The sequence below is a fragment of the Eubalaena glacialis genome, chromosome 2 (assembly GCF_028564815.1).
Source record: "Eubalaena glacialis isolate mEubGla1 chromosome 2, mEubGla1.1.hap2.+ XY, whole genome shotgun sequence".
Classification (NCBI taxonomy): Eukaryota; Metazoa; Chordata; class Mammalia; order Artiodactyla; family Balaenidae; genus Eubalaena; species Eubalaena glacialis.
In genome coordinates, this window is record NC_083717.1 from 33,759,311 (window position 1) to 33,901,411 (window position 142,101).

Here is a 142,101-nt window from a genome sequence, read left to right on the forward strand (position 1 = left end):
GTAGGTGAGATATAGAACCACAGGGATAGTGCAGTGACCTGCCTCAGGTAGCAGTGGAGATCTTACTCCGTAGGCCTGCAGGACTAAAGGAGGAACCCTGGGCAGATAGAGTCCAGTACAAGAGGCTGTCTACCAGGACTACCTGGGGCTTTCCAAATACACTCTCCACCCCAGACTCCCAATGCTTGGGTGGGACCCAGGGACCAGGGGCCCAGGGGCCCAGGGGCAGGAGTGGGGTCTTCAAGTTTCTTGGAGCAACTACCAGTGAGTGCAAGCTGGATTACCAGGACGTGCAGAGCAGAGAATCTGGATTTTATCATCGAATATGCCAGCTGAGTCTGGGGCTGAGAAAGAGCAAAGTTTGAGGGCTCAGGATTTAGGCAGCTGCTGGCCTGAGCAGGAAACATGGGCAAAGTGCACAGAGAGCCAGTGAGAGGCCCCGCAAATGGGATGAGTGCGTAGGGTCTATTGTTTTTGTTTGTTTTGACTGTGCTGTGCAGCATGCGGGCTCTTAGTTCCCCGACCAGGGATCAAACCCGTGGCCCCTGTATTGGGAGCGAGGAGTCAACCACTGACCACCAGGGAAGTCCCCATGGGCTCTACTGTAATTGGCCTCTGGCCGTGCTCCAGCCTGTATTGCTCCCCGAGATTTCTTTGCTGCTTCAGACCCAGGATCCATTTCCTTGAGTAACAGATCACTCCTTCCTCTCCCCACCAGGGAGCTCCTTGTCAATCCCTGTCAATTCAGATGGGTGACCCTGTCCTGTCCTGTTGGCTGGTCCAGCTCAGCTATGGTCTCTCCTTTGGGCCTGGAGCCTTGTTCTGGGGGCCCATGTACTGCCCAGTCAGTCTATGATCCAAACCAATGCCTCTCACAGTGTAAGATGCGTAAAAATCCTCTGGAGATCTTATTAAAATGGCAATACCGATCTCCACTAGGTCCCGGAGGACTCAGAGGTGATGCATTTCCGACAGGCTCTCAGATGATGTTGATGCTGCCTGCCCACAGACCACACTTGACTAGCAAGGCATTAACCCAGTGGTTTTCAAACTTTGGATCAGAACCACCTAGAGAACGTGATAAAAACACAAAGGCCCAGGGCCTTTTCTCCTTCCAGGAGCCTGGGTCTCAGTGGGCTGTGTTAGCTCTCCAGGGGATTCTGACACACACTAGAGTTTGAGAACCACTGCTCTAATCCACCACTGAGCCTGCATGTGGCAGCTGGCCGGCCTGATTGCGTGGCACTGGTTACCACCTACATTTGAGACCCTTGCACGACCCCCTGGCAAGGGCTCCTGTAAGACTCGGTTTCATAAGGATGGCCTTAGGTTGTAAATCCTACAGGGAGGGTCTGCGACCCCTCCCTTTAACCCACAGCATGACCAGGAAAATCATCTCTGTCAGGATATAAATTACCACGGAGCTCCTAGTAACTGGAGCTTTGAGGGAGTAAAACGTGCCCAGTGTGGGAGGCCTGCGGCCAAGCCACAGCTAATGGACACTTCCACGGCAGCCTCTGTGTTTACTTTCATCAACCAGTTATCATACTGTATAGTTTTATTAGGTTTTTCTTTTTTTTAACCTTTTGGTTTTTTAAAAAATTATTTTCAGATTATAAAATACAAGGTCATTGGTGAAAATATGAAATATACACGAAAAAAGAAAAGTCAATAGGAGGACTTCCCTAGTGGCGCAGTAGTTAAGAATCCACCTGCCAGTGCAGGGGACAAGGGTTCGAGCCCTGGTCCAGGAAGATCCCACATGCCGCGGAGCAACTCAGCCCGTGTGCCACAACTACTGAGTCTGTGCTCTAGAGCTCATGTGCCACAACTACTGAGCCCGTGTGCCACAACTACTGAAGCCCACGCGCCTAGAGCCTGTGCTCTGCAACAAGAGAAGCCACTGCAATGAGAAGCCCACGCACCGCAACGAAGAGTAGCCCCTGCTCGCCGCAACCAGAGAAAGCCCGCGCACAGCAATGAAGACCCAACGCAGCCTAAATAAATAAATAAATAAATTTATAGATATAAAAAAAGATCCCGCACGTGGCAACTAAGAGCCAGTGGAGCCAAATAAATAAATAAATATTTAAGGGGGGAAAAAAAAGCCAAAAGTAAAAGTCATTCACAATCCCATTACTCATTACTCAGAGAAAACTATTAACATTTCCCATCTATCTTCCTAGGCATGCATATGTGTATGTATATATAGATAGATACGTACATATATAAATTACACATTGTTTTAGTTTTTAATATAAAATATATATTCATTATAAGAAATTTAAATACTTCAGAAGTAAGTGTCCTCTTACCACTCAAATCCATCCCTCAGAAATAATAGACACTATTTTCAATTTGATATCTATCTTTTCAGGTACTTATTTTATTTGTATGTATACATGTGTCTATATTTTAACATAAATATGACCTTAACATAGTACTGCTCTGTGACTTGCCTTTTTCAATTATTATTGAAATATTTTCATACTCAACTTTCTCTCTTGCTTTATTCACTTAACTTTCACAGGTAGTTTACGGACTCTCTGTAAACTGAAATATTCAACTGAATAGATATAGTTATTGAAACTCACTTAGCATTTCTTTGTTGTTGTTGTTATTCTTTCTTTTTAATTAATTAATTTATTTATTTTTGGCTGCGTTGGGTCTTCATTGCTGCGTGGGCTTTCTCTAGTTGTGGCGAGCGGGGGCTACTCTTCGTTGCGGTGCGCGGGCTTCTTATTGCGGTGGCTTCTCTTGTTGTGGAGCATGGGCTCTAGGCGCATGGGCTTCAGTAGTTGTGGCATGCGGGCTCAGCAGTTGTAGCTCGCAGGCTCAGTAGTTGTGGCTCGCAGGCTCTAGGGCGCAGGTTCAGTAATTGCGGCACATGGGCTTAGTTGCTCCACGGCATGTGGGATCTTCCCGGACCAGGGCTTGAACCCGTGTCCCCTGCATTGGCAGGCGGATTCTTAACCACTGCTCCACCAGGGAAGTCCCGTTGTTGTTATTCTTGATTTTAACTTAGTTTTTAAATTACACAAGCAATATGTGAGTATATTCAAACTATAAAAAATTCAAAGTACAAAGAAGAAAAAAGAGCGAAATCTCAGTCTTCTTCCTTCCTTCCCCACCCATATTTCTGTCCAGCAGTAGCCCCTAGTGACAGTCTTTTCTGTGCACTGACATATATGTACATATTTACTTAATTGGAATCACACTGTACCTATTGCTCTGCAACTTGTTTTTGCCATACACCACAGAAGTCAACAGGGCCTTCACTAGCTTTGAACTGCCTTTACCCTTTACCAGATTTAGAAAAAGCACTCTTTCCTCAAATAAAATATTGTTGTTAGGGTATTACTGCACAATCTGCTCCACTCTGCCCAGGGTGCACAGCAGCCTGGCTGTGTACCCACAGCACTCACACTGTCACCCACATATACCCTGAGCTCCCTGGACACCAGGGTCCTTGGGCCTCCAAAGGGTGCACACTCCACCTCCAGATGAGGAATGTGTGTGAATCTCTAGATTCAGAGTTGGGAAGGAGGCAGGAATTGGTGTAGTAAGTGAACAAGAGACTTCAGTGGGCTCTCTCGTGCAGTGGATAACCTGGAGATGAACTTGACTGTATTCAACAGCTACATAGCCATCCATAGGACGGCTGTACAAAATTTAGTCAGATGTTCCCTTATGGATGGATATTTAGGTGGTTTTATATCTACCTACCTACCTACCTACCTACCTACCTATCTACCTACCTGCCTACCTACCTACCTATCTGCCTAACAGCTGTCTCTGTTGTTATTATCAGTACAAACAATGGTGTTAGAAACTTCTTTATTCACACTTTTTTGTGTGAGTTTCTGTGGTCTAGACTACAGAAAGTACAATTACTGGGACAGAGACAGGTGCATTTTAAATTTTGAAAACTATTGTGTCTGGTATTTCGGAGCCCCAAACTGCATGATTGAGAGTCCTTGTTTCATTGTGTCCTTTTCAGCTTTACATATTATTAAAGCAATTCCCTAATTCTGGAGGCAAGACATGGTCTCTTACTATTGTTTTACTTTGCATTTCTTTGCTTCCTAAGTTAGGTTGAACATGTTTACAACTTTGCTGGGCAATTCCTTTTAGTTGTTTGCTAACTGTCTGTGTGCGTCCTTACTCATTTATCTATTCCAAGAGGCCATCTAATTTTAGCCACGGCTGTGTTAGATAACTAATTAGATAACATTTATAACTACTGTTTACTGAGTATTTTTGTGCCAGACACTGTGCTAAGCCCTTTGCATAAAATGTTTTTCATTTAATCAACCTAATGAAGAAAATATAATTAACTCCACTTTAAAGATAAGGAATTGAAGCTCACGGAACTTAAACAACTTGCTCCACATCACTGACCTGGTAAGTGAAGGAGCCACAATTTGAGCCCACCACTGTGTGCCCAGCGTTCTAACCACTGAGCTGTTTTGTCGCCAGGGTCTCTTGCAACTTTAATATTTTGTGATTCATTAACCGACTCATTCATTTGACAGACAGACAAGGGGACAAACACACATCTACCTGGTATCCAGGCACCGGTGAGGTTGCCAGGTGCTACCTCTAAGGGCAACACCCGTAGTGCTGAGTGAAGGCTGTGCTGTAGGCTGATAAGAGACACGGGAAAGGGCTGTTATGGGAACCTGGATGAGTAGCTGAATGGAACAGGCCACATGACAGGAGCTATGGCCTTTGGTAGAAGAATATCATTAACCTTCTGTGACCCAGCAGGAGTAGAACCAAGAATCAATAACCCGACCTCACGATCCTTCCTCCCTCCCATCTCCTGCCAGTGTTTCCAGCTGGAAGCCAAAGGAAAAGGATGCTCTCTGAGGCAGTCTATGTGGGTCAGCCTCTCAGGGCACAAAGTTGGGGGGAAATATGAAAAAAGTGTATCCAAAGAGGCAAACAGAAAATATAAAAAAAAAAAAAAAAAAAAGGAAAATATCCAGCATCCTGTCTTCTGCATATCAGTGGTGGGTTCCCAGCAATGGCTGGGCATCCGTTTGTCTTGCTCACTGAATAGGATACACCTTAGAAGTGGCCAGGAGTGGGGTCTGTTGGCCCAGGGCCCAGCCAAGGCAGGTCACTGATGCATGAGAGGAAACAGGTCCTGATGAGTGTCTGAGGGGTTACTGAGAGTTGTTGGGTTGTTTATTTTTTAAATTATTTTAGAATAGTTTTTAGATTTACAGAAAAGTTATGAAGTTAGTACAGAGCACCCAGTTTCCCCTACTATCAACTATTACTTATGGTACATTTGTCACAATTAATGAACCAATACTGATACATTATTATTAACTGAAGTCATACTTTATTGAGATTTCCTTAGTTTTCACTTAATGTCCTTTATTTGTTCCAAGATCCCACCCAGGATAGCACATTGCATTTAGTTGTCATGTGTCCTCCTGCTCTTCTAGACAGTTACGCAGACTAAGATAGGCTAAGAGAAGTAAAATTCTGAAAATACAAATGAGAGGAGCCTAGTGTAGAAGAAACAAAGCCAACATGGAAATCAAACAGTGTGGGACCTCCATACGGAAGAGACACAGCTCAGAGGTAAATTCACCATCATAAAGGCTTCTGTACAAGACAGATAATAAGAAAACACACACTTTATGATTTTAGGGGAAGGGGAAGTGTCCTATAAAACTATTAGGAAGAAAGTAATTAAGTATTTAAATTAATTAGAAGCTATAAAAAAGAGAATTGATAAATATAAGATGGTACATTTTTAAAGTGATGATGAAAAAAAGATAATCCTCTGAAGTTTAGTCAAGAAGTGGGAGTCATTACAATTAGAGTGAAGAAAAGGGATATACAGATAGGTTAAAGAGAGTTCTATGTCTAGAGAATGAATGCCTAGCTTGGCCATCCTAATGTTGTTAGGATGCCCTGCCTGGGTGAGGCCTGTAGCAGATCCCCTGAGAGGCTTCAAGGGGTGGCATTCCCTACCCTTGTGTGGTTACCTCAGGCCCTCAGTCTTGCATCTCAGAACACTGATTTTCTCATCAGATTCATTTCTCATAGAGGGACTCGCATTAGCCAAGTTCATGAGACTGACACATAAATCCAAGCAACAATTCGCAAATTGAAAAATGAGAAATATAACTGAGGCTAGAAAACAGCCCAATCATATTAACTCCTAACAAAGGAAGTCAGAAATGGAGCTATTAATAATCAAAACAGCCTTGTAGAGAATGGAAACTGGATAAACACATCACCTTACAAGGATGGTCTTGCCAGCTAGACCAGCATATATGAAATCCAGCCGCTGAAACTATGCCCTGGACAGTGCTGAGATGGGCACTGCCAACGATTGCATCTCTGCCTCTCCTCTGTCTCTGCTTCTATGGTGACCGACTCTCCCCCACTTATAATTGACACATTCTTGTTTCAGATAGGTTAGTGCACTGGAAAAGGCTACATTAACAATGGAAGGCCTGGGGCCACTCTCCCCTTAGCTATGAAGTCCATGGACATAGGTCCATGGTCCACAGATAGGTATAGGAACTCCTTAAAATAATTTTCCTTATACCTAGTTTGCACAGTTTTCTAAGGAGAGAATCCATAGCCTTTATCAGACCCTCAAAGAGGTCCACAAACTAAAAACAATGACTACAACCTTTTAACATTTCTACTATAGTCCTAATGAGTTGGGTTTGCAGTTCAACTCTCAGCACACAATTTTACATCCTAGTGCTTGGAGGCAACCCACATGAGCCCTGGAGTACTCACAGTATAAGCATACACTGGCAAACTTGAAAATCTCAATGAAATAGACCGTTTCCTATAAAAACATGTATTGTCAAAATTGATAAAACATGGAGTGAAAAACCTGACTCCATCAGTAAGTCAAGCAGAGACTGAGAAGGTTATCAAGAATAATATTGGAGGCTTCCCTGGCGGCACAGTGGTTGGGAGTCTGCCTGCCAGTGCAGGGGACACGGGTTCGAGCACTGCTCCGAGAAGATCCCACATGCCGCAGAGCACCTAGGCCCATGCGCCACAACTACTGAGCCTGTGCTCTAGAGCCCACGAGCCACAACTACTGAGCCTGCATGCCACAACTACTGAAGCCCACGCACCTAGAGCCCATGCTCCGCAACAAGAGAAGCCACCACAATGAGAAGCCCGCGCACCACAACGAAGAGTAGCCCCTGCTCGCTGCAACTAGAGAAAGCCCGCACGCGGCAACGAAGACCCAATGCAGCCAATAAATAAATAAATAAATTTATATATTAAAAAAAAACTAACTTTTGGAATTGTCTCTGGGCCCATGGGGCAAGGCTATGGGTATTCCTGCATCTGATTATCTTCACGCAGGTAGAACTTGGGACCTGGAGAGGAGAGGGGAAGGATTCGGTTCAGGGGTAGACTTTAGTCCTCCCAGCTTCCTTGCTGCTGGTAGTAGGGGAGTGTCTGAATACCAGCCCCACCACTGGGCAGAGGAACTACTGCTGGAGAAGAAAGCAAACATGGATAGGACTGCCAAGACGCTGACAGCTGGAGTAACGCAACCAACAGCAAAATGAATAGCAAAGACTCTTCTGCCGATTTGGCTGATGTTCTGGTTTTCTCTCTTTGAGGGTAAGTATCCTTTGGCCTGAGTAAGTCCCCCGGAATTATCATGGAAGGGAGGGTAAGGGAGAAGAACCTTTGCCATAGGTAAATTGGGAGTTTAGAATCATTTAATGTAAGCTCATTTGATATTACTGATGAATTGGGCTATTATCAAGTAGATATAGATAAAGAAACCTAAAATAGAATAGTAGCAGATGTAATTAAACCACATAATGAAATAAAAACTCACCATAGCTACATGAAGTAATGCAAGAAAAATCCAATATAAGTAAATCTACTAATATACTACTTTACAACTGTGGATCAAATCTGAAAATGATCTCAGAAATGATCTTCAAAGATGGGGAAAAGTCAGTCATACAACTCATAGCCATTTCTAATAAAAACTAAATATAAAAATAGAAGTTACTTCCTTAACATCATTTTTTAAAAGGTGTTTATTCCAAATAAATCAGCATTTGTCAGAAACTAGCCCAGAGTGTCATATATTGTCAATATTATTTAATTTCTTTGGAAAATTCTGGCTACAGCAATAAGACATGGAATGTAATAAGCATAAAAACTGGAAAAAAGAGAGAGAAAATACTATTTCATTAATGACAAAAACAACGAAAAAATTAAAAACTATTTTAAAAGATCAATTAAATGGTCAGGTATAAAAGAAATATACAGAATTAAATAGCATTATAATATTATCAATGACCAGTTTGAAAATATAAAAAAAAAATAAAATTTCATCCACAGTATCGACAAAGCATAATACAAGTGAGTTATTAATGACAAATACTATGATCATGTGCATTTCTCCAGACAATGCCAAATGTCCCCCGGGGGACAAAATCATCCCTAGTTTAGAACCATTGTTCTAGATCAAACTATTCTGAGAATAAGAATCACCTGGAGGCTTACTAAAAATACACTCCCAGGCTCCTTCCCTAGAGATTGATTTATTGTGCCCAGATTATGGACTTGCAATCTGAATTTTTTAAATGTTCCAGGATGTGTTATTGGAGGATTTTGAGAACTGCTCCATTAGGAATGTTGGCCCAACAGAGGTTTCGTTAAGGGAAAAACTGACTGAAACCGCCCACCCTGGCCAGGCACCACAGCAACCATTTGCATGAGTTCTCTTAAACAGAAGCTCCTGGTAAGCAACACGGAACTAGCAAGCCACCACCAACTGGAAGAATTCAGGAAAGGTCAAAAGGAGACACCAGTCTGTATGTCCTCCCAACCTCAGAGAAGCTTCCTCGCTGGAATCCATCTTGGCTGAGCAATGCGGGCACCACCAGGAAGGACCCTGAGTCAGAATGATTGGCCAGAGACGACCCGGAAACTAACCCCATCACCATAAAACCGAAGACTGCGAGCCACGTGGCAGAGCAGTACTCCTGGGCTCCCTTACCCCACGGCTTTCCGCCCGGGCGCCCCTTCCCCATAAAGTCTCCTACTTTGTCAGCACGTGTGTCTCCTTGGACGATTCATTTCCGAGTGTTCGACAAGAGCCCGCTCTCGGGCCCTGAAAGGGGTCCCCCTTCCCGCAACAGGTTGACCTGCTCACATTGTGCTTCAGGAAGATCCTTCTGGAGGCAGCTGGAGGATCCACTGGGTGGGCTGTGGAGGATGTAGAGAAGAGAATAGGAGTTGGAGGCTATTGCTTCCATTCAGCTGAGAAATAATACGGGGGGTGTATGCGGCAGTGGGGGTGGGGTACATTTCAGAGATATCTCTAAGGCAGAATCAGTGAAATTTGTGACTAATTAGATGTTGGGGAGGGGAGGACTTAAGAAAAGGGTGAGTCAACATTTAAAACTTTTAAATTTTGATACCGTTAAGCAAGCGAAAGGACAACCCACAAACGGGAGACTATATTTCCAAATTATGTATCTGATAAGGGGCTTGTATTCAGAATATGTAAAGAACACTTACAACCAACATGGGCAAAGGATCTGAGTAGACATTTTTTCAAAGACAATATACAAATGGCCAGCAAGCACATAAAAAGATGCTCAACATCATTAGCCACTAAGAAATGCAAACCAAAACCACAAGATACCACTTCATACTCATAGGGTGGTTATACTCAAGAAGACAGATCAATAATGTGTTGTCAAGGATGTGGAGAAAATGAAACTCACTCATTGCTGATGGGAGTGTACAACGGTATAGCCCCTCTGAAAAGCAGTCTAGTACTTCTTCAAATGGTTAAACATAGAGTTACCATAATTCCACTCTTAGGTATATACTCAAGAGAAATGAAAACATATATCTCCACAAAAACTTGTATACAAACGCTCAGAGTAGCACTATTCATAGGAGGCAAAAAATGGAAACAACTCAAATATCCATGAAGTGATGGATAAATAAATGTGGTATATCCATGTAATGAAATATTACTCAGCAACAAAAAGAAAGTATTGCTACAACATGGATGAACCACGAAAACCTTATGCTAAGTGAAACATGCCAGTCACAAAAGACCATGTATTGTATAACTCCGTATTTATGAAGTGTCTAAAACAGGCAAATCTATAGAGACACAAAATAAGATTAGTGGTTGCCTAGGGTTGGGTGGGGGGTTTGGGGGAAAAAGGGAGTGACTACTAATGGGTAGAGGGTTTCTTTTGGGGTAATAAAATGTTCTAAAAGTGATTATGGGGATATTGGCACAATTCTGTGAATATGATAAAAACTACTGAATTGTACCCTTTTTAAAAATTGAACTATAGTTGTTTACAATATTGTGTTAGGTTCAGGTGTACAGCAAAGTGATTCAGTTATATATATATTTAAAACTTTTCCATTATAGGTTATTACGAGATATTGAATAAAGTTCCCTGTGCTATACAGTAAATCTTTGTTGTTCATCTATTTTATATATAGTCATGTTATCTGTTGATCCCATACTCCTAATTTATCCCTCCCGCTGCTTCCCCTTTGGTAACCATAAATTTGTTTTCTATATCTGAGAGTCTGTTTCTGTTTTGTAAATAAGTTCATTTATATTATTTTTTAGATTCCGCATATAAGTGGTATCATGTAATATTTGTCTTTCTCTGAACTGTATCCTTTGAATGAGTGAACTCTATGGTATATGTATCAAATCTCAACAAAGTAGTTTTAAAAAAATTTTTTTAAAGAAAGGAAAAGGATGAGGTTCTAGCTCTAATAACTGGAAATGAGGTGTCACCATTGGCCAAAATTGGGACCACAGGAGGCAAGAATGTGTTTGGGGGAAGAAAATGAACCTTGGATATATTGAATGCCTCTGAGAACAGACACTGGATACCGTGGTCTGGAGCACAGAAAAGAGGAAGGACTGGAGATAATGATGCAAATTATCGTTTATTGAGCATCTACTAGGTAGGTACCTGTGCTGTAAATGTATTGTTTATGTATACACTGCCAATGAGAAGTGTTATATTAATATAGACACGTCAATGAGAGGGGGCCCTTTAGCTCTCTTACTTCCTGCTGTATCCTGGTAGTTACCAACACAGGCTGGCAGAAAGTCAGCATGCAATGTTCGCTGGATGAGTACAAATGTAGTATCTTTTAACCCACATAACAACCGTTTGAGGTAGGTTTTTGTCCCATTTTACATGATTTGCTTAAGACCACAAAGATAATTAGTGGCAGCGGTCTGTCTGAATTACAAATCACTATGCAATGCTGTCATCTCTCAGTACAGACTTGGAACTAAAGGGAGCAAAAGAGGCCATGTAAACCTAGTTTCTGCAAATTCATACCAAATATACGTGAATACCCAACTGTGTTAGGTGCCAAGGTTAATACAATGATAAACTGGGCAAGAATCTGAATGAAAAGAAATTTAGGATAAAATCCCTAGGAACTTGCTCATATCCTTGCCAGTTCACAAAGCTCTTTCACACATATTATTGCATTAACCACCCCCCACCAAATCCCTAATAAGTAAAATACTATTGCCACTCCCATCAGGCTTTTACCCGCCACCTAAACTATATTCTCCAAGGTGATTTCCATGTTGCTAAATGCAACAGTCAATTCTCAGTCCTCTTCACACTTGAACTATCAGCAGCTTTTGATACTTCCTCCTTAACCCACCTTTTCACTTGGCTTCTAGGACACCAAACTCTTTCTGTTTTCCTCCAACCTCCATGTCCTCCTTCTTGGTCTCCCCTGTGAACTCTCAATGTCAGAACCCCCAGGGCTCAGTCCTTGGTCTTCTTTGTACTCACTTCTTGCTCAGTCTCAAGGCTTTAAGTACCATTTATATGATGATGACTCCCAAACCAATATCTTCCCCTCACCTGAGCCCCAGCTCCAGCGATATACATCCAACTGCCCACCTGACATCTCCGTATAAACATAATCTCGAATGCAACGTGTGCCAAAAGAATCTCCTGATCTCCATCCTGCTCCCTCTTTCAGTTGCACAAGCCAAAAACCTGGATGTTGCCTTTGACTCTTCACTGTCCCCCGCTACGTCCCATCTATCAAGAAATTCTGTTGGCTCTACTGGTCCAAGTCACCGCTCTCTCTCACGTGGATGCAGACAGTATCCTCCTAAAAGTTCCTGCTTCTACCCTGTTTGCCCTGTTAGTCCACTTTCAACATGACAGGAAGAATGGTCCTTTAAAATCTAAGTCAGATCATGTTACTTTTCTGCTCAAAACCATGCACTGGCTCTACAGTAAAAGCCAATGGCCCCCCCAGGCCCTACGTGAGCAGGTCCTCCCTACCTCCCTAACTTCCTCTCCTATTCTCCCCAGCTCACCTGGCTTTAGGAACACCAATTTCCTGGCCGTTCCTGCCTTGGGGCCCATGTTCTAACAGTTCTCTCAGTCTGGAACGCTCTTCTCCCAGGTATTCAGGACTACACCCTCATCTCTTACAATTCTATTCAAACCTCACTTTCTCAATGAAGCCTACCTTGACTGCTCTGTTTAACACTGCAACCCACCCTCCCACATCCTCTACCCTGCTCTACTTTTTCTTCAGTCTATATACCACTTGCCATCTTCTAACTCACAACATAAATACTTATTATGTTTTTTGTGTCTCCCCCATTAGAATGAAAAAATCTATAAAGGTAGTGATCTTTGTTTTGTTTGCTGATGTTTCCCAGACTCATAAAAAATTGAGACCCAGAGAGGTTGAGTATTGCTCAATGTCTCTGAGTAACACGTTTGATTAGGGATCTGAACCCTGGCCAAAATCCTTTTGGCCAAAGTTCTTTTCATATAGTTCTTCTACCCAGTGACAAGAGGGCAGTGAACAGCTGAAAGCACCCCAGGTGGCCCAGGCTGCAAAATTATTCCTAGTACCAGAAGAATCCACCAAACTGTTATAATTCACCATTTCCTCTCCTTATAGTTCTTGTTCTATAATGGCTTCCCATTTCCCACTAAGTAAAGTCAACTACTCAATTTGACTTCGAAGATCTGTAAAATAATTGACCCTAACACTATCTCTAGTCTCCATTATAACCTGATCTCCAGTCCCCATTATCACGGATGATGTCCTTGGGCAAAATCCTCTTTTGTTGCATTAGTCCATTGTTTGTATGTATGTTTTTAAAATTAAATTTGAATGCATTTTAAAACCACATTTTGAATACCTTTAGGCCCTGGGCAAGACCCTCCAGTTTACTACTGTCTCCCTTCTTTGGCTTACACTAGGTGTAACTTCATAGGACACTCCTTACCTTGCTTCTGAAGCATCTGTTTAACACCGCATAACATTTGACATTCTGTTCTTCAAACCCCGCACTGCATCTTCCAGCCTCTTTAGGAGAGCAGGAAAATGCTTCTTTTGGTTCCCAGCAGGCTGGGCCGTATGCACTCTTCAGTGCCAAAAACCAATGCCACCTTCTCCTTGAAAACTTCTTTCTGGCCCCTATCTCTCCTCTATAATTAACTGCTTCTTATCCCAAAGCCCTATTTCAAAACACCTTACCTTTACAGTCAGTCACCTCAAAATCTCTCTCCCCCCAGCGCCACCCGGCTAGGGTGAGAATAGTGAGATACTTAAGCCTAAAATTTAAAGGGGCACCAAAAATCTCAGTAATCAAGATAAATAATATTTTAATTACTATATATTTTTAAAATTAAATTAAATTCATTCACTTTTTTTGGCGGGGCATGTGGGATCTTAGTTCCCCAACCAGGGATCGAACCCTCGCCCCCTGCATTGGAAGAGTGGAATCTTCACCACTGGACCGCCAGGGAAGTCGCTAATACTATATTTTTTAAACATCAAAATTAGGTCCAAAAAAAAGATTCATGAACAAAACATCAAATATAAAATTAAAGAGGATCCTCAGGACTCGGTCCGCCTCCTACCTGCCGGCCCCATCCGAACCCCTCTTTCACGGTAGGACTGAATATCCTCGAACTCCGATCTTGTACTTCTTGAACTGCATGTGAGCCCGAAGGCCGAAAAACTGCGGGGGAGCCATTCTCACCACCCCACGCCCCAGCGCAGTAGCGCGGCCTGCTCCACTCAGCCGGGAAGCGGACACGCTCTTCTGGAAACTCTGGGAGCCGGGTACCTGTGGGGGCGTGTGTGTCGGTGCATATATATGTGTGTGTGTGGCACACGTGTGCACGCGCGCTTCTCTTCTTCCTTCTCTTTCCAAGCCACGGCTCAGGGCGGGGCAGAGTACTGCCTTCGAGTACGCCCCCAGACCCTGGACTTTGCGCTTGCAAAGATGGAGTGGGGGCACGAGGTTGCACGTGGGGAGAGCTCGTAATTCCTCTTGCACAACTGGCAGGTGGAGCGCAACTCTTTCTGGCGCCTCAGTCCGGGACAGGAACATGGGACTCCCTTCGAGGTAGCAGAGGGACCTGAACCTATCTGCCCCCGACCCATCACATCCCCTCGAAACCCCTCGAAACGTCCTCCCGCCGCCGGGAAAAGGCCCCCAGGGAGAACGGAGGAAGGAACAGTGGAGGCGGAGAGGGCGGAGGAGCGTCTCCCCTCGCTCCGCCCCGCCTCTTCTCTGGGCCGTAGCCAATCGCTGCGCGCTCCGAGCCCTGGCCCCGCCCCTCACCACCAGCTCCCGCCTGCGGCTCCGCCCCGGCCGGTGATAATTAGGCTGCGGGCGGGGGGTGCCGCGTCAGCGGTAGGAGTCGGCCAATCCTGGAGCTCTCCCCCGCGGCCGCGTCACAGGCCGAACAACCAAACAGAAAAGTTTAATAAACAGCAGGCGGAGGGGCTGGTGGCGGCGGCCGGGCCGGGGCGAGCAGCGGTTCGGTGGCCTCACCTGTCCCCACTCACCGGCGGCGACCGGCGGCGGCGGGCAGCGCGTCAGGCGGAGAGAGCCGCCGCCAGGTGAGGACCGCGGCCCACAGGGCCCTGGCGGCCCGGCGCCACCCCTCCCTCTCTCACTCCCTTCCCCCACTCGGCTGAGGCTGAGGCGAGGCCCGCCCCCGGCTCTTCCCGGCCCGGGGGAGCCGGAAGCGGAGGGCGGCCGGCGGGCGCAGCAGGTGGTGGGCCGGCCGCTCGCTCGCGGGCCCGGGCCGGGCGTTTGCTGAGGGGCGAGGGGATTCCCGGCCCCGGGGGCAGGGGCCGGGGCGCAGCGGGCCCCCTCGGGCGCGCGCCCGGCGCTCGCGGTCCGGGGCTTCCCGCCGGGGACGGGGGCTGGCGCGCAGAGGTCGAATTCCCACTCCCTGCGGGCCTCGGGGGCCGCTGCGCTCGCCGCTCGCACCCGGTGCCAAGCAGTTGGTGGGTGAGGGGTCGGAGGGACCCCGGGCACCCTCGGGCGCGTCCCTGTCACCAGCCCTGGTCAAGTTCCCCGCCCCGCGGCTCCGAGCCTGAGTCCTTTTTGGAATGTTTTCCACCTGCGGTGTTTTCAGAAGCCGGCGAGGGGGAAAGTCTAGCAAGTCGGACTAGAAAAGGGGATTGGGGTCGGTTTCTTTTTCCTCTGCTGCTGTTTGGTGGACTCAGGATTTCTGAGTTTTCCTCTCAAATAGTATTTTCAAGTTGCCGTCTAGCTACGTAAACAAGTACAGCAGAATATTGTGTTTGAAATAATTTTAACTTTACGTTGAAAGCTTGTGCTAAACCACACGATTAAGGTGCTCTGATGATTTATCTTCACAGCTAGAAGGTCGTTCAACATTGTGAAGAAGTTAAGGGGGGTTACACACAGACCATTTATGTTTAAAGTTGTTTGGCGGTAAAAACTGGTTAGTTTTTAATGGTTTAATGCTCCGATAAAGAGATTTAAAGTCCTCTTGCAGATTAAATTCGGAATGTGACTTTTTAATGTAAAATCCCATACACTTTTAAGGTTAGTTATGTAATATTTATATTGCCAATTTTAGGACACTTGCCAAGTTTCCCATAGTCTAGGGCTTCAAGGGAAAATGTTCTCTTTCTGCAAAATTCCCAAACAGGTTGTCTTTTAACTTTTTTTCTTTAACGTTTTAAAACACATTTAATGAGACAGGGATCGCAAAGGTGTACATGAGGAGTATTTAGGGGTTGTTGGATTATTATCTTGATTGTAGTGATAATTTCCTGTGCCACAACAGATCACATTTTACACTTTAAAGTATGTGCAGTTTACTGTATGTCACTTATACCTCCATAAAGCGCTTTTTTAAAAAGCCAAGTATTCAAAGTATAATTGATACCACAAAAGTATGAATACACACAATACGGTATAAAGAGATAAAATATAATAAAAATCCACGATTTGCACCCGCAAACCAATAACTGGAACATTACCAAAACTTGCATATGTTTATGAGTTTCTTACCTGTCTTGTACCTCTGCCTCTCCTTACTGAGGTAATCATTTCAGTTTAGTGGATTTTGTTTACCATTCTGTTTCGTTTTTTAGAAAGTTTCATCACATAACGTTTGTGTGCTCAGTGTGTTTAGTTTGCTTTTCTTTTGAGCTTTATAAAAGTAGTATGCGACTGTAGTTCAGTTCTTTCATTGCTGTACAATATTGTGTTAATCTTCCGTAACTAATGGGCCTTCAGATTATGTTTTTGATTTTGCTTTGCTGTCAACAGCTGTGGTTTATGAACATTTCTTGTTTCCTGGCTCCTGGTGCACAAGTGTGAGTTTCTTTAGAGTAAATGTAGATTTCATTGGGAAGTTTTAGGTAGTCAGGAGTAAAATAGATTGAAATACTAGAAATAAAATAAATGAAAAACTTTAGGATTCTCTTTTATGCTTTAATGGAAGATTCATATCCGTAGTGGTTGGTTCACAGTTTTTGAACATTTGCATGAGAAACCAGGATTCCTGTTAATCTGTATACAATGAATCTTTTCCTTGGAAATCCTGTGGTAAGAAGTCTGGCACTATTTGATACCTCCATTTTCAGTGCAAAATGTAAACATAGTAGAAAAAACACTTGATTGGGTATAAAATAAATCACTCTGTGTTCCTCCTTCCCCCTTTGTAGTCTCTGGCAAGTTACTTAAAACTTCTCTTGTGCCTTAGTATACTCATGTAAAAGAAACCTGTCCTAAGTTTATCCTTTCAGTTATGCAGACTTTAGTTAAGGGAAGCACATATCAAATGGCAGAGCCTTTAAGGAAAAGGATTAGGGCCAAAGTGTTATTCTCTGGAATTACATTGAGTGTGTCCTTGGGAACATTTTTGGAGAAAGCTGTGTGGTGAGTATTTACCAGGATATGTTAACCACACATTTAAGTACTTTTTATTTCCTTTGCCTCAGATTTGGGAGTGCTTTTATTTATCATGCAAACAGCAATGCAAAGACAAATTAGGGAGCAGGATTAACTTCCTGAAAACGGTGTGTGTGTAAGTAATATAAGGTTATGTATATCTTTGAATAAGCTGTTTTTTATTTAAAGGCATGAGAGATGGGGGGGGGTGTGTGTGTTTTAAACAGTGTATGCAGCCTGCAGACAAATGTCAGGATGCTTTGTTTTGATAGGGCTATTTTATCGTGTTAAAAAAAAAAAAACTCACTTTTGTATTTGATTATAAGGGCATTTTTTTTTCAAACTTTCAGAAAAGTTACAAAGAATAAATAATCATTAACATTTTGGCAGGTATACCCCCAGTCTTTCTGTTTTTGTGTATTCTTCATATCCTAAACAACTAAATGTTGAATTGTAAACAGTACTAGACTGCTTCTATCTTCAAAACTTATGCCAAATATGATCCATCTCAACATCTTTGTTGTACAAAAGATGGTGGTAGTAGTCACCTAACTGGTATCTTTGCTTCAACATTCTCTCCCCTACCGTCTACTTGCTTTTCCTGTGCAGAACAATCATTTAAATGTATAAATTAGATTATGTTATTCCCAGACTCAAAACCCTCCACAACTTTTCAGTACAAAATAAATTCAAACTTTTTTATACCCTAGACCAGCAATGTCCAATGGAAATATAATAGGAGTTACAAATGCGAGCCACATAAGAAATTTAAAATTTTCTGAGAGCCACATTTACAAAAAAAAGGGAGAGAAACAGGTGAAATATTTTTTAACCCAAAAATATTATGATTCAACAGGTAATCAGTATAAGAAATTATTAATGGGGTATTTTACTTATCTTTTTTCAGACTGTCTTCGCAATTCGTTGTGTATTTTCCACTTCAGGTACTTTTTAGGCTGGCCTTGGTTGTGGCTACAGATTGGACGGTGCTGCTCGAGACTGTCAGGCCTGCCAGCTTCATACACTTATCTCCTGCCACTCTCCCCTGACTCATGTACCCCCAGTAATACTGGTCTTTTTGGGGGTTCATGAGCATGCCAAGCTTAGTTCTCTTAAAATTGTTGTTCCTTCTGCCTGGAACACTCAATCGTGTTTTGCTCAAAAGTCACTCCTTTTGAGATGCCTTCTCAGACCACTTTCCCTGACGACTCTGTTACCCTTCTTCGTTTCCTTTTAGAACCTAACATCTGAAATGATTTATTTGGTTATTGTCTGTATCCCCTGCTTGAATGTAAACTGCTGGGGGGCACAGGATTTCTTCATGTTTATCATTAGGTCCCCATATATTAAAAATATAATTTTTAAAAGGTGCATACCATTTCATCTTATGAAAGTACTGTAATTTAACTAGGCACCTGTTGTGTATAACCTGTTACTTTATCCCATTTTCACTGTTATAATGTGGTGAAGAACATCTTAAGAGCTAAATCTTGCTATGTATTTCGCATTCCTTTAGGATTCAGCCTGTCTTAAAATTGCTGAAAGGATATGAACATTTTTTGTCTTTTCATAAATACTGACAAATCTTGTCTTAAAAGGTTGACTAACATTATAGTATAAAGTTGACCAAACCTGTGTAAAGTTTGACTGAAAATATGAGAGAATACACATTTCCTCCATATCTTTACCAAGAAATAGTATTTTCTTTCCTTCTTTCCCTTTCCATAAGATTTATTATTTATTTCTTAGATTAATTAATTATGATAATGAGTAGAGATATAGGTGTTGGACATCTAGTTTGTCTTTGGCTCATTTGGGGTGGTGTTTTATATTTGCGATACCCTTTTTAGCCTTTTATATATTTAGGATAGCCACCCTTTGACACATACTACAAACATTTTCCCTGGCTCTTCATTAGCCTTCCATTTGTTTACGATATTTTTTTTTTAATAATGTAGAAGAGTTTTTACCTTTTAAGAAGTTTAGGTTAATACTTTCTTTTTATATTTAGCTTCTACTTTCATATTTAATGGATTCTCCTACCCAGATAACTGTTTTCTTCTAGTTTTTTTGTGGTTTCATTTTTCACATCTATCTCTTTTCTGTTCATCCAGGATTTATTTTGACATAACATGTGAAGTGAAATAATTGTCCTTATTTTTTGCTAGTTGGACATTGTGCTAAGTGCTGAGGATACAATGATGAAAATGATACAGGATCTTTGCTCTCATGGAGTTTACAGTCTGTTGGAAAAGCTAGGCTATTAACAAACCAATGAGTAAACAGTTTTCAGATTTTGACAAGTGCTGGGAAGGAAAGAAATAGGGTGTGTTGATAGAGATTAGAAGGTGCTAGTTGGATGTCCTGAGAATATAATGTTTAAAGTTAGTGGTGATACTAAAGTGTGTTTGGGGAGTTTTCTTAGCTTCCCCAGTCTGTCAGAACATTAAAAAAATAATGACACACTGAACTTTTTCTGTAAAATTTTTTTGTAAAAATTGCCTTGCAGACAGCTTCAAACCCCACCCTACCCCCTCCACCCCATATCTTCCAATTGGATTACTGCCTTAACGCTTGTCCTGTATAGAAAATTTGGAACTGTGATTCTGAGTTCTAAGATCAGGAAAGTGCTGGGGGAAGTTTCCCAAGTAAAGGGAACTGCTAGCACAAAGGGGACGAAAAGTACCTGGCTTGATGTAGGATTTGACCGAGATTGGAATGACTGGAGTTTACTGAGTGAAGAGAGTGGGACAGACTTTATTGCAAGACTTATTATTTCCAAGTGGTAAGGCTGCTTCCACTTCGCTGCCACCTTCCTCTCCTATTTATATTCCATGATCCAAATCAGTCGCCTGCAAATAACTTTGTTTTGCTCCTTGATACTTTCCTTCATTATTTCTACTGTATTTTCACTTTTTTCCCATTCAGGATCTTTGCATATGCTGTCCCCATTTGCTTGATTGTGATTTCCTTGATGAATTAATCCTTAATGCTGGCAAAAGAGGTTAAGTTCTTCTGTTGGCTGTATTTACTCTTTTCACATTGGACACATGTGCTTTGTTTTAGCATCTTTTTCTTCTAAAGCTGTGCTTTCCAATCTGGTAGTTACTAGCCATTTGTGGCTATTTATTATTAACTAAAATTAAATAATATAAAAAAATTCATATCCTCAGGCTTACTAGTCACATTTCAGGTGCTCGGTAACCACATGTGACTAGTGGCTATTATAATGGACAGCAGAGATAAAGAGTCTTTTACAACAATGAAAATTTATCTTAATTTATAAGTAATCATGTGGCTAATAGCTACGGTATTTTATTTAAGTAGCCACATCTGGCTATTGAAATATGGCAAGTCTGAATTGAGATGTGCTGTAAGTATGAAATAAGAACTTGATTTCTAGCACATAAAAGGGAAAAGAGCTCAATTTTTAAAATATTGATTACATATTGAAGTAATGCTTCATTACTTTAAAAATGCTTTTACATGTTTTGTGTTAAATAAAATATTACATTTAATTTAACTTTATTGAAATGTTTTAGCGTGGCCACTAGAAAATGGAAAATAGTATGTGGCTCGCATTGTTTTTTTGCTGGACAGCACTGGTCTAACTCTAGACTGTAAGTTTCTACAATGGAGAGACAGTTCACCATGGCATCCACAGCAGCTAGTGGTGCCCAGCATATAGTAGGTGTTCAAAAAGTTTGATGAATGAATAAACTTTTAAATAGATAGAGAATGCTCCCTATTCAACTTGTGCTTTTTAAAATTGTTGGTTTTCTTCATGACTAAAATTAAAAGTGTTTTCCTGTGACTTGAGAAAAGAAGCTTTTCTTTTGATAGCTATATAAAAATTATCCTTATGAAGTAATTGCTATGCATCATTCGTCTTTTGGGTTTTTTGGGTTTTTCTGTTTTTTTTTTTCCTGGCTTAGGCTGCTAAAGAAAGGGGAATTTAAAGTCTGCCAATCTGTTTTCTTTCATTTTTCTATATCTAGCAGTTTACTTAGATGATCTATTGCGTGTTATTTGGCACATGAAAATTTATGACTATTAAATCTAAATAATTGAGGGTTATGAATGCTTTTTCCTTTACTTATACTTCGGTCTCAATATTATGATCTCTGTTCCTTTTTAATTTACATTTATTGGTGACCTTGTTTATTCCTTTAGACTTAAAGCAATGTACTGTCTTATAGAAAGACATCTTTTCTATCAGCTTGGTTTATGCTTTCTTATCTGTTTATTTTCTTAATGTTTCCTTTGTGTTTAGTATTTTGCTGAATGGGCCATCACCACCCTCCTTCTCTCCCCGATTCTCACCTTGTATTTTTTTCCCTTAATGAGTTAGAAGATAGTCATCAGGAGTTGCAAACTCAAATACATACCTCACTTTTGTAGACACCATGTATTTGTCAGGGAAATATTTAATTTTTTTTTCCTCCGTTAGTTGGTGTTTTTCAGACTTTATCCTTAGTGACCCTAGTCATGTTTTTGCTGTCAGGGCGGTCCTTTCACCTACTACTGCCTTAACTACCTGTATTTATATTTTATATTTTATATTATATATAAAATATATTTTATATTATACCTGTAATTATATTCATATAGCACCCAGGGATACTACTGCCAAGGATTAATTTCTGTTGTAGGAAGAATAGTTTGAGCTATTCTCAGTGCTTAAAAATTCTATGGAAGTTTTCACCCTGCTCTGTATGTACCAAAAGTTGTTCCTAATAGTCTAGGTATTGATTCTTTATGTAGCGTCTTTTTAATCAAAAGTGAAATGAGACCAAGTTGTTCAGTGGCTTGTGCTCTTCTAAATTGTTTTCAGTTGATAGGCTTGGGAAAACCTCTGAACTCCCACAAAGAATATACAATACGTCCTTTGAATACTTGATGTTCAAAAAGTGGTATTGTCACATACAATCTGGGAGCCTTGAAGCTTTTGCAGCCTCCCTGTTCCTATGAAGCAATATTGTTTTCAAATAATCTCAGTTGTGGTAATGCTTTTTTTTTGGTAATGCTTTCTTTTCATTTATTTTTGCTGTTGTTTTCTTCTACTATGGATTTATAAGAGGAATAAAATACCCTTAATTTTAACCTGTAAGCCACCTAAAATGATTCAACTTGAAGTTCTTTCAAGTAGATCCTGGAGATCTTTGAACAATCTGGAATAGCTAAGTCTATATTTCTCTTTTCTGTTGGTTATAGATTGAGAGTGGTTTTAAATTAGTATGTTCTATGCGTTTGTTTTACACAGATAATTAACTTCGATGTGAAAAATTAGTGTTAGAACAAAGGTTCATTTGGTTCCCATAACTGTCTACTAATTTTATGCTTGGCAAATTTTAAGATTAAAATGTTTGCCATCATTTTTCTATAACCCTGTAAAATTTTGGCCATCTAAAACTTGTTTTATGATTAACTCAAGTTCTATGCGGTAACTCAAATTATGTATTTTTTCTGTTGTTTGTTCCTGTACCTCTTCGGCTTCCAGTGTCCTTTTGCAAGTGTTCACACAGTGGGAAGAAAACCTGAACTTGACTCGTGAAGTACTGGGCATTCACAGCCATGAATCCTTGCAAAGGATTTTGGGACTAGACCTCTGTGAATTGGTTCTTTCAATTTGTCCACTTAAAAGGCATAATAGATTATGCAGCTGTTTGGGCTTCTGCAGGGTATTACTCCATATTCATGTCTAGTTGCAATTATGTGAATTTTCAGTTTCTTACAAAGACTTCTCTTTGTATTCAAAACAAGTTTGTTGGCTTTATGTTGTTCTAATATATGAATTTTCTTTGAGGAAAAATGCTTGAAAGGTTTTTAACTTAGAAAACTAAATTCAAATTAAAAATTATATAAACTTACTGAATATATTTTAAGAAGGAGCTACGCTAATTTGCTTTAATTTTGAATCTGTTTTTATAAATCAGTCAATTTTTGGTAGAGGTGAATATTATTTAAATGTCATTCAATCAGATAATGATTAATGTCAGAGTAATAGTTAATGGGTCAAGCTCCTAAAAACATACACAGTTTTAATTAAAATAAACATAATAAAATACAGCAAATTTAGTAATGTACAAAGTGACTGTAGGTCTTTTTTGTTGAAAAATCAGAATCTCTGTAGTAAAAATAACATTTAACGTAACTTACTATTTTAAGAGGCGTATGTATACCCTTCAGCTGTACCTTAGGATTTCCATGCCACGTTAAAGTAATACTTAAGTAGGGTGCAAAGTAGTGTCCACCCATCTCTTAAAAAAATAATAATAATTTTTTAAAAAAACAACTTAAACCATCCCAAACTTTATACCTGAACATGTTCATTAGAACAAGTTGCCTTCTCCTTTTATAGATATCCGTTTGCAGTGGATAAGCATTATCCTTGCAAAAACTCGCAACGTCAGACCTGTAAATGTGGTAATATAGAAATAATGTTTCTGCCTCATTTTTCTTCAGTTGCAAGTAGAATTATCAGTCTGATGTCACTGAAAATTTCACTCTATTCTTGTGATACTGAGAACGTAAGTATCAGTGAATTTGATAGCTTAGAAATGAAATTTTTGCGTTCAGTGTTTTAATGCTATGTATTTTCACTCAAGATGTGGTTTTATGTTTTAGTCTTAGAGAAAAGACTGTTTTGTTCTTATTAGCAAAATTTTGCAATGGATTTTCTGTTGCCGTTTTAAAATTTTCATACAAAATGTGAACTGTATTGAGAAAGGAGTCTTGTCTTTATAAAGCATAACTTCATCTTCAGGCTCTGTAAAAAATATCAAATGATGTAGCTTAAAAGCATTGTATTTTAAACAGTTGGTCGCTGAACTGCAAATTAATGCTGCTTCTGTGAGATTTTCATTTCTGTTACTTGGTTTATTTATTTTTTACCTAGACAAAAGAGTAAGCAAATAGTATGTGATGGGAAAACTGAAACATTACCTACTGTTCCTTTAAGAAACCAGCTTATCCAGGGGGTTTTAGAGTGTTTACCTAACCTGCTAGCAAGGAAAAGTTCTTTAAAATAATGGATATTAGCCGTATCCAATCACAATTATCAGTTTCACTAACAGGGAGGAGATTTTACTCTTCAGCCACTAAAATTGGAGAAGGTGGAGCTTGGTATTCAGGTTTGGTTGCTTTGGAGTACAGCTTCAAGTGAAGTTAATCTGAGGTGAAGCAAACAGAAAATTGTGGAGGTTTTGTTGGTAGGATTTTTGTTCTAATCTTTTAATGATCCTTTATTTTACACTTTTGCTCCTTTATGCCTCTGTGTATGTCAGGTTTTGTCATTGTTGCTATTTTCTGATGCAAACTGAACATTAAAATTAAGCAGGGAAGCAGAACAAAAGGGCTGTATGGACAGGAAATAGGTGTTCAGAGAAGCAAACTTGACTTTCTTTATCATTACTTTTAGTTCAGAATTTAAGTGTCATTAAAAAATACTTGAATAAAAATCATCTCCAGTAACAGGCTTTTCTCTTGGATTGGGTGTTTGAGGAGTCATTTGTCAGTTTTTGTAAATGACATCTTGAGGAGGTCTATTTGATATGTCATTTTCCTTAAACTTAAGATGTTATTAAGTTGCTAAAAGACAGATATATGTGGTACGGTTAAGTTGGTCCTTTTTAAAGAATTGAAATGCCAGCTGTTTAATTTTTTTTTTAATCCCCCAGTATACCTCCCCTTTTTTAAAACTTCAGTATACTTTAAATCTAGCAATATTGTTGGCATTTTTAATATGCTTATAATTTTAGTTTTGTTTTTTAAAAGATCATGGATTCATTTTATATAGAACAAGGTAAAACTTTCTCCTTCGTTCAAACTTCATTTCTTTCAAAGGTGGACGTAAAGTAATTGACACCCTTTTGAAACAGGAAATGGATGGATTTCTATTTTTCAGAGGTATAGGTAGACTACCAAAACTTAAAAAAAAGTATTTATGAATCTATTGACATTTCTTAACTTATGAAATAATTGTAGTATGTTTCAGTACCAGAAGTTTCCTTTAGAGGCTCTTGTCTTTATATTGTTGCTCTTTGATCGCATAGAAATTAAGGTATAGAATAATTTGAATAATCAGTATACATGTATTTGCTATGCTGCTTCTTCCAGATCATGCAAAAGTTTTTAAATTAATGCTTTTCTGCTCTATCTATTGCATAAGCAATACTATAGTAATAATAAAATCAAGAAAAGTCACCCAGATATCCACAAGAAGATCATTGTGAGGTGGTCTTATTTTTTTCCCCCTCTTCTATTCGGCACCTTACCATATTATATTTTCCCCCTCATTGTAAATAAAGGCAGTTTTATGTTTTTTTCATTAAATTATATCATCTATTATTAAAATTGTTTTCATTTCATTTGCTATATAATTCTCTTAGGTTAATGGGACCTTAATTTACCTAGTCTTTTACCTGTTTTACGTTTAGATTGTTCCTAATTTTTCACCATTTTAAACGGTATTGCGTTGAACAAACCTCTTTGTGTAAATTTTAGAATACTTTTCTCTTTATTTCTTTTGGAAAAATCCCCTGGAGTGGGCTTACCTAGATCAAAGGATATAAACACTTCAGTAGCCAAATTGCCTTTTGAAAAGGTTATTCCAATTTATATTGCCACCGGAAGAATGTGCTTCAAAATTTCTCTAATGGGTAGCCCCTTAAGTGTTCTCATTAAAGTGTGCCTCTGAAGCTCTCTGACTTGTTGATTAGCTTTTGCCTAAACTAATAGCCTATTTTAAATTCCATTTTCTAAGATGTAGATGGATCTAATTCCATTTTCTAAGATGTAGATGGATCTAAATCCATTCAGCTGAAGGAAATTGGGAGAATTTTTACCAACTTAAGTGAGCAATTATATTTTTGTTGGTTATATTGTATGTATTGCTTCATTTAAGTAGAGGGCTTAATGTTTTACATTGGCATTGTTGTTCACGCCAGCTTTCCTCAGTACATGTTTCTTTGGTAAGCACATACCAGAAGAAGTATTTTCTTTTAAGAAAGTACATCAGAAACATTTTTTGAGAGGGGGCGGTAGTATTTGACTTAACTCTGAACAGGTATGAATAGCACATTTCTGATTTTTAAGTATAATATAGAAACAATTAGTATGTATAGATCTAGGTTTTAAAATGATATATTACACCTTTCCAGTATTTCACAGGCTTTCAATTGAAGGCAAGATGACTACACACACGTAGTGTGTTACTTGTCCTATGTTGTTTCCGTTTGTCTTTAAGAGCATTCTCCGTTTGGCAATAACTTCTGCATTATGTATATACTCTTGCCAGCTAGTCTGTTAAATAGAATAGGCTATAACTGTTCAGGATAGGAACTTGTTAACTAATGCACCAGAATAAACTTAAAAAGTTGTTTTAAAGCAAAATTCTGTAAGACGTTTAAAAATTCTAATTTTAATTTATAAATGGGAGCTAGTGTTAAGTCATGGGTTAAGCTCTAACTCACTGATGGAACCAGTAGTTGAGCATGTATGTATAATCTTGAATTAAATAGTCTAGCTCATTTTGAAGTTTAAGTAATTTATTTTCTGTAAATTTTTGCTGATAAATTTAGTATCTCTAACTTTCAGAGCTAACGTTGGTATGTTGGTCACTGTGTTTGTTTCAGGGGGAAGTTTTTTTTTTTTTTTTTTTTTTCTTTTAATGCTTGTTTTGTTTTTCATGACTTTTCGTAACATTTGGAATGGAAGAGAAAAAACTTACAACTAATCACTTTTAATTAATGAAATAATTGTTGCAGAATACATTTTCTCTGCATTTAAATTTGCTAGATGTGTCAGAATTTTATACAGATAATCTAAATACTTTATTCATGAGTAGAACAATTGTTTGAGTTTCACCTGAATATTTAAAATTTATGTTGGTGCTTAAATATTTATATCATATTTCCTTTGTTCTGAATTTGAGAAGATGTATTTAATTTTCTTCTTAACAGATTCATCTTATTGCTGCCAGATAGAGATGAAGGTACTTGTAAATATAACAATTTTAGTGAAAGTCATTCAAATTTGACTGTAGATTACATTTTGATGGGTACCCAACATAAAGGTTTACCTACTCCTCTAGTACTCTGGTAACATTAGAACCTTGAGAACAGATAATCTTTAATTGTTTCTCTACTGTACTGGTCTCTGGTTGCAGAACTAGGGAGTATCCTTTTTAGTACACTGGTTTCATTCGTAGTGTAGAAGCCAGTTTTCTAGAGGGAGAAGAATCTCTAAATGACCTAATATTGAGGCAAGATAACAATGGTGATAGCTCTATTTTATTCTTTCAGAATGGAGAAAAAAGGTGATCTAGAGGGGGGATATTAAATGCATTCAAAGTCTCTATTGTTCGTCTCCATTCAAGGGGAATACAGTGATTTTTCATTTTCTTAATGACATAAGGAAAAAGGTTAAGGGGCAGCAAGTTGGTAAAACTTGAAAGAGCCTAGAAACCGTGGCTTAGTAATTACAAGGTCTCTTTGTTCTGTGTAATAGGGGGACTTTACAGTTCTGCAGTGTTTTTCCTGTATGGCTTCTTTATAAAAGTAGGTAAATGTTTTAGGAGGGTTTTTTGTTTTTGTTTTTAAATAACTTAGGAATGCTTATTTATTAACTGATGTGTATATTAACCTGTTTGGCTGAATCTGATTTTCTGCATTTGTATGTCATTAGGAAAAAAAAAGAACTCAAAACATTATTGTGGCTAGTAATGTTATGGTAGAAGGGAACAGATCCATCTATCTCTCTATACCTTTTTTTTCCCTCCCCAAATAAGCATCTTGGGTACTTCCCCTACTCCCATGTTTTTTGTTTGTTTGTTTTGTTTTTTGGTCAGTACTTGATTTCTTAGCAAAATTTAGCATTACTGACTACTCTTTACTTCTTGAAACTCCTGCCATAAGTTTAATGATATGCCTGGGCTTCCTTCTGTTTGGATCTCTGTCCTTGCAAATGTTTCCTCTTTACAACCATTAAGTATTGGAATTTTGTAGGATTCTGACCTTAACACTCTTCTCTCTGTATACTTTTTGGGTAATCTCCAGTCCCATATCTTCAGTTAATATCCTGTATATATTAACAATTCTGAGATTGGTATCATAAATATTTTTTTGTTTGCACTTGAGACCCCTGTTCACCCAGCTCATGAATGTTTCTTCCATACCTGTGTTAAACTCAACAGAGCTAAACTTATCTGCTTATTTTGTCCTCCCCAGCAGTGTCCCTGAAGCCCTTTTTTCCCTCCTCTCACAATAGGTGGGTATTACTATCCATGCCAGAACCCAGGTGTCATTCGGATTCTTCCTTTTCTTCATCCCCAGTTAGCCACAACTTCCTATTGATTTTAAACCCATAGTAACTTTAGGATCCATCCTTCTTTTTCTTCACCATCTTAGCAAACATCATGCTATGGTTTCTCAGATTACTAAAACAGCATCCTGACTGATCTTCACTTCCAGTTTTGGCTCTCTATAATACTTTCTTCACTATGCATTCACATTTGTCTATCTGCTTAAAATTCTTTAGTGATTTCTTATTGCCCTTTGAACTTTCTTAACTACCAGCTAATTCTGTGCTAAGCATTCTCTCAGGTAGTCACCAAACAATCTTAAGAGGGGAAGTATTGTTACCTTCATTTAACAAGTGAGATGATTTAATGAGAACCTACTGTATAGCACAGGAAACTCTACTCAGTGCTCTGTGGTGACCTAAACGTGAAGGAAATCCAAAAAAGAGGGGGTATATGTATACGTATAGTTGATTCACTCTGCTGTTATATAGAAACTAACACAACATTGTAAAGCAACTATACTCCAAAAAAAATTAATTAAAAACACAAGTGAGATGATTTAGAAATGCTTGCTGATTTGTCCAGGGTTGCGTTAGCTGGTGAGTGGTTAGCATACTTTGAAATGAAGTTTGCCACATGAAAGTCCTTCCTCTTAACCACCCAGCCATGTGCCTTACTAAGCTAACCCCTACTTACTTCTCCATCTTCTTTTTTCCCCACACCATTCCGAGCTATTTGCAGTCCCTCCTTCTAAGACATACTCAAAACTTGTTGCCTGAAGGACTTCCCTGGCCATCCAGTGGTTAGGGCTCTGCGCTTCCACTGCAGGGGACACAGGTTCGATCCCTGATCGAGGAACTAAGATCCCGCACGCTGCTCGGTGCGACCTAAAAAACAACAACTTGTTGCCTGAGCCTAAAGGTGCTTTAAGGAAAACAAACATTTTCAAAGAAGAATTTCTGACAATTTTTTGGAACAGTCCAAAAAGATACGACATTTTAGCATCCCTGGAATGTAAGAAGATAAAATAATGAGACATAGGAAAAATAAAAGTAGTTTTCCATATGGGGTTAGTTTTGCCTTTCAAAGCTGTTGAATTCCTCACATTTAATAAAAGCTTGAGACCTAGTTGTGCAAGAGGAAGATTAGGGAAAGTGTGAAAGCACTTTATCTGAGCTATTTGAAATGCTAATGACCTCCTTAAGTAGCTGTTAGCCAGGACGTTGTGTTCATTTTTTCATCCAGGTGTATAAAGAATCTATCTGTGAACACAAATCATGAGGTACTGAGTAACTTATAGGTAGGGAAATAGTCTCCATATATTTGTTTATATATCAAGTATATCATCAAAAAAGTTAAATACTGCAGCTGATCTTGGCTAGAAAGAAAATTGAGATAAACTGAGAAATAGTTGACTTGGAATCATTTTCATTTCAAGTATTTTCTTTCTTTCCTCTCTCTCTCTCCACCATCTCCCTCCAACATATTTTAAGGCAAAAGGACCTCCCCTGGACCAAAAAACCCCAAGAACCTTTTAAATCTATAGCTTTTAAAGAAACTTGGTGTTAAAAGAAAAAGAGCAAGTAGATAGAGCTTTTGTAAATATAGGTAAATATTAGTCTCTTTGAAGGGTTTGATTTCTTAACTATAGTTGGGAATTAATGTAATTATAAATTTTTAATAAAAATCCATGGTTGCCCATTATAAAAGCAGAAGTTTTTGTTTTTACCATTAAAGTATTTTAGAAGTGGAAAATGCCATACTACTCTCAAGTTTTAATTTGGTATATTTTACTATCCGGAGTAATCTTTTACTTTTTTTTAAATAATAAAATTGTCAACTAACAGCTCATTTAATAGATGTTAAATGTTCTAATACAGTCATATAATAATAATAAAAAAACAGAAGAAATTTGAAAATAATATGTTACTTAGCTTTGATAAATAAGAATACACAGTCATTTCTCTTAAATGTTTAGATAATTACTTAAAATATATAATGTACCCCTTCTGAATGAGAACCAAATCTTGATAGCTATAGAACTTATAAAATACATCCACTTTTTGTAGGAAAAATAAGTCTTGGCAGATTAAAGTGGAAACCTACACTGAAAAGGTCTCGTTAATTGCCTAAAATAATTGTTTCAGTAAGCCAGTTCTTAGTGAGCTGTATGCATAGAGGCTAGTCAGGTTGTCAAACCCAGTTGACTAGTCAGGTGAGTTTACAAAGTGGTAAAAGACTGGTTCTTTTCTGAAGGATTCCTATCTTATGTCAGTATTGTATATTACTGAGTGCCAAATTGTGGTTTGTTAAAAATGATTGCTGTAGGAGACAGAGTCAAGGTGGCATACTAGGAGGACGCAGAATTTGTGTCTCCTCACAACTAGGGCACCTACCAGGCACCGGTGGGGGACCATGGGCACCTAAGGGGACGGGAGGAACCCCCAGTGACCGGCTTGCGGGATCTTGGTTCCCAGGCTGGAGGTTGGGCCCGAGCTCCAAGTCCAAACGGCTGTACTAACAGAGAACCTCAGACCCCAGGGAATATCAGTCGGAGTGAGGCCTCCCAGAGGTCCTCATCTCAGCACCAAGACCCAGCTCTATCCAACTGTCTGCAAACTCCAGTGCTGGACATCTCAGGCCAAACAACGAGTGAGACAGGAATACAGCACTACCCATTTAAAAAAAAAAACAAAAGAAATGACAAAAAAAATTGTTACATACAATGGAACAAGGTAAAAACCTACAAGACCAAATAAATGAATAAATAGGCAACCTACCTGAAAAAGAATTCAGAGTAATGATAGTAAAGATGATCCAAAATCTCAGAAACAGAATGGAGAAAATACAAGAAACATTTAACAAGGATCTAGGAGAACTAAAGAGCAAACAGTGATGAACAACACAATTACTGAAATTAAAAATACTGTAGAAGGAATCAATAACAGAATAACTGAGGCAAAAGACCAGATAAGTGAGCTGGAAGATAAAATGGTGGAAATAACTGCCAGGGAGCAGAATAAAGAAAAATGAATGAAAAGAATTGAGGGCAGTCTCAGAGACCCCTGGGAATACATTAAATGCACCAACATTCAAATAGGGGTCCTAGAAGAAGAAGGTAAAAAGAGAGGGTCTGAGAAAATATTTGAAGAGATTATAGTCGAAAACTTCCCTAATACAGGAAAGGAAATAGTCAAGTCCAGGAAGCACAGAGAGTACCATACAGGATAAACCCAAAGAGAAACACGCCGAGACACATATTAAAGTATCAAAAATTAAATACAAAGAAAAAATACTGACAGCAGCAAGGGAAAAAGAACAAATAACATATAAGGGAATCACCATAAGGTTAACAGCTGATTTTTCAGCAGAAACTCTGCAAGCTAGAAGGGAATGGCAGGACATATTTAAAGTGATGAAAGGGGAAAACCTACAACCAAGATTACTCTACCCAGCAAGGATCTCATTCCGATTCGACGGAGAAATCAAAAGCTTTACAGACAAGCAAAAGCTAAGAGAATTCAGCACCACCAAACCAGCTTTACAACAAATCTTAAAGGAACTTCTCTAAGCGGGAAACACAAGAGAAGAAAAAGACCAACAAAAACAAACCCAAATCAGTTAAGAAAATGGTAATAGGAGCGTACATATCGATAATCACCTTGAATGTAAATGTAAATGTATTAAATGCTCCAACCAAAAGACACAGACTGGCTGAATGGATACAAAAACAAGACCCTTATATATACTGTCTACAAGAAACCCACTTCAGACCTAGGGACACATACAGGCTGAAAGTGAGGGGATAGAAAAAGATATTCCATGCAAATGGAAATCACAAGAAAGCTGAAGTAGCAATACTCATATCAGATAAAATAGACTGTAAAATAAAGACTATTACAACATATACGGTAGGACAATACATAATGATTAATGGATCAATCCAAGAAGAAAACATAACAATTATAAATATTTATGCACCCAACACAGGAGCACCTCGATACATAAGGCAAATGCTAACAGCCATAAAAGGAGAAATTGACAGTAACACAATAATAGTAGGGAACTTTAACACCCCACTTAACACCAATAAACAGATCATCCAGACAGAATATAAATAAGGAAACAAGCTTTAAATGACACAATAGACCAGATATAGACTAAATTGATGTTTGTAGGACATTCCACCCGAAAGCAGAAGAATACACTTTCTTCTCAAGTGTTCATGGAACATTCTCCAGGACAGAGACCCATATCTTGGGTCACAAATCAAGCCTTGGTAAATTTAAGAAAACTGAAATTGTATCAAGTATCTTTTCCGACCACAGTGCTAGAGACTAGATAATCAGTTACAAGAAAAAAACTATAAAAAATACAAACACATGGAGGTTAAACAATATGCTACTAAATAACCAAGAGCTCACTGAAGGAATCAAAGAGGAAATCAAAAAATACCTAGAAACAAATACAATGAAAACACGACAACCCAAAACCTATGGGATGCAGCAAAAGCAGTTCTAAGAGGGAAGTTCATAGCAATACAATCCTACCTCAAGAAACAAGAAACATCTGAAACAACCTAACCTTACACCTAAAGCAATTAGAGAAAGAAGAACAAAAAAAAACCCCGAACTTAGCAGAAGGAAAGAAATGATAAAGAGCAGATCAGAAATAAATGAAAAAGAAATGACTGAAACAGTAGCAAAGAACGATAAAACTAAAAGCTGATTCTTTGAGAAGATAAACAAAATTGGTAAATCATTAGCCAGACTCATCAAGAAAAAAAGACTCAAATCAACAGAATTAGAAATGAAAAAGAAGTAACAACTGACACTGCAGAAATACAAAGGATCATGAGAGATTACTATCAGCAACTCTATGCCAATAAAATGGACAACCCGGAAGAAATGGACAAATTCTTAGAAAAGCACAACCTTCTGAGACGGAACCAGGAAGAAATAGAAACTATAAACAAACCAATCACAAGCACTGAAATTGAAACTGTGATTAAAAATCTTCCAACAAACAAAAGCCCAGGACCAGACGGCTTCACAGGCGAATTCTGTCAAACATTTAGAGAAGAGCTAGCACCTATCCTTCTCAAACTCTTCCAAAATATAGCAAAGGGAGGAACACTCCCAAACTCATTCTACGAGGCCACCATCACCCTGATACCAAAACCAGACAAAGATGTCACAAAGAAAGAAAACTACAGGCCAATATCACTGATGAACATAGATGCAAAATTCCTCAACAAAATACTAGCAAACAGAATCCAAGAGCACATTAAAAGGATCGTACACTATGATCAAGTGGGGTTTATTCCAGGAATGCAAGGATTCTTCAATATATGCAAATCAATCAACATGATACACCATATTAATTAATTGAAGGAGAAAAACCATATGATCATCTCAATAGATGCAGAGAAAGCTTTCGACAAAATTCAACACCCATTTATGATAAAAACCCGCTAGAAAGTAGGCATAGAGGGAACTTTCCTCAACATATTAAAGGCCATATAGGACAAACCCACAGCCAACATTGTTCTCAATGGTGAACAACTGACTAAGATCAGGAACAAGACAAGGTTGTCCACTCTCACCACTATTATTCAAAATAGTTTTGGAAGTTTTAGCCACAGCAATCAGAGAAGAAAAAGAAATAAAAGGAATCCAAATCGGAAAAGAAGAAGTAAAACTGTCACTGTTTGCAGATGACATGATACTATATATAGAGAATCCTAAAGATGCTACCAGAAAACTACTAGAGCTAATCAATGAATTTGGTAGAGTAGCAGGATACAAAATTAATGCACAGAAATCTCTTGCATTCCTATACACTAATGATCAAAAATCTGAAAGAGAAATTAAGGAAACACTCCCATTTACCATTGCAACAAAAAGAATAAAATATCTAGGAATAAACCTACCTAAGGAGAAAAAAGACCTGTATGCAGAAAACTGTAAGACGCTGATGAAAAAAATTAAAGATGATACAAACAGATGGAGAGGTATACTATGTTCTTGGATTGGAAGAATCAACATTGTGAAGATGACTATACTACCCAGATTCAGTGCAATCCCTATCAAGCTACCAATGGCATTTTTCACAGAACTAGAACAAAAAATTGCACAACTTGTATGGAAACACAAAAGACCCTGAATAGCTGACACAATCTTGAGAAAGAAAAACGGAGATGGAGGAATCAGGCTCCCTGACTTCAGACTATACTACAAAGCTACAGTAATCAAGACAGTATGGTACTGGCACAAAAACAGAAATATAGATCAATGGAACAGGATAGAAAGCCCAGAGATAAACCTACGCACATAGGGTCACCTTATCTTTGATAAAGGAGGCAAGAGTATACAATGGAGAAAAGATAGCCTCTTCAATAAGTGGTGCTGGGAAAATTGGACAGCTACATGTAGAAGAATGAAGTTAGAACACTTCCTAACACCATACATAAAAATAAACTCAAAATGGATTAAAGACCTAAATGTAAGGCCAGGCACTATAAAACTCTTAGAGGAAAACATAGGCAGAGCACGCTGACATAAATCACAGCAAGATCCGTTTTGACCCACCTCCTAGAGAAAGGGAAATGAAAACAAAAATAAGCAAATGGGACCTAATGAAACTTAAAAGGTTTTGCACAGTCAAGGAAACCATAAACAAGACGAAAAGACAACCCTCAGAATGGGAGAAAATATTTGCATACGAAGCAACTGACAAAAGATTGTCTCCAAAATATACAAGCAGCTCATGCAGCTCAATATCAAAAAGACAAACAACTCAATCCAAAAATGGGCAGAAGACCTAAACAGACATTTCTCCAAAGAAGATACACAGATTGCCAACAAACACATGAAAGGATACTCAACATCACTAATCATTAGAGAAATGCAAATTAAAACTGCAATGAGGTATCACCTCACACCAGTCAGAATGCCCATCATCAAAAACTCTACAAACAATAAATGCTGGAGAGGGTGTGGAGAAAAGGGAACCCTCTTGCACTGTTGTAAAGTGGTACAGCGACTATGGAGAACAGTGTGGAGGTTCCTTAGAAAACTAAAAATAGAACTACCATATGACCCAGCAATTCCGCTACTGGACATATACCCTGAGAAAACCATAATTCAAAAGGAGTCATGTACCACAATGTTCACTGCAACACTATTTACAATAGCCAGGACGAGGAAGCAACCTAAGTGTTCATCGACAAATGAATGGATAAAGAAGATGTGGCACATATATACAATGGAATATTACTCAGCCATAAAAAGAAACGAAATTGAGTTATTTGTAGTGAGGTGGATGGACCTAGAGTCTGTCATACAGAGTGAAGTAAGTCAGAAAGAGAAAAACGAATACCATATGCGAACACAAATATATGGAATCTAAAAAAAGAAAAATGACTCTGATGAACCTATGGGCAGGACAGAAATAAAGACACACGTAGAGAATGGACTTGAGGACACGGGGAGTGGGAAGGGTAAGCTGGGACGAAGTGAGAGAGTAGCACTGACCTATATACACTACCAAACGTAAAATAGATAGCTAGTGGGAAGCAGCTGCGTGGCACAGCAAGATCAGCTCGGTGCTTTGCGACCACCTAGAGGGGTGGGATAGGGAGGGTGGGAGGGAGACGCAAGAGGGAGGGATATGGAGATATACATATGCATACAGCTGATTTACTTTGTTATACAGCAGAAACTAACACAACACCATAAAGCAATTATACTCCAATAACTATGTTTAAGAAAATAACGTTGAAGGTTATATATGTTTGAGTCTGCCCAGGTGATGCAGTGCTGCTACCAACTTTTTAAAAATTTTATTTAATTTTTTTTTGGATATAGAGCAAAAGCTTTAATTCTGTTCACCTGAAAAGGGACAACCCCAAAATGGTAAAGCAGAAAGAGTAATAGAGGGACATGCTCCCATCCACATTTTCCTGGTTCAGTAGGTTCTATGTAATTTTCCAGTTGCCCAGGAAGCTCCAACTTCATGGGATTCTTCAGGTGATGAAGAGGCATGGAAAATACACTCTGGATGTGAGAATGATGCGACTGTGAGCAGTGGTGAACTATTGAAAGCTTCTATGCAGAGAAGTGGTGACAACAATGTTAAAGAGGATTAATTTAATAATTACAACACATAAACTGAACACTGTATCAGAGAGTTTAACTTTTTTTTTTAATATTAAGAGCAGTTTTAGGGTCACAGCAAAATTAAGAGGAAGGTACAGAGATTTCCTGTGTATCACCTGTGTCCCCACACATGCATAGCCTACCCCATTATCATCATTCCTCACTGGAATGGTACATTTGTTAAAATTGATGAACCTGCATTGACACATCATTATCACCCAAAGCCCATAGTTTACTTCAGAGTTCACTCGTGGTGTTATATATTCTGTAGATTTGGGCAAACATACAAGGTGATGTATGCATCATTATAGTATCATAAGAGTATTTTCGCTGCCCTAAAAATCCTTTATATTCCTCTTGTTTAACCCTTCCCTCTCCTCTGCCCCTGACAACACTGGACTTTTTACTGTCTTCAAAGTTTTACCTTTTTTAGGATGTCATATAGTTAGAAGCACACCATATGTAGCATTTTCATTTTGGCTTTTTCTCTTAGTAATACGCATTTAAGCTTCTTTCATGTCTTTTCATGGCTTTCTATCTTATTTCTTTTGGGGACTGAATAATATTCCATTGTGTGGTTGTACCACAGTGTATTAATCCATTTCCCTACTGAAAGACATCTCAGTTGCTTCAGATACTTAACTCTTCACAGAATATTCCTTCGTCACCTGCCCTAACTGAAGCTTTCCCAAAGACCGCCACTTTCCTTTGGTCTTCTCAAGCAGTGGCTGTTGATTCTTGTTAAAAGGGGAGTGAGGTCTGTGTTTTCTAACTCCCTTTGTCAAACCATTGCTCTTCCAAGCAGAAATCCTGTGATCCTTCTAATATGACTGCTTCTCCTGTCCATTATCTTATCTATATCATCTTCATGTTTATTGAGGATTTTGGCACCTGGTTGAAGTTCCTTTTTCTCCTGTTTAGCCATCCAAGTGACTTTCCACTTCTATGAATTCAGGGATTTTGGTTTTTTTAATGTATTCTTTTATCCTCAGTGCCTAGAACAGTGGGTGGCGCATAAATGTGCTCACTTAATATTTATTGAATAAATAAACTTTTAATAAATAAATTTTTAAAAACTTCCTGACTTCTGTCTCCACAGAGCTTTAGCAATCTATTCCAAAGACCAAGCCTGAGACCTTATCGCTGCTTGAAACAATTCCACCCCAGAAATTTTTTTCTGAGTATAGAAGTATAATACATGATAATTACTAAAAATTTAGTAAATAAATAGACAAAAAAATAATCACTCATAATCTAGCTGTCTAGAGATGAAAATGGATATTTTGCCTATATCTTTCTAGCCTTTTTTCCCTCTACACATATGTTTTAAATTTTTTGAAATGAGGAGTCATAACGCAAATACTGTTTAAAAAACCCAGATGTTTTATGTGTGTGTAATTTTAGGGTTTATTGTGAAATCTTTCCATGTAATTATTCTTTATTCACTCAAAGCATATTAATGCCTGCTCTGTGCTAGGCAGTGTGCCAGTTGCTAAAGATACAACATTAAAGGAAACAGCCCCTGCACTAAAGATGCTTACATAAATCTCCTAAGTGATGACATCATTGTCAATGGCTCCATAGTGTTCTGCTGTATGAAGTACCATAGTTTGTTTAACCAAGCCTCTATCCTTTTTGCTTAGGGGGTAATTTTTTTTTTATTCTGAGAAACAGTGCTGCCATGAGTATGTCCTTAGGATAAATTCATAGAAGTGGAATCTTGGGTCAAAGTGTACATGCATTTTTAAGTTGTTCTGGGGAAAAGTTGTACTACTTTATATTCTCACCAAGAAAATATGTATTGGGTTGGCCAAAGAGTGCTTTCGGTTTTTAAGTAAAAATAAAAGACACATTTTTCATTTTCACCAAGAGCCTCATTGAACAACATATTCACCCTTTTGTTCCACTGCCTTCTGCCATTTTTCAGGCAACTTCATAATTCCATCTTCCCAAAACTTTTTATCTTTTTGAGCAAACAACTGTTCCAGGTGCCCTTTACAGTCTTCCAGGAAATTGAAAATTTTCCATTAAGAGAATTTTGTAAAGACCTAAATAAATGGAAATCTGAAGGTGTAATGTCTGGTGAATGTGGCAGATGAATCAGAACTTACCAGCCAAGCTGTAACAGTTTTTGCCTGGTCATCAAAGAAACGTGCAATCTTGGGTTATCTTGATGGAAGATTATGCGTTTTTTGTTGACTAATTCTGGTCACTTTTCGTCGAGTGCCGCTTTCAGTTGGTCTAATTGGGAGCAGTACTTGTTGGAATTAATCGTTTGGTTTTCCAGAAGGAGCTCATAATAGAGGACTCCTTTCCAATCCCACCATATACACAACATCACCTTCTTCGGATGAAGACCGGCCTTTGGTGTGGTTGGTGGTGGTTCATTTCACTTGTCCCACGATCTCTTCCGTTCCACATTATTGTACAGTATCCACTTTTCTTCGCCCGTCACAATTTAAAAACAGATCGTTTTCATTACATTTAAGTAGAGAATTGCATGCAGAAGTATGGTCAAGAAGGTTTTTTTTGCTTAACTTATGTGGAACTCAAACATCAAAGCAATCAACATAACCAAGCTGGTGCAAATGATTTTCAACGCTTGATTTGGATATTTTGAGTATGTTGGCTATGGTCCTGCGTGGTATAACGTTGATTGTCCTGAATTAATGTCTCGATTTAATCGCTATCAACTTCAACTGGTCTACCCAACCGTGGAGCATTGTCCAGTGAGAAATCTCCAGCACAAAACTTCACAAACCACTTTTGACACATGAGATCAGTTAAAGCACCTTCTCCATACACTGCACAAATCTATTTTTGCAACTCAGTTGCGTTTTTACCTTTCTTGAAATAATAAAGCATATGCTGAAAATGTTGCTTTTTTTCTTCCATCTTTAATGTTAAAATGGCTACACAAAAATTCACCAATTTTGGTAAGTTTTTTTAATGCATGCTGATATGACAGCTGTCACATGCAATCTAACAAAATTGTTTCGAATGAAGTTAAAGACAACTAAGTGCTACTAGAGCCATCTTACAGAAAAAACCAAATGAACATTTTGACCAACCCAGTAAAAGCTAGTTTAACTGCGTAATAAACCAGTAGGTATGTTCATTTTTGAGTGATTGCCAATTTGGTGAGTAAAATTTTTTTCTTTATTGAGGTGTAATTTCCATACCATAAAATTCACCCATTTAATGTGTTCAGTAATTTTTAATAAATTTACAGAGTTGTGTAATTACTACCACACTGCAGTTTTAGAACATTTCCATCACTCCAAAAAGATCCCTTGAGTCTGTTTTTAAACAGGACTCATTTCCATCGCCAGTCCTGGGTATCCAGCCAATAGTCTGCTTCTCTATCTCTGTAGATTTGCTCTTTCTCAGCATTTCATATAAATGGGAATCATAAAATACATGGTCTTTTGAGTTTGGCTTCTTTAACCTAGGATGTTTTTGAGGTATATCCATCTATCATTAGCTTTGTCCTTTTCTTTTTTTTTTCCTTCCATATTTATAATTAGCTTGGTCCTTTTTTTTCTTTTCTTTTTTCTTTTTTTCCCCCTTTTCTTTCTTTTTTTCTTTAAGTGGAATTAAACAGCGTTTATCCTTTTGTGTCTGGCTCATTTCGCTTAGCATGTCTTCAGGGTTCATTTTGTAGCATATATGAGAATTTCACTCCTTTTCAAGGCTAAATAATATTCCATTGTATGTATATATGTCACATTTTGTTTATCCATTCATCCATCCGTGGACATGGTGTTGTTTCTACCTTTTGGCTATTGTGAGTAATGGTGGTATAAACATTAGTATATAAATATCTGTTCTAGTTCTTGCTTTCAAATCTTTTGGGTATATGCCCAGAAGTGGAATTGCTGGATCATAGCAGTTCTATATTTAGCTTTTTGAGGAACTGCCAAGCTGTTTTCCATAGAAGCTGCACCATTTTACATTCCCACCACCAACGCACGAAGGTTCCAATTACTTCACATCCTTGCCAAAACGTACTGACTTTTTGAGAATAGCCATCTTAATGATATGAAGTGGTATCTCATTCTGGTTTTGATTTGCATTTCTTAATGATTAGTGATATTGAGCCACTTTTCATGTGCTTATGGGCCATGCTTGGGTGTACCTTCTTTGAGGATATGTCTATTCAAGTCCTTTGCCCATTTTTGGATTAGGTTGTTTGGATTAGGTTGTTCGTTGAGTTGTAGGAGTTCTTTATATATTCTAGATATTAATTGCCTATCAGATAAATCATTTGCAAATATTTTCTCCCATTCTGTGGGTTGTCTTTTTACTCTGTTGATAGTGCCCTTTGATGGACAAAATTTTACAGTTTTGATAATGTCCAAATTATGTTTTTCCTTTTTTTGCTTGTGCTTTAGGTATCATATCCAGGAAATCATTGCCAAATTCAGTGTTTATATCTTTTGCCATATGTTTTCTCCTAGGAGTTTTGTAGTTTTAGCTCTTATGTTTAGGTCTTTGATCCATTTTCAGTTAATTTTTGCATGTGGTATAAGGTAAAGGGTTCAGCTTCATTCTTTTGCGTGGATATCCTATTTTCCTGGCACTGTTTGTTGAAAAGACTGTCCTTTCTCCATTGAATTGTCTTGGCTTAATCACTTTTTATTGCCAGATAGTATTCATTGTGTAGATATATACCATATTGTATTTATCCATTTACCAGTTGATGGACATTTGGATTGTTTCCAGTTTTTGGCTAGTCTGAATAATGCTGCTATGAACATTTACATATAAGTTTTTGTGTGGCATACATTTTTGTTTCTCTTAGGTAAAAACCTAAAACTGGAAATATTGGGTCATGTGATAACTGCATGTTTATAGGAAATGTCTAAACTGTTTTCCTAAGTTTCTGTGTCTTTCACATTCCTACCAGTAATGCATGAGTTTTTCACTTTACCCTCACCAACACTTAGTATATATAGTCAGTCTTTTTAAATTTAACCATTCTAGTAGATGTGGAGTGGCATCTCATTGTGGGGTTAATTTGCATTTCTTAAGTGACTAATAACTAATGTTGAATGCTAATCTATTTTTCTGGCTGTAGCCTCCTGTCATTCCAATTTTCGCTCTCTTTTTCCCACCACACTTAGTCTTAAGCTTGATTAAGACCTCCACTTTCAACACCTGTTGTTTCTTCTTTTCCTTAGTTTCAGTTCCCTCTTCAATCACTCTTCTTCCCAGTATTCTTAGCTTCTAGTCTTGGAGCAGTTCTACCGTTTATATACTCTGCTTTTAAAACTAAGCTGCTGAATGCTACCAGAGAAAGTCACAGAATTTTATGTTTTGATACCACTGTGAATTTTTCTGTAACTTTTTAAAATTTTTTATTTATTTATTTTATTTATTTTATTTTTGGCTGCGTTGGGTCTTCGTTGCTGCGCGCAGGCTTTTCTCCACTTGCGGCGAGCGGGGGCTACCCCTCGCTGCAGTTTGCGGGCTTCTCGTGGTGGCCTCTCGTTGCGGAGCACGGGCTCTAGGCGCGCAGGCCTCAGCAGCCGCAGCACATGGGTTCAGTTGTGGCACGCGGGCTCCAGAGTGCAGGCTCAGTAGTTGTGGCACACAGGCCCAGTTGCTCCATGGCATGTGGGATCCTCCCAGAGGAGGGCTCGAACCCGTGTCGCCTGCATTGGCAGGCGGATTCCTAACCACTGCGCCACCAGGGAAGCCCTTTCTATAACTTTTTATTTTGATTTAGTTTCATATAGAAGTTGCAGAAACATTACAAAGAGCTCCCATTCCCTTTTCCTAGGTTATCAATTGTTACGCTTTGTCCCATCTGCTTTATCATATTCTCTCTGTTTTGTGTGTGTGTGTGTGTGTGTGTGTGTGTGTGTGTACAAATATAGGCATATTATTTTTTTCTGAATCATTTGAGAGTTAAGCTGGAGACTCAGGTTATATAGCTACTAAGTGGTAAAGCAGGGATTTAAATTCAGATCTTTTTTTGGTCTCCCTTGTATCTGGCACATACTTGGTGCTCTGGGAATGCTTCTTGAATTGACCAGTGACTACAGCTCACCTGTTAGAATCTATATCGTGTCTCTTCTTGGGGTTTTAGCATGTATAGGTGCGTGGGCTTTGAAGTCAGACTCGCTGGATTCAAATCCTTGCTTTACCACTTACTAGCTGTTTGACCTGAGCAAGTTCCATAATCTCACTAAGCCTCAGTTCCCTCATTTCTAAAATGGAGGTGATAATAGTCCTACTATTATTGTGAATATTAGAGGAGACAATGCAGGTAAAGAATTTATCATGGACCCTCTCATTTCTATTCTTATCTTGTCCTACTACTCTGATTTAGCTACTAGCTTCTCTTAGTTTGTCCTGCCCCATGATTTTTTAACTAACAGAGTTGATGAGACATGTAAGTGAATTTCTAGGCAGTTAGCAAAAAGAGAACTCTGGAGAAAGTTCTAGGCTAGAGTCATACTTGGAAGACATTTACTCAGACCTGCTAGTTAGAGCTTTGAAACTTGAACTTTGTAGATAAAAAGACAAATAGCAGGTGATGAGATATTGAGATATAGGTCCAGGAGCCATACATCTTTGGACATTCCAGTTTTTAAGTATTTTTTTATTGGCTTCTAAACTTCTGAAATATTTCAGAAATACCAACTTTTTGGCATCCATAAAATACAGTCACATACTTGGAAGCAGTACAGAAATTTGAGGTACCGTGATGTTTCTGCCCCTTTTCTACACGCTCTCCAAAGGTACATGTTTTTTTCAATAAAATGTTCTATCTTGTTAGATCACATGTCCTAGGTTTTGATTCAGAAGATAATGGTCATCATAGGTCATCATAGGTGTGACCCCATTGGACAAGTAGGAGGAAGAGAAATCATCAAAGGAATTAATTCCAAAGTAAGATTTCATTAATGTTATATTGTTTTTTTGTTTTTGTTTTTTTTTACTGCGCAGTCATCCTTTATTTTTTTTTAACATCTTTATTGGAGTATAATTGCTTTACAATGTTGTGTTAGTTTCTGCTGTTAACAAAGTGAATCAGCTATACGTATACATATATCCCCATATCCCCTCCCTCTTGGGTCTCCCTCCCATCCTCCCAATCCCACCCCTCTAGGTGGTCACAGAGTACCAAGCTGATCTCCCTGTGCTATGCAGCTGCTTCCCACTAGCTGTTTCACATTTGGTAGTGTGTATATGTCCGTGTCACTCTGACTTCGTCCCAGCTTACCCTTCCCTGCCCCATGACCTTAAGTCCATTTTCTACATCTGCGTCTTTATTCCTGTCCTGTGCCTAGGTTCTTCAGAACCTTTTGTGTGTGTTTTTTTAGATTCCATATATATGTGTTAGCATACGGTGTTTGTTTTTCTTTTTCTGACTTACTTCACTCTGTATGACAGACTGTAGGTCCATCTACTTCACTACAAATAGCTCAGTTTCGTTTCTTTTTATGGCTGAGTAATATTCCATTGTATATATGTGCCACATCTTCTTTATCCATTCATCTGTCGATGGACACTTAAGTTGCTTCCATGTCCTGGCTATTGTAAACAGCTGCAATGAACATTGTGGTACATGACTCTTTTTTTTTTTTTAAAGTGAGGTGGAATAGCTGCTTTTTTTTTAAAGTATTTGTTAATTTATTTATTTATGGCTGTTTGGGTCTTCGTTTCTGTGCGAGGGCTTTCTCTAGTTGCAGCAAGCGGAGGCCACTCTTCATCTCAGTGCGCGGGCCTCTCACTATCGTGGCCTCTCTTGTTGCGGAGCACAGGCTCCAGACACGCAGGCTCAGTAATTGTGGCTCACGGGCTTAGTTGCTCCGCGGCGTGTGGGATCTTCCCAGACCAGGGCTCGAACCCGTGTCCCCTGCATTGGCAGGCAGATTCTCAACCACTGCGCCACCAGGGAAGCCCTACATGACTCTTTTTGAATTTGTATTGTTTTTTTAGTCAGTAAAATGTCAGTAACTATTCGTTAGTTGCTTTATTTATCAGAGGAAATGGGGCAAGGGGGACATGCACATGAAATCAGAGAAAGTGTAAATGATAATCAGAGAAAATGTAAATGATCACAAGAATCCCTGATGAATTTAGATGTTTAATTGCTGGCTTGTATATGATTAAACTCCAAACCATATTTTATTCTTCTAATAATTTTGATAGTTTTCTCAGAATTATTATCCCTTTGAAGGAAATGGGTTACCAGGACCTCTTCTCCGATTCCTTTTACAGAATGAGTTCCATGTAGATAAAATTTTTATAGTTATTTTTTATAGTGCTGTCTTCCCATGAAAATCAGGAGTAAAATATTTTAGAAAAATTGCACAGAGCCTTGCCAATTTGTCATCAATATCCTTGGTTTGGTTGTCTCTAATAAACAGATTCCAGACATCCTTGGCGGTCTAGTGGTTAAGACACTGCGCTTCCACTGCAGGGGGCCTGGGTGTGATCCCTGGTCGGGGAGCTAAGATCCCGCGTGCCGCACATCGTAGCCAAAAAAATAGAAGAAGAAAAAAAAAACAGATCCCAATTTTCAATACATACATATCTTTAATACCTCACTCTGACCGTGAGTGTTAACAGGTGATAAAATTCTAGAATTTAAAATTTTACTGTCTGATAATGAGAAAGCTTATTTCTCAAGTTAAGACCAAATCAGTTGCAGTGATTATTCATTTGACATTTTGGGGTAGAAACTGTTTTATATTTTCAGTACCTTAACTCTTAAAATGAGAATGCTACATAAATTGAGGATGTTTATTAGCAAAGAGAGAACAATATCCTGGTTTGCTGGTTGTGGCCACTTGATTTCACATTTATGGTATATCTTAAGACAAAACAAAAATATGTATGAATAACTTATAGAAACACAAATATATTTCATACTAACTAGAAATCTTGCGTGTCAAATGAGTCTAAGTGACTGTCAGTTTTTTTAGCGGAGGAAAATGAAACTGAGTGTTTATTAATAGGAAAAGGTAGAATTATTTTCTACTGCAGGTGAAATATTTTTTTTTTACCTGTCATTTGTTAGACCTAGCTTCTTAAATAGTTAGAAGAGATAAAAAGGTATTAAGTAATGCTCAAAGTACATAGGTAGCAAGACAATTATACCCCAGAGTGTCTATAAGGTGTTAGCCACAGCTGAGCATTTTTAAATGATCATAATCCCAGGAGGTCTAATTATTTCATAATTTACATTTGCTTAATCAGAATGTATATTGAATGGGCACTCTGTCTTTTTGATGGAAACTTTTATTGCATAGTTGGTTTTAGAAGTTTAGAAAAAGCAAGAAAAGAAACCACATTAACCACAGAAGTTATTCTCTGCAAAATTCAACTTGGAATAATACAGGCATAATGGATATATTGTAACTTTGTTCTATGAAATCAAACTTTTGTGTACCTGTCTCATATGTTACCTTTTTTATTTAAAAAAAAAAACAGGGAAAAGCTCATAAAATTCTCAGTTCTTTATGAGAAATAGCCATCTTGGTGAAGAAGGGCTTGTTTTGTCTTTTCTGTTAGTATAGGAGGGTATCACTGACAGTGTTCCCATGTGGTTAGGTCCTCACCCTCTGGAAATGATTGAGGCAGAGAGCGTGATGCCAGGTTTTTTTTCCTATTAAATACTTATTCATTTTCTCATTGGGGTGCGTGTATCTTTTTGAATTAGTGTTTTGGGATGTTTTACATATATATCTATATATATACACACACACCCAGGAGTGGAATTGCTGGGTCATATGTTAGTTCTGTTTTTAGTTTTTGGAGAAACCGCATGTTTTCCACAATGGCTGCACCAGTTTACACCCCCACCAACAGTGTACAAGGGTTCACGTTTCTCCACATCCTCGCCAACATTTGTTATTTGTGTCCTTTTTGAAGATAGCCATTCTGACAGGTGTAAGGTGATATCTCATTGTGGTTTTGATTTGCGTTTCCCTGGTGATTAGCGATGTTGAGCATCTTCCATGTGCCTGTTGGCCGTCTGCACTTCCTCTTTGGCAAAATGTCTATTCAGTTCTTCTGCCCATTTTTTAATCAGGTTGTTTGTTTTTTTGATGTTGAGTTGTATGAGCTGTTTATATCATTTACAAATATTTTCTCCCATTCAGTAGGTTGTCTTTTCATTTTGTCGTTAGTTTCCTTTGCTGTGCAAAAGCTTTTAAGTTTAATTAGGTCCCATTTGTATATTTTTGCTTTTATTTCCTTTGTTATAGGAGATGCTTCCAAAAAAATATTGCTCAGATTTATGTCAGAATGTTCTGCCTTTGAGGAAAACTCAGACTTCTTAAACTTGCTTATCTCTTGAAATTTTGAATCATTCTCTCCTTGGTCTTTGGTTCTGTATGACTTAAAGTCAGGTCCTTGGGACTTTAACTTCCTGGCAGTATATTTGAGGCTAATGTTGGAGCTAGTTGGACTTCATCCAGCAGATTTAAGACAAATAAATAAGGAGCTATTATAGGGCCCATTGCTGATGAAGTAGAAACAATTTTCAGCTGAATGCTAAATGGCTTCAAAGAGTATGGTGCCTAGCAATTTATTTTGTGTTTTTTAACTACACATAGAAACAGAAGAGAAAAGCCTGATCTTGGAATGACTGATTTAGGCCTGCCAAACAATTACAGGTATCACGAACATAGGAACTTAAAATTATCGAGGTGATCTCTATGTAACATTGAAACAAGATCAGTGGAGATTCACGCGTTGACTTCTAAGTAGTTTTAAAGCTAATATGCTGCTTTTTTTCTTAATTAAGGGAGACTTGAAAATTACTCAAATTACTGGTGATTTTTTCAGCATTAGAAGTAGTGAAAATATACAGATAGGATTTTTTTTTTTTTTTTGGCTGCATTGGGTCTTCGTGGCTGCGTGCGGGCTTTCTCTAGTTGCGGCAAGTGGGCTTCTCACTGCGGTGACTTCTCTTGTTGCGGAGCACGGGCTCCAGGCTCACGGGCTCAGTAGTTGTGGCACACAGGCTTAGTTGCTCTGTGGCATGTGGGATCTTCCCGGACCAGGGCTCGAACCCATGTCCCCTGCATTGGCAGGCAGATTCTTAACCACTGCACCATCAGGGAAGCCCACACATAGGATGTTGTAATGCTGTGAAAAAGAGACTACTTTGATTGTACTTGTATATAGTTTTTGTGTCTAAAATGACCTATGGGTTACATTAAATTCCTGAAGAGAATATAGTACAAATTAGAAAGTTTTAAACACAGACTTGTCATCTGGCACACTAATTTTAGATTGTCATAGATTAATCCGCTTCACTATTTAATGGCCTGAAGGAGGAAAGGAGCTAATTTAAACTGGATTAGTGTGTTCTACACTGTTAAAGCATTCCCAGATTGATCCTAAAAATTAAAGATGGAAAAGACTGGTAATTTGATTTTTACACAGGTGATCGGATTTCCTATAATTGATATATAGGGGTTCAGGGTTTGTTTTTGTGATGTGGGTAAATGCAAGTCAAGTGTTAATCCATTATATAAACATTTGAGTGCCTAGAACACCTGTTCTATGCAGGTGTGCCAGATACTAGAAATACAGTGGTGAGCAAGACAGATGGCTCCTAAAATTTCATGTTATTAAAATGTAGTGGGCTGAATTACATGGTCTAAATTTCACCAGGAAAGTGGCTTGTGTATTAACATGTACTTTGTTTCTAAGTAGTGGTGTTTTTATATTTAGTTTTCTCCATATATACATATCTCACTTGCAACAGATAATATTTATCTACAAGATAATTATTAACTGGGAAAAATGCAACAGGATTTATAGACAAAATGGTTTGATGTTTATTGGAAACTTTTTTAAAAATCAACTATATATTCTCAGTGAACAGAACATGGTATTTAAAACATCAGTTGTTCAAATTAACATTTTTATTAGATGGGTAGTAACAGTTTAATTTATTCAGACTTCTAAATGGTAAGAGTTATGAGACAAAGGACCACACCTAACTCATTGAGGCTGGATTTGTGTCTTATATTTTTTATATCCCTCACAACTCTGCATATAGTCAGTGATGAGTGAATGGGTTCATTGAAGGTGTTTACCCGGGAGTGTTTTATCTTGGCAATTTTGATATAACCATTATACTAATAGAATTGAGAAAAATTGTTTAAATAAAAGGCTTCTCTTTTTTTAAAAAAATAGCTGTTGTTTTGAACATTTCAACTTTGTAGTAAATGAGTAAAAATGTTTCAAATAAATTACGGGGTTTTTTTTTTTTAATACTTTAAGATTCTTTTAAGTTCTCTGAAGAAATCTCTTGGCCTCAAATTACCCAGCTTATTATAAGGTAATCTTTAGGTTTTATATTTGATCACTGGTTACTAAACTTTTCAGGAGAAGGATTTTTGTTTTTAATGAAAGTTCTTATCTGATAAACTCTTCAGGAACACGAATTAGTTTGTAGCATAACTAGTAATTGGACAAAGAAGTGAGGGGAAACTGCTTTTCTGTATTTTATGAAGAATTAGGAAACATTCAGAAGTGATTCTTGATGAAAGGAATAAGCTATGCTGCCTTTTATTTTTTTAAATAAATTTATTTATTTGTTTATTTATTTTTGGCTGCATTGGATCTTTGTTGCCGCGTGCAGGGTTTCTCTAGTTGCGGCGAGCGGGGGCTACTCTTCGTTGCGGTGTGCAGGCTTCTCATTGCGGTGGCTTCTCTTGTTGCGGAGCACGGGCTCTAGGCGCGCGGGCTTCAGTAGTTGTGGCTCGCAGGGTCTAGAGCGCAGGCTCAGTAGTTGTGGCGCACGGGCTTGGTTGCTCTGCGGCATGTGGGATCTTCCCGGACCAGGGCTCGAACCTGTGTCCTCTGCACTGGCAGGCGGATTCTTAACCACTGCGCCACCAGGGAAGCCCCAGTAGCGTGTTATTTTAAAAAGCAGTCCGAGTTGATCTTGTTTAAGGTACCAAATCATTTCCAGGTTTTTGAAATGATATGAGAAGTTGATATGGAGAGAAGGTAAGAAAGGGAAAAGTTTGTTTTTCTGCTTATATCTAAATGAGGATAATTTTTTAGAAAATTATTTTAAAATGTAAAAAATAAAATAATTACTTAGTGGAAAACTGATACTTGCAGAAACTTGAACTCATTAGTTATGTGGCTCATCTTGGTGTAACTCATACTTGTAATATTTATCCTTTACCTAGCATAGGTATAAATCTGAGTAATATTTTGAACCAAAATGGCTTTCTCTACTCCATTGTCCTTTTTAATTATTTTTAAAAAGTAGTTTTATTGAGATAAATCTGCATACAATAAAATTTACGCATTTAAAATGTGCAGTTTTAGTATGACAGTTGAAAATAGTTGTATAACCATCACTTTGATTGTGATGTGGAGCATTTCTGTCACACTTTGGAGTTAATCTTGTCTCCTTCCCCTGGTCCCTGGATCTACTTTCTGTCATAGTTGCTTTTTGTAGCAATTCATATAAATTGAGTCATACGTTATATAGTCGTATTTGTCTTTTTTCACTTAGTGTAATAATTTGGAGATTCACTCATGTTGTTATGTTCATAAGTAGTTCATTTCTTTTTATTACTGAATAGTATTCCATTTTGTGGATATACTGCAATTTGTTTATCCATTCACATTTGATGGATATTTGGATTGTTTCCAGTTCTTGGCTACTATAAATAAGGCCACTATGAACAATTGAGTGCAAGTCTTTTCAGGGACATGTGTGTAAATACCTGTAAACGGTAGCTTTGCTGTAGTTTAAATGTAAGGCCTTGTTTCTTAGTTTTGATGGGGGAGATAGAAAAATTTATATTAAACCAGAAGGTCAAAATTTATCTCAGGGAAAGAGTTGAATTGCCAGCTGTTACTCCTTTTCTTATACTTTTGTTTTATTCTTTATCTGCTTCCCCCCCAAAAAAGGCTATTACCTTTTCCCTTAACTAAAACGTCTTATAAAATGGCATTCCTTATTTAAAACTCAAATTTATAAGAATGTGCTAATTCCTTTTCAGCTCAGTTGTTCTCAAAGAGCCTTTTTTTTTTTTTTTAAGTATAGTTGATTTACAATGTTGTGTTAAGAATATGCTAAATTTTGAATGGGCTAGTTGAACCATGGCTATTTTATACACTTCCTGTCCCCTACCCCCTAGTATTTCCACCTCATACTAAACTTTATTGTTTTGGAGTCTTTTTTCATTTCTTTCTATAGCACCCCCTTTCTCTTCAGAATAGGGACCTGTATAGTACAGATGGGTTAAGGGAAATACAGAAGAAGCTACAGATAAAGAAAGGTTCATAATTTGTCATGTCATATATTAGGGGTTTGCTGGAAATTCAGATGCAGACCATGTTGATCTGACTTAATGAAACCTGTGAAGTAAGCTGTATTTGCTGACTCATGTATATATGTTATAATCTTTTCGGCAGTGTAGTTAAGAATTGATTTAGAAGCAGGTGATACCTGAAAACTTGCTCCCTGCCCTCCCAAATATATTCATATGTATACATACAAATGCCCATATACACATCCCATATTTCTTAAGTTAGGGATTTTAGGTTTAAAATTGGATTAAATTTTGAGTTGGTCAGATTTCACTCACAGTGTGGGTTATTCTAATCCTTTTATTATAACAGCATTTACTGCAGCATTTAGGGAAATGGAGTTTGAATTGAGGTCAGAGGAAAAATTTGGAGAGTTAGCAGGTAGATTGGGTAGGGTAGAGTATTTGACACATGCTACCTGAGAAAAAGGGAGAGAAGGCAGGGAGTGGGATAAAATAATTTTGCCTGTTTTGCAGTTGGGCATTTTACAAGTACTTATTGAAATTAAAATGCCTTTTTTTAACAAGGTAATGTTTGGTGCTGCTGAGTTACAAAGATTAATGTGATATAGACTGCCTGAAAGAAGGCCACATGGCTCAGTAACACTGTTCCAGACCTGGAATTAGCTAAAGCGTACCAGTAAATATTGTACCAGTTAACGTTGCTCATACCTGATAAGAGGGTATATCCAGATTAGTATAGGAGACTAAATTCAGCCCTTCGTCCCAGGTCAACTTTGTCCTGACTCTTCAGTTTTGCTGGCTATCTACCCCTCCAATTGCTGCCTCTGTCTCTGTTAGACTGTGAGCTAAGTGACGTGTTGTTCTGCTCCTTTCCGAGGTGGATTGTTTGTGAGATTTCTTACTAGAGAGACTGCTGTTCTGGGCCTCCTGACAAGTAAAACAAAAATGAAGTATGGGCATAGGATGCAAATAATTACAATATAGTCAAAGCTTTGCTCTTAACAACTGTCGCAGTCTTACAAAGACTGACTCTTATAGTAGGTAAAAGACAATCCAAAATAAGTTAAAATGAGGGAAAATAGGTTAAGCCATTGGAGAGGAAGGAGCACATGAAATTAGTGAGGTAATAGTGAAGATTTTCTCCTTTCTTGCACATTTTATTTTATTCATTTTCTCTCTCTCTTTTTTTTTCCACCTCTTTCCTCCCTCTCCTTTAATTTATTTTATGGTTTTATGCCACAGAAATATTTGTGTTTTGGCCTCTCAGTGATTAACATTCTGTTATCTTGTCTTTTCCAGGTGCTCTGTAGGTCAGTGTGTGCTTTGTTGGCTTCTTATTGGCATAACAGAGTTTGTTTGGGTGGGACGTTTGTTTTAGTATTTCCCTTGTATATTATTGATCACTCATTAACTCTTGCTTTGGTGTTGCTTTGCTACCTGGCATAACTAGAAATTAATTTAATTTGGAGTTTTTAACAAGCACACACCTGCTACTGCATATCCAGTTGAGGAATAACCCTGCTTTATTGGAGAAGTTTGTCTCTTTAACTGCAATAGAATAAGAAGGTTGAGAGGAGGCAGACATTCACTTGACTCATAAGCATTCACATCTGATGTTTTCAATGAGAGCACTATTTCTCACAGTTGATTAAAATGGATAATCACAAATCAGTTTAGATTGCTGTTGAATTAGAGTTTGAGTGTATGGAGATGAGATAGGAAATAATGGTTCGCTTGTTATTATTAGGTATTTGGTTGAAATCCTTAGAATATCAGGTCCAAATATTTATTTTTCTTAGGTTTTATTTTGAAATAATCTCAAATTTATAGGAAGTTGCACTAATAATACAAATAATTCCCATATACCCCCTGGCAAGATTCACTCATTGTTAACATTTTGCTACATTTGTGCTATCATTCTGTTATATTATTTATTTTCTGAACTGAGAATAAGTTGCATGCATCCTGTCCCTTTACCATATAGTACTTAGACATATATTTTCTAAAAACAGCATTCTTATATTTTCAAGGACATTCCAGTTATCATATCAAGGAAATTTAACACTGATATAATACAATTCTCTAATACACAGCCCACATTCAGATTTCTCTAGTTTCCTCAGTAACGTTCTTTAATAATTTTTTTCCCAGTGTAGGATCCAACCCACAATCATTCGTTGTGTTTAGTTGTCATGTCTCTATTTTCCTTTAATCAGAACCATTTCCTTAACCTTTCCTTGTCTTTTATGACATTGACACTTTTGAAGAGTGACAGACCATTTATTTATTAGAATATCCCTCAATTTGGGTTTGTCTCATGTGTCCTTGTGATGAAATTTAGGAAATATAGTAGTTTGGGCAGGAATGCTACATTACTGCTGTGTGCTTCTCAGGGCATCACATCAGGAGGCATATGTCCATTTGTCCTGTTTTCAGTGATACCAACTTTGATCTTTTGATTAATGTAGTATCTGCCAAGTTCTTCCACTTAAAAGTTATTATTTTCCCTTCTCCAATAAGTAATTTGTGGGGAGATACTTTGGGAGTTAATATATGCTCTTCCTCATCAGACTTTCATCCACAAAGAATTTTAACAAATGGTAATTTTGCCTGAATCCATTATTAGTGTGATAGTTGAAGTTCAAATATTTAATTGCACAAACCCAGTAATATAGGAGGGAGACTGTTCTAACTGTTGGATTCTTTAGCTTTAGAAAGTATTTTGTGTTGAACTGGAGTTTGTCTCCTGAGACTTTGACACATTGTTTCAAATTTTGTGCTCTTGTGCCACTTGTGAGATAAGCCTGCTCTTTGCTTCTCTTTAACAGCCCTTCATAATGCATTCCCTTTTTGTGTTTTCTCTAGGTTATGTACTCCCATTTCTAACAGTTTCTTGTGAGAGGTAGCTTTCCTGAATTTATAACCATCCTGTTGGTTTCCTGATAACACTCATTTATCAATATCATACTTAAGATAGAGTACCAAATCCAGATACCAATTCCAGATATGGTTTATACCAATTTCAGATATGGTTTGATCGGTGCAGTAGATTGCTATTGCTTATAACCTAGCTTGATACGTAAGAACACCAGGCTTTGGAGACAAATAAACCTGGATTCAAGTCCTTTCTCTGCCACTTATTAGTTGTGTAATCGTCAGCAAGTTCGTAATATCTTTAAACTTCAGTTCCACAACCTGAAAAGAGTTGGTAATAATTTCACCTACCTTTTAGGGTAGAATGAGGATTAAGTGTGCATGTAAAATTCTGGGGATGGTGTCTATTGCACCGTAATCACTCATTAAATGTTAATTATTATTTTATAGAAAGGATGTTTCTGTTTTTACAGCCCATGATTGGTGCAATTTATTTTTTAGCTGTTGTAGTTTACTGTAGACTCATTTAAACCTGTGGTGAAAATCAGAAAGTTTTAATAAGTTATACTGAAGCACAGTTAGACTGTTGAACAAATATTTTAACTTAAGTGAAAATTATTCTATCAGTTACAACTTTTATAAAGCTCTGAGTTATTTTTTAAATTATTTATATGTACAGTATAAGTAGATTATAAAGAAACATTTGAGTTATTTTGAATGAATCCTAAAACCTTTAGTCATCTTTTATGACATAGCAAATATACAGTCAATTTTCAGCATTAAGTAAAACTTTAAAAATTAGCCAGTGAATTTTGAGTGTTTGGATGCTGTCTATTTCTCATGGTGTTTTAAAACCATGTTGTTAATATAAATAGTAAATTTACTCTGTAAAATCCTAAAACTTTTCCTAAAATTTACTATAGAAACTGGGGTTAATAATGTACCTTTATGGGGGAAAAATTGTTATCTAGCTATTTTAGGACATATTGATTGAACGCAGTTTTATTTTCCAGACAAGCTTTCTATAACACTTGAGTAACCTGTTGCAGTAATGATACTATAGAAATTTTAATCTGTGGGGAAATGTGGTGTAACCCTTCATTGTAAATGTTAGAAATATGGCTCCTCTTTCTGTCACAACGGGACCAAGAGTCTCTTTCTCCCCAGTCAGGAGGGTCCCAAAGGATATTCTTGGGACACTGAGGGCACCCCGCTATCTCCTTGTAAAAGTTGTTCTTTAATTGGTGGCTCTTTATGCTAAAGAAATTAGCTAAACTTTAGGGAAAAAAAAATACCTAGTTTTGCTTACTTTGGGTACAAATGATTATAAAAAGTAATTCTTCCTTACCTAGCCTGTGGCCAGGTGAAGAAAAATCTGTATGTTAAAGTTACATATTGTTAAATTGTACATTAGTGTCAGATACCAAATGAAATGTTTTTCTTAATTTTACATAGCAACCCTTTTTATATAGTTATAATAGTGAAAGCACTCCTTAAAAGTTTAGACAATTAAAATGTATATAGTCAATTTGAACTGTCTCAACTCTGTTTCATGTTAAATGTGTTACAGGAATGAATCTGAAGTCTGCTGCAGTAAAACACTGAAGGCTTTAAAATGTTTTCTTGCATAAAACTCAAAGTTTAGCTGCTTATGAGGATAGGGAAGGCAGGAAGCTAATGTCTGTCTCAAGATACAGGACAGCTGTTTGCTCATCAACCTCAACTGTGTGAGTAGACTTAAGCCTGTAACCCTATGTAATTAGGCATAATAATTTAAAATTTTTAAAATCTAAAGTGCTGAAAGATAACACATCAGTGTGATGAGATATTTTTTAGGGTCTATTTTTTTTCTGGTGGGTGCGATGTTGAGGGTGGAGTGGGTGGTAGATTTTTATTTATAAAATATTTTTGAGAATATCACTTAATAACCATACATCTTTTTTCATCATTATTCCATTACTGTGAAGCAAAAGAATATAATTCTTTAGATCTCTCTTTATTTTGCAGTTGATTTCAGCCTTTTAAAATTAATACTTTAACCAAACAGTCATGAAAATGTATTTTGGGAATATGATGTTAGATATATTAGTATAGAAAATTGCTCTTGGAAATAATTTAATAACTTAAATTATAATTAATAATTTTTTTAAAATTTATTTATTTGGCTGTGTTGGGTCTTTGTTGTAGTGCATGGGCTTCTCACTGCGGTGGCTTCTCTTGTTGTGGAGCACAGGCTGTAGGCACACAGGCTCAGTAGTGGTGGCATGCGGGCTCAGTAGTTGTGGTGCACGGACTTAGTTGCTCCACAGCATGTGGGATCTTCCCGGACCAGGGATCGAACCCATGTCCCTTGCATTGGCAGGCGGATTCTTAACCGCTGCGCCACCAGGGAAGTTCCTAAACAGGACATTTCTTGATGACACACAGCTGTATTTATCTGGAACATGAAAGGTTGGTCTTGCATCAGATGTAACTCCACAAAAGAGGAGGAAAGGAAGCAAAAATATGTCTTAAAGAATGTTGGTGAAAGGTATATTTTCTCTGGGTTTTAGGTAAAGTGATTTTTAGCAAATTCAGCAAAGTCATTATAATGTTAGTTTAAAATAAAGGCATGGATGGGTGAATTAAGTGGTGTTGCAGGTTTTGAGTTCTGTCAGTAGTGACTGCTTCTTGGATTAAAGTGAGCCATCTTTTTACTTTTAGATGCTGATAGAGTGCTTTTTAATCTAGAAGCACTGGTAGTGTTATGGATGGTGCATTATTAAGTCTTTCAGGAAGGATTAGGTATCAGTGGTTTTATTGTAAGAGAATCTCCTGTGTTGGGGATGATCCTACTAAAGCCTAAAAAAAGTAGTCTGGGTTTCAGCACTGACCATCACTCTTACTGTGTGTTTAGAAACATGGTAGGTGTTGTGGGGGGAGGTTGTAGCAAGAAGTAGAAACATGGCTTTATGTTCTGTGAGAACTTGCTGTTTACTGGAATCTAATCAGGGGCCAGAACACATCTGAACAGATAGCCATTCTAACTGAAAAAGGGAAAGGGGGAGATTATTTTAAAAGATATGTGAAAAATCTTGTGGAATTGGCAAGAAGTTTACAGCTTTGGTACCTTTCTATGTGTTTGGTGTTCTTCCTCTTCTCCACCCCAACCTTTTCAGATTGGTTCATTGGGTCAGGTTTTCACCCATGTCTACTTAACTTTTCTGGAGATATTATCCCATGGTACCAATGGAGCAACAAGAGTTAAGACGTGTAGGTAGTACAGGTTAAATTAAAAGGGAATGTTAACAAGGAGTCAATAGTTGGCAAGTCTAACTGCAATTTCTTTAACTGATTAGGAAGCAGGGAGGGGGCTGATAATATTACCTTCCTCATATAGATATGGTGAAACTAAATGAGACGGTTCATCTAAAGTGCTTAGCACAGGGCCTAGTACATAACAGCTAATGTTTTCAGTGAGTACTTAATAATGTATATCGAAGTATGTACTTTTCTAATCTGATTTTTTAATTTAGGGAGAAGGTTTGGAGAACTTAAGATTAAATGATGACCTATGGATACCCCACTCAGAGCATTTAATTCAGAGGTGGAGTGGCTGCCTAACTGGGCTGGTAGTTATGCCCTAAACTGTTCATGATATTCTATTAACCTTAGATCGGCTTACTGTTGAGCATTGTATGTTTTTAATCAGGAGCTTAGAATAGTTTTTCCGTATTTGCTTTAGCCTTTTGAACCCTTTGTTCAAATGAGATCTTTTACAGAAACCTGGTATTTAAAAATACTAAAAAGGAACTGTTCTGCTTGAAGCAGAAATGTTCAACCCAATCTACCATCTCAGTTTTCTCTTCACCTGTGCCCTCTGCCTCAGCAATCATTGACAGAATGCCTGGTTATAAGAAGTAAAAGCACACTTATGAGAAATTAATTTAATGAATGATTGCCTGAATGGATAAGCATGCATAAGCCCATGCACACCCTTAGATGTTTTAAGATTTTATTTTTGACTCTGGCTGCTTGTAGACTGGCTGTTAACTGAAGTTGGCCATGATACTGGTTTATCTTGAAAGGTGGTACTAATAAACAACCCCAGAAACTTGTATTTTACTTTACAGATATTGTTGACCATACCACATATCACATTGTGTTCTCCTTATAAACTATATATGAAACACTCACTCTTATGTTATCTGAGTCAAGGTTAATTGTATTTCTGAGTAATTGATTTCATTTTTCTTTTGAATATTGTACCTCTTAACTAGTCATATCCTTTGCATTGGCTACTAGGAAGAGTAGAGTCAGCTGAATGGCTTCTAATTAGCAAAAAAGCCCTATGGGCATGCGTTTTGTTTTGACAATATACCTGACTCCTCATTTTTTCTACCACTTTGTCTTGGATTGACCATTTTTGCTTCTGTCTAATGTTGTCGTATAGCATGCATTTTTAAAGTCACCTTAAATCCTTTTCAGCGCACCATGAAGTATATAAAAAATCATAGTGATGTGTTTAGTGAACAGCACTTGTTAAACCCTCCTTCCCGTTATAGGGTGATGGGATTCTCCATTGCTTATAGGTTTAAATTCAGACACCTTAGCGTGGATACAAAGCCTTCACTATATGGCCTTACTGTTTCTAGGATTAGTCCATCCTGTATTCCAGACACACAAGATTCTCTCGCCTGATAAGATACCGTACTTGCTTTATCCTTCCCCATAATTATAAATAGTAGGTATAAGCACTTACTAATCAATGCATCCTTTTGTAAACTTTGGTAGGAGGATGTTAGAAACCTTTCCCTCACACTTGTAATCAAGAAATCATCTCAGTAGGAAGTAAGATTAAGAGATCTCCTAACAGGTGATCACTGTCTGTGAGACAAAGTACACCTTTTATGTACCTGCCCTTTGTGAGCTGTGGGTAAAGAAGGAGTCTTGGATTTATGACTGTAAGATGTTATGGAAAAACCCGAACGAACTTTTTGGCCAATGCAATATTTGTGGCTTCTTTCTCACTACCAAAGTGGAGATGAGTAGTTACCACAGACAATATGGCACACAAAGCCTAAATTATTTACTTATCAGGTCCTTTAGAGAAAAAGTTTACCAACTCGTAATCTACAGTGTTGGGGATACAACCCTGAAAAAACTAAATAATCATTTTGTGTATTTAATTTGGTTTTTCTCTTTTATATTAGTCTTTGCAGACTATATTATTTGTTCATTGTTCATATTTCAATTCATGTTGAAATTCGATGTTGATTGCTATAAATAGCTCCCATAACTCTGAGTTTGTGGGGTATGTGTCCTTAGTAGGCCTTTCCCTGAAATGAGAAACTAAGAGCTGTATGCCCAGATTCTGTCCAAGGGTAGACTTCAATTTGGGGTATGTGGGTAGGAAACTAGAATGAGGAAGACTTTACTGTGCAGTACCAGTATCCCAGAATAGGTCAAAGAGGAAGAATACAATGAAGTATAATTAGTTTCAAGATTTAATAAAATTAGTACTTTTATTGTTTAATCAAGAATATTCATAAGTGGTGCTTTTTGGGGGGGAAGAAGGTAAGAGTATGGTGATGAAGAATACAGTGGCTGCTGACTGCTAGTACAGTTTGATGCATGAAGCCAAGGCTCCAGCTTGTTTTACCTTCCATTGCTTTTATGCTGCCAGTCGACACAGTGAAAAGGCAAATAACATGTTCTTGCTTTTATGAAAATAGTTTTGACCTCCTGGGCCTCTAAGAGGATCTCAGGGGTCGGATCCCCAGGGGGTCCACAGATAAGCTTTGAGAATTACTGACCTAGGGCATGGACTCCAGCCAGACTGCTAAGGTTGACTATTAGTTCCATCACTTACTACTAGCTGTATGACTTTAAGCAATTTACTTTAACCTCCCCATGCTTGTCTATGATATGGTGATAATACCTATTGCCTAGGTTTGTTATGAGGATAAAAGAGTTGAAGTTTATAAACGTGCTTAGAACAGTGCTTGGCACATAAAGCACTATATAAATATTATTAAATAAAACCAAATGGTAAAGCCAGTTATTTGTATAAAAAGTGTTATACAAAGTTTCGGAAGAACAGGAGAGATTTAAATTTAGAGATTGACCATACAATGGAAGAAATCAGGGAGAAACATTCATTTACGAGTATTGGAAACTAAGTTGGAGATTTGCCTTAGGAGAAGAGATTTCTTAAAGGGGCTGGGGACAGGGAGGTGAAGCACAAAGTCATGCATGTTGAATTATGAGGTTTAAGGGCAAAGAAGAAGAAATAAAAAGAAGGTTCATAAATGTGGATCTTGCATACATAGAGCTTATTTTATTAGTCTTTTGGAGAAGAAAAGTGAATGAAAGCCCATGAATGTGGAAACCAATGGGAAAATTTGAGTGGGTTCCCCATTTTGCAAAAAAAGGTATTGGGTTGCCTTGTGCAGGTAGTAACTGCCTAATTCTTTAAGGTATGCAGTATGGAACCTAGGTCGGTTTGAGAACATAAAATTGACTACAACTTTAATTATAAAATTACTATGTTTGGTATGCCAACTTAGGCAAATTGCTAAATGAACCTCTCTCTGAGTGAAATGAATTAGAAAAGATACCCCACAGCTTAAAGTGTGAGGCTAAGCATCTTTGTTCAGTGCACAAACTGTATAACATATGTAGTGGGCCCTGCTGGCAAACCTAGATCTTTTCTCAAACAGCAAATTCAGTTTCTTTTAAAAGAGCCTATTGCAGCCTGTTTGCCTTGTGGTAAATACTTGGTTACTACAGGTTGTAGTACAAGGCTGCTGCTACCTTGCCAGCACAGTTTCATTCATGCATTCAACAAATATTGAATGTCTACCATGTGCCAGGCATTATTTTAAGCATCAGTGAACAAAATGGACAAAATCTCTGCTGTTACAGAGGTAACATTTTAGTAGAGGGAAGAGAGATAAGTGTAATTTAATAGTAAATTAAGATGAAAGGCATTGAAGAAAAATAAAACTAGAAAGGGTAATAAAGGATGCTGGTTGCAATTTTAAATGGGGTAAAGGAAGCCCTCTCTCAGAAGATGACATTTGAGCAAAGGACCTGAAGGAGATGAGGGAACCTAGTTGTAGTGACTTCTGGAGGGTAGAAGTTACAGCAGTTACAAAGGCCTTATGACAGGAGCCTACCTGGCATATCTGTATATGATCAGGGAGGAGTGGGAGAGGAGGTCAGGTAATGGGGGAACAGATTATAAAGAGCCTTTAAGTCATGGTAAGGTGTTTGGCTTTTACTTGGTGAATTGAAGGATTTTGAGTAAGCAAGCAGTGTGATCTGCTTTAGATTTTAACATGATCACTGGCTGCTGTATTGAAAATACACCATAGGAAGATAAGAACAGAAGCAAGGAGACCTATATACCAGTAACTATATTAGTTATCAATTGCTATATAGCAAATTATTCCAAAAACTTCATGGTTTAAAACAACAAACACTTACTGTCTCACACAGTTTCTGTCAGGAATATAGACGTAGCTTAGCTGTATAATTTTGGCTCAGAGCCTCTCATGAGGTTGCAGCCCCAGATGTTAGCCAAGGTTGCAATCATCCAAAGACTTAACCAGGGCTGAAGGATTTGCTTCCAAGTTCACTCATAACCTTTTGGCCAGAGACCTCAGTTACTCAGCAAGTGGGGCTGTCCCTATGACAGTGGTAGCCGCCTTCCCCGCAGTGAGTGATCCACAAGAGAGAGAGAGCAAGGCAGTAGCCATAATGTACAGTGTCTTTTATGACTAGACTCAGAAATGACAAACCAACACTTCCACAGTATTCTGTTGGTTATCCAGACCAACACTGATAAAATGTGGGAGGGGACTACAAAGGGCCAGAATATCAGGAGGCATGGGGATCATTGGGGGCCACCTTGGAGGCTGGCAACAAATAGAAAATGAAATTTTAAAAAGATACCATGTATTGCCTTTTAACAAATTAAATACCTAGGAGTATCTAACAAGAAATATGCAAGACCTGCACGAACACTGTCAAAACGTTACTGAGAACTTAAAGAAGACCTAAATAAATTTAGGAGTCTGCTGTGTTTGTACATCTGTAGATTCAACACAACCCTAACAGATCCCCCCCACCAACCCCCCCCCCATAGAAATTGACAAACTGAATCTAAAATTTGTATGGAAATGGAAAGTGCCAAGAATAAGCAACACAGTCTTGAGGAAGAATAAAACTGATACCAGCTATCCAAAATCTATAATAACTTGAAACAGGATAGACAAATAGACCAGGGGGATAGAATTGAGAGTCTAGGAAAAGACCCGCATTACGTGTATGATAACCCATGTATGGACAAGAGTGAGACTGCAGTGCAGTAGGGAGAGGACAGTCTTTTCAATAAATGGATTTGGGTTAATTAGATAACCATATGGAGAAAAACATGAATCTTAATCCCTACCTTATTCCATACAAAAAATCAACTCCAGATGGATTACAGATCTAAATGTGAAAGGTAAAATAATAAAATTAGAAGGAAAATAGAGAGCATCTTCGTGACCTTGGAGTAGGCAAAGATTTTTAAAATAACTATAAAAGATAATTGTTAACAAAATCATATTAAGGTGAATTTTGGTTTCAAGACACCATTAAAAATGGAAAGACAAACCATCGTGGAAGGTAAAGTAAGCAAAAGGCAATCCAACAAAAAAATGCACAAAAAACTTAAATAGGCACTTAACAAAAGAGGATTTTAAGAATATTTAAAATAGAAAGGCAGATGTATTAATTTCTTAGGGCTGCAATTACAAATTAATACAAACTAGGAAACTTAAAAACAACAAAAATTTATTCTCTCACAGTTCTGGAGGCCAAAAGTTCAAAATCAAGGGGTTGGCAGTGCCATGCTCTGTAGAAGCTCTAGGAGAGAATACATTTCTTGCTGCCAGATTCTAGTGGCTGCATGCATTCTTTGGCTTGTGGCCACATCACTCCAGTCTCTCCCTTTGTCTTCACATCACCTTCTCCTCTGTGTCTCTCAAAACTCTCTCTGCCTTTCTCTTATAAGTATACATGTGATTGCATCTTAAGCCCAACCAAACAATCCAGGCTAGCTCCTCTTCTTAAGATCCTTAATTTAATCATCTTTTGCCATATAAGGTAGTATTCAGAGGTTGCAGAGATTAGCACATAGACATGTCTTTGGGGCTACCATTTAGCCCAGTATAGCAGGCAGTACTAAGTATTGGTGAGGTATGGAGTAACCGGAATGCTCATACATTGCCAGAGGCTCTAACGTTGCCAGGAGTGTGTAAATTTGTATAACTGCCTTGGGAACTGGTAGTATCTGCTTAAAGGTGAACATACATATACCCTATGACCCAACATGTCCCCTCCTAGGTATATACTGAGCAGAAATGCGTATGTATGTTAGTCAAAAAACACATACAGTAATGTTCATAACAGCAATATTTGTCATAGTCATAAGCTGGAAAGTTCCCAAATCCCTATTATCGCTAGAATAGATAGTGGTTTATTCATGTAGTGTAATATACTAGATAGCAAAGAGAAGGAATGGACTGTGGTTAGACGCATTAGCATGGTTGAATCTCAAAAACAATTTGAGAGAAGCCAGACACAATGTGTGTACACTGTATAATTCCATTTATTAAAAGTTCAAGAATAGGAAAAGCTAATCTAGGGTATTAGAAGTCAGCATAGTGGTTATCCTTGGGGAAAGGATAATATTTGGAAAAGAGCATGAGGAAGCTTTTGAGGGGTACTGATGATAATCTGTTTCTTGATTGGGGTGCTTAGTTACCCAGTTGTGTTCAATTTGTGAAAATTTAAACTTTACACTTGGGACTTGTATATGTTTAAAGAAGAAAAGAATGGGAGTTGTTGGTTACTTTTGTAGGTTTCTTTACTATAGGACATCTCAGTTGAACTAATGGAGTATCTTTCATTTTGATATGCATTGATTATTCTGTTCTGTTTGAAAGTTTTAGTAGAGCAACTTGATTATAACATTTGTAAGGACTTTGAATTGCAAGTGACAGAAGCCCAAAGCAAACTAAAGCAAAATGAGAATTTGTTCACATAACTGGGAAGTCTGAGGGGTGGAGCTGTCCTCAGTAAGCCTTTGTCTTGGCTGTCTCCTTCCTACCCATTTTGGCTTTGCTTACCTTATTTTAATTAATTATGTGGACTCTTTCTCCATTGTGGCAGAGACGGCCACCAGCAGCACCAGGTTTACATTGTATTGTCTTCAGTGTAATCTCAGAGCAAAGTCTGCCTCTTTCCCAGTAGCACCAGTAAAATCCAGGGAGAAATGAGTGATTGGCTCAGACTGAGTCATAATGCCCAGGCTTGGATCACGTGCCCACCACTGAGACAGGTCTGGCCCTGAGGAGGAGGGGTTAAGCCTACCCAAAGCAAATGAAATGGTCTTCCCACAGGAAAGAGAGGTTCTGTTAATCTGAAAGAAGAAGGAAACATACCAGGCAGACAGAAACTATCAGTTTCAGGAATATGGATGTCTTCCCAGTCCAGTTATTGAATGATTTTGTAATTATTAAGACACCACGGATTTTATTTAGCCTTGGTGAATAGAAAACTGTGTGCTAAAATAGAGGACAGTTTGTACCAAGAACATTACTGTCATTTTTCACATCATAGCTACAACTCTCTGTATAAACTATACCTGGTGATACAGATTTGGATGAAATATTGCCTTTCATAGTTCTTTCCCCTTATTGGGTGATGAACATATACTTAAATAAGAGATGAGGCTTAACAAGAGCAAATAATACTTTAAATTTACATTGCTTGGATTAGAGAATCCCACAGTTAATAGTACCTGTGCTTGAGTCCCATGTCTACCTAGACTCCCCACATCTTCTTCAGTGATGATTGCATTAAAGTCATTTGCTTATTTAATCCGGAGGTTGGCAGACTTTTGGTTCATCACCTGTTTTTGTTCAGCACATGAGCCAAGAATGGTTTTTGCATTTTTAAGTGGTGGGAGGAAAAATCAAAAGAGGGACATTTTATAATGTGAAAATTCTGTGAAATTCAAATTTTGGTGGCCATAAGTATAGCTCATTTGTTTACATATTGTCTGTGGCTGCTTTTACATGACAACAGCCGAATTGAGTAGTTGTAACAGAGACTGTATGGCCCTGAAGCCTAAAATATTTACTGTCTGGTCATTTACCAAAAGGTTTGCCAACCACTGATTTACACATTTTTGGGCAGAATGTGACAAATTAGAGTCAGATGATGGGAATGCCAATCAGAGTTTTTCTGAAACCTGTCTTCTTCAACTGGAAACACTTATAGTGGCTTCTTTTTGTGAGATTTATCATACCAGTCAATGAAAACTTTCCTTATATCAATAACTGGGAGGTTTGTATATATTAGAATTAGCTTTGGAGTCTCTTATCCTTACATAACCTAGTATGTTGAAATTGATGAATTATTTGCTGGGAAGGAATATGTAGTATCCTCAAAGATGTATTCTCATGTTAGCTGGACTCGCGCCTTTTTGTCTTTCAGCCCAAGAAACAGCAGGAAAGACAACCTGACATAGGGAACTGGGGACTGCTATACAGAGAGAGAACAACAAAGCATCCTCAGTGCAGTAGAAACCCTAATCCAAAGTCCCTATACTTTTATCAGAGTGAGTAGCATTTGTCCCACCTGTTCTATATTGAGTCATACTTTCTGATCTATTTGTTTTATGAACTTTCCTAGATATTTTGTAATCTCTGCAAAGGTTCTTGACCTCCAGAACATAGGTATGTTGCCCATATGATAGGTATCATCATAGGTTAAGATTAGGTAACTGAAAGTGAAGGTAGCCTTGAACTGGATGAGCTCTATCTAAGAGGGTCCTAGCTGATTGGTTTTAATTTGAGGAACATCAGTCCACTGTTGTCAGGTCTTGCTGTTTTTCAAGAGAAGCTGGAAACCTGGGATTTTTATTTGACATTCCCCAATTTCTGAATGCTAACAATTAATTTTTAAAAATTAATATGTGCTGGCTTACCAAACATGCCTGTGGGTCAGATTTAACTTGTTTGCCAGTTAACAACTTCTGTATTTAAGTCATCATTATAAATTATATATCCTCCCTATTTATTTCAGGAGGAGGGAGAAGAACAATGAAATGAAAAATTGTATGTGCCTTTTGTAACTGGCTTGGGTTACTGATCATTCTTGCTGAATGACTGTTTCAGTATATAAATTATGAGTACTGTGATTGAAACATTTTTCATCAATCTGTTTTCACCCCTTTTCAGTGGAAAATAACCATTTTTTGCCTGATGTGAATACTTTTAACAATAATGAAATGTGTTTATTCAACAAAGTATTTTGTAATATTCATATTAGGCATAAAGGGGATTTGAAGAAGAAACTGTTTAACTGGGAAATGATTTGTATACCTGTAAAGCACTTGAGTAATGGTAAGCTTAAGTGCCCCAAAAGGGTGGTGTACAGACAGCTTCTGTAGAAATACAGAGCAGAGGAGGATCGAGGTGGACAGAAATGAACCCAGAAGAAGTAGAATTTAAGCTGATTCCTGAATAAGATTGTTATAGGCAGAGTGAGGAAGCGGACAACGTTTATGAAGGAAGGAGCAGTATGAGCTAGAAGCTTGTTTCCAGCAACGAGGATGATTTGTTTCAAACAGGCGCAAAAGGACCCTCTGCTTTTAGGCAGAGCAGAGTTAGAGCAGTTACTGAGTTTCTGCTAGGTGCCAGGCACTATATGGAAGCTTTCTATATACATTGTTTTAAATAAATATGAGCACACTTTTTAAAATAATTAATTAATTAATTAATTTAGTTTTGGCTGCATTGGGTCTTTGTTGCTGCGTACAGCTTTCTCTAGTTGCAGCGAGCGGGGGCTACTCTTCGTTGCGGTGCACTGGCTTCTCATTGCGGTGGTTTCTCTTGTTGCGGAGCATGGGCTCTAGGCGCGCGGGCTTCAGTAGTTGTGGCTCGTGGGCTCTAGAGCGCAGGCTCAGTAGTTGTGGCACATGTGTTTAGTTGTTTCGCGGCATGTGGGATCCTCCAGGACCAGGGCTCGAACCCGTGTCCCCTGCACTGGCAGGCGGATTCTTAACCACTGTGCCGCCAGGGAAGTTCTGAGCACACCCTTTTTTTTTTTTAAACATCTTTGTTGGAGTATAATTGCTTTACAATGGTGTGTTAGTTTCTGCTGTATAACAAAGTGAATTAGCTATCCGTATACATATATCCCCATATCCTCTCCCTCTTGCGTCTCCCTCCCACCCTCCCTATCCCACCCCTCTAGGTGGTCACAAAGCACCGAGCTGATCTCCCTGTGCTATGCGGCTGCTTCCCACTAGCTATCTGTTTTATGTTTGGTAGTGTATATATGTCAATGCCACTCTCTCACTTCATCCCAGCTTACCCTTACTCCTCCCCGTGTCCTCAAGTCCATTCTCTACGTCTGTGTCTTTATTCCTGCCCTACCCCTGGGTTCTTCAGAACCTTTTTTTTTTTTTAAGATTCCATATATATGTGTTAGCATATGGTATTTGTTTTTCTTTCTGACTTAGTTCACTTTATATGGCAGACTCTAGGTCCATCCACCTCACTACAAATAACTCAATTTCATTTCTTTTTATGGCTGAAAAAATATGGAACACTTCACGAATTTGCGTATCATCCTTGCGTAGGGGCCATGCTAGTCTTCTCTGTATCGTTCCAGTTTTAGTATATGTGCTGCTGAAGCAAGCACCTGAGCACACTTTTAAGGAGTTGAACTTAAGGAAGTTTAGTAACATGTCCAAGCTCTTAATAGGTAATTAAAATGGCAAAACTGGGATCTGACCCCAAGCCTGTTCACTGTTCACTCAGCATACTTTCCAGGGAAATTGGGCTGGTTAAGGTTAAGTATGTAGAGCATGAATGCCAGGTCTAGTACTCCTTTCTGGGGAAATTATTTAGTAACTAAAATAGAAGTAATATGATGAGAACTGGGTGTTTTAGGAGAATTTAAATAAGTGGATTGTGAGGAGAGGCAGTAAAACAGAAGAAAAAAAACTGTTAAAATAACCCAGGTGTGAAGTGATAAGAGTCAGAATTGGGATGCAAAAGAAAAGAGCATGAGATATTTCAAAATGAAAATTATTGGAACTTGGTGACTTAAAATTCTAGGGGATGAAGCAGAGGGAAATAAGTTTAATTGACATGTATTTGCAGTTATAATTGAGTCTATGTTGCATTCATTCGTTGCAGTCTATGTTGCATTCATTCATTGCTGTCCTTTTGTCAGAATTTTAATAATTGGTAATGAATTTTCTTTGCAATCTTAAAATATTTGATCTTGAATTTTTATGCTAATGAGAATTTTTAGGTTAAAAGACTTAAAGGAAAAACAAATTTTCTCAAGAACTTGGTTAAGCTAATTAAAGCTGCATAATATCTTAAGGTTGAATAAATGAATGAAAGTTTAAATTATCTTTAAATGAAAAGAATAAGAATTCATGAATGCTCATGAATTTATGTTTGGCAGGGACAGGATGGACTTTGAAAGTCATTCTCTTTGTTTTTTTAGATCAAAAAAAGGACATTGACCTAATTGCTTACTAGATATGTGACCATGGGCAAGTTATTCAGTCTCTTTGAGTATCAGTTTCCTCATTTAAGAATGGGGATATCAGTAATACCAACATCATAGGGTTCTGGAGAGAATTAAATGAGATAATATAAATAAAACAATAAAGGCAGTTTTTGGCCCATAGTAAGCTCTGAATAACTAAATACTATCCGAGTGAGGTAGAGAGGACAGTCAGTTGTAGGTTTGATTATGAATGTTAAGAGTCAGAAATCACATTTTCTGAATTCTCTTTAATTTGTAATTTTTTCTTTTTTTAAATTATACCATGCTAATCCATTTTTCTCTGTATGTCTGGTAATCTCATTCTTTACCTCCTTGGATTTGTAGTTTTATAATCCCACAATACATAGAGCAATTAAGGAATTGTTCTGCCTTCTCATGCTCTTTCCTCTTTTCCTTCCTGAATGCCAGGCTAATGGGCCCTCCAAATTGTTTACCTACCAGAAAGGTACAGTAGCAAGGGGATGCAAGATTTCCAGTTTCTCCATAGCTACCCCATCTTTGCCACTACACATAAAGATAAACTAAGATACCCTTCTATGGCTTTTGGTCTTTTCCTGAATCTTCATGGAAAGGTACATTTTGTGGCCTAAAAATGAATAACTAATGCTGATTCTTTTCCTTTTTCTCTTTCTCTCTCTCTCTGTCTCGTTTTTTCTTTTCTTTTTAAGTAACCTGTGAAATCTTTTGTGCTTTTTATCTACCAGGATAATAGCTTTTTATAAGAAAGCTCTTGACTTATGAAAATAATTGCTAGTTTGCTACTGTGCAGGGCAGTTTGGCTTGGGGAAATTGCTAGTGTTACATGTTTTAAATTTTAGTCTTACTATTCAGAAGCAGGGATTGTGATATAAAAAACTTGGTGGTCATATTGTACTTTTAATCTGTGAATATTTACTTGAGTTTTTATAGAAATAAGATATTTATCTTCTCTGGTTGCTTGTACATTGCCAGCATATACTGAAAGATTTATCAGTACCGGTGGGGAAGGTTCTTTAATTCTTATAACATATCATTTTAATGTCATTAATAGGTAGCATAGAATAGTTGGTGATTTAGAACAGTGTTTCTCAAGAATTCCCTGGCAGTCCAATGGTTAGGACTCGGCGCTTTCACTGCCCGGGTTCCATCCCTGGTAAGGGAACTAAGATCCCACAAGCTACACGGCTCAGCCAAAAACAAAAAGTGTTTCTCAATCTTTTTTCCTTTATTGCCCTCCCCCCCATCCCCAGGAGCCTTTTAAAACAATTTTTTCCTAATTGGCTTCCTACCTCCATAAAATTTTAATTCCACATATATATATATAATAGTTATCTATTTATGTATTATATGTATAGCTGTGTTTTATACATAAATAGTAAGGGGGTTTTTTTTGTACTCCCATTCCCCAAAGAATCAGTGTTTGCCTTCTTGAGGTGATTCTGCCTGCATTGATGGTTTACAGCAGTGGATTCTCAAAATTTTTGGTTTCAGGACCTTTATATTCTCTAAAATTATTGAGCACGTTGAAGAGCTTTTGTTTATGTCTGTCATATCTAGCGAAAATTTTATCATGTTACAAATTAAAGTGAGAAAAATCACAAAATATTTATTAATTTATTTAAAAGTATTTTATGAAAAATAACTATTTCTCCCTCCCCCCTGCCCAAATGGTGTGGTGAGAAATGTGGCACTGTTACACATTTTTGCAAATCTCTTTAAGGTCTGGCTTAATAGTAAACAGCAGGATTCTCATAGTTGCCTCTGCATTCATTCTGTTACAATGTTAAAAAGAAAAGCTGGTGTCATACAGATACGTAGTTGGAAAAGGAAGGAGTATTTTAATAACATTTTCAGATAATAGAGGTTTCTCTTCTTTGATATTACACCAAAATATAACAATTTGTAGTTTCTTAAAGGGATGGTTGCAGTGTAGAATCTCATACTATATAAAAACCTTTTGTCTGTTACTCTAAAATCCAGTGTTCTTTCACTTTGAATAAATCTTGTGTTCATGAATAATTTTGTACTATCATACATTGGTCACTTAGGAAATATTGGTTTACTGACCTATGCAGACCTTCCAAATGTCGATAATAGTACCAACTACTAACATGTCATTAATATAACCACTGACCTTATCAAAGACTCTAAAAATTGGAGATACTTGTCAAGCTTTTTTTCATTTGAATGTTGTCCTCAGCAATAAATAGTATTAGTTATTTTTCTTGAAGTGATAGGCTTATTACTTCATTCATTTTTGAGAAAACATCTGCCACATACTCAAGTCTGAATAACCAGAGTTTATCAGTTGTTCTTTGAAATAAAAAGCTTGTTCTGTGAAAAAGGTGACTTGGTTAGGTTGTAACTCAGACAATTGCACAAGTGCTTTTTGTTCAGTCATCATACTTTTTATATGCAGCAGGAATGCTTTATGTGTAACTTCCCAGTTTGTCACAGAAAATATTAGCAAGACGTGTGTGTTCAGGCTCAAGATTTAATAAAATTAATAATTTTATTGTGACAGTGTGGTGATGAAGAATACAAGGTAGTATACTTCAGTGCCACTGTTATGGTTTGGCTCCTTGATGAAGCTCCAGGTTTTTACCCACCATTGCTTTTGCACCACAAATGCACATGTCAACATGGTGGAAAAGGGAAATAACTAGTTAGCATTAGTATGAAAACAGTTTTGACCTCCCCAGGGGTCCAAGGAGCAAACTTTGAGAACCACTGATTTAGAGTTTGGACTTCTACTGCATCTCAGCTCCATCACTTATTAGCTACATCCATGACCTTGAGCAATTACCCTGATTCCAAACCAGACAAACACACTATCCCTCATGAGTATAGGCCCCCAAAATCAACAGAATGTTTGCCATTTGCTTTTCTATCCTAACATTGTTAATGGTTTTTTTTAGTTTGATACACTGTATATGTATTTACAGAACTACAGGAAAGGGAGGGTTTTAAAAAGTAGCATATATATAAAGCAGAGCAGCCAAGATTAGATTCTGAAATGACTTGCCATCATGAAGTAAAAAAGATGTTGGTCAAAATCCCAAATTACATTCCTATGTCTAAAGATCTTTTTTTTTTTTTTTTTGCCGATTTTCCTAAGGGTTTTAATTAATTTATTTATTTATTTTTGGCTGTGTTGGGTCTTAGTTTCTGTGCGAGGGCTTTCTCCATTTGCGGCAAGCGGGGGCCACTCTTCATCGCGGTGCGCGGGCCTCTCACTATCGCGGCCTCTCTAGTTGCGGAGCACAGGCTCCAGACACGCGGGCTCAGTAGTTGTGGCTCACGGGCCCAGTCGCTCCGCGGCATGTGGGATCTTCCCAGACCAGGGCTCGAACCAGTGTCCCCTGCATTGGCAGGCAGATTCTCAACCACTGCGCCACCAGGGAAGCCCTAGATCTTTTATTTATATTCCTAGGCCTAAAGGTCTAAAGATTCTCAACAGTTTTAGGTTTTTCTTTTTAAAGGCAAATGCTAAACCTGCTTTGTTTTGTAATCGAGTCAAATGCATTATTGCTCTTGGTTCTGAATTTTGCATTAAATACCCTCCCCCCATTCCACAACTGTCTTTTCAAGTAATTTAGGTGAAGAAAAAAAATCTGTTAATGGTAAACAGTGAATGTTTATCAATTCAGGGAAACTTCAGTGGCAGAACAGTGTCCTTCTTTGCTTAGTCTTATCCTGTGTGATCTTTGAATATACACTCATCTGTAAATACACATACACGCATTTTGGAGGAACCTTCATTTCATTTGGGAGGCTTTTGTTTTTTAATAAAGTGAGATAGAACCTCTTTTTACCTTCTCATGTTATTTATGCCAAAGAACCACTTGCTGTGTGGGAGAAATGGCACATGGAGTTCTTCCATCTGCTGTAATTGATTATTGCCTGTGTGGTTCCCAAACAGTTCCTCTGCCTGTTAGTTTTTAAATTTTAAATACTCTAAAAATAAATAAATATTGTTCCCAATTAAATAAGTAGTATCTTCATTTAAGAGGATTTTAAAAGTACAGAGAAGGTACAAATCAGAAAAAAAAAATCAGCTTTGCCATCCTTGGATATATTCTTTCTTATCCTTATTGATGGTTAATAGATGCCTTTTTTTGTCCTAATTGGCAACATATTGTGCTTTTTCATTCATTATCAGCAATTTCCTCCAAAAAGAATTCTAAAATATTTTTAATGACTGCTTAACTTGTGAAAAAAATCCATTCTCCTAATGTTAGATATTTAAGTTATTTTAAGTTTGTAAGCATTATAAATATGCTGTAAAACACATCCCTTGTGTGTGTGTGTATGTATATATATATACATATGTATATATAATTTTCTCCTGATTATACCCTAGTTATTCTGTTGAACGAGAATGATTGGTTCAAAAGGGCAATCTTTTACAAGGCTCTTAAGGTGAGTTGCCACATAGCTTTCCAAAAAGATTGACCCAACTTCTCATTTTACCAGTGTTCTGCCAATTTCTCCACATCTTCACCAGCATTGATATTATGTTCAATGCTTTTTAAACAGAAAACATTATGCGAGTTAAAACATGAACTTTTAGCAAAAGTTTAAATGCTTAAAAGTTAATAATACGACACATAGCAAACTGTGTATTTCTTATTACTAGGAGTCCAAGCTGAACCTAGACTTAAAGGATTTTCCTTAACATTCTGATGGTGCAGAGTCTTTAGTACAGATACCCTTCTCTAGTTCATAACATTTTTTGAACCAGTACAGACCTACTTGTATAGAGTGGGTCGGAGATAAAAGTTTAGTTTGTATCCTTTTGATCTTTATTTTTTTCTGTCTCTACCTCAGCCTATGTGTTGAGACAGCTGCACAGAGTGGTTTAGGGCAGAGTATAAGTGCATTTTCCTTTATTATATAAAGCAAATTTGGATAATGTATGATTGTAGTGTGTGTCTGAGTTCTTTGCTAATTCTGTGTAAATTTCAGGTGTGCAACAGAGGAACATGGCTCAAGAAACTAATCACAGCCAAGTGCCTATGCTTTGTTCCACTGGCTGCGGATTTTATGGAAACCCTCGTACAAATGGCATGTGTTCAGTATGTTATAAAGAACATCTTCAAAGACAGAATAGTAGTAATGGTAGAATAAGCCCACCTGGTAAGTAATTCTTACCTGGTAAGTAAAACACAGCACTATTCATAATTGAGATACACCTGAATAGCACAGGGTACCCAGTACCTTCTTCTGCTTTCACATTTTACTTCTATTACTACACTTACATCAGGAAAATGTCTCATTACATATTGTGATTATCAGTGGTAGGGAAACAGGAATAGGAGTATCTTTACCCATTGAAAAGAACTACTTCTTACTTGCTGTGTTAGAGAATTCTATTATCTTATTAAAATAGAGGCACACTTCATTCAAGTATATATAGCTGTCTTGGAAAATAAGGTGTAAGGGAGTGAGGGCTGTACGAGGACCTTGCTTCTTTTAAGATGACTTTTGAAGCCAAGACAGTTGTAGAAGGAAAGAGTGAGTTATATATAGCCACAGCTGACTGTAGAAAAAGCCTTTCTCCATTAGGAAGGAGAGGTGTAACAGTTTGACTCAGAGAAAGGGATGCTCATCCCCAGTTCATTTGAGTTCTTTATGCATTTTTATGTCAAAGGATTCTCCTGGAATTGAAGTGGCTTTTGTTTCAGTAGTTGTGTAAGAAGGATCATGAGGATTTTGAGTATAAGCTTTGCAAAAGTAAAGTGTTAATGGTACTCATCTAGGATAGTTCTCATGTAGGTTAATGCCTAAATGTATAGGTTTTTGTGGTGAATGAAAGTGCAGGCTGTTACTTAGTTCATTTAAAATTGTGTGTAGAGTCTTTCTCATCATTACTTCGTGTTGAAGCCAAAAGCTAGAATCATTTAATCAAAACTTCTTTACTTAAGGCTAAGATCAAATGAATATAAATTATTGTTTTTTAAGTCATCATCTACATTTCTGCCTTACAAAGAACAGGTAAAATAATATAACCTGAGCACAGATTTTAATTTTGAACTTATGTTTGCCTTACTGCTAAATTCTTTTTTATTTGAAATATTTGTGCGCTAGTACTTGGAAGACATTTGTGAATTAAAGGGTTTGGGTAATAATCAGTCCTAAGAAATAGTAGTTTAATTTTGGATATATACATTTTGTATATGGTTTCCTTGGTTAAAATCAGCATTCTTTTCATAGGAAAGCTATTGAAAAAATTTTAACTAAAGTAATGAACCGGCACATTATATAGTAAAACAAAATCCATATACTATATTTCTTGGAAAACTGATCTTGATTTTTGTAGATGAGGTGTTGGCCTGCCCAGGGTACAGAGTCACTAACCTGAGATGTGGTCCTGTTACAGCACCTTCTGTCAGTAGTCTGTCTGAGTCTTTACCAGTTCAGTGCACAGATGGCAGTGTCCCAGAAACTCAGTCGGCGTTAGACTCTACATCTTCATCTATGCAGCCAAGGTAAGATGTAGCTTCTGAAGTGTGATTGGAAAGCTATTGAAAAATAAAGCATATATTCCATATGATCAGTTCTGTTAAGAAGGAAAACTATGTAAAGTCACTTTAGGATTAACTGGCATAAAATTGTATCTGTCTCATTATTATTAGTGACTAGTCAGAAAAATCTTTTTATTGGTTTTAAATTGGGGTAGGGGTAGGGAGTTGTCTTTTAAGTCTCAGATTTCCTTTCAGACAGGTTTTTCTTTATTTCTCATCATAATATATCCTGACCAACCCTTGAAGTCCTTCTGAAGCATGTTCAGTTCTTCTAGTCATAGGCTTATTATGCAAGTACTAGTGCTTTGTATTAAAAAGTACAGTCTTGTCACAGGTTCTCTTCCTTTAATATCATGATGTGGTACTGATATCTATTTGTATTGTAGTGTATTTTTTCTTTTTAACTTTGAAGTCACATCATTTAGAAGCCTGAAAACACAGAAATGTTTGTTTTATTCTTACTCTACTGTTAGGAAACAGATATTAAGTTTCTACTCTGAAGTTCCTTTTTCCAGTTTATGATGGGAGATGTTCAGTTCTGCTATGCCAGTGTATCATATACAATTTTGTATTAGGGTTCCTGAATCATGTCTTTATCATACTAGTTTTCATTTAGTGAATTCATACACAGTGGACATATACTGTTGCTTTATTTTCAAAGCAATAAACTTCTGGTCCAAATTGGTCTCAAGTTTCAAAGCTCTATAGTGATGTTTAAGTTATAAAAAAAAGTATCTCTGATTAATTCTTGTCTTGATGATCTACTTACATTTGTGAACTCTTACTTATTAATCACTTTAGTTACTATTCATGCATAGAGATCATCTTTTAAAATCTAAATATTTTTGCTTTTCTAGCCCTGTATCAAATCAGTCACTTTTATCAGAATCTGTAGCATCTTCCCAAGTGGACAGTACATCTGTGGATAAAGCAATACCTGAAACAGAAGACCTGCAAGGTTTGCACATGAACTAGCATATATTTTGTCATTTATTTAACATTTGAATATTACAAGCCAGGCACTATCTTAGATGCGTATGTTTTTTGAATTACCTGCCTAAGATAACATATTTTTACATTTGTTTTCTTTATGACCAGAATATTTTATATCCTCACGTATTTAATTGACTGAAATGTTGGGAGCCATTTCCCACCTATATATAATTAGGTCATCAGCATAAACATAGAAAATTAAAAATCTGTTTTGTTTAAGAAATATAATTAAATGAATGAGTGGTGGTATTATACTGTTTTCTTTTACTGTTTTGCCCAATTTAACCTAAATACTATTTCCTCTCCCAGCAAACTGGGGCTACTGGTTTGAGAGGAATCTCTTGCTTTTGACTCAGGTTATGTAAGTGACTGATTATTTTGACTGGCAGTGACCCCCTCTTTCCCCGTGTGTGACTTCCAGCACAACAGTCACATTCAATTACTCTTATTTATAGCATGGTGTCTCTTGTTCTTGCCCATGCTCTTTATATCCACATTATGTGGATTAAAGTGAAGTGGATCTAGGAAGACTTGAAAATGTGTTTGAAGGCTTTCTTAGTGGGCAGAGATGGTGGAGGAGGCATTTAGGATGCTGTTAAAAATCTGTGCTTAGTTATATTCTATTACCGTGTGGAAACAATGTGTAAATTGAGAAGGATACTCTGGAAAGACAAGTCCAAAGATGAGCTGTGTGTCATTTTACCTATGGCGCGATTTAAAGGGGGAAGATACCATGCCCAGTGAAACCTTCCATTGTACATGGTGTTCACAGGGTGGTGACAGATATATCTGGCAATCTTAGCTGAAGTTTGCTGAAGTTTAAATTTAGTTAAGCTAGCTAATTCCCCTTCCTCTGATTTCATGCCCAACAAATGATTGGCATAATTTGCCTCTTCGTAGATTTTGCTATAGAAAAATGTACTGTCTGGCCAACATAAGTATTCCAGTATAATATTCTAAATATTCATAAATATTATGTGAATAATTTTTATTTTTTAGTTAAATAGGAAAGTTTAAGGACGGGCAGAGATAAGGAATATTTTTAAAGCAGAAATAGAAAAATTCCCCAAATCTAGTTATCCATTAGACATGGGAAATAAGACAGGGGTGGTATTAAAGCTTTCAGTTGTATGACAGTTGAAATGGCAATGGTGTGGTTGTTTGCGACAGGGAGGTTGAAAGAAGTAATGGTTAGACAAGATTTTAGATAGAGTAAATTGGAAGTGGTCAAATTTCAAAACTTAAAATCTCAATTGGAAGTTGTAGATAGTTAATAGGTATTTAAATGTATGATCGGTATTATGTCTGAGATTTGGAAGTCCTTGGCACAGGTTGAAAATGAGAGGCAAAATCAAGAAGAGCAAGTAGGATAATGAGTCAGCAAAGGGGAGAGGAAGAAGTCATCTAGATCCTGGTTAGTTTTAGGCCACAGATGTCAACAGAATTTTCAAGAAGCAAGGGTTGCTTAGCAATTTTGAAAGAGAGCTAAGTAAGGAAGAATGAAAATAGGCTGCCAACCATGAAGGTGTTATTTATGTCTTACAATCAAACAAATTTTAGAATGTTGGTAGTGGGAAAATATATGCTGCTTAAGAATAAAATAGCAGGGATTTCCCTGGTGGTGCAGTGGTTAAGAATCCGCCTGCCAAGGCAGGGGACACGGGTTCAATCCCTGGTCCAAGAAGATCCCACATGCGGCGGAGCAACTAAGCCCGTGCACCACAACTACTGAGCCTGCGCTCTAGAGCCCGCGAGCCACAACTACTGAGCCCATGTACTGCAACTACAGAAGCCTGCACACCCTAGAGCCCGTGCTCCTCAAGAGAAGCCACCGCAATGAGAAGCCCACGCACCGCAACGAAGAGGTAGCCCCCGCTCGCCACAACTAGAGAAAGCCCACACACAGCAACGAAGACCCAGCGCAGCCAAAAATAAAATAAATAAATAAATAAATTTATTTCTTTTAAGAAAAAGAATAAAATAGCAGTTGTTTTGCAAGTTTGACAAAAAATGAAGATTGTAAGTTGGTGAACTAATGTAATAGGAAGTGACATTTATGGTGTATGGAGAACAATATAGTTTTCTCCACATAGCCCTAGATACATTAATGCAAACTGTGGTCTTGATGCCATATTAGGAGAAATTGTAGGGGGGTTTTAAATTGTATAGACTCCTTTTTTCACTGTAATTTCAATGACTTGTAAGTTAAACCAGTATTAACTTTTAAGTACCTTTTAAAAACTTAGCATTCATAATTTCAGCATAGCAGAATCTTTGAACAATCAGATGTAAGTTTCATCTGCGTTTGAGAGGATTAGTTTTCAATGGGTAAAATCTCTTAACAGCCTAGTTTTTAAAAAATATCTTATACTGTTGAATTTAAAATGTCTTTTACTATAAACATGCACACGAATATGTGTGTGTATATATACACATACACTCATAACACATAATGTACTTGTTATTTCCCTATTTGATAGGAACAATTGCAGAGAATATTTTTTCCATCTACTTAATAGATGGACGAAAAGAGAAGAAGTCTTTGACTCAAGTCCTGTGGTCATTTGAGCTGTAACTGGAACCTAGGCACCTGACTCTAGGCCATTATTCTTTCCACTAGACAGTTGTGGTGCTTTCTGGACTAGGATGTCCTTGTGTGTGTTTCTGTTGCCATATCCAGCCCTCCCTCAGATCCCAGGGTAGGATCAACTGGTTTGGTGACCTACCCAGGTATCTGTTTTCTTCCTTATTATTCCACTTGTATTCCTCAAGGGAAATTTTTTTAGATAGGAAGATCATCCCAGGTGGAAGAGGGTACAAGAGTAGCATCTGTGTGCCTAAGCCAGAATTTCCTAACATTGTTGTTGGAGTTTTCAGAATAGTGTCCTTGAAACAGCTTTTTTTCTCTGTAGGTATTCTGCTTAGAATTAGGTAAGTTGCCACCAGGTGGGTGGTACTGCTTCCATTTTGTCCTTATGGCTCTGAATAATTTTTCTCCTGTTTAACGGAGAAGCTCTGAAGAATTTTTTTCATGTTTACCTGAGAATTTACCATATTACTGCATCTTTCTCGTTTAATTATGCCTTTTAGCTTAATAAACAACGGTACCTCACTTATACAGTATCAGTTAGGAATGACAGATTTCCAGTTTATGAAAGCTTAGCTTTGTATTTAAAAAAAATTTTTTTAAGTTTTTTTTTTCGTTTGCGTTAGGTTTCTGTTGCTGCACACGGGCTTTCTCTAGTTGCCGTAAGTGGGGCCTACTCTTCGTTGTGCGCGGGCTTCTCATTGCGGTGGCTTCTCTTGTTGCGGAGCATGGGCTGTAGGTGCGCAGGCTTTAGTAGTTGCGGCATGCAGGCCCTAGAGCGCGCAGGCTTCGGTAGTTGTGGTGTGTGGGCTCAGTAGTTGTGGCTTGCGGGCTGTAAAGCGTGGGCTCAGTAGTTGTGGAGCACGGGCTTAGTTGCTCCTCGGCATGTGTGATCTTCCCAGACCAGGGCTCGAACCCGTGTCCCCTACATTGGCAGGTGGATTCTTAACCACTGGACCACCAGGGAAGTCCCAGCTTAGCTTTTTAAAAACGAAAACTTTTAAGTGTCTTTGTGCACTCTAAACTATCATACTTCATTTCTATTAGAACAATATGCTTAACTTCAGTTAACCTCTCAGTCCCTCAGATATTGGAGCAGAGTAAAAAGAATACGGAATTTGGATTCAGAAGTTCTGTTCTCATATCTTGATACCTCCTCTTCTCTGAACCTTATTTTAATTACTTTTGAAGGAGAATAATAACCATGTCCACCTTAGAAGTTATTAGAAGTCAGTGAAATAATGAAGATGAAATGTGTTTTGTTAATAACTACAAAGGATATTCTTATTCTGTATAATACCAGTGTTTTGGGAGGCTTAGCATAAGAGAATATGGAAGCTTTCCAGCAGTAGAATGTAATCATGACTAAGGTGGTGAGCTCTCCATCACAGAAGTGTTTTCAGAGAGCTGACTTATTGTCAGGAACAAAGTAGAGGGGATCCCTGCACTGAGTGGCAGAGTAAATTAGAATTCTCATAGTCTTTTCAGCTCTGAGGGTTCCTTTCTTCATACCAAGTTGAATTGTCAGATCAGTGGTTCAGAACAATCAGAGAGGAATAGTCCCTTTCAACTAAAAATCAGAAATTTGTATGGATTAAAAATCAGAGATTGATTTTTAAAGAGTGGGTGATAATAGCCAATACAATCTTGGCAAAGTTGGAGGACTAACAATTCCCAATTTAAAAACTTAATACAAGCTACAATGATCAAGACTACATGGTACTAGTATGAGATGAGGATAGTCATATAGATCAATGGAATAGAATTGAGAGTCCAGAAATAGCATTGTCACATTTACAGGTAATTGATTTTCCAACAAGGTGCCAAGATCATTCCATAGGGAAAAAACATGATGCTGGGCCATTTAAACAAAGTTGGATCCCTACCTCATACCGTACACAAAAATTTACACAAAATACATCAAAGACCAATACGTAAGAGCTAAAACTATAAAACTTGTAAGAGAAAACAGGCATAAATCTTCATGACCTTGGATTAGGTTTCTTTAGACATGACACCTACAGCACAAGCAAAGAAAAAATAGACACATTGAACTACATCAAAATTAAAAACCTTTTTGCTTCAAAGGACTATCAAGAGTGAAAAGATAACACAGAAAGGGAAAAAATTTGCAAATCATATATCTGATTAGAACATATAAAGAAATACAATTCTACAATAAAGACAACCCAGTTTTTAAAAGGGCACAGGGTTTGAATAGGCATTTCTGAAAAGAAGATATAAAAATGGCCAAAGTGTTGTTAAGGATGTGGAGAGATTGGAACCCTCATTCATTATTGTTGGGAATGTAAAATGGTGCAGCCACTTTGGGAAACAGTTTGGCAGTTAAAAAAGTTAACTCAAAGTTAAATGGAATTAACTATATGACTGAGAAATTCCATTCCTAATTCCCAAGAAATTGAAAAAATGTGTTCACACAAAAACTTATATAAGAATATTCATAATTAACAAAATATGGAAAGAACCCATATGGCTGTCAACAGATGATTGGATAAACAAGAAGTGGTACATTCATACACTGGAATAGTGTTCGGCCATAAAAAGGAATGACGTTCTGATATGTGCTGCAACGTGGATGAACTTTGAAAATATACTAAATAAAAGAAGCCAGGTACAAAAAGCCAGCGTATTGTATGACTCCATTTATGTGAAAGATAGGCACCATGAAGAGGGCTTTTTTGCTGGAGAAGAGTTTGTAAAAGCAAAAGCATACTGGTAGGAAAACACGAAATTTGGGAGATAGAACAACAGTTGCTAGAGTGGCCAGTTCAGACAAGTATGTGTTGGAACTAAAGTTGGAAAGATTGTCTAGAATCAGGTCATGGAAAATCTCTAAGGTATTGGGTTCTAATCCATGATAAGGGAAGAGAGCCATTTTGAAGGTTGGTTGCTTCTTTTTGTCTGTTGTAAGATGGCACAAAGTTGTATTTTAAGGATTAATGTAACAGTATTTTGCCTCCAAATAGCTGCTATTAGAAACTGATCTCATTTACAGAGCTGCTCTCTTCAGGATGGTGGCCACTAGCCTCATGATCACTTGAAATGTGGCTAGTCCGAAGTTAGATATTTAGTGCATATTTATTTGCTAGTTACACTCTAGGTGTAACATATACAGTGCTTTTGAAGACTTAGTAGCAAAAAAGACGAAGTGAAATATTTTATTAATACTTTTCATATTGATTTTGTATTTAAATGATAACATAAATTAGTTTTATCTGTTTCTACTTTTTAACATACCTGCTAGAAAATATAAAATTAAATATATGATTCTTATTATTTTTTTTTGGACCCTATTTTTTTGGGACCCTATTAGCCCACTATGCAGGCAAATTTTTCTCTTGAATATTAAAAAAATTTTTCATTTTATAATGGATTTTTTTTTTTTTTTTTGCTGTGTTGGTCTTCGTTGTTGCGCAAGGGCTTCCTCTAGTTGCGGTAAGCGGGGGCTACTCTTTGTTGCAGTGCGCGGGCTTCTCATTGCGGTGGCTTCTCTTATCACGGAGCATGGGCTCTAGGCGCGCGGGCTTCAGTAGTTGTGGCACGTGGGCTCAGTAGTTGTGGCTCAGGGGCTCTAGAGCGCAGGCTCAGTAGTTGTGGCGCAGGGGCTTAGTTGCTCCACGGCATGCGGGATCTTCCCGGACCAGGGCTCGAACCCATGTCCCCTGCATTGGCAGGCGGATTCTTAACCGCTGCGCCACCAGGGAAGTCTTGTAATGGATTTTTGAGCTAAGAATAACATAAAGATCATTTTGTCCTCCCCCTTATTTTGCAGGTAAGAAAGTGAAGTCCAGAGAAGGGAAATGAATTTTATCCCAATGGGTCATTGTAAAAGTGTACATTTATTCACTAAATATCTGTTGAGCAACTGCTCTGTGTAAGCACTGGGCATACAGTGGTGAACAGAAATAGTCCCCACCCTCAGAATGCTTAGTCTAATACTTGAACGAGACTTGTCATGACAAGTTATATATATGGATATATGTTATATGTATAACATATATCCATATATGTAAGGGATATATGTTATATTACATAGATATCGTGTCTACTGTAAGATAATGTTCGGGGATTACGTATTAATGTCATCTTATGTTCAGTTTTATTTTTCACCATGTGTCTTGACTATCCCCCAAACGGGTAGTGCTAAATAGTTTTATGTACTCATTGTTATATTTGTGTACTTTTTTCTTTCTTTTCTTTCTTTTCTTCCCTCCCTCCCTTCCTCCCTCCCTTCCTTCCTTCCACAGGACCCAGAGCAGAGGGCCTTGTTCCTCTTGAATGTGGTCCTCCATGTGGGTAGTTAAACTAATTTTACCTGCGTGGTGCTTTTTGAAGGATCTTTAAAGTAGTGGCCAGAAGGCTTTGTCTAGTTGAGATTACCATTAAAAAGTATTAGCAAGTGCTGTACAGTTTATCTCTCAGCCTTTATGCCATTGCATAGGCCTCCCAAATAGCCCTTTAGGACCAGTGGATGCAACACAGGCAGCCACCTGTTCTTAATCATTAACAAGTGGGTATTCTCTGTTTACAATTCTCAATTCAGAATATGAAAAACTGCCTAGTTCTGAGGAAACCATCCTTATTTTGGCTTCAGGTTCAATGAGAGTATGGCCCTTTGGCCCTTAGTCTACTGTATGGCTTGCTTGCTTGCTTATTTATTTGTTTATTTAGTATGGCCCTTTTAAAAGATTGTTTCCTTTTACGTAACTTAGAGTTTGATAATTATGGTTTGCTTTGATCTTAAATCGCACATGAAAATTGGGCAAACAGGAGTAATTTCTAAGAATCTTAGACTTTTACAGAATACTGTTATCATCTTGCCCATGAATTCATTTGGTAAATGTTTAAATTCAGGTACCAGCCACTAACTGCAGGTAAGCTAAGGTTACCTTAGTCTGATGAGGATAGTGGACATTGGTCAGCCTCAAATTTGAACCCTAGTTTATAAGCTTTTAGCGTGCCACCTGATCCTTCACTTCAAAGGTTATGCAGTTACCTCAGTTAAAGAGAAACCATTTGCCTTGACAGATCTTTAGGGTTAATACTGTGAAATGTCTCTGTTGAGGTATGCAGTAGCGTTTGTATCCATAGCAGATAAATGTATTTTCACTATTCTCCATTTCCAGATACCAAAGTTTGTGTCTCAGTAGTTAAATTGGTTTTGTTAAATATGTAATCTTGTGGGATAGTGGTGTTGTTACTGCCAGTAAAGCATTATTTATATTAGTATATTTGAGTATCAGACTTGCTTGGGAGAATAGGTATGCCTTATAGATTTCAAAGGTAATAAATAGAATAGATTCTTTTCTGATTGCAAGTTAACTATTTTTGAGCTCTTTACACACAGCCAAACCTTATCTGATAGTGTTCTAGGAGCTGGGGATAAAACAGTAAGCGAGATATTCAGCCCCTGCCCTCATAATGGAGCTTACATTCTAGGGGTATTTACTTATTAAAAATAAAAGGCTTTATGTATCCACATTTTGTTTCAAAAATAAAATGTAGATATTGGTAGCACTGTCTCCCCATCTAGCTTTAGAATGTCCAGGTGGAATAATCATGTTATAGAGTTCTTCATTCATGCATATTTATTTGTTAGTTTGTGGTGTTTTGCCTTTTGTCATATTTTGTTAAAATATGAGATAATGTGTTAACATAAGCAGGTTAGAATCTATTACATCAAATGTTTGAGCATCTACTGTGTGTAGTTCACTGTGATAGGTGCTGGTAATTCAAACAGGGAATGGGATGCTATCCCTCTCCTCAGCAGGCTTACAGTGTAGTTGGGGAAATGGAGCACATAAATACAATAGGTAAATAACTCAATACTAATTCAGTTCAACAGATATTTATTGAATGCCTGCTGTGTAGTAGGAGGCACTGGTAACAAGGATGAAAATGACAGGTTCCTGCCCTGAAAGGTTATGGGCAGGTTAAGTCAAATAGGCATTTATAATATAATAGTACAGAAAGTGCTACCGGGCATAGTAGGGTTTCCTAGTCTAAGTTGTGGGGGAGGGAATGGAGTAAGAGTTGATAATATAAGCTTAGACAAAAAAGACACATTGGAGTTAGCCAGGTAAGGAGGAGGGACAAGAGGGGCATAGGAAAATTGTTCCACATAGAAAGGACAACTTTTACAAAAAGCCCAGAGGTAAGAGAGAATTTAGTATGTTAGGGAAACTGCAAATACTTCAGTATGCCTGAAGCATGGAGTATTGTTGAGGAATGGTGAGAGACAAGGCTAGAAAAGAAGGATGAGAAAAATCCTGAAGGACCTCTGGGCTTTTTATTTATCGGGGGGGTTAGTGGGGAGTCGTCAAAGAATTTTAAACATTGGAGGGCACATCATTAGATTCTCATGTAAGGCAGATGATTTGGATGCAATGTGTGCAGCATGGATGGAAGAGGGGGCTCATGTGAAGTGCCCAGAAATTTGGTAGAGAGTATTTAAGGGAATTAAGGGTAATCAGAGTGAAACATTGCAAGAGAACTGAGACAGGGTTTCCTGGAGGCTTTAAAGGGCAATTGACCTAGGTGAAATGAGAGAAAGGAAGCCCTTTTGAATTGGTTGTACATAGCAAAGGTACCTGGCATAGTCCCATAGATTGGTTAAGCAGTAGATTACTGAAGAAGAAGGACTGGTTGGTGATAAAGTTGGAGAGGTTAAATCCTTGATCCCTGGCAAGTCACTGACTGTTTTAGAACAAGACACCATGTCTGCTAGGTCATCTGATAGATTCTAACTCTAGTAACAGCATTTGGGAGGGCCAGGGTAGTTAGTGAGAGGGAATGGCGGGGGTCACATTAGTTAGGATTTAGGGGCAATAATTAGACCTGAATTTTGGTGCAGCTGGCCTTGGCTTACAACACTTAAATCAATTTATTATCTTAATTATAACATTTTAATCAATTTATCTTATTCTCAATATTTTAAAGGTTTTATATGAAACATTCTGAGAATTTTGAACATACTTAGTATTCCACTAAATCTTGGTTTCAGGCTTTTTCCCCTTATTCTCTTTGAAATCTACATAGTTCTGAGCTCAACAATATTTAGAAGTTTGCATGTGACCATTTTCTTACACACTCCCTTAGAATACCCAAGTAGTGTTTGTGTGTTGTATGTCTTTTATTGGTCAAATACATAATTATTAGAAATTTTAGAAAATATAGTGCTTTTAGAGTCACTTGTTAACATGTCAGTGTATAGTCTAGATTTTCTTCATGTGTGTATACATACATGCATACTTAACATACATATATGCATTTCACCAAAAGGGGATCATATTATATAAACTACTTTGTAACTTAATGTGAGCATCTTTCCATGCTAGTAAATAAATAAATTACTCAGTTATCCTCTGAATAAACAGATCAGTGGGGGTGGGGTGAGGGGTAACAACCACCCAAATTTCAAAATCTCATTGAATAATTAAATTTTACCACCTTCCTATTTTTATCAGCTTCAGTATCAGAAACAGCACAGCAGCCATCTGAAGAGCAAAGCAAGTCTCTTGAAAAACCAAAACAAAAAAAGAATCGCTGTTTCATGTGCAGGAAGAAAGTGGGACTTACTGGTAAGGGCCTAAATCACATGGTTTAAAATTAAGATTTTATTTATGATGATGCATGACTTACTATTAATGGCTTCAATTAAGATTGTTTCTGTTCCCATATGAGTTAATAATGGATATGCTTCACCTTCTGAATTTTCTTAAATAAAAGTAGCTTTAATTACATACCTAATAGTGAAATGAATAGCTTTTCTTTTAAAAATTCATTTCAGCTGAGTTTGAGAATATTAGACAGGTAAGGTCAGTGCGCCAGGTGCTGTGAAAGGGCAAAGATATGGCTCCTGCCTTCAGAGAGCCGAAATTGTTGTGTGTGAGAGAATACTTAAGTCCTTGGTGAGCTGTGAAGTACTTTCTCTATGTAAAGTGGCTAGTCACAGGTTGTCATGAGGGTTCAGAGAGCTCATATATGTAAGGTGATAGCCGCGTGCTGCCATGCAATAAGTAATCAATACATGTTGACTACTGTAACAGAGCTGTTAGCTGGGATTGTTATTAAGAGAGGGAGAAGAAAATGTTTGAAATATTACTTGGATATTTGGCAAAGAGAATACATTTAAGTGCAGTCAAATAGATTTCTTTGGGAATTCAGGGATGGGTGTGATTAATTTATATAAAAGAAGAGGAGTAGAGGCCCATCAAAGTCATGAAGGTAGAATATTTCAGCTGGGTCTTGAAAGATGAGTAGGACTTAATAACTGATGGAAATGGGAGCATTTCAGGCAAAAAAAAAAAAAAAAAATACCTTGAACGAAAGCTCACAGAAAGGATAGGGCATGTTTAGGGGACCGTAAAAGGGGATTGTAGCACAAAATATGTGAAGAAGGGGGTTAGATACCACCATAGAGATAAGGCTCATGATGTGTACTGTGGTTAATTGATGGGGAACAGTTGCAGCTATAGTTACCATTTATTCTTTACTATGTGCAAGGCATTGTGCTGAATACTCTGCCTAAGAAATTGGCTTAAGAGGAAATAATTTTTTTTTTTTTTAATTTATTTTTGGCTCCGTTGGGTCTTTGTTGCTGTGCGTGGGCTTTCTCTAGTAACAGCGAGCGGGGGCTACTCTTCATTGCGGTGCATGAGCTTCTCATTGTGGTGGCTTCTCTTGTTGCAGAGCACGTGCTCTAGGTGCGTGGGCTTCAGTAGTTGTGGCACATGGGCTCAGTAGTTGTGGCGCATGGGCTTAGTTGCTCCGTGGCATGTGGGATCTTCCCGGACCAGGGCTCGAACCCGTGTCCCCTGCATTGACAGGCAGATTCTTAACCACTGTGCCACCAGGGAAGCCCGAGATAAGATTTTGAGTAAATTATGTTTTAGGAAGGTTTATCTGGCTAAGGTGTAGATAAAGAGGAAAGGAGATTTACGGTCTGATATCAGAGATGTTTAAGACTGGCCCATGCCTTGGCAAATGTATTTATTTAAAGAATACAGACGTGAACAAGTAAGGCATTTTAAAGTGTACATATTTAGCATCAAATACTGTCTTTCTAAACCTCAGAAACTTCGACTTCATGATTAGAAAGAAGGCTGCGACTTAGTAATTTCTGTCTTGTCAGTCTAGTATTATTCTTGGCTCCATTTTTCATTCATTATTATGAAGTTACAGGGGAATTCCTTGGCGGTCCAGTGGTTAAGACTCCACGCTTTCACTGTCGAGGGCCCAGGTTCAGTCCCTTGTCAGGGAACTAAGATCCCACAAGCCGTGTGGTGCAGCCAAAAATAAAAAAATAAAATTTTAAAAATAAAAGAAAATTATGAAGTTACAGAGTATCTTTTTGAAGTTTAAAAGAATTTGGTAAAGGAAGTTTACATCAAATGTCAATGTTTAAAATATTGATTCCTATGTTCCATTTCCAGCAATTCCATCATACCATAAAATCCTAATTTGGGGGTGCAGGACTGGTTTTATTTAAAGACTATCCACACTGCTTATTTCTCTGTTTTGGCTTCAATTCTTGGGGCATTTCCCTAAAATAAGTAGCATTTATTGCATGTTTACTATATGTTAGGCACTTAATACTTCCTCATTTAATTCTTACTGTAACTGATTCCAAAGTTAGAGATGCAGAAGCTAAGGGTCAGAGAGGCTAAGTAATTTGCCTATGTTAGTAAATAGATTCAGGCTTAGGCAACCGTAACTCCATCTCATGCTCTAAATCACTCAGCCAGATTACAGTTCACCTCTCCATTGGAGGTTAGCCAAGGAAAGCTAATATACTACACTATTTGTTAACAGTTCTGTCAAAAGTTTCATTTCATCTTCCTTAATTAAATCTTAAGATTGCCTTCTGACAGTATGCTTATTTTTTCACATTGTAGTATTTGAGGAGTGTTTCACATTTTCAATTTAGCAACCCTGTTTTTGATAGGAAGCAGTTGTGTCACAGGTGAAAACTTGAGCTCAGAGAAGTGGTTATGACTTGGTCTGCTGATACAAACCTGTATTTGTAGGTAGGAAAAAGAAATGAAGCTATCAGCTATGGATTTTGAGAATGTTACTAGGTTGTGAAACTGCTTGTTTGGAATGATTCTTTAGATTGCTGCCCTAAATATATGATCTTTTTAACATTAATTATGCTAGAGAGTTTAATATTTTTAGACCTTCCATTCAACTCACGTATGTGCATTAATCCATTTTCAGGGTTTGAATGTCGGTGTGGAAATGTTTACTGTGGTGTACACCGTTACTCAGATGTACACAATTGCTCTTACAATTACAAAGCTGATGCTGCTGAGAAAATCAGAAAAGAAAATCCAGTAGTTGTTGGTGAAAAGATCCAGAAGATTTGAACTCCTGGAATACAAAATCCTTTGACCATCTGCAAACTAAAAATTGACTTGAGGTTTTTTTTCCTAGTCATTGGGAATGTAGAGCAATGTATCTTGCATAGGCCTTTTAATCATGCATGTCATCAGAAGAATAGATTTTTGTTTTTGTTTTGAAAATGACTCTGAACATTTATTTACATTGCAGTTTCTGTGGCTGAAAAGACTTAAGTAAACTTTACAAGTATTATCCTTTTAAGATCATTTTAATTTTAGTTGAGTGCAGAGGGCTTTTATAACAAACGTGGAGAAATGTCGGAGGGCTGTGATTTTTCCAGTATTAAACATGCATGCGTTAATCTTGCAGTTTATTTTCTCATTGTGTATGTATATATAGCTTTTCTCTGCAGCACGATTTCTCTTTTGATAAATGCCCTTTAGGGCACAACTAGTTATCAGTAACTGAATGTATCTTAATCATTATGGCTGCTTCTGTTTTTCATTAACAAAGGTTATACATATGTTAGCATATAGTTTCTTTGCACCCACTATTTATGTCTGAATCATTTGTCACAGGAGAGTGTGTGCTGATGAGATTCTAAGTTTGTGTGTTTTTAAATTTTTTTGAGCGAGGGAAGGAAAAGCTGTATGCATTTCATTGCTGACTGCAGGTTTCTTTCAGATTACGTTCATTGGTCTGTGTGTATACAATATGAAGAATGATCTGAAGTAATTGTGCTGTATTTATGTTTATCTACCAGTCTTTGATTAAATAAAAAGGAAAACCATAATGTTCCCTTGTATTACTTTTTCTCTTATTCTTTCTGGTGTAGTTCATTTTGACTTTTGGTCCTTCAGTTTTCTACTTTACTTAATTTTGTGAGATGAACTCACATCTGTTTGTGAGTAATCTTAGGATGACAAACTGTGATCTTACATTCCTGTGAGTTGAACATGTCGTATTTTCTAGCTCTTGTCTGATTCTCTGTTCTGAACTCTGTCACACTGAATTAGCATCTAGTAGAAGCTTCGTTTTGGTAGGATTAGAGAAACAGAAACAGCATAACTCAAACACGGCAATTGGAGAATTGTGAAGTAGAAAGACCTCCAAAAGACCATTTGTCCTGTGGTTTCAAACTTACCTGGCCGCCAACCTTTTTAAAACTTGAAATATTATGTAAAACAGATTAAAATAGTATTTTACAGTACAAATGTCTATGTTTACATTTGTTTGCTTACTACTTGTATACTGTATCTTAGTATGTATATTCTACCTTCATATGTAATGATGGCTTAGCATTGAAATCTGTAAATGAGAGAAAACCATTATGACTATCTCAATAGATCCAGTTAAAGTATTCAATAGAATTTAATACCCATTCATGATAAAAACCCTTGATAAATTAGGACTAAAAAGGAATTCCCTTAAGGTGATAATTTCTATGTAAAACCAAATAAACAAAAGACAAGCATCTTCCAAAAAGAGGAAAATTCATTTCCCTTTAAAGCCAGAAACAAAGGGCTGGTTTTCCACTATCAGTGCTTATATTCAAAATCATGTCAGAGATCCTAGCCAATTTTATAAGAAATAGAAAGTAGGAAACTCATTATTTGTACATTACATGTTTGTTTTTTTAGAAAGCCCAAATAAATCTAAAGAGAAAGTACCAGAAATACAGGGTTTTGTTAGGTGGTAGGTGTAACATTAATTTTCAGAAGGCAGATGCATTTCTTTATAGCAGAAACAACTAGAAAACTGGAGGACATCTTTTTACAATACAAAGTACCTAGGAAATTAACAATGTATGTTGAAGACCTCTTTAAGAAAAAATGCTTAAACATTATTAAGAGATAACTAAGACCTCAAAAAATAGACATGTTCGTGGCTAGGCAGACAATATCATGAAGATGTCATTTGTACCCAAATAGACCTGTAGATTCAAAGCAATTCCTATCAAAAATCCCACCAAGTTTTCTCCTGGAACTTATTAAAGTGATTCTAAAGTAAAAGATAAAGGAGAGCAAAAGGCTAGGACATTTCAGAAAGGAAAGAGCAGGGAGGTGGGCATTTTTCCTGCTGATGTTAAGACTCACTATGAAGCCATGTTAATTAAAATAGTGTGGTATTAGCTAAGGGCTATACAGAATCCCAGTAGATTAGACCAAAATGCCCAGAAAAAGCCATGCATGAGCTGAACTTGGTATAAGAGAGATGGGACACCACACGGGGGAAAGGAGACTGTTAGATACTGAGAGCACAACTGGTTATCAGTGTGGAAAAAGGTGAAAATTGATCCCTATGTCATACCATAGGGGGGAAAAAATAATGTCTTAAATGTAAAACAATTTTTAAACTCTCAAAAAAAATAAATAAAGATGATTACTGCTTAGACCTTGGGATACAGAAGGACTGTTTAAGACACAAAGCATTAACTGAAAGTATTATTGATGAATTTGTCTATTAAAATGAGGCATTTTAAACCAAAAATACCTTAAGCTATCTTCAAAGAAAGGGAAAAGCCAAGTTACAAACCAGGAGAAGTTACAGTGCAAATCAAGACCATAGTAAAATACTATTTTACACTCATTCAATTGGCAAAAATTTTAAAGTCTGGCAGTATCTAGTGTTGGAGGGATTCCACATAATCTCTTAAAGGTTCCTGATATTAACCAAAAGTGGTTCAATCCTTCAAATGCTTTGGTAATTAATACCTTTTAAAGTTGGACTTTCAAACATCCTATAATCCAGAAATTTTACTCCTAAGTGTATACCCAAGACAGACTTGCACATAGGTGTAACAGGAGACACATAGGAATTTTCATAGCATTGTTTACAGAAAGCAAAAATCCAGAAACCACTCAAGTCCCCATTGAAGAATGATGGGTAAATAAAATGTGATACATTCTTACAATGGAATAGAAATATAGTGATCAGAACTAGAGATCCCTAGAGACAACAAAATAAAAGTACCAGATAGTAAGCCAAAATACACCTTTTTGCAAGTCACATAGATGGAATTTATATGAAGAGAAAGCAGGGTAGTGATGACAGAATTCAGTATGATATCCTTAGATGGGAAGAGGCCAGGCATGTGGTACCATATGATCAAGGCCTTGACTTTTCTAGGCATAACTAAAAGGCTATGTGTGAGCCAATGCTGAGAGTCTTATGAACCAAGAATTACGATTAATCCAATTTCCTGTACCTGAAGTCCAAAGTCATAATTATGAATCTTTTTTATGACCACATGTTAAAATCGGGAGTTTTGGCGATTATTTGTTTGTTGTTGTTACTTTTTTTTTTCTCCATGCACATGGTTTATTCTTAAAAAATTTTATTGAATATTTAGGAAAAAGTCCAAAATACAGGTAAATAAGTCAAAAGAGGTAATCCTTTTTTAAGATAATTATACAAATTGCTTAATTGCGACTTTAGTTCTAAGTAACTCAGCTTACTAGTATGGCTGACCATTTCTAATGTAGATGGTTAGTTGTTTGATGGGGTTTCTAGATAAAACACCAAAACCATGATTCATGAAAAAAATTTTTAAGTTGGACTTTTTTACAATTAAAAATTGTTCTGCAAAAGACATTGTTAAGAGAACAAAAAGACAAGCCACAGACTGGGAGAAAATAGCAAAACACATCTTACAAAAGACTTCTAAATATAAAAATAACTCTTAACTGTATGAAAACAACCCAATTAAAAAGTGGTCAAAATATCAAGACACCTCATCAAAGAAGATATAGATGGCAAATAAGCAAATGAAAAGATGGTCAACATAATATGTCATTGGAGAATTGCAAATTAAAATGAGATAGCACTACATACCTATTAGAATAGCTAAAATCCAAAACAACACCAAATGCTATTGAGGATGTGGAGCAACAAGAACTCTCATTCATTGGTGATGGGAATGCAACAAGGGACAGAAGAAAGTTTGGCAGTTTCTTAAAGCTAATCATAGTCTTACAACCTAGCAATTGCACTCCTAGGTATTTGTCCAATGAATTAAAAACTATGTCCACTCAGAAATCTGTACCCAAATGTTTTTAGAAGTTTTATCCATAATTGCCAAAAACTGGAAGCAACGAAGATGTCCTTCAGATGTACCAATAAACTGTGGTATATCTATATAATGGAACAGTATTCAGCAATAAAAAGAAATGGGCTGTCAAGGCACAAAAAAACATGGAGGAACTTTAAATATATTGCTCAGTGAAATACGCTGTCTGAAAAGGCTTGCTACTATATGACATTCTGGAAAATGCAAAACTAGAAACAGTGAAGAGTGGTGGCTATGGGTTCAGGTAGAGGAAGGAAGGAATAAATGGGTGAAGCACGGGATTTTAAGGCAGTGAAACAGTCTACATGACACTGTAATGGTGTATACATAACAGTATGCATTTGTCCAAACTCATAGAACTGTACAACACAAAAAGCAGAACCCTGGGAATTCCCTGGTGGTCCAGTGGTTAGGACTGGGCACTTGCACAGCCAGGGGCCCAGGTTCGATCCCTGATTGGGGAACTCAGATCCCACAAGCCATGAGGCACAGCCAAAAAAAAAAAACCCTAAGGTAGACCATGGACTTTAGTTAATAATATTGTAGAGGGAGGGGCAAGATGGCGGAAGAGTAAGACGCGGAGATCACCTTCCTCCCCACAGATACATGAGAAATACATCTACACGTGGAACTGCTCCTACAGAACACCCACTGAACGCTGGCAGAAGACGTCAGACCTCCCAAAAGGCAAGAAAATCCCCACGTACTTGGGTAGGGCAAAAGAAAAAAGAAATAACAGAGACAAAAGAATAGGGACGGGACCTGCACCAGTGGGAGGGAGCTGTGAAGGAGGAAAGGTTTCCACACACTAGGAAGCCCCTTCGTGGGCAGAGACTGCGGGTAGCAGAGGGGGGAAGCTTCGGAGCCACGGAGGAGAGCGCAGCCACATTGGTGCGGAGGGCAAAGTGGAGATTCCCGCACAGAGGAGCGGTGCCGACCAGCACTCACCAGCCCGAGAGGCTTGTCTGCTCAGCTGCCGGGGCGGGCGGGGCCTGGGAGCTGGGGCTCGGGCTTCGGTGCTAGCTGGGAGGGAGTCCGGGAAAAAGACTGCAGCTGCCAAAGAGGCAAGAGAATTTTTCTTGCCTCTTTGTTTCGCGGCGCGCAAGGAGAGGGGATTCAGAGCGCCGCCTAAACGAGCTCCAGAGACGGGCGCGAGCCGCGGCTATCAGCGCGGATCCCACAGCAACAGGGACGCAGAGGGAAAAACGGAGAGATTCCCGCACAGAGGCTCGGCGCCGAGCAGCACTCACCAGCCCGAGAGGCTTGTCTGCTCACCCGCCGGGGCGGGCGGGGGCTGGGAGCTGAGGCGCGGGCTTCGGTCGGATCCCAGGGAGAGGACTGGGGTTGGCTGCGTGAACACAGCCTGAAGGGTCTAGCGCACCACAACTAGCCGGGAGGGTGCACGAGAAAAAGTCTGCAGCTGCCAAAGAGGCAGGAGACTTTTTCTTGCCTCTTTGTTTCGCGGCGTGCAAGGAGAGGGGATTCAGATCGCCACTTAAACGAACTCCAGAGACGGGCGCGAGCCGCGGCTATCAGCGCGGACCCCAGAGACGGGCATGAGACGCTAAGGCTGCTGCTGCCGCCACCAAACAGCCTGTGGGCGAGCACAGGTCATTCTCCACACCGCCCCTCCCGGGAGCCTGTGCAGCCCGCCACGGCCAGGCTGCCGTAATCCGGGGACAACTTCCCCGGGAGAGCGCACGGCGCGCCTCAGGCTGCTGCAACCTCACGCCGGCTTCTGCCGCCGCAGGCTCGCCCCGCCTCCTCTGTACCGCTCCCTCCCCCCGGCCTGACGGAGCCAGAGCCCCCGAATCAGCTGCTCCTTTAACCCCGTTCCGTCTGGGCGGGGAACAGACGCCCTCAGGGGACCTACATGCAGAGGCGGGTCCAAATCCAAAGCTGAACCCCGGGAGCTGTACGAACAAAGAAGAGAAAGGGAAATCTCTCCCAGCAGCCTCAGAAGCAGCGGATTAAAGCTCCACAAACAACTTGATGTGCCTGCATCTGTTGAATACCTGAATAGACAACGAATCATCCCAAATTTAGGAGATGGACTTTGGGAGCAGGATATATTAACTTTTCCCCTTTTCCTTTTTTTTGTGAGTGTAGATGTGTATGCTTCTGGGTGAGATTTTGTCTGTATAGCTTTGCTCTCACCGTTAGTCCTAGGGTTAGGTCCGTCCGTTTTTTTTTTTTGGCTTAAAAATTTTTTTTTTTTCCCTAATAAATGTTTTCTTAATAATTTTTTCCTTATTTTCTATTTTTAAAAAAAAATTTTAATAAGTTTTTTCATATTTTTTATTTTAAAAAATTTAAAAAAATTTTTTTAATAAATTTTTTCTAAATAATTTTTTTCTTATTTTTAGTATAAAAAAATTAATAAATCTATTTTTAAAAATTAAAAAAAATTTTTTTTCTTAATAAATTTACTCTTAATAATTTTTTTTTTCTTATTTTTTATTATAATTGCTTTATTTTATTTTATTTTATCTTCTTTTTTTCTTTCTTTCCATTTTTTCTCCCTTTTATTCTGAGCCGTGTGGATGAAAGGCTCTTGGTGCTCCAGCCAGGCATCAGGGCTGTGCCTCTGAGGTGGGAGAGCCAACTTCAGGACACTGGTCCACAAGAGACCTCCCAGCTCCACGTAATACCAAACAGTGAAAATCTCTCACAGATCTCCATCTCAACATCAAGACCCAGCTTCACTCAACGACCAGCAAGCTACAGTGCTGGCCACCCTATGCCAAACAACTAGCAAGACAGGAACACAGCCCCATCCATTAACAGAGAGGCTGCCTAAAATCATAATAAGGCCACAGACACCCCAAAACACACCACCAGACGTGGACGAACCCACCAGAAAGACAACATCCAGCCTCATCCACCAGAACACAGGCACTAGTTCCCTCCACCAGAAAACCTACACAACCCACTGAACCAACCTTAGCCACTGGGGACAGATACCAAAAACAACGGGAACTACGAACCTGCAGCCTGTGAAAAGGAGACCCCAAACACAGTAAGATAAGCAAAATGAGAAGACAGAAAAACACACAGCAGATGAAGGAGCAGGGTCAAAACACACCAGACCTAACAAATGAAGAGGAAATAGGTAGTCTACCTGAAAAAGAATTCAGAATAATGATAGTAAGGATGATCCAAAGTCTTGGAAATAGAATAGACAAAATGCAAGAAACATTTAACAAGGACGTAGAAGAACTAAAGAGGAACCAAGAAACGATGACAAGCACAATAAATGAAATTAAAAATACTCTAGATGGGATCAATAGCAGAATAACTGAGGCAGAAGAACGGATAAGTGACCTGGAAGATAAAATGGTGGAAATAACTACTGCAGACCAGAATAAAGAAAAAAGAATGAAAAGAACTGAGGACAGTCTCAGAGACCTCTGGGACAACATTAAACGCACCAACATTCGAATTATAGGGGTCCCAGAAGAAGAAGAGAAAAAGAAAGGGACTGAGAAAATATTTGAAGAGATTATAGTTGAAAACTTCCCTAATATGGGAAAGGAAATAGTTAATCAAGTCCTGGAAGCACAGAGAGTCCCATACAGGATAAATCCAAGGAGAAACACACCAAGACACATATTAATCAAACTATCAAAAATTAAATATAAGGAAAACATATTAAAAGCAGCAAGGGAAAAACAACAGATAACACACAAGGGCATCCCCATAAGGTTAACAGCTGATCTTTCAGCAGAAACGCTGCAAGCCAGAAGGGAGTGGCAGGATATACTTAAAGTGATGAAGGAGAAAAACCTACAACCAAGATTACTCTACCCAGCAAGGATCTCATTCAGATTTGATGGAGAAATTAAAACCTTTACAGACAAGCAAAAGCTGAGAGAGTTCAGCACCACCAAACCAGCTTTACAACAAATGCTAAAGGAACTTCTCTAGGCAAGAAACACAAGAGAAGGAAAACACCTACAATAACAAACCCAAAACATTTAAGAAAATGGGAATAGGAACATACATATCGATAATTACCTTAAATGTAAATGGATTAAATGCTCCCACCAAAAGACACAGACTGGCTGAATGGATACAAAAACAAGACCCATATATATGCTGTCTACAAGAGACCCACTTCAGACCTAGAGACACATACAGACTGAAAGTGAGGGGATGGAAAAAGATATTCCATGCAAATGGAAATCAAAAGAAAGCTGGAGTAGCAATTCTCATATCAGACAAAATAGACTTTAAAATAAAGACAATTACAAGAGACAAAGACGGACACTATATAATGATCAAGGGATCGATCCAAGAGGAAGGTATAACAATTGTAAATATTTATGCACCCAACATAGGAGCACCTCAATACATAAGGCAAATACTAACAGCCATAAAAGGGGAAATCGACAGTAACACAATCATAGTAGGGGACTTTAACACCCCACTTTCACCAATGGACAGATCATCCAAAATGAAAATAAATAAGGAAACACAAGCTTTAAATGATACATTAAACAAGATGGACTTAATTGATATTTATAGGACATTCCACCCAAAAACAACAGAATACACATTTTTCTCAAGTGCTCATGGAACATTCTCCAGGATAGATCATATCTTGGGTCACAAATCAAGCCTTGGTAAATTTAAAAAAATTGAAATCGTATCAAGTATCTTTTCCGACCACAACGCTATGAGACTAGATATCAATTACAGGAAAAGATCTGTAAAAAATACAAACACATGGAGGCTACACAATACACTACTTAATAACGAAGTGATCACTGAAGAAATCAAAGGGGAAATCAAAAAATACCTAGAAACAAATGACAATGGAGACACGACGATCCAAAACCTATGGGATGCAGCAAAAGCAGTTCTAAGAGGGAAGTTTATAGCAATACAAGCCTACATCAAGAAACAGGAAACATCTCGAATAAACAACCTAACCTTGCACCTAAAGCAATTAGAGAAAGAAGAACAAAAAAAACCCAAAGCTAGCAGAAGGAAAGAAATCATAAAGATCAGATCAGAAATAAATGAAAAAGAAATGAAGGAAACAATAGCAAAAATCAATGAAACTAAAAGCTGGTTCTTTGAGAAGATAAACAAAATTGATAAACCATTAGCCAGACTCATCAAGAGAAAAAAGGAGAAGACTCAAATTAATAGAATTAGAAATGAAAAAGGAGAAGTAACGACTGACACTGCAGAAATACAAACGATCATAAGAGATTACTACAAGCAACTCTATGCCAATAAAATGGACAACCTGGAAGAAATGGACAGATTCTTAGAAATGCACAACCTGCCGAGACTGAACCAGGAAGAAATAGAAAATATGAACAGACCAATCACAAGCACTGAAATTGAAACTGTGATTAAAAATCTTCCAACACACAAAAGCCCAGGACCAGATGGCTTCACAGGCGAATTCTATCAAACATTTAGAGAAGAGCTAACACCTATCCTTCTCAAACTCTTCCAAAATATTGCAGAGGGAGGAACACTCCCCAACTCATTCTACGAGGCCACCATCACCCTGATACCAAAACCAGGCAAAGATGTCACAAAGAAAGAAAACTACAGGCCAATATCACTGATGAACATAGATGCAAAAATCCTCAACAAAATACTAGCAAACAGAATCCAACAGCACATTAAAAGGATCATACACCATGATCAAGTGGGGTTTATTCCAGGAATGCAAGGATTCTTCAATATACGCAAATCAATCAACGTGATACATCATATTAACAAATTGAAGGAGAAAAACCATATGATCATCTCAATAGATGCAGAGAAAGCTTTCGACAAAATTCAACACCCATTTATGATAAAAGTCCTGCAGAAAGTAGGCATAGAGGGAACTTTCCTCAACATAATAAAGGCCGTATATGATAAACCCACAGCCAACATTGTCCTCAATGGTGAAAAACTGAAACCATTTCCACTAAGATCAGGAACAAGACAAGGTTGCCCACTCTCACCACTATTATTCAACATAGTTTTGGAAGTGTTAGCCACAGCAATCAGAGAAGAAAAAGAAATAAAAGGAATCCAAATCGGAAAAGAAGAAGTAAAGCTGTCACTGTTTGCAGATGACATGATACTATACATAGAGAATCCAAAAGATGCTACCAGAAAACTACTAGAGCTAATCAATGAATTTGGTAAAGTAGCAGGATACAAAATTAATGCACAGAAATCTCTTGCATTCCTGTATACTAATGATGAAAAATCTGAAAGTGAAATTAAGAAAACACTCCCGTTTACCATTGCAACAAAAAGAATAAAATACCTAGGAATAAACCTACCTAAGGAGACAAAAGACCTGTATGCAGAAAATTATAGGACACTGATGAAAGAAATTAAAGATGATACAAATAGATGGAGAGATATACCATGTTCTTGGATTGGAAGAATCAACATTGTGAAAATGACTCTGCTACCCAAAGCAATCTACAGATTCAATGCAATCCCTATCAAACTACCACTGGCATTTTTCACAGAACTAGAACAAAAAATTTCACAATTTGTATGGAAACACAAAAGACCCCGAATAGCCAAAGCAATCTTGAGAACGAAAAATGGAGCTGGAGGAATCAGGCTCCCTGACTTCAGACTATATTACAAAGCTACAGTAATCAAGACAGTTTGGTACTGGCACAAAAACAGAAATATAGATCAATGGAACAGGATAGAAAGCCCAGAGATAAGCCCACGCACATATGGTCACCTTATCTTTGATAAAGGAGGCAAGCATATACAGTGGAGAAAAGACAGCTTCTTCAATAAGTGGTGCTGGGAAAATTGGACAGGTACATGTAAAAGTATGAAATTAGAACACTCCCTAACACCATACACAAAAATAAACTCAAAATGGATTAAAGACCTAAGTGTAAGGCCAGACACTATCAAACTCTTAGAGGAAAACATAGGCAGAACACTGTATGACATAAGTCACAGCAAGATCCTTTTTGACCCCGGTCCTAGAGAAATGGAAATAAAAACACAAATAAACAAATGGGACCTAATGAAACTTAAAAGCTTTTGCACAGCAAAGGAAACCATAAACAAGACCAAAAGACAACCCTCAGAATGGGAGAAAATATTTGCAAATGAAGCAACGGACAAAGGATTAATCTCCAAGATTTACAAGCAGCTCATGCAGCTCAATAACAAAAAAACAAACAACCCAATCCAAAAATGGGCAGAAGACCTAAATAGACATTTCTCCAAAGAAGAGATACAGATTGCCAACAGACACATGAAAGAATGCTCAACATCATTAATCATTAGAGAAATGCAAATCAAAACTACAATGAGGTATCATCTCACACCGGTCAGAATGGCCATCATCAAAAAATCTAGAAACAATAAATGCTGGAGAGGGTGTGGAGAAAAGGGAACACTCTTGCACTGTTGGTGGGAATGTAAATTGATACAGCCACTATGGAGAACAGTATGGAGGTTCCTTAAAAAACTAAAAATAGAACTACCATATGACCCAGCAATCCCACTACTGGGCATATACCCTGAGAAAACCATAATTCAGAAAGAGTCATGTACCAAAATATTCATTGCAGCTCTGTTTACAATAGCCAGGACATGGAAGCAACCTAGGTGTCCATCATCGGATGAATGGATAAAGAAGATGTGGCACATATATACAATGGAATATTACTCAGCCATAAAAAGAAATGAAATGGAGGTGTTTGTAATGAGGTGGATGGAGTTAGAGTCTGTCATACAGAGTGAAGTAAGTCAGAAAGAGAAAAACAAATACAGTATGCTAACACATATATATGGAATCTAAGGGAAAAAAAAAAAAAAAAAAAGAGGTCATGAAGAACCTAGTGGCAAGATGGGAATAAAGACACAGACCTACTAGAGAATGGACTTGAGGATATGGGGAGGGGGAGGGGTGAGATGTGACAGGGTGAGAGAGTGTCATGGACATATATACACTACCAAATGTAAAATAGATAGCTAGTGGGAAGCAGCCGCATAGCACAGGGAGATCAGCTCGGTGCTTTGTGACCACCTAGAGGGGTGGGATAGGGAGGGTGGGAGGGAGGGAGATGCAAGAGGGAAGAGATATGGCAACATATGTATATGTGTAACTGATTCACTTTGTTGTAAAGCAGAAGCTAGCACACCATTGTAAAGCAATTATACTTCAATAAAGATGTTTAAAAAAAAAAATAATAATAATAATAATATTGTATCAATACTTGTTTATCAATGATGACAAATGTACCATACAAATCCAAGATGTTAATAATAGAGGAAACTGTGTCAGGGCAGGGGCGTATATGAGAACTCTTTGTACTTTCTGCTTAATTTTTCTGTGAACCCAACACTGCTGTAAAAAATAAAGTCTATTAGTTAAAAAGACAAGGAAGATGGCTGTCCTCTGTCGGAAGGTTCAGACAACTCTGTAGAGACCCCTGCAGAAGATGCCTGGGACTGCTGCTTCTGGCTCTCTGGTTTGGTCTACTTTTAGGTAGCATAGCAAACCTTTCACCTTAAAAAAAAAAAAAGTCACGTTAAATTTCAGGGCCATGGGGCACCACTACATACAGCAGAGTCTATAGGTGTACTGTCTAGTAGAGTAACCACTAGTTTATATGTGGCTTTTTAAATTTAAGAGACTTCCCTGGGGGCGCAGTGGTTAAGAATCTGCCTGCCAATACAGGGGACACGGGTTCGAGCCCTGGTCCGGGAAGATCCCACATGCCGCGGAGCAACTAAACCTGTGCGCCACAGCTACTGAGCCTGCGCTCTAGAGCCCATGAGCCACGACTACTGAAGCCCGCGCGCCGAGAGCCCATGCTCCCATGCTCCACAACAAGAGAGGCCACCGCAATGAGAAGACCGCGCACTGTGATAAGACCGCGCACCGCAGCGAAGAGTAGCCCCCGCTCACGGCAACTAGAGAAAGCCTGCGCGCAGTAAGACCCAAGGCAGCCAATAATTAATTAATTAAATACATTTATTAAAATTTTTTTTAATTTAAATTTAAAAAATTTTTAAATTTATTAAAAATTTTTAAATTTATTTTTTATTTTTATTTTTGGCTGCATTGGGTCTCTATTGCTGTGCACGGGCTTTCTCTAGTTGTGGTGAGCAGGGGCTACTTTTCGTTGTGGTGCGCGGGCTTCTCATTGTGGCGGCTTCTCTTGTTGAAGAGCATGGGCTCTAGGCGTGTGGGCTTCAGTAGTTGTGGCACATGGGCACTAGAGCACAGGCTCAGTAGTTGTGGCTCCCGGGCTCTAGAGCGCAGGCTCAGTAGTTGTGGCTCGCGGGCTCTAGAGTGCAGGCTCAGTAGTTGTGGCGCACGGGCTTAGTTGCTCTGCAGCATGTGGGAGCTTGCCGGGCCAGGGCTCGAACCCGTGTGCCCTGCATTGGCAGGCGGATTCTTAACCACTGCGCCACCAGGGAAGCCCCTTAAATTTAAATTTAAATCTGTTAAAAATAAAATGAAGACTTTGATTCCTCATTCACTGGTCACATTTCAAATGCTCCAGTAGCTCCATCTTGGTTAGCACAGATACAGAACAACTTCATCACCTCAGAACAATCTATTAGCAGTGGTCTAGCCCAGTGTGTTGTGTCCAGGGGAGCTGTGCTGATTTCCGTCAATGCGCAAGCAGGAGCCCCAAGATCTGACAGAGGAAAGAGCAGATTTGGACCACCCCCTCCAAAGAGAATGTGGGCAAGGTAGACGCTGAAGATTCAGGACTCCCCTGGTCTGTCCGGCAAGGGGGATGCAGTAGGGGGGTTTGGAATAATAAGCAGAGAAGGCAGATGGCAGACTAGGAGTAGAGCTTTTGATCTGGAAGCCTTAGGTAAGAGTGAAGCAGGTCTAAACTTAGTGCTATATTCCTGGGGTTTCTTAGAAAGGAAGGAGCAGAGATGTTTATGAGAGACATATTTCAGTAGGCAGTTATTGTTGACAGGAAAGCAATGTTTGGGGAGAGAGGCACTGAGAATTGTCTGTTCAACTATGCCAAACAGGTTGGATACAGAGTACATGTTAAATGTTGAAATTTCTCTGCATTTCTGGGTACAGGATGCGACCCACAGCTAAAGCTCAAAAATACCCTGAAAATTCAGATGGGAAAAGGAAAAATTTGGATGGGAAAACCCTTCAATAAGTATTCATACAAAAAAGCAAAACAAAGTTATAAGTATCTTGTTGAAATCACAGAGAAGGAGGATCTGAAAAGTTGCATGTGCTTTGATAACAATAAACGAAAGCTCATTGTATGGTACACATTATTATCAAGTCAATTGTGAATGATATTCTCTCTACTTAACATGCTGCTTATTTATGGGTCTTTCAGATCCTGCTTAAATCCAAAATGGCTTTGAGGTAGTATTCCATCAAAACATGGATACAATAGTACCTGAAACAAAGCAGACTAAAGACAGAATAAAAGAGGGCAGGAAGAAGAAAATTTGTCTTGCCAAAAACCCAGCCCTGGTTGAGCTGGTTCATTTGGCTCTGCTTCAGAATTATCAAGAAAAAGAGGGAGCTCTGACAGAGACCGAGCTCTTCAATGAAGCAAATGTCTTCTCTCCTTAAGGCTCATGCTCAGAAATGCTTATTATACACGTTTTAGAGGGGACACCATGTGTTTGGCATGTATACCATACACTTTAGCATCAGAGGGAGGTGTATCATGTGCAAACATGAGTGACATTCTGTTCTCTCCAAGGAGTTCAACCTTTAGAGGACCTTGGAACTGGACTCAAGTAATTCAAGTGCAAGTGAAATTTGTAGGGTGGGGAGAAGGGAATGGATGGATTCCTTAGGGTTGCCCAAAAAGGCCACCCTCCTTCTCCCAGTACAGGCAGAGTCCACTTCCTGCTTATCTGAATGGCAGTTGCCAGCCTCTCAGAGCCCTTGCAAGACATCTGCGCCCTGGATTCAGAAAGCCCTTTCCAGTTCTCTTGTAAGGGAGTCAGGGGCATGCTTGTGTGAACGAGGCCAGCAGTGCAGCTGTTGGAGCCTCTTGTGTGCTACATTTTAGCATCCGAGGGAGGTACTGAATTTGGTGCTACAGAGGCTCAAACCAGCCCTTCATGATGGAGGTGCCAAAACTCACTTCCAGTCCTGAAAGCACCCATACCCTTTGAGCCAGGAATTTACCCTCCAGCAAAAGTGTAGGAAAAGGAAACATTTTGTGCATGCAGATCTCATGGCTCCATTGTTATTATAATCCCAAACATTGCAATTTCTTCAGCTGATGAAAATGATAATAATGAAGCCTATTTGGCCACAAGGAAAAATGTTCAGGAGAAAAATGTAAGGAAAGACTGAAAAATTGCCTCTCTGTAAAGTTCACAAAGATGGAAAAATCATGTGCATAACAAATGGAAAGAGCAAATAACATGAAAATGTGAAAACTGTAGGATGGTGGGATTACAGGCAATATTTTTTCCTTATAACTTTTTTATAATAGTTGTAATGTACATGCTCAACACACCCCCTCCCAAAAGAGGAGAAAGAAAAAATATAGTGTATTTGCAAGTCACTTCAAATGTTTTTTTCCAAATAGAGAACAGCTTTGGTGTCTTCAGACACTATATATAATTAGTGGGTTGGCAAGTCTATTTTAAAACTACGAAATCTTCCTCCCCCTTCAACTATCTCATGCCCACACCCCTTCCCATACACACATCAGCCCCACACCCTTCCCCCCCAAAAGTTTTCTCTTTACATGGTTTTTATCATCTAGGCTTTCATTAGCTTGTGAGTATTCAGGGGAAGCTCCTGGCCCATTGCTCACACAGCCCATGCTCAGAAAATAAGGAAGCTGCTGTGCAGTATGCCCAGGGCCTGGATGGGGGGGTGGGGGGCAGGGGAGGAGGCTCACTGGTTATTGATTAATTGCCTTTAGTCAGCAGTTTCTTATTATTTACTTAAGTATTTATGGAGCACCTATTCTGTGCCAGGTGTTTTTGTTTTTCTTTTTTAAAGGTAAAGCTATTTTAATTTTTTATTTATTTATTTAATTTATTTATGGCTGTGTTGGGTCTTCGTTTCTGTGCGAGGGCTTTCTCTAGTTGCGGCAAGTGGGGGCCACTTTTCATCGCGGTGCGCGGGCCTCTCACTATGGCGACCTCTCTTGTTGCGGAGCACAGGCTCCAGATGCGCAGGCTCAGCAATTGTGGCTCACGGGCCTAGTCGCTCCGCGGCATGTGGGATCTTCCCAGACCAGGGTTCGAACCCGTGTCCCCTGCATTGGCAGGCAGATTCTCAACCACTGCGCCACCAGGGAAGCCCTGTGCCAGGTGTTTTGCTGGGCGTTGACAAAGCTACACAAAGAATAAGAAAGACAGTTCCTGTCTCTAAGGGGAGGGGCAGGGCCAGTACGGAACAAGTAAATAGTTCATTGCCCTGCAGCTAAAGAGTCACTAGAATTCTGTAGGTATTAGGTGCTGCCTGGAAGAGTAACCGAAAGTGGGGTCCGGCTGCTCGCTGCTCAAAAGCCAATAAAGAGTCAAGGTTGGTGGAAAGGAAAGTTTGCTTTATTTTGGATGCTGGCAACTGGGGTGGGGGGGGGGAGGGTGGACTCCTGTCCGAAGGCTCACTCCCCCCACTGACAGTCGGGGGCAAGAGCTTTTATAGACGGAGGGAGGGGGCTACATGCAGAAACAGCACAGTCAGCTCCGACAGTCATCTTGAACTTGGTCATTGGTGGTCTGATCAGCGTCATCTTGATTGTTTTAGGTACAGTTAATCTTCAGTTCCAGGGTTGGTTTGTTTCCATTTCGTTGAGGCCAGTTCTCTGCATTGTGGCAGCTTATGTCATGACTACAGTCTGGTCATCATGTGGTTAACTTCTTCCACCTGGTGCGGGTTTCGGTACCTACAAGACAGCTCACAGGATATGGCTCACAATATTATCTGTAGCCCTTGAGGAGAAACTAAAGGTTCTTGACTTTGCTTACTGACTAAACTATTAATGTTTAGTCCTGTTTGACTGCTTTTCTTTGCTTCTGCATTTTCTCACTTCTCTGATTAAACTTATCCTTTGGCTAAAGTTTTTCCACAGACAAAAGGCAGGCGGAGGACATGGGGGGCATAGACCATAGGGTCCTGCTCCGTTTCAGTAAGGCTTCTTATTATAATAAGGCCACAGAACAAGAGTTGGGACCCTGTCCTGTTTCTTTTCCCCTTTCTGGAACCTGCCAGAATGAGTCAGAACATCTACCACTGCCAGAGACTGCCCTTCATCCCCCTCCCTCCCCCCGCAGGGCAGACTTAACCAAAACTCAGGTCTACCCTTGGCACAGACACTCGGGGCAGGAGATGAGAGCCGAGAACAGGTTGAGCAAGAGGCAGCCCCTTGCAGGGTGACCACTGGTCAGCTCCAACCATCTCCGGGCCTAGGGAGGCGGTTCAGCAGCCAGCCCTACTTGTAATGCCCCCTCATCTCAGGCCTTCTGGTTTCAGGCCCTCTTATCTCACATGATGCCACCAACCCAGCCTCTCCTCCCTCCAAGCCAAACTGCAGGGCAGCCTCCCTAACTCTGCAGAGTTGTGTGTGTGTATTTTTTTTTTAATTTTTAAAAAACTTTTATTAATTTTTTGGCTGCATTGGGTCTTCGTTGTGGTGCACTGGCTTATCATTGCGGTGGCTTCTCGTTGCGGAGCACCGGCTCTAGGCGCTTGGGCTTTAGTAGTTGCAGCACACGGGCTCAGTAGTTGTGGCACACGGGCCCTAGAGTGTGCAGGCTCAGTAGTTGTGGCACACGGGCTTAGTTGCTCCGTGGCATGTGGGATCTTCCCAGACCAGGGCTCGAACCCGTGTCCCCTGTATGGGCAGGTGGATTCTTAACCACTGCGCCACAAGGGAAGTCCCAGTCACCTACAGTTTTAATACTTGGTTCTAACTACAAGCTCTTTGGTACACACTTTACTGCTGATCTTGTTGAAAAGGCAGCGTTGTTTTAGAGGTGAGGACAGAGGAAGGAAGACAGGGAGGAACAGCTGGGAGACTTGGGACTGGCTGTTGACAAATGTGTTTGAAGAATGAAGATGACTGAACCTGATTTAGGGAGCAGGATAGTGGATGAGAGGAGATATGGGCAAGACATTGCAGGCAAAGGAGGTGCAACTTCTATATTTACTTTTAGGTCTTTCCATCTATCATTATTATTCATTATGAAATGTTTTTGAAGGGAAACAGTTTGTTATATTTACAAACCTTAGGATGATTCTGCCACCTTTAAAATGTTCTTTAAAAATAATTTCTAGAATTTTGGCTTAAATTGGTTTTCAGATTTATTTTCAGACAGCTCTGCTTGTGTATCCATTAATTCTTTAACTTTGGACTCTAATGTCGTAAGAATTCCCAAGCAAATTAATCAAAAGTCAGTGTTGCAAATACTGGTTTGTGTATTGATGAGTATTGTGCAGCCTATACTTTAATAATTTTAACCCACTTAAAGAAATAATTTTGTTAGGTTTCTAAGAAATTGCATTTCTATTATAAATGTATTTTCAGTCAGTGCTGACCACTTTACCTTTATAGCTGTGTTCTCTCTTTTTCTGATTGTCTTCTTCAAAAAGAAAAGCAAAACCCAGACACAAAGAAATGGCTAACTTTCTGGTTGGATGTCCCTGGGGGTAAAAAAGTAGTTAATTGATAACTAACTCTGTGCCAGACATTATTTGACCATTACAGAAACCCTGGAGTAGGTATTGTTATTATGTCTGTTTTACAGATGAGGAAACGGATGATTGGAGAGTTTAACTTGCCTAAAGCTAAACACTTTTGGTGCTGTCAGAGGTGGATCTCAAATCTTCATCCTTTTTGCTGTTAGTCACCAGCATTGCAAAGAGGATTAAGGTGTAAATTTGTTCTTCTTCTCTCCCTCCCTTCCTTCATTTTTTTCTCCCTCACTCCCTTTCCCTCTCTTTCTTTTCTCTCTGTATTTTTTTTCTCAGTCTCCCCTTTGAATCTTTACACACAAACAAATAGAGTTTCTGTATGCCAGGCACAAATGCTCCACAATTAATTCAATTTTCCTATCAACTCTGTGAAGTAGGAACCATGATCATCAACGTCATACAGAGAAGAAAGCTGAGACAGAAAGGTGTTAAGTAACTTGTCCAAGGTCAAACATCTTGTCAGTGTCATTTTAACACTAGAATATGAAATAAACAGGTGAGTTATATTTTCTAGAATATTAATCTCATTAATGTAAGCCTTCCAAACAGGCACGACTCTTCCTTTCCCCGATAAACTGGAAATGCCATAGCTGACAGATTAGCATGGTTTATGAAGGCGGAAAGGACGAGACTGGAAGCATTGTACCAGCCCAGGAGGCAGCGTCTGGCGTCAAAGGGTCTTCTGTGTCCCGAAAACCCAACAAGACTTCTGTTGAGCAGAAGAGCGGGCCACGCAGCCGGGGGAAAACGAGGCTGAAGTCACCAGGGGCAGAGCCTTAAACGCCAAGCTGGGGATTGCTCTTGGTAGGACCAGGGCCCCTGGGCCTGGCAGCTGGACCGAGGTCTCCCGGGAGGTGGACTCCGGGACGAGGACCTTCAAAGAGGAGGCAGGGCTGCTTGGAAGGGTCAAAACTGTAGTGGGAGAGCCCGGAAGGACTGTGCGGGGGTGGAGCTTGCGAAGCTGGAGTGACAGGGAGAGGAGGGATTGTGCAGGGGTGGAGTTTGCGGAGGAACAGGCCTCGTGGAGGGGCGGTCTCTTGGTGGGCGGGGCTCGAGGGCGGTCTCTTGGTGGGCGGGGGCTCCAGGAGGGGCGGAGCCCTCGGAGGGGGGGGGCCGGGTCCTACTGTGTCACAGCGTCAGCTCTGGAGGGACGGGCCTGAAGGGGCGGAGCCCGCAGGGGGCGTGACCTGCTTGACCACCTCTGCGAATCCCGTCCTGCTGGTCGCGCGCAACCCGCAGCCCGTCGTCCTGCTCCGTGCCCACCAGCATGTCTTTCGTCCCAGTGGCCGAGGATTCCGACTTCCCCATCCACAACCTGCCCTACGGCGTCTTCTCCACCAAAGGCAACGTGAGCTGCAGCGCTCGGCTTCCGGGCGCGGGGAGGGAGGGCTTCCCCTCCGCCCGGGACCCCCACGCCACCTTCCTGCTCCGCCCCTGGCTTCAGCCCAGCCCTGCCACCTCCGCCAGCACCCGACGGACCAGGACGTCGGGCCCGTCGTTTCCCTGCTAGACGCCTCTCGCGAAGACCCCCGGTGTCATTTGGGGCCTAACGAGCGGTGCCTCGCATTCTCCTCCCTGGGGAGTGCGATGGGAGGTGGGGTGGAAGCAAGGGCCTTTTTTCTTTGGGGGGGCTGATCATGGAGAGTACTTGTGGGTTCATATCCCTCCTGGTAACTTTCTAGATGTGCAAGTTATTGAAATTCTCAGCCTCAGTTTCTAAAGGTTTGTGTGAGAATTAAACGCAAAATGAAACGGTACATATGAGTCTCCCTTTTAGGTAGGCAGAGCAAGTCCTATTATTATTACAGAGGAGTTGAAGCACAATCATACTCCCTACTCCGAAGTCATTTGGCTTTGTTGTCTTCCCCCAAGGCACCACGTTGTGACCTGTTGTTTTCTCCCAGGTTAGCTTCTAACCCTAGAACTCGGGAAATATTAACTGACCCGATATTTTCAGTAGCTCGGAGGGATGAGCGCCTTTGCTGGCAGTAGAGCCCTGGGATCTAAGAGGTTACGTTTCTTTACCTCCAGCCGGCCTTCTTTCAGCTCCCTGGGCTCCCTGGCATTCCCTTGCTGATCAGAAGAAGCCCTTTTGGGCAGAGAAATGAAATTTCACTTAGTAAGTGTAGTCTGATTGGCAGAAAGAAATCTTTGAAAACTGGGGGTTTATCAACAAATATATAAGAAGGTCCCTGGGTGGGGAAAGCAGATTCCCTTGGATTTATTCATGGTATTTTGGGCTTAGCTTTCTGCTCCCAACTTTAAAGGTAAACTCCTGATTCATAGAACCCCAGAATCTGCTTGCGCCCAAGTGTTGAGGAACCGTTTGCTAAATGGAGCTCCTGGCAGTTAGCCCCTTCCTGGAAACTGGGTTCCCTGCCCCCATGGCAAAAAATGCCTAGGTCTAGAAGATTCAACATGTGGTTTCACAACTGCCAGGCCTGGCCAGTTGTTGCAAGGATGCAAAAAGGTAACACTCAGTCCCCTGGAGGGCCGCAAATACAAATAAGAGGCATGTTAAACCTTAACCTGTGTTAGCCAAGTGCACTCTGCTGGCGAGCCCTCCCCTGCACTCCTCTGACACTTTGTCCTCAGCTGTGTGTCCTCAACCTTTATTCCACAAATCCATTAGGCAGAAGCCTTTGGGGGGTGGGGGGGTGCTCTGACTTGCTCTCCCAGAAGACTCTGGAATGAATGCCCCTTAGGGTATGGCTAGTGGCTTGCAGACTCCATGCCCCAGCTGTTCCACATTAGAATGTGCAAGGACAGCCACGGGGGAGGTTCACTGCCCTCTGAAAAGAGTGCTGGGGGTTGGGAGTGGGCCCCCTGGGCATTGCAGAAGGCTGAGGGCCTTCAAGCGGAAAAGGCTGTGTCTGAAGCTATGGCTGCAGGCACTGGCCATTCCAAAGGTGGTGGCTGCCTCTCCAGGCTGACCTAGTCACCAAGGCACAGCCTCCCTCTCCTCCATGCCAGTGGCCAGCCGTGCATAATTTGGGTGGAACAATAGTGAATGAATCCGGCTTTCATTTTAGTCATCCTTTTATCCAGTGAATGCTTATGAACCCCAACTCTGGGCCAGATTCTGGACTGGGAGTTGGGGATCAAAGGCACATGGGACACCCTCCCTCCATCTTGGGTTGCTCATGGACTAGTAGAGCAGACCCTGGCTCTCTCTGTGAAGACAGGGACCGTGGGAGCTGACGGCCAAGGTGCTCAAGTCCCCATGGTTCCGGCCCTGCCTCCGCCTCCAGACCCTCTGCTCTCTCCAGCCACACTGGCTGCCTTTCAGTTTCTGAAACATTCTTTTTTTTTTTTTTTTTTTTTGATATTTATTTATTTACTTTGGTTGCGCCGGGTCTTAGTTGCAGCACTGGGGATCTTTTAGTTGTAGCAAACTCTTAGTTGCAGCGTGTGGAATCTAGTTCCTCAACCAGGGATCGAACCCAGGCCCCCTGCATTGGGGGCACAGAGTCTTAACGGCTGGACCACCACGGAAGTCCCAGCTTCTGGAACTTTCTAAGAGCAGTTTCCTGCCTCAGGACCTTTGCACGTGTTGTTCTTTCTATCTGGAATACTCTTTTTTCCTACTCTATGTATGCCTAATTTCTTCTCACTCTTCTGGGCCCAGCTTAAATGTCACCTCCTCAGAGAGAGCTGTCCCCTAAGCACCCTCACTGAACGAGCTCCCCACTGAACTCCAGCCACAGTTATCATCTGTCACCTCACCGTGTGCTTCCTTTTGCTTCTGGAGGGTGGGAACCATGTCTCTCCTCTATCGTCAGTGCTTCTGCAGCCTTAGTATACTGCTGGGATGAAGTAGATGCTCCATAAATTTTTTTGTCTGAGTGAATGTCTGCCCTGTGTCTGGTCTCGTGATAAGAGATTTACAGATGTTAATTAACTGAATTCTCACTACAAACTTGCTGTTGTGCTACTGTCCCCATTTTACAGATGAGGAAACTGAGGCTCAGAGAGGCTAAGAATCCTGCTCCAGGTCTCACAGCCAGTAAGAGGCAGATTTGGGGTTGCACCCCACAGCTGTGAGCTCCCAAACCCCATGCTTTTCCCTCTGTCAAGCTGGGAGGTGGGTAAAGCTTTCCTCTGGACAACATTCTATCGGATATGACCAAATGTTATAAAGCAGAGGCAATGCACACGCATTCTCTTAAAGTTAGACATAGGATATCTCTTACTAATTTGTCTCCCTCAGGTTATACATGGGAACCTGAGGCCCTCAGAGGACCAGGGACTTGTCCAAAATGATAAGATGGTGAATGACAGAGTAGGCAGGACCTCAGGGATCGGGAGTCTAACACTGAAGAAAATAACTCCCAACAGTTAAAGTAGAGGGACTCACTCTCTCAGGTCCTCACGTCTAGGTCTAGAAGATTCAACATGTGGTTTCACAGTTGCCAGGGTTTGGAACACAAGGGCAGCTTCTCGCCGTTGCTTGCAGCCGAGGAGACAGGCAGCCACACTTTTGATTAGGTCTCTGATGTTGCTCTGTGGCCTCGGCTCCTTCCTTCAGCTTGGTGTGGGGGCCAGGGCCAGAGAAGTGGCCCAGGGGTCTGCCTGCACATCCCCTGAGTGGGCAGCCGCTGGGGTCCAGGTGGCCCAGCTCATTGCCCAGGGAGATGAGGCCTAGCCTCTCCAGGCAGCTTCCTCATGGGCAGGGTCTGCCCGGGGCCTCAGGGCCAGGTGAGGGTGTGGCTCCGGTCTACCCCTGTGCACGGAGGGATAGCCATCTTCTCTCAGCCCCCTGAAATGAGCAGCCACTGGAGATAAGGCCAGCCAGTAGCCCCACCTCTAAACTCCCTGGAACTGAAATGGCAAAGCTGGTGGTTCAGGAGAGCTGGGAGCTCAGCTCAGGACAGAGCTTTAGGAGGTCGAGTCTGCAGACATGCTCTCAAGTTCCTTGTTGATGAGCAAACTTCAGGGCCATGTGGACAAAGGTCAGGCTTTGCCAAATATTTGCGACATTGTCACACTCAGGGCTGAAGCTGGGATTTGATGGTGCAGAAAGGAACTTTCCCTGCATGCTCTGAGCAGTCTGGCTTCATGCTCCCTGGTGACCCGAGCTCTGCTCTGTTTGAGCCATAACAGAGCTCATTAGTCCAAGCCCCTGGCCCTCAGCACTGTGCCTGGGACATGCTCTGCTGTGCAGAGGAATTGCCCCCAAGGGAAGGCCTAGGTTAAACCTGAGAAATAATCCAGTTGCCTGGTGAGGTGGTGAGCTCTTCGTCACCAGAGGCATTTAAGCAACACCTGAGGAGCTTTGCTAGGGCCTTTGCCTGGATAAGGGGCTTGAACTAGGCCTCTTTCAACTTACCCACTGCAAGGGGTGTTTGATTTATTTTCAATTCAGGAAACACAGATTCTTTTCCCTTCTTGTCCTAGAGGCAGACATGGCACCAGGTTCTTCCCGGACAGAGATCACAGGGTCAATTTCAGCCCTTTGAGAGGCAAAGGGAGCTGGGGTACGGTGCTAAGGATCCAGTTCCTCAGTCCCTCTCCATAGAGGGCCATCTAAAGACAAGAGCCATGGGCTCGTAAATAGACAGACTTGCTGGGTAAGTGAGCCAAGCCCGGCTGAGGCTTTGCCCAGTGCTGACCATGCCACCTTCCTCCCAGCCAAGACCAAGGATCGGCGTGGCAATTGGTGACCAGATCCTAGACCTCAGTGTCATTAAGCACCTCTTCACTGGGCCTGTCCTCTCCCAACACCAGGATGTCTTTGATCAGGTAGGACATTGTGACATGGCTTGTCCTGGATCTCAGTGGCCTTTGTTGCAAATGCCACTAAGAAAATGCCCTTTGCCTTCCGTTTCTGATAGAGGTAGTGCCTTGAGGGCTCAGAGATTTTACTCGGATAAGGTTGGGGTGGTTGTGAGACAGACAGGCTGGCAGGAGGTAGCCTTGGGACAGCACAGGGTGGGTTCCTGGGTGAGAAGAGTGTCAGTCCCTCCACAGTCCTAGGCCCTCCCCAGTTGTCTCTGAGATGATGCTCTCCAATAACTGGTTCATTTCCTCATTTTAAGCTGGTTGAGTCTTTGCTTGTTCCAGGCCGGTGCTGGGCCCTCTGAGGGAGGGAGCCATGAGCCCTGCCCTCCAGGTTTGATTCCAGCCTGGGAAGAATGGACAGCTTGCCCCAAGTGCCCTCTGTGTTGCCACCACTTTAGGAGTCAGCCTGAAGGATACGTACATGAGTGATGGACGTGAATTTACTTCCCTGTAAACGGTCCAGTGCTTTGGTGTGCATCCTCCCTCCCGTTCCATGGAAGGAAGATGATATATATTGAGTACCTCCTATGTGCCAGGAGTTTTACACACATCTCTTGTTCAATTCTCACGACGACCCTCTGGCGTAGGAATGGAATCCTCACTAGATGGATGAGGGTCTAATCTGAAACGGGACACAATTCTCCCAGGTCACATGGCTACAAGGATTGGAGCTGGGGTTGGAACTCTGGCCTGGAGAATCCACAAGTGCTTTTTCTGCTCCACTTCACTGGCTCAGAAACTTCTTCTTAACTTATGTGAAGGGGATTGGTGTAGACTGCAGTACCCCTGCAGACCAGAGGCCCCCCCGGAGGAATGCAGCCATCTTCACTGCAGGCAGGGCCAAGCTTAACCAAGCAGCTGTCCCAGATAGGAGCTCCCAGGCTTTGCCACTTGCCTGCAAGTCCATGAGGTGATGAAGCCCCATCAGGAGAGATGACACATCTCCCCTGCTCGATGAACAGATGACAGAACTAAGAACCAAAGTCCTGAGAGTTTGAATGAACTGGGATAAGTGACAGGGGACCCAGAAAGCTGGCCAGGCTCTGTCCTGTCAGTAGGAGGGGTAGCACAAGGGGCTTTCCCATGTGTGATCTTCTTTCTTCCTCCGCATCTTGGTCCTAGCCAACTCTCAACAGCTTCATGGGCCTGGGTCAGGCTGCCTGGAAGGAGGCAAGAGGATTGTTGCAGAACCTGCTGTCCGCCAGCCAAGCCAGGCTCAGAGATGACACGGAGCTTCGGAAGCGGTGAGGAGCCCATGGACCATGGCGGGTGGGAAGGAGGGGACCTGGCTTGTCGGAAGAGGATGGTGTGGTCGTCGGGGACGTTCTGAGTCACGGGTTGGCTGCCTTGGCCTCATCCAGCCCCGACCTGCCTGGGCTGCATTTTGGTGGGAGGGCTCTGGGCCGACTGGGATTACCTCTCTGCCTGGACTGGGGTGTCCAGGCCATGCCTGGCCCACCGGCCCACTCCCTTGTTCACTCAGCCATTCCTCATCAGCATCATTTGTGTCCTTGTCTGGTTTCCAAACAAGGAGTAATTTAGCCCGTTGCCTAGAGTGGAACATAGAAGCGGGGGAGAGGCAACTTGTCTTTAGTGGGTGGATGCCCATCCTGGGGTGGCCCCAGGCCGGTCTGGAAGTGCTCGCTGGAGATTGTGAGCAGGATTTGGGCCATGATCTAGGCTGAGCCTGTCAATGACCAAAGCTTGACCTTGAAGCCCCTTGTTCTGTGTTTCAGTGCATTCACCTCCCAGGCTTCCGCCACGATGCATCTTCCGGCCACCATAGGTGAGTCCAGTCTCTTCACCAGGATGCACACGGAGAAGCTGGCTGCTCAGGGGCAGGCACAGCTTGAGCAAAGGCCTGGCGAGTGGAGCCCGCGGGTGGGAGGGGTGTCCGCCACTCTTTTGCAAATTCCATTGTCTGTTTCAGGAAGTCTTGGCTCCTTGTTTCTTTTTCGTTTCTCAATTGGGAGTTCTCAAAACGAATTTTTAGTGAGGTGACTTTGTGTCACATGTTGGGCGTGCATGTCGGGCGTGCTCTCCCGGCCCCTTCCGCCCACCCCTCCTTGTTCTCCCGCTCCAACCCCACTCGGAACTGGCCCTTCTCCGACCTGCGGCATCCAGGTCACTGACAGCATCTCCCGGCCTTTCCCCCACAGGCGACTACACGGACTTCTATTCCTCTCGGCACCACGCCACCAACGTCGGAGTCATGTTCAGGGGCACGGAGAACCCATTGATGCCCAATTGGTATGTTCTGGACCAGTGTGTGGCTAAGTTCCAAGTCTGTCTTTACGTGCCCGGCAGTGTATTGTCCCAGGAGCTGCCAAGTCCTCTCAGGTTAAGGAAACCCGGGAGGAAAGCTAACAATGACCATGATGTCACCGCTTCTGGAAACGGTGGCCTCAGACTCTGGTCCTCCTCTCCCCTCAGCCCTGGACCTACTGTGGGATCGTGGGGACTTCCCTTAAGCTCTTTGATCTAGAGAACACGGGTTGGAATTAGATCCTGACTCACTAACATCCTTCCGGATCCTTTTGTTTGTAAGCTGTGAATTATGGTTCTATTGGCAAGTCTTCCATGCCAGCATTCTCCATACTTAGACTCTTCCGATAGATGAGAATCCTCAAGTGTGCCCAGTGCTGCGTTTTCTCAAAGTGTGGTCAGCTCGAAACGGGGGCTGCATTTATTTATTTGATCCTCATAGGGGTTCTGAGGGGTCGCCAAGTATGACTGACAACCCCATTTCACAGGAAGGGAAACAGACTTAGAGAAGGGGCAACTTGCCTGAGGACAAACAGGGCCAAAGTCTGTCTCCTAACTCCCAGGTCAAGGCCATTGCCGGAGCCTAGAACGCAGAGCCGAGATCCTTGCCCTTTGCTGCGTGTTGTCCTCTGGATGTGACGGTTATTCAGAGCACAGTGGCAGGCGCACGCCCCAGGCCGGGTGCCCTGGGCCACACACAGTCACTGGGGTGGGCAGAGACTTTCCCCTCTTTTAGTGAGTGTTTCAGATAAGCTGTGCCAGAAGGGGCTGCGTCTGTCAGAACCAAGAGGAAGAAGGGGGAAGAGAGTGGGTTATGACCCAGAGAAGTTAAGCAACCAGGCCAGGGTTGCAGAACAAGGCCAGGGTGCATCTAGGACTGCAGGAGGCTAATGAGTCAAGACTCTGGCCCTGTGCATGGTCCAGGCCAAGTGGGGGAGTCTCAGCCCATTTCCTTCAGCAGGGTAAGAGCAAACAGGCTTTCTCTCTCAATGTTTGATGCAAAGTGGTCGGTGGCTGTGCCTTTTTTACTTTATGCATATATCGTTTATTATAAAGGTAATATATGCTTGTTGTGATTAACTGAAACAGAAAATACATAAAATACATAAAGTAAAACACTAGAAATTTAAAATGTGCATACCATTGGACCCACAGTCTTACTTTCATGCATCTATCCTACAGAAATAATGTTTGTATTCAAGGGCAAAGATGTTTACCAGCAGTCTGTCTAAGGACCCAAAGCTGGAAGCAATCTGAATGGTTATTGGTGGAGGACTAGTTGAAAAATCGTGGTCTGTTCACAATATGAAATGTTTTGTAGCTGTTGAAAGAAAGATTTAGGATCAAAAGTCATGTGCATGATATATATATATTTTTTTTAATAGATTTATTTTATTTATTTATTTATTTTTGGCTGTGTTGGGTCTTCGTTGCTGCAGGTGGGCTCCTTAGTTGTGGCACGTGGGCTCCTTGGTTGCAGCACGTGGACTCCTTAGTTGTGGCATGGAACTCTTAGTTGCAGCATGCATGTGGGATCTAGGTCCCTGACCAGGGATCAAACCTGGGCCCCCTGCATTGGGAGTGCGGAGTCTTAACCACCGCATCACTAGGGAAGTCCCTGGTTATCCATTTTAAATATGGCAGTGTATACATGTTGATTCCAAACTCCCTGACTATTCCTTCTCCCTTTCATTTTTAATTTGAAAACATTTTGAAATTTACTTTGCACGTGTAACAGTGTTGATGCTTTCTCTCTCCTTTCTTCATCAGGCTGCACTTACCAGTGGGCTACCACGGCCGTGCTTCCTCCATCGTGGTGTCTGGCACCCCAATCCGCAGGCCCATGGGACAGATGAGACCCGATGACTGTAAGTACCCTGCCGTGCTCCACTCTGTGTCCCCACACCCTGAGTTCCATGCCTGGCACTCACTACCCTCTCTTTCTGGTATGATTCCAGCTAAGCCTCCTGTGTATGGTGCCTGCAAACTCTTGGACTTCGAGTTGGAAATGGTAAACCATGTCTTGGTGTTTTATTGGCGTGGGGTCTGTATATACAGTAGGGCAGGAGAGCTCCCTGGGATGGCCGCCCTGGACAACGGGCCGTTCCCCGATCTCAGCCACGTTAATGGCAGTGCTGGGTCCCCACTTGGCCATCGGAAGTACTGTCCATTCTCATTATTCACTGATTCCGTATTTGTAAATTCACCTGCTCAGTAACAGTTCGTTCGTAACCTCCAAGTCAATACTAGCGGGAGCTTTTGGGGGTCACCTGAGGGCATGCACAGGGTGGCAGAAAATTTGAGTCTCCCGACGTGCATGTCCCCATCTGAGGTTGAACAAGGCCCTGCTCTGCCTTTGTGTCTCAGCTCTCATACTGCAAACAAGTGTCCTTTTTACTCTATTCAGTGCCACGTTGTTTTCCATTTTTGTGCTTTTCTTTGAGGTGCTGGCTAGTGTTCCCAAGCACAAGAAGGTTGTGATGTGCACCCTGTAGAAAACGTGTGTGCTGGATAAGCTGCCCTGGGGCCTGATGGTGCCTGTGCCTTGAGTTCATGTTCATGAATCAACCACATACAGGCAGACCTTGTCTTACTGCACTTTGCTACATTGCACTTCACAGATACTGCGTTTTTACAAATTGAAGGTTCGTGGCAACCCTGCATCGAGCAAAGTCTGCCGGTGCCATTTTTCCAACAGGGTTTGCTCACTTTGTGTCTCTGTGTCACATTTTGGTAATTCTCGTAATATTTCTTTTCTTTTTTTTTTTTAATAAATTTATTGTATTTATTTATTTTTGGCTGCGTTGGGTCTTCGTTGCTGCGCGCGGGCTTTCTCTAGTTGTGGTGAGCGGGGGCTACTCTTCATTGTGGTGCGCGGGCTTTGCATTGCGGTGGCTTCTCTCGTTGCAGAGCATGGGCTCTAGGCGCGTGGCTTCAGTAGTTGTGGCACATGGGCTCAGTAGTAGTGGCATATGGGCTCACTAGTTGTGGCTCTCGGGCTCTGGAGCACAGGCTCAGTAGTTGTGGCGCACGGGCTTAGTTGCTCCGCGGCATGTGGGATTTTCCCGGACCAGGGCTCGAACCCATGTCCCCTGCATTGGCAGGCAGATTCTTAACCACTGCGTCACCAGGGAAGTCCCCTCTCGTAATATTTCAAACTTTTCTTTTTTTTTTTTTGGCCATGCCACGCGGCATGTGGGATCTCAGTTCCCCAACCAGGGATCAAACCCACGCCCCCCTGCAGTGGAAACACGGAGTCTTAACCACTGGACTGCCAGGGACGTCCCAATATTTCAAACTTTTTCATCATTATTGTATACATTATGGTGATCTGTGATCGGTGATCATTGATGTCACTACTACAACTTGCTGAAGGCTCAGATGATGGTTAGCATTTTTTAGCCATAAATTATTTTTTAATTAAGATATGTACATTGATGGTTTAGACCTAATGCTAGTGCACACTTAATAGACTACAGTATAGTGTAAACATAACTTTTTTTTTTTACTGGAGTTTCAGTTGATTTTTAAATTTTTTTTCTAAAGTTCTTTTTTTTAACTTTTTATTTCATATTGGAGTACAGTTGATTAACAATGTTGTGATAGTTTCACGTGTACAGCAAAGTGATTCAGTTATACATATACATGTATCTATTCTTTTTCAAATTCTTTTCCCATTTAGGTTGTTACGTAATACCAAGCAGAGTTCCCTGTGCTATACAGTAGGTCCTTGTTTTACATTTTACATATAGCAGTGTGTACATGTCAATCCCAAACTCCCTGACTATCCCTCCCCCCACCCAACCCCCAACCTTCCCCCCTGGTAACCATAAGTTCGTTCTCTAAGTCTGTGAGTTTGTTTCTGTTTTGTAAATAAGTTCATTTGTATCATTTCTTTTTAGATTGCGCATATAAGCGATTTCATACGATATTTCTCTCTCTCTCTGACTTCACTCAGTATGACAATCTCTAGGTCCATCCATGTTGCTGCAAATGGCATTCTTTCATAAACATAACTAACTTTTATAAACACTGGGAAACCAACAAAATTCGTGTGACTCGCTTTATTGAGATCGTCACTTAATTGTGGTGGTCTGGCACCAAACCTGAAATATGACCAAGGTAGGCCTGTATATGAAACCAGGTGTCCTTAAACAGAAGCACACACAAAGCAAGGTTATATGCTGATTTGTTGATGTGAATGTTGTGACCAGAGGCTGGCAGGAACTTAACCCCGTATTTCCCCTAGAAGCGATATACCTGTATTTGCTAACTCGGTGTTTCTAATGACTTTATAGAATATAATTATTACCAATAACAAGAATCAACTACATCAGCCCCATTGCACTTGTGGCTGGACCTGCACAACCTCAGAACTGTGGTTATTTCAGGACTGTGCATTTTTTTAAATTAAACTTATTTTGAGATCATTGTAGACTCACATGCAGGTATAAGAAACAGAGAGCTCCAGAATCCTTCACACACTCTCCCCCAGTGTAACATCCGGCACAGCAAGATTGCCATCTCACAGCCAGATGTTGATATCAATCCAGTTGGTTCCCTCACCCCAAGGACCCCTCATGCTTCAGGGCTGTGCATTCTGAGAGGGACACTGAATTCCAGGAAGCCCCCAGGGTCAAGGGACCAGGAAAGAGATGGGAAGGAGGAGCTGAACTGGAGGGCAGGATCCAGGGACACCGGCAGTGTCTTCAGTCTCTGCCGGGTCGTCGGATGCTGGGTAGCGGAGCCAGGCCCGCGGCAGGGAGGTGCGGGCAGGCCACGGAGGGGGCTTCTCATAGTCAGCACTCAGGGCTTCAGGTGATGCTCAGAGTGTCTCCTCATGCAGGTAGAGGGAAGGGGCTGCGGAGTCCGCTGGTAGGGCTGGGGGCATGGGAATCTAGGTTGATTGGAGGCAGGCTGGACCTCCCTGTAGTTCCAGCCCTGCCTTGTGATTTCTTTGGATTCTGTCCAGAGGAGGGGAGCAAGTGGGCACTAGTCCCCTAGTCCCAGCAGGGCGTTACCGGCCAGCCCTCTGCCCCCTGATGCCTTTGTGAGGCTGCCCCGTGAACCCTAAGAGGAGGTTTCCCAACCCAGATCCACCAGAGCAGGGCCCCCTGGTTGGGGGCCAGGGTCTTCTCTCTGGGGGAATGGAGGACTCTGCAGACAGATGCTTCACCTGTGTTGGTTCCTGTTTCGGGGAGGGGGCAGGGGGGTGGTGGAAGGGGTGGGCATGATATCGACTAGGGTTCTTGGCCTCCTTAATTAATAGAAATTGACTAGAGGCAGACAAATTCAGGCAAGGCTTTACTGGGGCCCCTGCTGCTGCAGCAGGAGGCAGCGAGAACCAACAGCAGTTTCCCTTGCTTGCTCCCTGAGCTGGGGGGGGGTGGGTGGGGGGGCGGGGAGGGGCGGGGCGAGCTTGTTCCTTATCTGGGGTGAGGGTAGATGTGTGTCCAGGGGTTGGGCCGGAGGGGTGGCTTAGGTGTTTTGCCCACCCCTTAGGTGGTGTTGTGTGCAGGGGGCATGCGCAGTACCCTGCTTTTGTTCCTAACACCGTTTTTGCTCCCAGCTCCTCAGAAATGGCACTTGGGTTTTTTGGTCTTTTGTATCTTTTTGTCCATAATTTGCCCCAACTGCTCATGCACGCGGTTATTTTTAGTCCCATATAGTTTCTTTGCATTTTGTTCCTCAAGGAGAGGTTTGTCCAGGTGCAAGCACTGCAGCAAAGGGTCCCAGGTCCCAGATGGTCTCAGGCAGAAGAAAAATAGAAAGTCAGAGTGTGGAGAAACAGTGACAGGTAGGGAGCACAGATAATCTTGACGATGGTGGTAAGATTCTGTATAAGATGGCATCTTTTTTTTTTTAGAATCTTGACAAAAATTTGCAATGTTTAAACGCTGTCACAGAACGACTATAACTGCAACCTAGGTCCTGCAAATGTCATACCTGATTTTGTGTGCTTTTTAAAAAATAATTAATTAATTAATTTATTTATTTTTGGCTGTGTTGGGTCTTCGTTTCTGTGCGAGGGCTTTCTCTAGTTGTGGCGAGTGGGGGCCACTCTTCATCGCGGTGCGCGGGCCTCTCACTGTCGCGGCCTCTCTTGTTGCGGAGCACAGGCTCCAGACGCGCAGGCTCAGTAGTTGTGGCTCACGGGCCTAGTCGCTCCGTGGCATGTGGGATCTTCCCAGACCAGGGCTCGAACCCGTGTCCCCTGCATTGGCAAGCAGATTCTCAACCACTGCGCCACCAGGGAAGCCCTTGTGTGCTTTTGACAGTTATCTTCTCAATTTTTTCCCCCAATGATGTCTACATATTCTCTTGTTTCCTGGACGTTGTGTTGATGATGCTTTCCTCTGAGACGGTGGGTGATGGGTTGGGGTGTGGATACGCCCCGGCAGGCTCTCTTTGCTGCATCACAGAGGCCTTCTGATTTTTTGTGACACGAATACAAACCCTGATATTTTCATTTTTCACAAGCCTGGTGTAGCTGTCAAATCTTAAAATGCAGAGCATGGTATCGGGTGAAGGGGAAAGGGCAGAGGTGTGGAGTGGGCTGAAGGAGGGAAAGGGGGCTGCCTTGGTGATCAGGGACCATGAGTGGGGGCCCTGGGTGGGCACTGGCACGCAGCTGCTCACCATGTCCCCGGGGTAGCCGTCTGTCTACTCGGGTGCCGGTCATGACATAGAAATACAGTGGATTCGTACACAGCGGTCCAGGTCCCTAGCCGGGGTTTGGAAATGCCTGACCTTTACCCTCCAGGCAAGTGACCTGGGGCAGCAGGTCAGAGCCAGATTCTCATCAACTTTTCCCCTTGTCAGGCTTTCTTTGTAGGCCCTGGGAACAAATTTGGAGAGCCGATCCCCATTTCTAAGGCCCATGAGCACATTTTTGGAATGGTCCTTATGAACGACTGGAGTGGTAATTACGGGATGTCGGGCGTCCTGGTGTTGAGTTTCCTGCGCACACTCTGCTCTGGGTGAAGGCTGGGTATTTGGGAAGCCGTGGATGGTCTCCTGGGTCTGGTGCCAGTCAAAGTGGCTGAGAGCACAGGCTTGGGTATCAAACAGACCTCTCAGCTTTGAGCTCTTGGCCGGTTACTTCACCTCTCTGAGCTCCAGTTTTCTTGTAAGTTGAACAGGGACAAGGCTGATGTCACAGCTAGTATGTTTGAGCAATTTTGTGCCAGGCCCAGGGCTGAATACGTCACATGGACTCTCCTGCCAGATCCCTACGAGACACTGATAATGTTACCATTCCTATTTTACACGGGTGAGGAATGAGGCACAAGGACCACTTCAGCTAGTTGCTGAGCTAAGATTTCAAACAGAGCAGCCCAGTTTCTGAGCCCATCTCAACCCCTCTGCCATTTGTAGGAGGACAGTGGTGCCATGAATCTCAGCAAGTGTTGCCTCCCAGTATGAGGATGAGCTTCCAACCCCTTCATGGGGAAGTATCCTGCCTGCCCTTTGGTCATCCTTCTCTTCGCTGCAGCCTGGCACAGTGACCTCAGAGGACCTCTGTCCTTGGTCCTGGTTGGGGCCAGAGCACCGGGGGTGGGGGAGGGCTGTGCTGAGTGTCTGTGCTCCTTGGTCAAGGGGAGGGGGAAGCCTTGCCGCGGGGCCCGGTCAGCCTTTGTAAGCCCTGCTCGGCCCTTCTTCTGTAGCTCGAGACATTCAGAAGTGGGAGTACGTCCCTCTTGGGCCGTTCCTCGGGAAGAGTTTTGGAACCACCATCTCTCCGTGGGTGGTGCCCATGGATGCCCTCATGCCCTTTGCTGTGCCCAACCCGGAGCAGGTAAGCACGGCCTCTGCAAGAAGTCCCAATCCCAGGCCCCTCTGCCTCCGAGGCTGTTTGCCCACCAGGCATGGAGAGGGTCTGGAGGATGCCCATGTGCTGGGGGTCCTGGTTGTGGGGACCTCCAGGCAGGCATGGCACTAATCATTCTGCCTTGTGCTTTCCCTGCCCCCTGCACAGTTCTTGAGGAGAACATGGAATTTTGTAACCTTTAGAATCCTCTGAGGCCGGGAACTGGCCAGTTGGCAGGAAAAGGGGTCCCTTCCAGTATCACCACATTGCACAACTTTCCGGGTCAACAAGTTGTGTTCTGTGTGATGGCGCCCCCTGGAGCCCAACTGATAGAATGCAGTGTGGAGTCAGACAGCAAGGCGACTGTCCTGGTCCTGAGCCTCGTGTTCCCCGAGCACCACTGTCCAGGCCCGTCTCACAATCCTAGCCCTCACTCCTCAGCCTGTCACAGTCTGGCCGCTGCTCCCACCCCATCAGCACCGCTGGTCTCACCAAAGTGCCCAGTGACCTTGGTCAGTGCGGGGGCCTTGTGCCCTCTTCAATGTGGACCCGTTGGTGGCCCCCTACTCTTCCTAGGCACTCTCTCCCCCTGGCTTCTGGCATGTGACCTGTCCTGGTTCTCCTGGAGTCCTGCGATGCTCCAGCCGACTCCGTCTTCCACATGGGGGCAGCCCTAGCTGAGCGCTGAGCCTTGCCCTTCCCCCGGTCCCGTTCCCCCTCGCCTGAACATCTCACCTTGCTCACATGTGGCTCCTGGACACCTCTCAGCCTTCCTGTCATCCCATGGAGCTGTGCTCCAACACTTGGAGTCTTTCCCCACAGACCGGTGCCTCGTGAAGCTCCTGTGCGGCCCTCACCCTGTCCCCTTGCTCCCTCCTCTACCTCTCCTGCCACAGCATCTCCCTCCCCATCATTTTCAGTCGCAGAGACTTGTCTCTTCCGTCTTTGGTGAGTCCCGCCCTCCCAGGACCGCCTGGCCTGCCGTCACACGCCCTGCTCGTCCCCTCCAGGCTCCATCCCTGGTCCAGATCTCTGTTCACAGGCACTGCTGCACCCTTGCCAGAGACCTCTGGGCTCTGTCTCTTTTCATGCCAGCCCTTCCCAAATACCCTTTACGTGCAACCTTCATGACCCTTGCCACTTCTGAACGATTATTTATTGAATGCTTTTCTTTAAAACAGCTTCCATCTGAAAACTCTCATAATGTATTTAGAAAAGGAACTTTATGTCCCTATCCGCATTACTAGCCACCAAGGTAATCATAAAAAGAAACACATAACCATTAAAATAAAATCACCCCGCATTGTCTCATGGCCCACTAGTGATGCAGGTGCATGTTGCTCTTTGGGAAAACACTGCTTTTGGCCAAAGTGCAGACCTTCTGGCCTGGCTACCAAAGCTGCCTACACACTGAATCCAGCACTAGAAGGGCTGAGCGCCTCTGTCGGCCGCCCCTGCCTTCCGCCTTCCCTTTCTGTTGGCCTGGCCTCTCCCTGCAGGCCTGGCTTTGTTCCCACATCCCACTGTCCCCCTTCCCCAGCGCTCCCCTCCCTGGCTTTCTGGGTCCTCTCTCTACCTTTGACCTGCTGATGCCCCTCCCTCGGCTGCTTTTCCCAGAGTCCAGCACATATGACCACCCTCGCCCCCCAGTGTCCAGGGACACAGTGCTGGGCCCTGGAGAGGGGACACCCCTTCTCCCTCAGGTTCTCTCTGCCAGCTGCTCTGCTGGGCTGTGGGGCTCAGTCTGGGCCAGCTCGGCCCGCTGGCCCAGCCCCTCTGTGCTGTGCTCTGCCCTCACAGGACCCCAAGCCCCTGCCGTATCTCCACCATGACCAGCCCTACACATTCGACATCAACCTCTCTGTCACCCTGAAAGGTACTGTCGTGGGGTCGAAGGGTGTGTCCAGCAGCTGGGTGGACCCCTGTGCCCAAGTGCCATTGCCCAGGTGGCTGCTGAGCTTCTGAACGGGGGAGGTGAGGGGGTACCACCTGCTGCAGACTGGGAGACACGTGGGGCTCTTGTAAAGGACGGGAAGGGACACCCTTGTGCTCATTGGGAGCCGCACGGGGCCCACGGGGCCTTAGCCCCATAGCACCGGACTCTCAGCTGCTAGGGCCAGAAACCGTGGAGTCTGGGACCGCCACCCTCCACTTGAGTCCCCTCTCCAGCCTCTTCAAGCAAAGTCTGCCCAGCCTCTGCTCACACGCCACTGCCAACCCCTCACCCTTGGGTGGCATGTTTTATCCAGTGCCTGTTTGAAAGCCTGTCCTCGTGGGCCTGGCTCTGTCCTCCGGGACCACACGGAGCCAGCACACCCAGCCCCCGGTCCTGCTGTCGGTCAGCCCTGAGAGCCTCGCAGCAGGGCCCGTGTCGCCCTGAGGCTGCCCGGCTGGGCTGAGGTGATAGGCCAGTGGAGCAGTAGTAAGAGGGAGCCGGGCTCTGCAGGCCACGGCTGGGGTTCGAGTCTTGCTTCTGCCCCTGCCCAGCGGTGGGACTTTGGATGAGTTACTGAATCTGGCTGTGCCAGTTTGTCGTCTGGAAAGTGGGATAATGGTGGCATCGACTTCAAGGTGTAATTGTGAGCGGTAAGCAAGTCGATTCACATCAAGGTCTAGAACAGCACCTGCACCTGGGTAGAATCAGGTGTCATTTTCCGATCCTGATGGGGGCCCTTGGCGCTGGGAGAGGGCTAGTCTGGGGGATGCACACAGACCTCCTGGGCCACGCTCTGGCCAATCTCTTTTCTTCCTAGATCTCTCTCCTCCTTTTGTTCTGTTTATATACCCCAGGCTCTGCTGTGGCTCTCTCACTGCAGCTTCCAGGGTCTCCATCCTTCACGGAGGTGATTCTGGCAGCAGGCCGTGTCCGCCAGGAAGAGGAGAGAGCTGTCTCTCTCGGGAGTAGGATGCTCCACACAAGAAAGGGCTCCTAGGAAGAGCCTCATAGCTGCCAGAGCGCCCCGGGAAAACTGTGCTGGTCCCACTCTTTCACCTTATCAATTGGGAAAGTGAGGCTCAGAGAGGAAAAGGGATTCACCCCGAGTCGTTTAGCTGGCCGATGGAAAGGCTGAGACTACAGCCAAATGTCATAAGCTCTGGGCTGGTGTCCTCCTACCCACAGATGCCTCTTTGGAGCTCATTTCTGTCTTGTTTTCATCCTGCCCATCTGGAAACATCCAGGGGAGTGCACTGTCAGAGAAAGGGATAAGATTATCAAGAATGTGCAGTGCCCAGAGATGTAGGAAGACCTGGAAGAGGGAGGACCGAGTGCAGGGATGGCTTCCAAGACCCTTCCCCACACCAGTCCTGAATGCGCAGTTCTGATGTTCTGAGTTGGGGTCTGGGTGAAGCAGGCTTGGGGGACCCTGGCCTTCCATGGGGCCGATGAGCACACCTGTTCTGTGCAGCCTCAGAAAGGAAGACAGGGCCAGGGGAGGAAGACCAGTCCTTGGGGAGTAGAAGAGCTTTCTGATTATTAGCACTCTTCAGAAATGGTACAGCAATGGCCTGGTACCTTGTGTGTAGTAGGTGTGTAATTGTTTAATAAATATTGTTGAAATAGTAGCACATTATCCATCACGGGAGGAGTTTGGCAGGGGACAGATGGCCCCAGCTGTCCAAAGGGCTCTGGGGGGTATGGCAAGTCGGTTTCAACTTGTACACTATCTCCAGTTGATGATCAGCTTCCAGGAGCATCGTGTTAAGGGGGGTTCTGAGGCTACATCTGATCTCAGAGGATACCAGTACTGTGATCAATTTGTGCTGTCTGCCATGGGTGTGGGAGGAGGAAGTGGTGTCTTGTGTGCATCTCTTTGCCATCCGTGGACTAGATCCTCTCTGTGGACGGCTCCCAGCTCTGATATCCTGTGAGCTCATTGGTTCATGGACTCTTTAGGTAGAATCACATTAGACAATGGGAAGCTTAAACCACAAAACAATTCCCCCTACAAGGTGGGTCCCTCCCTCCTTGATGAATAGAATTAAGTCTCTTTATCAATGTTACTTGTCTACCCAACAGGAGAAGGAATGAACCAAGCAGCTACCATATGCAGGTCCAATTTTAAGGTAAGCTTTGAAATTAGGCGAACTGCTTTTTGGAAGTGAGGGAGACCTTTCTTCCTGGGAGGACCAGGGGAATAGCATCCATTTTGGGCTATGATGATGGGTCAGCATGTGGGCCTAGAGCTTCCATGGCCCTGTTTCTTTCCAAAGAGGCCAGGAGGTCACAGAGACCCCTCCAGATGGAGGCTGTATGGACACGGCCAGTGCTTTTCCTGGGGAATAATAGATATTCCTCTAAGGGGCTAGTTCCTGACTTCTCCTGTCTTGCCAGGGGCTGGGTTGATCAGAGTGACTTATTTTTTTAAAGTGAACTTGTAATTGAAGCATAACACATAAATATGAAGTTGCACACATTATAAGTGTACAGCTCAATGAATTCTCACAAAACAACATCCCTGTGCAACCAGCACCCAGATCAAGAAATGGGAAACTTCCAGGACCTCAGCTGTCCCCTGGGGCCCCTTCCAGGCACATCACCACTCTCCCCGTCAGGTGTAAACTCTCTCCTGACTTCTGTTACCCTACATTCATTTTGTTTTGTTTTTTAAATTTTATAAAAACGGAATCATATGGTATATGCTCTTTTCTGTCTGATGTTTCTGAGCTTCAACCATGTTGCAGTTTGCAGTGGCAGTTCATGATTCTTGGCTGTTGTTTCGTGTTCACAGTATAAATGTTCCACAATTGGTTTTTCCATTCTACTCTTTTTTTTTTTTTAAACTTTGGGGTTTTATTTTATTTATTTATTTACTTATTTATTTATGGCTGTGCTGGGTCTTCGTTTCTGTGCGAGGGCCCTCTCCAGTTGCGGCAAGTGGGGGCCACTCTTCATCGCGGTGCGCGGGCCTCTCACTATCGCGGCCTCTCTTGTTGCGGAGCACAGGCTCCAGACGCGCAGGCTCAGTAATTGTGGCTCACGGGCCCAGTTGCTCCGCGGCATGTGGGATCCTCCCAGACCAGGGCTCGAACCCGTGTCCCCTGCATTGGCAGGCAGATTCTCAACCACTGCGCCACCAGAGAAGCCCCCATTCTACTCTTGATGGACATTTCGGTTGTTTCCATTTTTTTTGGTAGAATTACTGTGAACGTTCTAGTCCAAGTCTTTTGGCGCATGTATGTGCGCATGTCTGTTGGGTGGGTATCCAGGAGTAGAATTGCTGGGTCATAGAGGATATATATCCATACTCAGCTGAGGGGTACTTCCAAACACTTTTCCAAAGGGCTTGTTCCAATTTACACGAGCAGCATGTAAGCGTTTTGGCTGCTCCACATCCAAGTCAACACGTGATGTCGCCGGCCTTTTCATTTCCGCCTTCCTGGGGGATTGTGATTTCGGTTTGCATCTCCCTAAAGACTGATGCAGCTGGGCACCTTGTCATATGCTTGTTGACCACTTGAACATCCTCTGATTCAATGTATTCCTTTTTCCTCCAGTCTCCCTTCTAATTTAACTTTATTCTGGGCTCCTTAGGCTAAGAAGGAATAAGGGGGCCTCCTTGGAGGGGTCTCTTGGGTAAGAATCCATTTCTAAGATTTCCTCTGCCTGGATGTGTAGCTCCAGGAGTGGCAGATCTGAGAAGCTGTGACCTTGGAGAGGCGCAGGCGTGCCGCCTCTGAGCTGCTCGGGGGGCGTGTGGTCCTCGGCCCGCCCCCACCAAGCCTGACCTCCTTTAGTGCTCCTTCATTCCTCAGTCTGCTCTGAGGTCCTGTTTGAGTCGTTCAGCTCTGTTGCCCAGTGTCTGTCCCAAAGCCCAGGGTGGGAGAATGGAAAGGAGGTCTTTGCTCCTGAGAAGCTTCTGCTATGACGAGGACCTAGACGTTGTCAACTTAGGACTCAGGTAATCGCAGGACAGGGTGGAATTATGGACAGATGAGCACATTGCAGACTGAGGGTCTGAGCAGTGAGGTCGGCTCCTCGGGGAGCGCTTCTTGGAGAAGGTGGGTTAGGGGAGGGCTGGAAGGAGCAGAGGAGCTGGGGCTGTAGCTGGTGAAGGGATGGGGAGGGAGACGGGGAGGGTCACAGGGTAGCTGCAGGAGGACAGCTTGTCCTTGCTCTGAGGGCCGGGAGAGAGCCCAGGGAAGGCCTCAGTGAGTGGGGCAGGCCGGCAGACTGCTCCAGGAGGCTGGGAGAAGCCCACCCCTGCCCGTCCCCACCTCTGTGTCCCTCACCCGCAGTATATGTACTGGACGATGCTGCAGCAGCTCACTCACCACTCTGTCAATGGCTGCAACCTGCGGCCGGGGGACCTCTTGGCTTCTGGAACCATCAGCGGGCCTGTGAGTATCTGATTGCCTTGGGGGCTGCCCACCTGGAGCACCCCTATTCCCCCTACAGACTGGAGGGCCCTCAGCTCTCCCTTGAGAAGGGATTCCAGCCCGAAGCAGGTGTATCTTTCAACTCTGTCCTACTCAGAGCTTCAACCATCTCTGGGTGCAGAAGGGGCTTCTTTTTCAAATTCAGAAGAGGCTGGTGTAGGGATGAGAGGCTGTGTCTGTGTACTGGGGGAGAGTGAGAGTGACACGGGGGCAGACTCAGGAAGCCACTACAGTGTCTGGTTGTCACCACCTCACAGTGCACCCACCCAGGATGAGTGGCCCCACTGATCCCCGCCCCCATGAGCCCTTGGTGATGACTTTGGGGTGGTGCATGTACCAGCCACTTCCGGCAAGGTTGAGACTGCAGGCTGTTTGATGGAGAGTCTCTTCCCAGTGGGTGGGGTCAGGCACGACAGCGTCTGGGTAAGCTGCAGTCTCTAGAGTGGGCAGGGGCCTGGCAGGAGGGGCCTGGGCACACTCGTCCAGCATCCCGCACCTCCGAGTCCTGAATGGAGTGAGCAGGGCAGGTAGGGTGCCCGGCCTCGAGGACACTTCTGCAGTGGTCCCACCGAGGCAGGGTCTCTGAGGGCCGCGGGACCCCCCGCCCCTTCCTAGCCCCCCGGCCCCCGCCTTGCTAACCGCCGTCCACACCAGATCCGCCACGCTCACCATGATGTAAATACATATCACACCTTCTTCCCTTTCCCGTCATGAAGGAGCCAGAGAGCTTTGGCTGCATGCTGGAGCTTTCGTGGAGGGGAACGAGGGCCATAGAGCTGGGGAATGGACAGACCAGGAAGTTTCTGCTGGACGGGGATGAAGTCATCATCACAGGTGAGGGGGCCGGGGCCCGCGGGCGTCCTCTCCTCCTCGCCCGCGGGCGCTGCCCTAACCATTTGGCCAGGAAGCCATCTGTCCCAACTCGTCCCCACTCTGGCATTCCCAGGTCTGTGTCTGCTTGTACTGGCCTTCGCCCCAACCCTGGCTGCCGGGGACTTTATTTTTGTTTAAATTAAAAAAATTTTTTAATCTTTTGGCTGCACCGCACAGCACGTGGGATCTTAGTTCCCTGACCAGGGATCGAACCCACGCCCCCTGCATCGGAAGCGCAGAATCTTAACCACTAGACCGCCAGGGAAGTCCCTGCCAGGGACTTAAAATCGGAGTCTCCCTGAACCAAAAAGACTGCAGAGGTCCCGCTATGTCTCCTTCCTCCCTGAGCGAAATTCTAAAATGATGGCAGGTTCCCATTGTTCTGGACTCTGCAGTGCAAAGACCCTGTGTCCTATGACCTTGTGCCCTATGACCCTGTGCCGTATGACCTGACTGAGTTAGTGACGAGATTTCCCAGCAGCCCATTCCGAGGAGGTCAGGGCACCCCTTACCTCTTGGGGGGTCGTTCTGTCCACCACATATCATTGCTGGAGAGGAAGGCGCCACCGTGGTCAGCAGCCCGCTCCTCAGAGTCAGGCGCAGGTTCGACTCCCACATCCCCACCGGCCCTGTGACCTTCCTCAAGTTATTGAACCTTTCTGGACTCAGTTTCCTCATCTTTAAAATGGAGTTAATGATACAGTAGTTAACCTCACAGCATGGTTGTAAGGATGAGATGAACCAGTTTATTCCTTCAGGGGACGTTGCTGGAGCAGCTGCTGTGACTCCCATGCTGGGGTTCCAGTGGTGAACAAGGCAAGTGCAGGATCTGCCCCCTGGGGTCATGTTCCACTGTCACTGCTGCACCTGCATTTTACAGGTGGGAAAATGAAGGCCTAGCAGGGGGTAAATAACTTGCCCAGGATCTTGCAACCAGTAAGTCATGAAATCAGATTTCCCATCCAGGCAGCTTATCTTCAGAACCCCAATTCTTAACCCCTTTGATAATATCTAAAGAGCCTAACAAGGTGCATGGTACCTTGTGAGTGCTTAAAATTGGTGACGGTCTTCACCGTTGTCATTGTCATTGCTGTTTTTTCCAGAACCCAGTTTTGAGAATGCCCAGCATCCTGACGCCTCCTTAATAGGAGTCCCTACCTGAAGCGTGGGAATCAGCCATGCCCATCTGCCCTACAGGCAGGTTAAGGGGGCACCCGTTCTCTGCACTCACTCTCCACATCCTGGTCTCTGCCTGCCGACCACACATTTCCCTTCCTGTGTCCTATTGTCACCCCTACTTCCTGCCTCTGTCTTGGTACTGCTGACTCTCTGCTCTGTGGGCTGGGACCTTGGACCCATTTCATCTGCACATCCTGTCGGCCATCCCTTTGAAGTGTCCTGCCATCTCTGTGCAGCTGGCTTGCTCCAAGCACCATCCTTCCGTGTCTGGATTGCTTGCACAGCTTCGCTCCAGCCCCCTGCAATCCATCCTGCTCATGGTGCCTGGAAAATCATCCTTCAGGTCTGCTTTCCCCCTGTTACTCTTCTGTTCCTGATTTTCTCGTGGCACCCTGTTGCCTGTTTCATTAAATTCATACCCTTCCCTCATCTGATTCTGTCCTCCCCACTGAGCCTCATTCTAATCATAACCCTGCTTTCCCTACTGCCTGCAGACCTTTGAGCTTAAATCTGGCTCAGTTCAAATGATGCCTTCTCTGGTTGCTCAGGGAGAATCAGTCTGTCCTCTCCACGAGCAACTCACTGAATTCTGGTTAATTGTACGCATGTCTGTTTCCATGCTTGGCTAAGAGCTTGTATTAGTTTCCCAGGGCTGCTGAAACAAATGACCACAAACTTGATGGCTTAAAACAAAAATGTATTCTCTCATGGTTCTAGAGGGCTGAAGTCTGAAGTCCAAGTGTTGTCAGGGCCACACTTGTTCCAGAGGTTCAAGGGGAGGACCCACTCCCTGCCTCTTCCAGCTGCTAGTGGCTGCTGGCATTCCTTGGCTTGAGGCCACGTCACTCCAGTCTCTACCTCCGTCTTCACATTGCCTCCTCTGCTTCTGTCTGTCAAATCTCCCTCTGTTTCTCTCTTATGACACACTTGTGATGGCATTTAGGGTCCACCCAGATAAGCTCCTCATCTTAAGATCCCTAACTTAATCACATCTGCAAAAACATTACCATATAAGGTAACATTCACAGGTTCCATGGTTTAGTATTTGATACCTTTGGGGGGCATTAGTCAGCCTACTACAGAGTTCTTAGAGGACAAGGTCCAGACCGTACCTCTCTCTGCAGTCTGACTGTGTGCCAGCCACATAGTGGGTGTTCAGTGTGGTTGTTGGTTGATTGAATAAATGAAGTGGATTTAGTAGAGAAGATGCAGGCAGAGCTCAAGACAGCAGCAAATGATGCCCAGAATTAACCAGTAAGTACCCATTTTGCCCCTACTGTTTCTACAGCCCTATCATACCCTTTCTAATACCAGTTTTAACTAACGGTTCCTGAATATCTGTGGGGGCCAACCACGTTACAGCCACGTCCACTTCCATGATTCTGTATCATACACACAGAAGCCCTTGGGTAAGGTCATTGCCCCGATTTTACAGAGTAGAAAACTTATCGGAGGTAGGTTATTGGCGGAAATTCACACACCGTGGGAGCAGGATACGGTTCGGGTCTTCTGATTCCCTTGCCAGCTTTGATCAAGAGGTCCTACAGTGCTTGCCAGAACTACTGCAGGCCCTCAGTCGTGGTTCTGTGGATCGAGTGAAAGCGTTTTCTGAAGTTTTGGTTTGAGGAAGGGAAGGAAGGAGATGGGATGGGAGAGGAGGAAATGACCGCTTCAGCGCTCTCTCTTGTCGCTATTGTATAAGCCCCCACCCAGCTAAGCCGCCGTGGACCCGGCAGCTGCCCAGGGCCTGGAAGAAAGGAGATGAGTACTCAGGCAGATGGGATTCACATGTGTTCTTGGCATTTGAGTCAAGGAAGGGGTGAGGAAGGAGCCAAAATGCTGAGAGGATCACTTGTTCGTTTGTGTACAGTGCCTTGCTCCAGAAGGATTTACGGAGGCCAGGCAGAGAAATTCAGAGAAAGGCAATTCCTTGGATCTGAAGATGCATATGTTGGCAAGAAAAGAGGGAAACGGGAATAGACTGGTGGAATTCCCTGGAACAAGAGTAAAAATTACAATTTGGCAATAGAAGAGGTATAAGTTATATATTAATAAAACAAAAAAACAAACAAAAAGAAGAGATTTCATACTGAAGGAGATGCCTTGACAAATTCTAGGGAGTGAATGTGGCTGAGACTTGAGCTCTGTGCTCGCATGTGGGGAGGTGGACGGGGGGCATGGGCGTGTTAGCTATGTTGCCTTTGCTGAGGTCACCACAGTGGGCGGAGTGCTGTGCCCTCACCTGCCACGACCCCTCTGGCACCTGACCTGGGTGAGCCACCCTCTCGCTGGAAGCCACACTGGGTTTCTGTGGCTCTTTTCCAGCCCTCTTCCTACTTCTCTGGCTGTACCTGCTCAGATGCCACCTCGTCATCTCCCTGCTCTCTCATCATAGATGACTATTCCCCAAATCCGTTTCTAACCACTGGAATGATAAAGTGTAGAAACCAGGATTTGAACCCAGGCAGTTGGGTTCCAGGGTCTGTGCTCTTAAACCAATATGTCATGTTGCCTATGGTGTCATGTGGTTCTCATTTCTGGGAGACCAAAAGCCCCAGCCCTACCAATGGTATCCACTCCTGTGCTCCAGCCTTGGCCAACCTTTTGGGCAAGGAGGCCTCCTCTGTCTACAGAACAGAGCACCCACTGCCAACCCCAGGCATCTGGGCTGTTCTTGCTGCCTGGGACGCCCTCCACCCCCTCCCACCATTCTTAATCCTCCATGTCTTCTAACACCCAACACAAGTTCCATCTTTTTTAGTATTTCCATTCTTGTTTCTAGTGTTGCCACAGACTTTTCCCTTATATGTATATTGCTTTGACCGTTTCCATAGGAATATAAGAGAAGGAAAGTGTTAATGTATAGAATCATGCCCTATCTTGAACCAGAAGTCTAGCCTAAAGCTATTTATCATTAACTAAAACACAAAATCATTAACTAAAACACAATCTTTAACTGAAACACAAAAAAACCACGATGAAGACAACAGTAACACAACAGCAATTTATCGTGCACTTACTGTGTGCTAGGTACTGTGCATGTCACTTTACCTGCATTATCACATTTAATTCCCAGGGTGCTATTACTCTGATTTATAGATGAACCATTGGAGGTCTAGAGAGGTGAAGTAGCTGGACCAGAATCACACAGTTGGCAGGTGACAGCCCTGGAATGCAGCCAACTCCCTTGGAATGCAAAGCTCACCACCTTCACTTCCCCACAGTTGCAAACCCTTCCCATTTGCTTTCCCAGATCATTTCCTTTAGTTTCATTCAGTGACATAATACAGTTGGGACTCCCCTGAAGCTCTGGTGGCAGAGAAAACCCTGGTTTCAGGCCTGGCTCTGCCAGTAACTCAGCTGGGTCTGGCTCCTGTCTCTGGGCCTTGGGATCTCCTCCCTCTGGGAAGTGAGGGGTGCACCCTGGTGTGCTTGCAGGCGTGGCATTCCAGGAAGCTGGAAAACTGGGCTGTAGCTATGGATTCTCATTCCCATTGGTGGGATGGAGTGGGGAGTAGGCAGAGGGTCAGTTTTCAGGAATGGGCCAGTGAGATCAGATAACATTCCAGAGGAGATGAGTATACTTTTCCCTTCCATTTCCGTGGTTGATGGAGCCCAACCCAGGGAAGCAGGGAGCTGCTTTTCTCCTCTGCCCAGGGCTCGGTGACACGCTCTGACTTGGGTGCAGACTTTCCTCATGCTCTGGCCTCTCGGGGCCCTCTGTCCCTGCCTGAACACACCTGCCCCCAGCTTCTCCTCCCTGCACTGGAGAGCAGCAGCTTGGGAGCCTGGAAAGACCCTGGAAAGACCTTCCTCAGCTGGGTGCAGAGCCTCACTTTTCATCCTTTGGGCCAGTGGTGTCAACCAGAGTGGCTTTGCCCCTTGGGGGACATTTGGCGACGTCTGGAGACAGTTCCGGCTGTCTCCGAATGGCAGCCAGGGACGCTGCTAAACATCCTAAGTGGGCAGGACAGCTTCTCACGAGAAAGAATCATCTGACTCAAAAGGTCGTCTCTTGACGTTAAGAAACCCCATCTAGACCATCTGCCTGCCAGCTGTAGAATGGGGAGGAAGTGGCCAGCTTTCCTACCAGGATGTAATCATGCATCTGTTCTCAGGAAGCAGGCAATGCTGTTTGCTGGGGGTGGTGGGTCTGTTGTAACCCAGGGCAGGAAGGAGCAATGTGACTGACAGAGCACCCGGCGTTGGGGATGGGGAGGAGGAAGACACCCTCTCAGTATTTGCAGCTCTCCAGGAAGAAGGCGCTTTGAAAATGCTGCAGCTTGGAGTGAGCTGCTTTGATAGATGATTGACGAATTTCTGCCAGGTTTTGCTTTAATAGGCTTTTTTTTCCCCCCAGGGACACGAATATTTCTGAGCATTGAGATTCTAAAGTGACTGATGGAAAAATAATGAAACAGAATAGGCAAGGATGTTGCTCTGGACAAAAGGTGACACTGAGTGTTAAGGGTCAGTGCTGGGGTGGCAAGGATGTGCCTCGGTGATGCCGGGGAGGGCGAGGGGCTGGTTTGGGGATGTTGCTGAGGTGTCCAAGCTGCCACCTCCCCAGAGAAGGCCAGCGGTCAGAGCAGCCCACACAGGGAGGACGGGTAGGATGACGGGGCAGGTGGGGGGAAGTGGGAGGAGACAGGCTGGGTAGGCTGTACTGAGCTACAGGTGGCCGTGAGGACTGTCCCTGGGCACACTGGAAGGGCTCACTGGGACGTCCCTGACCCCGTCTCCCAAAGCTGTCTTTGGTCTCAGTGTTCAGTTGGCTGGGAGTCCTCTCAGCAGTGAGCTTCGATTTGTTTCTCTCGGTTGTGGGAATATTGCAACTCCTTGCTTTCCCTTCTTCACACTGGGTAGCAGAAGGCCTAACTCCAGATTTGGGGGTCGTCTTCAGCAGGTGAGGGGGTCTGGTGGTGTTTTGAGTAACTCAAGGTCACGGGTATCCCCTGCAGTGGCCCTCGTGTTCGTCATGGGCCAGGTGGCCGTCACCTCAGCACTGCCCTGGCTCATGGTGCTTGAGAAGCATCTCAATCTGAGGAGCCTTGGAGCCTCTGTATAGGCCTGACACTCATAAATCTATGTGTTTCCATCTATCTTCTCTCTAGGGGCCACTGGAGAGGGCGCTCTTTAAAACATAGCTGTAAAACACAGCTTTCACTGTCTTGCTGAAAACTCCTCTGAGTCACCTCAGTGCCCTCAGGAAAAGGTTCAAACTCCTTAACATGGCTTCTAAGAACACTCTGTAATCTGGCTTCTCAGGGGACCCCACACAACAGCTTCACTGAATAAATGCACCTCGTGCATCTCTCGCCTGGGTCTCCGTGCCTTTGCACATGCTGTTCCCTCTGTCCGGCACACCCTTTTCATTGTGTCCCCCATGGTGAACTCGTATCCACCTGTCCAGTCCCAGCTCTGGTGTTTCCTCCTTTCTGCTCCTGTCTCCTCCATGCTGCTCTCCCAGCTCCTCCTAGACTTTTCTGCTCTGACTCAGGCAGCTGCTCCCACTCAATGGACCCTTCTCAGGTCCAGGGACAAGGGCCTCCTCCTCTCTGCCTTTCTGTTGAAACGGAATTGAGTGAATTTGTTTAACATCTGCTCTGGGAGAGGTGTCACGCTAGGGCTTCAGCCACATGTTTCATCAAATCCTCACAACCCTGAGAGATAAGGATTGCTATTCCCATTTGCAGACAAGGGGGCTGAGCTCAGAGGTTAAACAAGTTGCCCCTGACCCCGCAGCTTATAATCATCATAATAGCTGACACTGACCATTTCCCCTGGGCAAGGCACTCTTTTGGAGTTCTCTGTGTATTAACTCATATCATCTTTGCAACAGCCCTGCGCAGTGAGTACTATCATTAGATCCATTTCACAGATGAGGAAACTGAGTTCCAGAGACTTCCCTCATGGTCCAGTGGTAAAGACCCCACACTCCCAATGCAGGGGACCCGGGTTTGATCCCTGGTCAGGAAACTAGATCCTGCATGCTGCAACTAGGCTAAAGGAGCCTGCATGCCACAACGAAGATCCCACGTGCCACAACTAAGACCCGATGTAGCCAAATAAATAAATATTTTAAAAAACGAAGAGAAAAGAAACTGAGTTCCAAGGGGACTCAAGGTCATGGAGCCAGTAGGTGGAGGAGCCAGGCTTTGAACCCAGTCAGTCTAGCCTCAGGCTAATTAGCAAGCCTAAGATTTGAACTCAGACTTACTTAGGGAGAGTTGACCTATACCTATTCCTTTATCTCTCAGGAAAGCCATTGTGCCATCCTTGCACCGCTTGTGAGGGTCCCTGACAGTAGGGCGGGCCTGGAGTTCCATCTTGGTGCTCCTGCAGCTCTGCCCAGCTTCTGGAGAAGGTTGTTTTTCTGTCAAAAATACCTGTTTGTCATTCTGATGGCGCCTTCCTGCCTTGGGCCCAGCTGTGTGCTGACCGGCACTGTGGCCGCTTGGGCGTTGGTTCCCCTGAGCCCAGCGGCTTCGTGGCTGACCCCTGTCCTCCTCTGTTGCAGGACACTGCCAGGGGGACGGGTACCGCATTGGCTTTGGCCGGTGTGCAGGGAAAGTGCTGCCTGCCCTCTCACCGGCCTGAGGTTCTCTCTGCTTTCCTGGAAACACAAGGCTTGAGCACTGCCCTCTCCACCTCCCTGCGGGGGACCAGGGACCCCCACTGTGGCCGCAGGCCTGGTTCTTCATTCAATAATAAATAAAGCCATCGTGCTCCCTCTCCATGCTCTGAGCCTGGCACGGCTGTGACTGCGCAATGTCTCCTCGTGTTCTTGGTTTGACCCAGTGGGTCAAAGGTGTGTACCGCTTCCTTGAGAGACATTCATTAATTTGTTTTCTAGTTTTTATTAGTGAGACTGAGGGTCTGATGTTTCTCCTGAGACATTCTAGAGCTCCCAGTATTCTCTGGAACATGGAAAAAAGAATGGCACTTGTATTAGCTCAGATTCCTCCAGAGAAACACAACCAAGTAGATGTGTATATAGAGAGAGACATTTATTTTAAGGAACTGGCTTATGTGATTGTAGAGGCTGGCAAGTCCAAAATCTGCAGGGTGGGCCACAGGCTCTCGCGAGACCCAGGGAAGAGCTGCAGTTTGAGTCTGAAGGTGGTCTGCTGAAGAATCCCCTCTTCCAGGGAGATCAGGCTTTTTTCTCTTAAGGCCTTCAGCTGATTAGATGAAGCCTGCCCCCCCCCATATTATGGAGGATAATCTGCTTTACTCAAAGTCCACTGACTTAGATGTTAATCTCATCTGAAAACTACCTTCACAGCCACATCTAGACTGACGTTTGAACAAATATCTGAGTACCGTGGTTCAGCCAAGTTGACACATAAATTTACGCACCACAGTACCCCTCACGTTCAGTATTTCTTGGGGCCGACTGATGGATGTACGTGGGGTGCAGACTTGGTTCAAGGGCCCTGTAGCCATATCAGCACATTATGAACCTTTGGCTGAGCCCCCAGGTCAAGGGTTCACACACCTGAACTGTGAGAGGGCAGGAAAAGGGCCAGGGGCTTGCTTTTCTCCCCTTGCAAGCCCACCAGAGTCAGGAGAGTGGGCCTTGCCCCGTCTCCTCTGCCCTACCCACTGCAGACAGGCAGCCTGGTTCCTGGTGACCACAGGGGAAGAGGATGCCTGGTGACACATCTTGGGCCTAATGGACCCCACACCAGGGCCTGGGAGGATGACTGAGCCTGCGGAGCCTGCCCATTAGATTACGCTACTCATTCATTCATTTATTCACCAAATCGTTATTGAGTGCCTTCTCTGTGCCAGGCACTGTACTAGGCACAAGAGGTGCAGCAGTCACAGAATAGCTGTGACTTATGATGCCCTTGTGCCCTGTGATGATTACTTCCTAGTGGAGGGAGATAGACAGGAAACAAATGGACAAGGAAAAGATATATACTATTGAAACGGAGCAGGACCCTATGGTCTATGCCCCCCATGTCCTCCGCCTGCCTTTTGTCTGTGGAAAAACTTTAGCCAAAGGATAAGTTTAATCAGAGAAGTGAGAAAATGCAGAAACAAAGGAAAACAGTCAAAGGAGACCAAATAATAATAGTTTAGTCATTAAGCATAGTCAAGGACCTTTAGTTCCTTCTCAAGGGCTATAGATAATATTCTGAGCCATATCCTGTGAGCTGTCTTACAGATACTGAAACCCACACCAGGTGGAGAAGTTAACTACATGATGACCAGACTGTAGCCATGACATAAGCTGCCACAATTGGCCTCAAAGAAATGGCAACAAACCAACCCTGGAACTGAAGATTAACTGTACTTAAAACCATCAAGATGATGGTGGTCAGACCACTGATGACCAAGTTCAAGATGACTGTCAGAGCTGTTTCTGCATGTAGCCCCCTCCCTCTGTCTATAAAAGCTCTTGCCCCCTGATTGTCGTTGGGGGGGAGTCAGCCTTAGGACAGGAGTCCGCCCTCCACCCCCACCCCCAGCATCCAAAGTAAAGCAAACTTTCCACCAACCTTGCCTCTTCATTGGCTTTGAGTGGCTAGCAGCCGGACCCCACTTTCGGTTACACTATGGCAGATGGGGATAGGTTCTATGGAACAATGGGGGACGTGGGTGCCGTTATAAACAAGGTGGTCAGAGAAGGCCTTAGTGCCTCAGGTTCTTAGTGCTTTTTTGCTAGACAGCTGAAGAAAGTGAGGGATCAAGGCAGATGGACATCTGGGGCAGAGTGCTCCAGGCAGAGGGTCCAGCCAGTGCAAAGACCTGAGAGTGGAGCATGTTTATCAATTCTAAGGAACATTAAGGTATTTCTCACCTAAAAGCATTTTGGAGCCAGGAAGTCTGGAGTTTGTATGGCAACTCCACAGTGTCATTAGGGACCCAGGGTCCTCATCCTCAGCACATGGTGTTCAACCTCAAGGTCACCGCATAGTACAAAAAGCTGCTGGAGCTCCAGCCAACACACCCAAGTTCCAGGCTTGCAGAAAGAAAAATTAAAGAGGTGAGGGTTGGGGAGATGAAGGGCTGAAGGGCCCTCCTCCTAGCTGGGTTAGGTACCCTTTGAGCAGCCTTCCTGGGAACCCCATACTACACTTTTCTTGCGTTTTATTGCCAAGAACATAGTCACAAGACCACACCTCATTGCAAGGAAGCCTGGGAATATAGTCTTTTAACTGAACACGTTGCTTCCTCAGCTTAAAAATCAGAGCTTGATTGCTAAAGAAGAAGGGGAGAATGAATCCTCGGGGGTGGGGTGCAGCTCGTAGTCTCTGCCACACACAGGCTGGGAAGCATTGTGCTCTGAGGCTGAACTTGTCTTGCACAGCTGATTTTATTCCACGAAGCTGCGCCCTGGGGCCATGGTCTTCAATGCTTTGCTGATTTCAGTGGAAATCCTGTACAGTAAGTCCCCTGCATACGAATGAGTTCCGTTCCAAGGGTGCGTTCGTAAGTCCAATTTGTTCGTAAGTCCAACAAAGTTAGCCTAGGTACCCAACTAACACAATCGGCTGTATACTGCTGCTTTTACACTTGCTTCCAGACATCCTGGGCTTGAAATAAAGACACTGTACTACTGTACTCTATACAGTACTGCACAGTAAAGTGCACAAAAGCACAACCACTTGTAGAGGATGCACGCACGTGACAATATACTCCAGACACGTGAACTAACTTAACGTGATTGGACATGCAAACGCACGTTCGCATCTTTGAAAGTTCACAACTTGAAGGTTCGTATGTAGGGGACTTAACTGTAGAGTCACCAGGGTCTTCCAGAGCCCTACTATCTAGATAAGATTGATCCAAACATGTATTCTCTGAATTTGGAAGACCAAAGTCTTCCTTGGGTTTGTTCTGAATTCCTGTGGGCTGTGTTCCCAGGGCCACCTCTGCTCCTGCTGACTCCACTGAAATCTCTGTTCTCCACCTTCTCTTTGGGATTGTTCCCTTAGCTCTATCTCCTGGCATCAGCATGCATGAGTGACCCATCTTGTTTTCCTCACCTAAATACACCTAAAGAGCTATTGCACATGGCAGATCTTCACCAGAGGTCCCTGGGTCGTGGGCACAAGTCATCTAAAATCATTATCAATCCACTTGCCCACTGGCAGCAGAGAGTGCTGA

At 41.6% G+C, this 142,101-nt stretch overlaps 2 protein-coding genes and 1 non-coding gene across 8 annotated transcripts; 2 read left to right on the top strand and 1 right to left on the bottom strand.

The window, feature by feature from the left end:
• The first annotated feature begins 14,757 nt into the window (after window positions 1-14,757).
• ZFAND6 (zinc finger AN1-type containing 6) lies at window positions 14,758-89,740 on the top strand. Of its 5 annotated transcripts, XM_061181718.1 has the most exons (8): window positions 14,763-14,940; window positions 55,439-55,595; window positions 65,401-65,524; window positions 73,447-73,617; window positions 74,861-74,969; window positions 75,863-75,963; window positions 86,073-86,186; window positions 88,825-89,740. In XM_061181718.1, the coding sequence occupies exons 4-8, from the start codon at window positions 73,464-73,466 to the stop codon at window positions 88,971-88,973; spliced, it is 627 nt and encodes a 208-aa protein (XP_061037701.1). In that variant the 5' UTR covers window positions 14,763-14,940; window positions 55,439-55,595; window positions 65,401-65,524; window positions 73,447-73,463; the 3' UTR covers window positions 88,974-89,740. The 5 variants fall into 5 exon arrangements, with proteins under 5 accessions (XP_061037704.1, XP_061037702.1, XP_061037701.1 ...); XM_061181719.1 differs by lacking the exon at window positions 65,401-65,524 and having other exon boundaries at window positions 14,762-14,940; XM_061181717.1 differs by lacking the exon at window positions 55,439-55,595.
• On the bottom strand, window positions 67,508-67,614 carry LOC133086560 (U6 spliceosomal RNA). The gene has a single exon (XR_009700312.1). It is a non-coding gene; the product is annotated as a U6 spliceosomal RNA (small nuclear RNA).
• A 19,132-nt stretch (window positions 89,741-108,872) lies between the features above and the next one.
• FAH (fumarylacetoacetate hydrolase) lies at window positions 108,873-138,716 on the top strand. Of its 2 annotated transcripts, XM_061179798.1 has the most exons (14): window positions 108,873-109,041; window positions 113,325-113,435; window positions 114,597-114,718; window positions 115,211-115,260; window positions 115,634-115,724; window positions 117,510-117,607; window positions 117,698-117,750; window positions 122,562-122,661; window positions 123,407-123,537; window positions 125,350-125,425; window positions 127,568-127,614; window positions 129,787-129,888; window positions 130,644-130,761; window positions 138,500-138,716. In XM_061179798.1, the coding sequence occupies exons 1-14, from the start codon at window positions 108,961-108,963 to the stop codon at window positions 138,577-138,579; spliced, it is 1,260 nt and encodes a 419-aa protein (XP_061035781.1). In that variant the 5' UTR covers window positions 108,873-108,960; the 3' UTR covers window positions 138,580-138,716. The 2 variants fall into 2 exon arrangements, with proteins under 2 accessions (XP_061035781.1, XP_061035782.1); XM_061179799.1 differs by lacking the exon at window positions 113,325-113,435.
• Window positions 138,717-142,101: the final 3,385 nt, after the last annotated feature.

What these genes read in the sequence shown, in the direction of transcription:
- ZFAND6 (XM_061181719.1), top strand. Translation starts at nt 73,464, where the DNA reads ATGGCTCAAGAAACTAATCACAGCCAAGTGCCTATGCTTTGTTCCACT. An exon ending in TGAAACAGAAGACCTGCAAG is followed by an intron (nt 75,964 to 86,072) that starts GTTTGCACATGA and finishes TATTTTTATCAG; the next exon opens with CTTCAGTATCAGAAACAGCA. An exon ending in GAAGAAAGTGGGACTTACTG is followed by an intron (nt 86,187 to 88,824) that starts GTAAGGGCCTAA and finishes ATCCATTTTCAG; the next exon opens with GGTTTGAATGTCGGTGTGGA.
- FAH (XM_061179798.1), top strand. Translation starts at nt 108,961, where the DNA reads ATGTCTTTCGTCCCAGTGGCCGAGGATTCCGACTTCCCCATCCACAAC. An exon ending in GCATCTTCCGGCCACCATAG is followed by an intron (nt 115,261 to 115,633) that starts GTGAGTCCAGTC and finishes TTTCCCCCACAG; the next exon opens with GCGACTACACGGACTTCTAT. An exon ending in AACCCATTGATGCCCAATTG is followed by an intron (nt 115,725 to 117,509) that starts GTATGTTCTGGA and finishes TTTCTTCATCAG; the next exon opens with GCTGCACTTACCAGTGGGCT.